The 108285-nt window shown below is 43.4% G+C and overlaps 1 protein-coding gene across 4 annotated transcripts; it reads right to left on the bottom strand.

Annotated features, from left to right (window-relative positions):
• Window positions 1–57595: 57595 nt before the first annotated feature.
• On the bottom strand, window positions 57596–91167 carry LOC141107748 (distal membrane-arm assembly complex protein 2-like). Of its 4 annotated transcripts, none has more exons than XM_073598680.1 (7): window positions 91082–91167; window positions 85702–85874; window positions 84509–84589; window positions 83856–83992; window positions 80351–80513; window positions 71211–71380; window positions 58711–58844 (listed from the first exon to the last, which is right to left on the bottom strand). In XM_073598680.1, exons 1-6 carry the CDS (start codon window positions 91097–91099, stop codon window positions 71221–71223), a joined length of 732 nt encoding a protein of 243 aa, XP_073454781.1. In that variant the 5' UTR covers window positions 91100–91167; the 3' UTR covers window positions 58711–58844; window positions 71211–71220. The 4 variants fall into 4 exon arrangements, with proteins under 4 accessions (XP_073454780.1, XP_073454779.1, XP_073454781.1 ...); XM_073598681.1 differs by lacking the exon at window positions 91082–91167 and adding an exon at window positions 90885–91051; XM_073598679.1 differs by lacking the exons at window positions 80351–80513; window positions 83856–83992; window positions 84509–84589; window positions 85702–85874; window positions 91082–91167 and having other exon boundaries at window positions 57596–58844; window positions 71211–71349.
• Between the last annotated feature and the right edge of the window lie 17118 nt (window positions 91168–108285).

The following is a 108285-nucleotide window of genomic DNA, read 5'->3' as shown; positions in this document are numbered from 1 at the left end:
CCACCAGGTCAGTGTTTGAGACACCAGCTTTATGGTAAGGTAAACTTATGTGTGCATATTTCTAAACATATTTTTTTTTTCATTCCACTTTAGGTCCAAGTGACTATTTCACCACAGACAGTGCCCAACGGCTAATTGCTCAAATCATGGCCTGGAATGGGGAGATCGATCAAATGCGGAATCGGCTGGATTGTATGCAGCAGGAAATGAAGGACATGATTGATGTTTTGGGTCGAATCTAAATGCCCTTTTTTAAACCCCAAAACATCAATCATGTCCTTCATTTCCTGTTTTGCTGACCCCATTCTGGGCCTTCTCTTTTTTTTTTTTGGCAGAACATAAATGGCTGTTTAACCTAATGTAAAAAAGGAGGGCTGTTTCTCGTAAATACCTCAAAAATCCACAAAAAAATAAAAATTGATTTTCAAAAAAACACAAAAAAAAAAAAAAACTTGATTTTAAAAAACCAAAAAAAATAAAAAACTTGATTTTAAAAAACCAAAAAAAATTAAAAACTTGATTTTAAAAAACCAAAAAAAATTAAAAACTTGATTTTAAAAAACCAAAAAAAATTAATATACAAACTTTATAAAAAAAAAATAATAAAAACAAAAATTACTTGATAAAAAAAAAAAACATAAACCAAAAAATTGGTTTAAAAAAAAAAAAAAAAAAAACAAAACTTGATTTTCCCAAAACAAAAAAAAAAGCCTGTTTGTGAAAATCAAAAAGGCAAAAATATTTTTTTGTGGATTAGGTATAAATATTTAGATATAATTATATTTTGCTACATTATTAAGATATCATTCTATTTTTGTCTATGAACATTTTATACTAAATGCAGAACGGAATGCATAACAACCATTAATAAAAACATCTCCTTATAGGAATTAAATAAATGTGTGGTTTGTTATTTCAAGGCTCAGTATCATTTTAGTTATAATTGTAAAAAAGTTGTTTACAGTGGCAATGGAGCTTATTTAGACATTTAAAATTACAATACAGTTGGCACTACAACTGCTCGACCATAACCTAGGAGACAGCCCAAAAGAAAGGCAAGCAATAAATATAATGCAAGATTTCATCAATAATTTTTTTATTGTCAAAAATTATATATCCTGGCCCATTGCAATGGCCCCCCTACCCATAAAATAATTAACATATTGCTGTCTAACTTGACGGGCACTTTGGGGGGCCAAGCCAGTACGGACAGTATCCAGGCCTGTAAGGTTGGCTTCTATTTGTCCGGCCTCAGGCCCAACTGTGCCTATATAATTTGTAGAATGTTTATTTAAAAAGTTGTGCAGAATGCAGCACGATAAAACGATAAAATTAAGTTTGTATTCCGCCAAATTAATGGCTGTTTGAAACAGGCGGAACCGGCTGGCCAGAATTCCAAACGCATTCTCAACCACTCTTCTAGCTCTGGCCAGCCGGTAATTAAAAACCCTCCTCTCCGGGGTGAGGGTTCTTTGGGGGAATGGCCTCATGAGGTGCTTGCTGAGAGCGAAGGCTTCATCGGCAATGAAGACAAAGGGGAGTCCTTCCACGTTATCCTCATCAGGTGGCAATCCCAGGCCACCACTCTGGAGACGCTGGCAGAACTCCGTCTGGGCAAATACTCCTCCATCCGACATCCGGCCATTCTTCCCCACGTCCACATATAAAAAATCATAGTGTGCCGACACCACCGCCATTAAAACAATACTGTGGAACCCCTTATAATTAAAATAATATGACCCCGAATGGGGTGGTGGCACAATGTGGACATGTTTCCCATCTATAGCCCCTCCACAATTGGGAAAGTCCCAACGGCTGGCAAAATGGGATGCCACAGTCTGCCATTCCTGTGGCGTTGAAGGAAACTGGGAAATCAAACAAGAAAACCAAAATCAATTAATTTGGAAGCTAACATTGCAAGAAAATTAGACAATTAAAAACATTATTCCCCAGCATCAGTATAACATTCAATAATTTAATTGTTCTGGAATAACTAATATGGAAAGGCACACTTATCAGATTGCTCACCCCCTCTGATGGAACATTGATTACATTTTAGGGGGTTGTGAAATCCCTAAAAAAAAATTACTTTTAGGACACGCAGGAATTTAGGGACTAAAAAGGCTACAAGACTGCAGTTGTCGCACTCTGCAGGTGCAGTTGCTAACCAGCTTACAGTAAATGAGGTAATGTAAAAAGGCATTCATGTTGCAAGGAGTACACAATCACATGCAAGGGCAATTAATGAAAACACTTTGAGGCTTGCATATGATTTGATGATGGAAATCAGCAGAGCTTCTGCTCATTTACTAAAGCACTGGAACAAATGCACTTGTAGAGTGCACATGCATTTTGCAAAGTGCAACATATATTTGCTTTAGACAAATCAACACCACAGAACATTCCAGCAAATTTTAACGAGGGTGGGGGTGGGGGGGTTGTGAAATCTAGATAATTGCTCATTAGCAGCACACTATTTGGAGTGAGTTTAGGTGGGGGGGGGGGTGGGGGGGTTGTGAAATCTAGATAATTGCTCATTAGCAGCACACTATTTGGAGTGAGTTTAGGTGGGGGGGGGGGGTGGGGGGGTTGTGAAATCTAGATAATTGCTCATTAGCAGCACACTAAATACACTCAAACAAAATACATTCCAAATGAGTAGACTAGGTGGATATGTTCCCATCACTTCATGCTGGGAAGGTTATTGAAGGAAAATATACATGCATGACAAAAAATAACAGTAAAAAATTCCAGCATGTGTGAGGATAAAAAGGGGACATTCACACTATATTGCAATGATGGTAAGTAGTGTTTGAAGCAAGAAATACATCACATTATCAAACATTACATAAAAGAACATGTGATGCTAATAAAAGAAAAATATCTTACCTTAATATAGTCCTTCTGCAGGACCTGTATGATGGCAGAACAGGTCTCTGGGATAATGATCCCCAGAGCCTGGGGGGAGATGCCTGTCGAGAACTTAAGGTCCTGCAGGCTTCTCCCTGTGGCCAAATACCGCAAGGTAGCGACCAGCCTCTGCTCCGGAGTGATGGCTTGCCTCATGCAGGTATCCTGCCTGCTGATATAGGGGGTCAGCAAAGCCAACAAACGGTCAAAAACGGGGTCCGTCATCCGGAGAAAGTTCCTGAAATCCTCAGGATTATTCTCACGGATCTCACGGAGCAAAGGCATGTGACAGAACTGGTCACGCTGAAGCAACCAATTCTTGGTCCATGAACTCCTCCTCGCCCTGTTCATGGACTGGTCTTGGGCTGAAGAATAAACTACAGCACCAAGCACATACAATGCACGAGCTCTACGACGAGTACGTACAGGTAACATGGCTTCAAAACGGTCGGCTGGTCAGAACGCACTAAACAGAACGCACTGAAGAACAGCAAGGCCTGTGAAGAACGACCTGAAAATCAGGAACGAGCGGCCAATAAAACAAAGATTTCTCAATGCCAACTGACCAAACGCACTGAAAAGCAGATACAAACCTCACAAGCACAGACTGAACAACAGTTAAAACGAACTGAAAAATACGAGTCTCACAAGCGCGAATCGTCTCTCACCAAACTTCTACTAACACGAGATAAACACGAGATTAGCAGAAGGAGCCCAAAGGGTGTCGTACGGGCTATTGAACTTCCGTTTTATAGTCTCGTCGGACTTGGTGTACGTCACCGCGTACTAGGCTGTCGTACTTTTGTGTGGTCGTGTGTGCGCAAGTCCGTTTGTAAGAAAGTCTGCCGCAAGTCCGCCGAAGGTACGTCGGAAGTCTGTCGGACAGGCTGTCGGACTTTTGTAGACGAAAAGTCCGACCGTGTGTACGCGGCATAAGACTACGTTGGAAATTCGCTGGGGGACCCAAGGTTCAAAGAAAATGCAACAACTGCAGTGCTTGCCAGAGGTTTAACCCAAATCGCCTGTCCGACTGCATCAGGGTGGAGGCCAAGGGCCAACCATCGGAGCCCAAGAAATGAGAGGCTTGAAAACAACCTCCCTCGATAAGTCCTCAGAACGGACCCTGCTCTATTCACGGGTGGAAGCCAGGGTTCTCTAGGATGGGATACAGCAGCAAGTGGCTGGAGGAAAGCTCCAGATTCCGACACACCGAAGAGCAGATGCGGAGTGTGGGGCCAATACAAAGATGAGATTTAAGGCAAGCTGGTAGAGCAGCATAACACCACAGTGCTCTACGCAAGGGGACAGAGCTGTACAGCTGTTCAATGATTGCCCAAAGCTTGAATTTTTCGTGTGTACACCAATCAATCACCCTTCCTAGGTGGGCAGCTTGAACGCTGCGGCATTTGGGTAATGTCATGAGCCATCTACTTAGTCTGGGTCGTTGTTGTGCCCAAATAAACTTGGTGAAAAGAGCATGAGTTTGACGGAAGAAGACCGAGGGAATAAAGATGGGCAAAGTCTGAAAGAGATACAGAAACTTAGGTAAAATACACATCTTAATGATGTTGCAGTGACCGAACCATGATTGGAGTCCTTGGTGCCACTTCTCCAGTAAGATATGGACTTTGCTGAATAAAGGTGGGAAATTCAGGGCGATGACATCCGCTAATTTTGGGAGGATATAAGTGCCTAAATACTTTAGTGCAGTGGATGCCCATTTGAAATTAAAATGATGTTGTAGAGTACGGAGCAAAGGGGGTGGTAGAGGCACCCCCTTGGCTTCAGATTTGGTAAAGTTTATCTTTAAGTTTGATAAGGCGCCATACTCATCAAATTCCGCCATAAGATTAGGTAAAGAGATATGTGGATTGGACAGGGAGAAGAGCAAGTGATCTACATAAGCAGAAAACTTAAAATTATGATTTCCCAGCTGAATTCCGGAGATGTCATCATTCAACCCCACTTTATTCAGACAGGGTTCCAGTGACAGGGCGAATAACAAGGGTGAAAGGGGACATCCCTGCCGGGTGCCATTTGGTATGGTGAATAGGGCCGAATACACCCCATTTGCTTTGACACAGGCTGGTGGATTAGAGTACACACTGGAGATCTACTTAAGTAGCCGATCTCCAAACCCCATATGTCGCAAACATAAAGAACCAATTCACCCTATCAAAAGCCTTTTCGGCGTCAGTACTTAGGAAGATGCAGGGGAACTTATTGTGGTTAGCTAAGTGGACCAAGTTTAGTACCTTAATAGTATTATCTCGTGCCTCCCTGGACGGTATTAAGCCCACCTGATCCAGATGGACCAACTGGGGCAACTGGGTTTGCAGATGGGAGGCTAAGAGTTTGCTGAATAGTTTCAGGTCTATGTTGAGCAGTGAAATTGGTTGGTAACTGCCACAAACCTAGGGGTCCTTTCCCTCTTTCAGAATGACTGAAATATGAGCTAAGAGGGTGGCGGGAGGAAAGGAGGTGGACTGGCCCAGAGCATTGAAAAACTTGAGCATGTGTGAGCCTAATAAAGGCAGAAGAGTCTTGTAATACAGTATAGAGAAACCGCTGGGCCAGGTGCTTTCCCGGTTTTCGCAATACCCACCGCCGCATGAAGCTCACCGATGGTAATAGGGGCTTCCAAGTCTTGACGGACCAGGGAGGTAAGGTGGGAAAGATAGGCTGAGGAGAGATACTCCTCAATAGCAGGAGGAGGCGAGGAAGGGGATGTTATACAGGGAGGAGTAAAAGTTCCCAAATTCACGTGCAATTTCCTTATGCAAAAATATTTTTTGCCCATCAGTTTTCCATATATGGGGTATGTATGAAGCTGCATGTTGGTCCCTGAGGGCCCTGGCGAGGTATTGTACTTACCACATTTATCCCCCGCTTCGTAGGACAGTTTCCTCCCGGATTGCATAGCTGCTTTGGCTTTATAACGAAGAAGGTCTGAAACCTGTCTATGGAGATGCGTAAGGTCAGCCCCCAAAGAGGGAGTGGGCGTTCTCTTATGTTGCAGTTCGAGGGATCAAATTTCCGAAAGCAACTTCATCATTTGCTTTTCCCGTGCTTTTTTAATACAAGAGCCATGAGCTTCCCAGACTATACCAGGATCACTCTCTAGGGTATCATTTGTTTGAAAGTACGCTACAAGTTCTTTGGATACATCGGTGAAGACCTCTGGAGTCTGCAGGAGGCTTTCGTTTAGGCACCAGATCCATTCTGGTGAGGAGGCCGAGTTCTTTAAGGAAAGACGCAACATGTCCAGGACCGAAGAGAGAAGTTAATGCAGCACGAGGAAGAGGTCTATACGGAAATAAAGTTGGTGAGGTGCAGAAAAGAAGGTATAGTCCTGCTCCCTAGGATGTAGAATGCGCCACGCATCGACCAACTGCAGTTCATGCAGTTTATGCAGGATACGCCAGTAGGAACAGAGGAAGTGTCCGAGGAAGGGGTTTTCAGGTGGAAAAGAGGAAAGAGAAGAAAGAGAGCCTAGCTGGTAGTATTTCAGAGACTAAAAGTACAAGAAAACAAGTAATTGCACTCTCTTTAGAACACCCCGCTTCGTGTGAGTGCGGGCCTAAGTGGGGAGGTGGTTGGAACCAGCTAAAGAGCAGAGCCCTGTGCCAGAGCTCTTCAGCTACAATAAAACCAAGAAAATGTAGAGTAGTAACAGGAAATCCTGTTTAGAAGGCAAACAAGAAAATGACATTAACATGTTGCTAATATAAGGAGTTTTATTACCTTAAACAATGCAAAAGGGGCTAACTTCACATTGATCTATACCCCCCTTCAGGGCCGAAGTGGGTGGGGCCAGGGTGTCCATATGTACGGGGCAGCCCCCATGATACCCTTATGGCCTGGGGTGGGAGGGAGGAATCAGATAAGCACTTTCAGATGGTTAAATTACCCCATGCCACTGTCATCTGTGACTCCGTAACCAAAGATTGCACGGATGGGCTGCTAGAGGCTCAAGCAGACATCATGCCCCAGGACCCACAACAAGCTTTGCACAGTTCCTCCCGGGCAGCGCCATCCCCCGGAGCCCTACCGCCGCCACCACCCCCCACACCCACCCCCGTGACCCTGCCACCACTGCCCAGGAAAGCTCTCAACTCACGGAGCACACAAATACGGGGGGGGGGGGGGGGCGGGAGCGCAATGTACGGGAGGTCGCCGGGAAGGAGGCCCATCACCTGGAAGACCGTGAGACACCATCCATAGTTACAGGGCAGATGTCTCCCTACTTGGAAACACAGTCCCACTCCTGCTGCCATCAGCATTAACCTTACATATACATACTATTTATATATAATTGTTTTGTAAAATATGAAACATGTTGTTACGCAGAGTAAATCGATACCTTACATGTCACACTTTAAAACTGCGCACACTCGTGGAATGGCGACAAACTACAATACTTAAAAATCTCGATAGGCGACACTTCAAAAATGTTTACAGGTTACATGTTTAGAGTTACAGAGGAGGTCTAGTGCTAGAATTATTGCTCTCAGTCTAACATTCGCGGCGATACCTCACATGTGTGGTTTAACTACTTCAATACCAGGCACTTTCACCCCCTTCCTGCCCAAGGTATTTTTCAGCTTTCAGCGCTGTCATACTTTGAATGACAATTGCGCGGTCATACAACACTGTACCCAAATTAATTTTTAAAAATTTTCTTCACACAAATAGAGCTTTCTTTTGGTGGTATTTAATCACTGCTGGGTTTTTTATTTTTTACTAAAAAATTTTGAAAAAAAAAAAAGTTTCTTAGTTTCTGTCTAAATTTTGTAAATAAGTAATTTTTCTCCTTCACTGATGTGCGCTGATGAGACTGCACCGATGGGCACTAATGAGGCGGCACTTATTGGCAATGATGAGGAGGCATTAATATGCTGCACTGATAGGTGGCACTGATGGGCACTGGTAGGCGGCACTGGTGGACACTGATAGGCGGCACTGGTGGGCACTGATAGGTGGCACGGATAGGCAGAACTGATGGGCAGCACTGATAAGCACTGAAAGGCTGCAGTGGCTGGCATCACTGATTGGCACTGATTGGTGTCACTGATGGGCACTTCTGGGGCTTTACTGTAATCAAGGCACTGATGATCAGTGCTCTGATTGCCTGGCTTGGTCTCCCTTGCGAGGAGACACCGCTAATCGGCACTGCTCACCACACACTCTGTCAGTGTGAGGCAAGGAGAGCTGATTAATGGCACTTCTGCATTTACATGTGACCGGCTGTGATTGGACACAGCCGATCACATGGTTAAAGAGCCAGGTCATCAGCTCTTTACAGAGATCAGGTCGCGCCATGTCCTAGGAACACGGCGTGGCCATGGTCACTGCGCTGCGTGCGCCTGCGGGCGCGCAAGAGCGGCCGTTCTGGGACGCCGTCATATGATGTCCTTCCAGAATGAGAGTATTTGACGGTGGGCAGCGGCAAGTGGTTAAACACTGCTTACATATGCATCAGCATGCGTCTGCTTCTGCGTGGGGATGGATGGGGACGCTTTACTTTTTTTTTTTCTTCCTTCTTTTTTTTTTTTTTACACTGTCCCTTTAATTTATTTGTTTTTGATAACTTGTATTCCTATTACAAGGTAAGCTTTATGACTAAGCACCATATCTGGTGTGAAACGCGTTAGTGGCTGTGCAGTTAGACTGTATCGACCTGTAATGCTTTGATATTCAATTCTTTAAAATAAAGGTGAATTTTTTTGGAGTGCGCCTATCCAGCGATCTATTTTTCTACCAGCAAGAATGAATCCTTACATTTAAAGAGCACCTGTCATTTCAGATCCATCATGGCAGCGCCTGTTATTACAAAGTGTATGGCTGAAATTGCATTGCATTCGAACCAAAATGTGCAGGACCCTTTATTTGGTACACACTGAAATCGAATCGCATGGGTGCTCACACCTATGCAATCCGATTTCTGCACCATTTGACAGTTCACACTGTGATCTGTGAACCGATCTGGGGGTGTCATTAACTTTCTCATGAAACCCGCAGCGGTTCGCAGAGAGCAGTGTGAACTGCCTGCGAGTGACATGCGATGCAGGAACCCGCACAGGAATCGTGCTGGTTCCCTCACTGCATATGTGTGAACCGGGACTAAATAGCTGAAGCTCAAATTACACATGCAGCTTCATGCGATAGAAAAGTGACACATCCCCAATTTTGAAAAACCTGCGCTACATGATTTTTATTGATTTTCATTTAGAGAGAGTCACAAAGAAGCATCTCCTGAGCTCTCTCTTTGGAAAATCCAGAAGTTTATGGAAAACCAATAACATGCGTGCAACCTGCATTAAATGTTTATTTGTAAAATATAGCGTTTCACCCCTAGACATCTGCAATATTTAGCTATTTAGCTTCTCGGGAATGGTTCCCCCTTGTTTTGAGACTGCGAATCTGTTCTATTAGGCCCCATTCACATGGGGCGGACTCCGCCCAGCGGATCCGCCTGCTCAGCGGATCCCCCCTGAGCAGCCGGATGACAGGTCCATCCGTGTCTGCTTCGCTATGCAGAGCAGACACAGACACAGCCCGCTCTCCTCTATGGGGTAGTTGGATGGAAACTAACAACCTGCCCGTTTCCATCTGACTTTAATCCAATCCGAACGATGGATGGGGAACGGATCCCCATCTGTCTGTTTTTGGCCCGGATAGAATCGGACCCAGTGATGAGTAAGCACGTTGTGTGAAACCAGTCCACTGAGCAACTTATTTGACCAATGTATGTCATGTTCCTTGATTTTTATGGATTTTCAATAAACTTTCTTGATTTTATTATCAGACGTGCCGCCATTTTTCTCTGTTTCAGTTGGATTTCTCTGGCTGCGGACCAGTCAGACACCCGGATTCTTCCAGCAGCTCATCAGATCCCAACAGGTGGCTTTGAGAGGTGTGCACTCAGCTTTTTCTCTCATTGGATGCCGGCCGGTGTCGGCGGACATATCTGCTCCACGGAGAGCTATGGATGGTCTGATCTGGTCTGCCTGAAAAATGGATAGGCGGACCCGATCATAGTTCGCCTGAAAGATGGACAGGCGGACCCGATCAGTCCGCTCATGTGATAGAGTCCTTATGCAGCTAGGAGCACATGAAGGAGCAGCATTGTCACCCTAGGATTTAGACTACAAACAACTCTCTCTCTTCAGTTCAGTGTACAGTAAGTGACAAGAACACTGCATTTCTGGCAGGATCCACAGGTATTTTCTGTACTTGCAGAAAATGGTCTTAGCCTGAAAAAAAAAGGAAAACGAATGCAGCTACCACACCTGAGTCTGTTAGACTATACTTTAGGAAGCATTAAATAAATGACAAATCTTTGAAAACGGTCACGCCTGGTTGTCCAGGAGTGTAGGTTTGGGGGTAGCGATGTCAGAAGACACTATTGGAAATCCTTTGCGCAATGGAAAGCTGACCTGTACTAGATACGTGTCCAGTTCCATCGTATAACTTGCCTGACAAATTTCCTGCAGGGTATTATAAGGACTGAGATGTTACAGTAGTTATGTCACAGGATTGTAGAGGAATTTGAAGTTCACGGAGCTGTGTTATCTCCTCTCCTGGAGAAGGATATAGTTAAATGTTCTGACCTCACTGGGATCAAAGTGAAACAAACGTCTGTTCTACAAAGACATAAGAAGTCATTAGTCCAGTAACTGCTATTTTGGCAGGATCAGACCGATGGTCTATGTGTGCAGATCATAGTGTGGCTGCCACCACCAGGAGAAATTTGTGGGTAGGAGTTGGAAATATTCAGCCAACAATTTATGGTTTCCCTGCATGAGAATGGCTCTTAGGATTTCCAGGTTGGCTTGACATACACTTTTATGCCGCGTACACATGATCGGACGTTCCACCAACAAAACTGTGGATTCTTGTTCGAAGGTTGTTGGCTCAAACTTGTCTTGCATACACACAGTCACACAAATGTTGGCCAACAATTACATTACAAACGTAGGAACGCGGTGACGTACAAGACGTACGACAAGCCAAGAAAAAGGAAGTTCAATAGCCAGTGCGGCTCCTTCTGCTGGATTCCGAGCATGATTGAACTTTTGTGCGACGGACTTGTGTACACACGATCGGACTTTCCGACAACAAGCTCACATCCAACATTTCCCGTCGGAAAATCCGACCGTGTGTACGCGGCATAAGAATTTCTTTACAAAAAAATTTTTTTGGAATGTCCAGTTGATTTTTTAATGATTATTGGGGTCAAATTGATGATTGTTTTCAACCGTATTAATGAGAAAATTCCAGGGATGGAAATTTTTTCTCGAAAAAACTATATTTTAACTGTGAAAGTGGTTTTCGTTCAGAAAAAATCTTACTTATTTTATAGGCATAGTTCGCCTTTACCAAAAAAAACTGCCGATGTGGGTAAGGGTTGCCTGTAGATAAAAAAAAAAAAAAACTGTGCAGCTTTGACTAAAGTTGGATAAGGCCCTTGGTCTAGGTATAAGCCATTTACGTACCTCCCGAAGCCTGGCTGAAAAAATTCTCAGAGATGGTATTGCCCATTCTGCCTTGTTTTTAGGATGTTGCCAAGGCACTCCCACTCTTTACTGCTCACCCCTACCATTACTGAAGCAACCTCTGAAAACCCCCAACACGCGTGTGCTCCACTATGTCTTCCATCGCAGCTTCACTAAGCTCAGAGCTACCGAGACGGGGAGAGAGAACGCATACAAGGGGGTTTGAATTGGAGAAAGAGCTTGCTCCTGTGGCAGTGTAGGTGAGAATAACTGAGTGGTTAGCAACATCTCAGCAACAAGGCAGGAAGGGATAGTGCCATCGCTGGGAGTTTTTTTGCCATGCTTTGGGAGGTATGCAAATGTCATACACCTATAGCAATGGCATTAATTAACTTTAGGCAAAGCTGCACACATAGACGTAACTAGAACCTTCAAGCCCTTGGTGCAAGAAACCACGAAGGGCACCCCTCCCTCCGAGCCTGGTGGCAGAACGCCAGGGCCCGGTCGCAAGTGCGACCTTTGTGACCCTGGTAGTTCTTCCACTGGTGTCAGTAGTTTGTTTATTCTTTATTTATTTTTTTATAATTGTTTTAATATTCATGTAGCGCTTACCCCCGAAGGAGCGGCTGATTAATTATTATATCCGTAATTCACGTTTACCACCTGACCCATCGCAGCCCATACAATCAGAAACAGTCCATATTTTTCATGAACTGGGATAGGAGAAGGGTTTCTTTTGAGATGCTCTTTTGTTGCTTTGTAATCTTTTCTTTGCCTCTCATGCAAAGACCTAGCATCATTGCGGATAATAGGAAATCACTCTATGTGATTTCTTCATCGGGGAAGATGGAAGTAAATTTGATAGAGAATAATTGATGAAGAGTCACTCTGAATAACTTCTTCATCTGCAGAACTTTTCAAGAACAGTCTGTATCTCTATATGTGTACTAGTAGCTTTACCACCACCTCTTTACCACCACTTCCCATCTGCATGGTACTTCCAAGTTGAGCTAAAGAAAAGTCACTCTGAATAACTCCTCCCGCTTGACTGATTGGAATTCCGGGGCATTGTTGAACCCAAAGTCACAGGCCATCACCGCCTGTCTCACTGACTTGCATACCAACATCCCTCAGCCTCTGGTAGTACCCTTCCCTTGGACTTTCACTCACGTGATCAATAGTCCATGTGCCACTCATAAACTATCGATCGCCCAGTTTCCTTCCGCTTAGTTGCTACTTCTTCTGCAATAATTCTTTCATCCCTTTCCTCCTTTCTGGCCCGCTCCCTTCCCTGCAGGGGCGGCCAAGGACACCAGCGACTACATGCTGTACGGTGTCATCTACTCCTCTACGGGTGTCGGTTCCCCACCCTCCTCGCAAGGGGGGGGCTCTGTTGGCTCCCCGGAGGGGGAACCTCTCTGCAAAGACCTAGAATCATTGCGGATAATAGGAAATCACTCTATGTGATTTCTTCAGCGGGAAAGATGGAAGTATATTTGATAGAGAATAATTGATGAAGAGTCCATCTGAATAACTTCTTCATCTGCAGAACTTTTCAAGAACAGTCTGTATCTCTATATGTGTACTAGTAGCTTTACCACCACCTCTTTACCACCACTTCCCATCTGCATGGTACTTCCAAGTTGAGCTAAAGAAAAGTCACTCTGAATAACTCCTCCCGCTTGACTGATTGGAATCCCGGGGCATTGTTGAACCCAAAGTCACAGGCCATCACCGCCTGTCTCACTGACTTGCGTACCAACATCCCTCAGCCTCTGGTAGTACCCTTCCCTTGGACTTTCACTCACGTGATCAATAGTCCATGTGCCACTCATAAACGATCGATCGCCCAGTTTCCTTCCCCTTAGTTGCTACTTCTTCTGCAATGATTCTTTCATCCCTTTCCTCCTTTCTGGCACACTACCTTCCCTGCAGGGGCGGCCAACGACACCAGCGACTACATGCTGTATGGTGTCATCTACTCCTCTACGGGTGTCGGTTCCCCACCCTCCTCGCAAGGGGGGGGGGCTCCGTTGGCTCCCCGGAGGGGGAACCTCTCCCCTCCGGGAACCAGGCTGGGCTTCTCTCCAAACTCGAACTTCTGACTCACCATGTGACCCGGCATTTTATTTGAGAGTCCCGCCTCCTGTCAAACAAATTAATGATTGGCCAGAACTCGCATACAAACTACCTGTCACTCAAATCCCAAATAAACAAATCAGGCCAGCTATATGGTACAAGCCTGCCTAAATTTACCTGAAATTGTAAGCTAACAAAAAGGTCACCTACATAAAAGTAGGTGCCCGCTACATTTATTTTATTATTTCTTTTAGGAGCCCCATTAGGGGGCTTTCATGAGATATCAGGGGTCTAAACAGACCTCTAATGTTCCACCTTTGAGACAGAGAAGAAAGGAGATTGAGGACACAGACCTAAATCTAAGGAGCCTCAGCCTCAGCTGCACAGAATGAATGGACAGGAATAGCTCTGTACAGAGCTTCGCGTTCATTCATAAACTGAAGCATAGGAAACACATGTTTGCAATGCCTCAGTTATGAATGGGCAAAGTCAGTGATCGGTATGGATCACTGACACTCCATTCACAAGAGGAAGGGGCCTGTGAATGACACATTTACCAGCCCTTTCCTGCTCTCATCCTGACAGTTCCCCAGGAAAGAGCACAGAGGGGCAGCAGAAGGAAGCTGGATAGGAGGAGCGCTGGTATGGGGGGCTTCATATAGAGGAATCAATCTCTACATGTTCCTCCTGCAGCTACTGAATGCCTACTTCTCCTCCTCTCCCTCCCGCAGGCATTCAGAGATTGATTCCTCTATATGCAGCTGTCCCCGCCACTCCAGCATGGGGCTGGGTCGCAATTGCGACCCCTGCGAACCCTGTAGGTACGCCCCTGGCTGCACAGTTGGGTTTTATCTACAAATACTAAATACTGCTTAAAAAAAACACATTTCAATTAGTGTTACACCTTCAGTGATTTTTAGTTGAACACTTTGAGCACAATAAAAAACATTACACAGAAAACGGTTTGTTAAAATTTCCTCCCCCAGAACTTGCAGTCTACAACTTTCAATTCTGCTGGCTCCTGTTCTCTCAGTGCTGCTTCCCTGAACCTCTGGTCTTCAGTTGAAAGACTTAACAGTGGACAGTGCAGTCTGGAGCCAGCCTGTTAGCTTTGGAAAGGGAGGGAGAGGAGGAGGGAGGAGCAATGTGATGTCTTGCCATTCTAAACTATGGCGCTGTGTTATTCTATTAAAAACACAATGTAGGGAGTAGGGATGAGCCAAACACCCCCCGGTTCGGTTCGCACCAGAACCTGCGAACGGACCGAAAATTCGCACGAACATTAGAACCCTATTGAAGTCTATGGGACTCGAACGTTCAAAATCAAAAGTGCTAATTTTAAAGGCTAATTTGCATGGTATTGTCCTAAAAAGGGTTTGGGGACCCGGGTCCTACCCCAGGGGACATGGATCAATGCACAAAAAAGTTTTAAAAACTGACGTTTTTTCAGGAGCAGTGATTTTAATAATTCTTAAAGTGAAACAATAAAAGTGTAATATTCCTTTAAATTTCGTACCTGGTGGGTGTCTATAGTATGCCTGTAAAGGGGGCATGTTTCCCGTGTTTAAAACAGTCTGACAGCAAAATGACATTTCGAAGGAAAAAAAGTAATTTAAAACTACCCGCGGCTATTAATGAATTGTCGGTCCGACAATACACATAACAGTTCATTGATAAAAACGGCATGGGATTTCCCCACAGGGGAACCCCGAATCAAGATTAAGAAAAAAATGGTGTGGGGGTCCCCCTAAATTCCATACCAGGCCCATCAGGTCTGGTATGGATATTAAGGGGAACCCCGCACTAAAATAAAAAGGTCTGGTATGGATTTTAAGGGGAACCCCGTGCCAAAATAAAAAAAAATGGCGTGGGGTCCCCCTAAAAATCCATACCAGACCCTTATCCGAGCACGCAACCTGGCAGGCCGCAGGAAAAGAGGGGGGACGAGAGAGCGCCCCCCCTCCTGAACCATACCAGGCCACATGCCCCCAACATTGGGAGGGTGCTTTGGGGTCCCCCCAAAACACCTTGTCCCCATGTTGATGGGGACAAGGGCCTCATTCCCACAACCCTTGCCTGGTGGTTGTGAGGGTCTGTGGGCGGGGGGGCTTATGGGAATCTGGAAGCCCCCTTTAACAAGGGGACCCCCAGATCCCGCCCCCCCCGTGTGAAATGGTAAGGGGGTACGTACCCCTACCATTTCACAAAAAAAGTGTCAAAAATGTTAAAAATGACAAGAGACAGTTTTTGACAATTCTTTTATTTAAAGTCTTCTTCTTTTCCATCTTTTCTTCTATCTTCTTTCTACTATCTTCCTTCGGTTTCTTCCTCCTTCTTCCTCCTCCGATCCTCTGCTTCTTGCTCCGGTGTTCTCGTCTGGCATCTTCCTCCACGGCGTCTTTTCTTCCCTTCTTCGTTCTCGGGCCGCTCCGCATCCATGATGGGAGGCTCCCGCTGTGTGACGCTTCTCATCTTCTAACAGTTTGCTAATAACGGAGGGCAGGGTCACCAGGTTGCCCCGCCCTCCGTTATTAGCGAACTGTTAGAAGATGAGAAGTGTCACACAGCGGGAGCCTCCCATCATGGATGCGGAGCGGCCCGAGAACGAAGAAGGGAAGAAGACGCCCCGGAGGAAGATGCCGGACGAGAACACCGGAGCAAGAAGCAGAGGATCGGAGGAAGAAGAAGATGGAGGAAGAAACCGAAGGAAGATAGAAGAAAGAAGACAGAAGAAAGAAGATGGAAAAGAAGAAGACTTTAAAGGCATTGTCAAAAACTGTCTCTTGTCATTTTTAACATTTTTGACATTTTTTTTGTGAAATGGTAGGGGAACTTTTGTACCCCCTTACCATTTCACACGGGGGGGGCTGGATCTGGGGGTCCCCTTGTTAAAGGGGGCTTCCAGATTCTGATAAGCCCACACCCGCAGACCCCCACAACCACCGGGCAAGGGTTGTGGGGATGAGGCCCTCGTCTCCATCAACATGGGGACAAGGTGCTTTGGGGGGGACCCCAAAGCACCCTCCTAATGTTGAGGGCATGTGGCCTGGTATGGTTCAGGAGGGGGGCGCTCTCTCGTCCCCCCCTCTTTTCCTGCAGCCTGCCAGGTTGCGTGCTCGGATAAGGGTCTGGTATGGATTTTTAGGGGGGCCCCATGCCATTTTTTTTATAATTTTGGTGCGGGGTTCCCCTTAAATTCCATACCAGACCTTAAGGGTCTGGTATGGATTTTTAGGGGGACCCCCACGCCATTTTTTTTTTAAATTTTGGTGCAGGGTTCCCCTTAATATCCATACCAGACCTGAGGGACCTGGTATGGAATTTAGGGGGACTCCCACGCCATTTTTAAAAAAAATGTTGGTTCGGGGTTCCCCTGTGGGGAAATCCCATGCTGTTTTTATCAATGAACTGTTATATGTATTGTCGGACCGACAATTCATTAATAGCCGCGAGTAGTTTTAAATGACTTTTTTCCTTTGAAATGTCATACTCAGTAAGTGATTAAGTCAGCTGCTGAAAGTACAGAATGTATACAACTTTCCTGAGCTTTCAGAAAGCAGGGTTCAGGAGCTGAAGTTACACTTTGTAGAGCTCATTGAGAACCGATTGGAGGGAAGAGAAACAACCCCCTTTCACACAGCTGAAGCTGTCAATCACAAGCTGCATGCTGGAGGTCCCTCTCCTGTCTCCTTTTTAGATTTAGTGTCAGGAAAACTTGTCAGAAGTGACTCATGCAGATAGCAGAGGAATGAAGCAGCAAAGAGAAATGTCACTTAGTGCTCTGGATTGAGATAAGTACACACTATAGAGGGATATGTTTTGTTCATATTTCATGTCAGAGGTTTACAGCCACTTTATTGCATTGCCTGCATTAAGGTAAAAAATGTCCCAGTGTTTGTATCACCCCCTCACCCCCTTATACTTACCTGAGCCTGATCGTGACTCGGCACTATGCCCATCTGCAGCAGCTCTCCCCTCTATCTCTCTCTGTTCATAGAAGCAGCAGCAGGAGGCCATTTGTTCCTGCTGCTGTCAATCAAATCCTGTGGGCAGAGAGTGGGGGGCGGAGCTGAGCCGCACTGTATGTTTCAATAGACATACACATCCTGGCTCAGGATCCAGCCCGCAGGTGTGCCCCCATAGCAAACTTCTTGCTTTAGGGGCACACAAAGAAGAGGAGGAGCAGAGAGTGCAGGTGAGGGACCCCAGAAGAGGAGGTTCGGGCCACTTTGTGCAGAACCATTGCACAGAGCAAGTAAGTATAACATGTTTATGTTGATTATTTTGTTAGTGATGCGGGAACCAGCACGATTACATCGCCGGTTCCCACTTTGCATCTCTCCGGCAGGCAATTCACACTGCCCTCTGCGCTGTGGGTGTCAATACAATGTTAATGACACCCCCAGATTGGTTCACAGATCGCAGTGCGAACTCACACAGGAATCAGATCACATGGGTAAGAACACCCATGCGATCCGATTCCAGTGTGGGGAAAAAAAAGTCTCTGCACTATTTTCCTGCGAATGTGAGTTCCTGCGAAATGTGAGTTCAACTGTATGGCTGAACTCGTATTGCACAGACATCACATGCAATCGGAATCGCAGTGCAGGTGCGAATCACATGCAATGTCTGTGTTCGCACAAGTGTGAACCTAGATTAAATTTAAAAAAAATACCTCTACAAATGCTTTAATATCACTTTAATTATATATTTAATGAATACAGTGCTGTAATAATTTGCCTATAGTAAATCTACAATCAACTTTAAAGTGACCCTGTCACTTCTCTAAAAGAATAGAACTAGCTTCTCACTTTAACTTAAAGAGGAACTGTAATCTGCTCACATCATTTGTAATAAAAACATCTTTGCCATTCTGAAGCTTCCCTCCAACCACTTTGCATATTATTATATATATATATATATATATATATATATATATATATATATATATATATAATAATATGCAAAGTGGTTGGAGGGAAGCTTCAGAATGGCAAAGATGTTTTTATTACAAATGATGTGAGCAGATTACAGTTCCTCTTTAAGTTAAAGTGAGAAGCTAGTTCTATTCTAGTTCTATTCTTTTAGAGAAGAATATATATACTGTGATTCTGTACTTGCCAAATATGCTGCAGAAATCTCCCTCCACTGAGAATGGCTGCAACCATTTTAACTGTGGGCAGCTGAAGCTGCTGCCTGTTCACTTCCTGGATTTACACAGACACACAGAGGCACACCTCCAACTCTGCAGTTTTCATTGGCCCTCTTATGACTTATCCCCCCTCCCTTCCTTGCAAACTCTCACAAGAGTGAGAGAGAGAGCTGTGCATGATGTCATAAGCCCAGGCTTTTTACCAGACAAGAAACAGGAAGTGGGCTGTATAAGGTATTTATTGGCAGAGGAAAAAAGGTTTTACTATCCAAAGTTAAAACAACAAGGGCAGAAGATTTAATAGATGGAAAGATGAAAAAATAACTGAAGGTCCGCTTTAAGAAGATGAAGTCTTAACTCTCCAACAAGGAGCAGATTAGGTCTTTATAAGCATAGCTCCCAACTGTCCCTGATTTCGAGGGACTGTCCCCGATTTGGAGCAATGTCCCTCTGTCCCTTATTGCTCCTCATTTGTGCCTCATTTTGGTCTGATCTATATAGATGTTTTTAAAATGCACTTGTTATCTATCAAAAAGTGTTTTCCAGCACTAAACCTTTCATCTGATTTCTAAATAGCTGCATTTGTAAATTCAAAAAGCCAATATAAAGGAATAATAGTGGTAAAAAAGCACTTGTGGGTTTAACCAATCTTGTTTTTTGTACAATTGTCCTTTAAGGGGGCGTGACAGGGGGTGTGTCCTATGCCTGCATGCTTTTGCTGATAGGTGTCCCTCATTCCCATCTCAAAAAGTTGGGAGGTATGGTAAAAGGTCCTGGTACTGTGCTATCCAGCACTACTGGGTATATCAGATAATGTGTCCCCTGCTGGCACCATGGTTTCTTCTCCAAGTTTAGAAACCAGTGGGAGAAACCAAGAAGCCCAGCAGGGGCGTACTGCATGCAATAGAAGAAGCGGAATGCTTTCCAAATGAAATCTTCGCTGTCCTCATGAGCTCTTTGCAGATATGTGGGTAGTGTGGGATATCAAAGATGCCCAGATGACTGATGAAGACTTCATTTGCTTCCTTTCAGAGAGGTAAGTATTCTGCTTCTTCTATTGCAAGAAGAAGCCGGCTGGGGAGGTGTTTACTAACCTCTTCCTGATGGCAGAGGCCTTCTCTGAAATGTATAGCCTCTAACCAAAATCTTTTCTGTTGCTGTCTGTGCGCAATATTTCCCCATAGACCAGAACGAGGCTATACTCTTACATTAAAGACATAAGGAGTGCAGCTCTATTCAAGTCTATAGGAAGTTTCTCCAAGGGCAGAGCAAGAAAAAAAAAATGAGCAGTGACCTTCAACATTGGCCACTATCTGTTTTTTTTTCTTTAATTAAGGGTGAACTAAACCCAGGACCCTGCATTCACTATATCTGGTCTCCCACAGTACACACAACATGGAAATGCAATTATTTTAGTAAATATAAACTGCTAAATACCTTTTCTCATCAGCAGTATATAGCAGTCTTGTGACTTCTATCAGTGTCTGGTTTAAGCTTGTAGGAGGAGTTTTCATTCTACTCTGACTGTCCTATGAGGCTGCAGGACACCTGACCCCCTGTCTGGGCAGTGCTGGTTGGCCCTGTGCCGATCACATGCACTCTCCCAAGAAAAAAATAAACCCTCTAACAATACACACCAAACTGAGCATGTGCAGAGTGCCCCCAAGGCTCTGTACTATTAGGAGACAGATTGGAAGAAGGGGAGGATCAGAGAAGATGGGATCAAACAGCCTTTTCACACATTGTGCAGGATTAACCCTTGTTTAGCATAACAAGCATGTTTTACTGCATATACAGACTGATTTTACTGTTGTGGGTTTAGTTTAAGTGTGTTGTATTATATTCACATTGAGCGTGTTTTACATTCCTTTTTCATGGTTGGCACTTCTGCCTTGTAACACTGGTGTATGAATCCCAGCTGGGATACTATCTGCATGGAGTTTGCATGTTCTCCCTATATTTTAATTGTTTTCCTCCAAATAGTAATTTTTTTCCCCCACACTCCAAAAACATGCTGGTAGATTAAGAGGCAATCAAATGTCTAAATTGGCCCTAGTATGTGTGTGTGGGGAGAGGTTTGCATGTGAGATAGGGACCTTAGATTGTAAACTGCTCGAGGGCAGGGACTGATGTGAATGTGCAGCGAGGGGAAAAAAGTATTTGATCCCCTGCTGATTTGATATGTTTGCCCACTGACAAAGACATGATCGGATCAATCTATAATTTTAATGGTAGGTTTATATTAACAGTGAGAGACAAAATAACAACTATCCAGAAAAACACATTTCTAAAAAGTTATAAATTAATTAGCATTTTAATGAGTGAAATAAGTATTTGATCCCCTATCAATCAACAAGATTTCTGACTCCCAGGTGTCTTCTATACAGGCAACAAGCTGAGATTAGGAGCACTCTCTTAAAATGAGTGCTCCTAATCTCAGCTTGTTACCTGTATAAAAGACACCTGTCCACAGAAGCAATCAAGCAATCAAATTCCAATCTCTCCACCATGGCCAAGACCAAAGAGCTGTCTTGTCAGGGACAAGATTGCAGACCTACACAAGGCTGGAATGGGCTACAAGACCATCTCAAAGCAGCTTGTCGAGAGGGTGACAACAGTTGGTGCAATCATTCGCAAATGAAAGAAACACAAAATAAATGTCAATCTCCATGCAAGAACTCACCTCATGGAGTTTCAATGATCATGAGAACAATGAGGAATCAGCCCAGAACTACACAGGAGAATCTTGTCATTGATCTCAAGGCAGCTGGGACCATAGTCACCAAAAAAACAATTGGTAACAATTGTTTATGACGTGAAGGACTGAAATGCTGCAGTGCCAGCAAGGTCCCGCTGCTCATGAAAGCACATGTACAGGCCCATCTGAAGTTTGCTAATGAACATCCGAATGATTCAGAGGAGAAGTGGGTGAAAGTGTTGGGGTCAGATGAGATCAAAATCGAGCTCTTTGGCATCAACTCAACTCGTCGTGTTTGGAGGAGGAGGAATGCTGCCTATGATCATCAAACATGGAGGTGGAACCATTATGCTTTGGGGGGGAGCGTTTCTGCTAAGGAGACTGGACAACTTCACTGCATTAAAGGGACGATGGACAAGGCCATGTATCGTCAAATCTTGGGTACAAACCTCCTTTCCTTAGCCAGGGCATTGAAAATGGGTCGTGAATGGGTATTCCAGCATGACAATGACCCAAAACACACGGCCAAGGCAACAAAGGAGTGGCTCAAGAAGAAACACATTAAGGTTCTGCAGTGGCCTAGCCAGTCTCCAGACCATATTCCCATAGAAAAATTCTCTAAACCTTGAAGATTTGGAGATGATTTGCAAAGAGGAGTGGGACAAAATCCCTCCTGAGATGTGTGAAAACCTGGTGGCCAACTACAAGAAATGTCTGACCTTGATTGCCAACAAGGGTTTTGCCACCAAGTACTAAGTTATGTTTTGCGAAGGGGTCAAATACTTATTTCACTCATTAAAATGCAAATCAATTTATAACTTTTTGAAATGCGTTTTTTCTGGATATTTTTGTTGTTATTCTGTCTCTCATTGTTAAAATAAACCTACCATTAAAATTATAGACTGATCATTTCTTTGTCAGTGGGCAAACGTACAAAATCAGCAGTGGATCAAATACTTTTTTCCCTCACTGTATAGTGTGTAAAGCACTGCATAAATTATCGGCACTATATAAATACTTGTAATAAATTTGGAGGAAACTACTTTATGTAATCAGCTTCCTGTGTTGATCCTGTAAAATGTACTGAGGGTATCAGTCATCTCTATTGACAAGCTGGTGCTGCAGAGAAACTGCTGACAACAGGACTTCCTAAGTACATACCATACATATGACATTAGTGAGGACCACTAAAAACACCAATGCAGGAATCTTCATGCACTTTTAGAGGCAGGTAAAGATGACTTATGCATTCAAATGGGAATGGGCCTTAAGAGGTTAAAATGGCCAATGGCCACCAATCAGTACAAGTTGGGCAGGTTGGCTGTTCAGCCTCACAAGGAAGTGAAGGCCGAGTGGAAGAAGCCAGCAGTGGACAGGTGGGCGGGAGACAGCGCTAATCTTTGAACCTGTCAGCAAGTTTAAAACTGGTGCAGGGCAGGCGGACAGATTGGGATATGTAATCTTTTATTATCCCTGGGGACAGATGGAGCCATGAACAGGGAAACCTTGAGGAGGTGTAGCAAGACGCTGGCTTTATAATCCGCAGGGAGGGGTGCCAGGGCAGAGGGCTAAGCCTGCTTTATATTGGAATAGTGAAGGAAGCTCGAGAGCAGTGCTCACTGGCAGCCTTGTGGAATGGAAAAGTAGCCGGCTGAGACTTTTCACCACTTCAGGCTAAAAGAGGAACACAAACTGATTATTAATGAATAATCAGAAATAACGCTTTTCCTAGGGGCTCATTCACACTACACATCACGTGTTAATGTGTACATAATGCAGACATGTTGCTGTGCAATGCAGCGTTGCAGTGCTTTCTTTTCTTAACAGTATGTAATTTTTATGCACCGCAGTGCATTGCGATGCATTACAGATCAGAATGTGCCTGAATGTTTTCAATATGGCAGCTTTGTTGCAGAGGCACAACATGGTTGTTAAGGAGCGGGCAGGCGCCAGTATCCTTAACAACCAGTGTATAGCGGGGCTAGGCCAGAAAAGGGGGGGATGAACAAGTGCCCCCTCCTCTCCTGAACCATACCAGGCCACATTCTCTCAACATGGGGGGGGGGGTGCTTTGGGGAGTCCCCAAATCACATTGTCCCCATGTCGATGAGGACAAGGGCCTCTTCCCCACAACCCTGGCCCAGTGGTTGTGGGGGTGCGGGGGGTGACATATCAGAATCTGGAGGCCCCTTTTAACAAGGGAGCTCACAGATCCCGCCCCCCCCATGTAAATGATTATGGGGTAATAAATAGTACCATTAACCATTTAGCAAAAAAAAAAGAAAATAAAAACACACAGCCAGTTTTTGACAGGTCTTTTATTCAAAAACAAACAAATAAATAAATGTCTCCCGAAGTAGATCCAATGTCACCAAAGGGTCTGGTATGGATTTGGGTGAGGACCCACATTGCTTTTTTTTTTTTACTTTTGGCATGGGGTTCCCCTTAAAATTCATACCAGAGCCAAAGGGCCTGGTATTGATTGGGGGGGCCCTATGCAGTTTTTTTTTTTTAATGCCAGCATTTTTTGTTTACGTTTCAGCTGTCAGCGAGGAATCCCACTGACAGCTGATGAGTCATCAATTGTTAAGGACGCGGCGGCCACCTGCTCCTTAACAACACGTTATTCACGTTATTCCATGCGTCACATCCAAATCGTGCCAAAGTAGCATGAAGTCGCATCACAATGTACATCGCACAACTTTGGAGTCGCAATAAGTGTGAGTGGAGTAGAATACTTACCCGAGCCCCATCTCGATCCAGTGATTTGCACGAGAGTAGTGGCTCTCCTGGGTCCCTCCGTCCTCATTGGCTGAGACACAGCATCAGGAGCCAGTTATGAGGGAGCCAGGGGCGGGGCTGAGCCACACTCTGTGTGTCCTGTGGATACAAAGAGGCGGCTCAGGAGTGAGCACGCAGAAGTGTCCCAATAGCAAACGGCTTGCTAGGGGGTAACTTGGCAAGAGGGAGGTGCCAGCGGGGGACCCCAGAAGAAGAGGAACAAGGCTGCTCAGTGCAAAACCACTACACAGAGCAGGTAAGTATAACCTTTAAAGGGGTTGTAAAGGTAAAAGTTTTTTCACCTTAATGCATTCTATGCATTAAGGTGAAAAAACATCCGACAATACCGGCCCCCCCAGCCCCCCCCGTTTTACTTACCTGACCCCTTCGAAAGTCCCGCGCTCGCTCCCGACATCCTCTTCGCCGCTCAGCCTGGCCGTTGATTGGCTAGAGTGGATGGATTGAAAGCAGCGCAGCCATTGGCTCACGCTGCTGTCAATCACATCCAATGATGCGGCGCGCCGGGGCGGGGCCGAGTGATACAGTGAGCGGCTATGGCCGCCGGCTGTATCATGGGAGCATGCCCGCAAGCACTCAACACTATGCAAGGGAGCTCACATGAAAGTGTTGAGTCCTTGCGGAGGGGAGCCGAGACAGCCGCAGAGGGACCCCAGAAGACCAGGTTCGGGGCCACTCTGTGCAAAACGAGCTGCACAGTGGAGGTAAGTATAACATGTTTGTTATTTAAAAAAAAAAAAATAGCTTTAGTGATCCTTTAAGAGCCACTGGATGGCAGAAAAGGGTTAGTGCACTGATTAGCGCAGTCACATGATTGCACTGACCAAAAAGCTTGCATCATGATGGATACTCACCGGGTATGTGTATTGTGGTGTACGGCCACTGTGATGTCCTGTGCTGAAAAGGTGAACTTACCCTTTCAGCACTCTTTACGCCTAGAGGAAAAGAGATTTTATCTCCAAATACGGAAAGGTTTCTTCACAGTAAGAGCTGTAAAAATGTGGAATAGACTCCCCCCAGAGGTGGTTCTGGCCAGCTCAGTAGATTGCTTTAAGAAAGGCCTGGATTCTTTCCTAAATGTACATAATATAACTGGATACTGACATTTAGAGGTAAAGTTGATCCAGGGAATATCCGATTGCCTCTTAGGGGATCAGGAAGGAATTTTTTCCCCTGCTGTAGCAAATTGGATCATACTTTGCTGGGGTTTACGTCTTCCTCTGGATCAACTGTGGGTTGATGATTGTGTATACGGGATTGTATGATATTGTTTTTTATTTATTCATTTATTTTTATGGTTGAACTAGATGGACTTGTGTCTTTTTCAACCTGTAACTATGTAACCCATTAAACACCTCCTGTCCACTGTACTGTATATATGTGCTCAAACGGGAGCAGTGATATCAGGATCATGGATGCAGCCATGATTCTGGTATTGTTTTTTAACCACTTCATTACTGGGCACTTTTACCCACTTTCTGCCCAAACCAATTTTCAGCTTTCAGTGTTGTCACACTTTGAATGACAGTTACACGGCCATGTAACGCTGATACCAAATGACATTTTTATCATTTTTTTTCAGACAGATAGCACTTTCTTTTGGTGGTATTTAATCACCACTGGGGGTTTTATTTTTTTTGCTAAATAAACTAAAACAGAGGGAAAATTTTGAAAAAATTTAAGTTTCTGTTAATATAATTTTGCAAACAAGTAATTTTTCTTCTTCACTAATGAGGAGGCACTGGCCGGCGGCACAAAAAAGCTGCACTGCACTGGGAATCACTACTGTTGTAAGTCTTAAGTGGATGCTGTTTGACATTTTGGGACATTTATTGGCATGGAGTTCACCAGAGCTTCACAGGTTGCCACTGAAGTCCTCTTCCACTCCTCCATGATGACGTCACAAAGCTGGTGGATGTTAGAGACCTTGCGCTCCTCCACCGTCCATTTGAGGATGCCCCACAGATGTTCAATAGGGTTTAGGTCTGAGACATGCTTGGCCAGTCCATCACCTTTACCCTCAGCTTCTTTAGCAAGGCAGTGGTCGTCTTGGAGGTGTGTTTGGGGTTGTTATCATGTAGGAATACCGCCCTGTGGCCCAGTCTCCGAAGGGAGGGGATCATGCTCTACTTCAGTATGTCACAGTACATGTTGGCATTCATAGTGCCCTCAATGAACTGTAGCTCCCCAGTGCTGACAGCACTCATGCAGCCCCAGACCATGACACCCCCATCTCCATGCTTGACAGTAGGCAAGACACACTTGTCTTTGTACTCCTCATCTGGTTGCCGCCACACACGCTTGACACCAACTGAACCAAATAAGTTTATCTTGGTCTCATCAGACCACAGGACATGGTTCCAGTAATCCATGTCTTTAGCCTGCTTGTCTTCAGCAAACTGTTTGCGGGCTTTCTTGTGCATCATCTTTAGAAGAGGTTTCCTTTGGGACGACAGCCATGCAGACCAATTTGATGCAGTGTGTGGCGTATGGTCTGAGCACTGACAGGCTGACCCCCCACCCCTTCAACCTCTGCAGCAATGCTGGCAGCACTCATACATCTATTTCCCAAAGACAACCTCTGGATATGATGCTGAGCACGTGCACTCAACTTCTTTGGTCAACCATGGCGAGGTCTGTTCTGAGTGGAACCTGTCCTGTCCGCTGTATGGTCTTGGCCACTGTGCTGCAGCTCAGTTTCAGGGTCTTGGAAATCTTCCTATAGCCTAGGCCATCTTTATGTAGAGCAGGGGTCTCAAACTGGCGGCCCTCCAGCTGTTGCAAAACTACAAGTCCCATGAGGCATTGCAAGGCTAACAGGTACAAGCTTGAATCCCACAGGCAGAGGCATGATGGGACTTGTAGTTTTGCAACAGCTGGAGGGCCACCAGTTTGAGACCCCTGATGTAGAGCAACAATTCTTTTTTTCTGATCCTCAGGGAGTTCTTTGCCATGAGGTGCCATGTTGAACTTCCACTGACCAGTATAAGGGAGTGAGAGCGATAACACCAAATTTAATACACCTGCTCCCCATTCACACCTGAGACCTTGTAACACTAACGAGTCACATGACACCGGGGACGGAAAATGGCTAATTGGGCCTAATTTGGACATTTTCACTTAGAGGTGTACTCACTTTTGTTGCCAGCGGTTTAGACATTAATGGCTGTGTGTTGAGTTATTTTGAGGGGACAGTAAATTTACACTGTTATACAAGCTGTACAATCACTACTTTACATTGTAGCAAAGTGTCATTTCTTCAGTTTTGTGACATGAGAAGATATAATAAAATATTTACAAAAATGTGAGGGGTGTACTCTTGTGAGATACTGTAAATAAAAAAAAATTACATGAAACTATAATGGATGCGCAATTTTGAAGCATGACATGATAGGTATCTATTTGCTCGGTGTAACATCATCTTTTTTATTTTGCCAAAAAGTTGGGTATTGTATTGTGTTTGTATCGTAGTTTATTGCCATTCCTTGGGCATGCACAATTTAAAAAAGAAATCACAAAACCCACTATTTTATTCTTAGGGAATTTGCTTTCAGAAAATATATATTGTTTGGGGGTTCTAAGTGAGTTTCTATCAAAAAAAAAAAAAGAAGCATATTTTTACATGTATTTAAGAAATGTCAGATTTGCCCTCGATGACAAGTAGTTAAAAATAGGAACCTAATTGTTAACATTATCCATAAAACCTGTGCCAGAGTCAAATGTTTCATAACCAATCCACATCATTAAAAGCCCCTATCACCATAGGTGCCAAATTGAAGACCTGCTTTTTAAACATGGCAAAACTTGCCTGAGCCCAAATCTCAGAGACCACAACTTCACCTGCAAGGTAGAAAATATCCTGTCCTGTAGTGACTCAACAGGAAATAAGATACCGGTATATTTCCAGCTGTCACATGAACCAGTGTCCCCATTGGAAGATTTCCCCTCTATTCCTGTTTTGGCAGCAACAGCCTGGCTCGGGAGCGCACATGCACAGGTGCCTCTATAGCACCCGGCTTGCTAAGAAGGCACCAGGATCAGCGGGAGGAGCAGAAGCTGCTGGCGGAGACTGCCAAAAAGGACATAAGGGACCGCTCTGTGCAATATCATTGCACAGAGCAAGCATGTCCCCTTTTTTTATTTTGAACAAAAAACATTTTATCCTGTAGTATCACTTTGAAGTATAACTAGAGGCAAAACATTTTTAGTATTAGAGTGGAAAGGGATTAGAACATCTGAACATCTGTGCTCCCATTAGGGAGCTTCATCCTCTCTATTTGTTCTGTTCACTTATCACTGAAAGTGATGTAAAATCAGGAATTTTTGGTTGTCACCAGAGCAGGAATAGAGCAGTATCTTTACAATGAGGACACTAGTTCTGGTGACAACCAGGGATTTCCTCTTATGTTTTGTCTATGGGACAGGAAGTGAAGGAAAATCTACCCTGTAGAATTTAACCTGTCCTTAACACTTAAAGAGTAACTCCACTTTTGTTGAGAAAAACCCTTCCCCTCTGGGTGATCTATGTACATTGAAAGAATTTTAACCAGTTCCCGCCCAGCCTATAGACAAATGATGGCCAGGTGGGACACACGCCTTTCCAGGTGGATGTCATATGACGTCCTCCCCAGAACCTGCCTCCTGCCCACCCCACCAGTCAGTGTGCCTGATCAACGCCACACCAGTTATATGATGACGCTGTTCTGCACTGGTAAAAATTGTGAAAAAACAAACACTTTTTTAACATTACTTAATTTTCCAAAAAATTGTGACAAAAAATTACAACTTCAAAAAACTTGCCATGCCTCATACTAAATACCTTGGATTGTCTACTTTCCTACAGACAATTAATAAACACTGATTTGGGTTATTTTCACCAAAGAAATGTAGTAGAATACAGTCTGGCCAAAATTTATATTAAAAAAAAGATTATTTATTTGCTTAATTTTACAACAGAAACAAAGAAAAACATGTTTTTTTCAAATATTTTGGTGTTTTTTGTTTATTTAGCAAAAAATTAAAAAAAAACAGTAATGATTAAATACCACCAAAAGAAAGCTCTATTTGTGTGAAAAAAATATAAAAATTTCAAATGAGTACAGTGGTGCATGACCATGCAATGGTCATTCAAAGTGTGACAGCGCTGAAAGCTGAAAATTAGCCTGGGCAGGAAGGGGGTGAAAGTGCCCTGTATTGAAGTGGTTAACAAAATTTGTTGCAGATTCCTACCTTTTGATATTCTGAAGAAAAAACTGCTGGGAGTGCATAGGAGTGGTTTTATAATTATCAATCAGATGCTGCACCTGCACACCTGTACACACGGGCGGAATTTTCGACCGAACACGTCCGCCAGAACGAATCCGTCGAACAATCCGACCATGTGTGGGCTTCATCAGACTTCCGACAGACCTTTTCGGTAGAAAATCAGACGGACTTTAGATTTGAAACATGTTTCAAATCTTTCCGACGAATTTGAGTCCGGTCGAAAAATCCGCTCGTCTGTATGCTAGTCCGATGGACGAAAACCGGCGCTAGGGCAGCTATTGGCTACTGGCTATCAACCTCCTTATTTTAGTCCGGTCGTAGGCCATCACGTACGAATCCCTCGGACTTTGGTATGATCGTGTGTAGCCAACTCCGTTTGTTCGAAAGTCTGTCGGAAGTCCATCGAAAGTCCGTCGGAAAGACCGTTGGACCTTTGATGCCGAAAAGTCCGCCCGTGTGTACACGGCATTAGGGCCAGCATCCCTTTAGACAGGATTTCCCTTTGGGAGTATCTCACCAAAAATGACATTTTGTTGCAGATACTGTAGATCGTCTGACTTTTTTCGCTTAAAAGTCGCAAGTAGAAATTGAATAGGTTACTAAAGTCACGACAATTCTCGTAGGACAGAAAAAAAAAATCAGAAGTGATGTCATGTGTTGTAATGTATTTGTATTGTATTTTTGGATGACAACTGTACTGACTAAACGAAAATCGACCCTGTCACTAGAACCAGCTTCTCCCTTTAACTTAAAGTGGTTCTATGCATTAAGATAAAAAGCCTTCTGTGTGCCTCAGCCCCCCTAATATTTACCTGAGCCCAATCTCGATCCAGCGATCGTTGCACGAGAGATTTGGCTGGCTGGGACTCTCCCTCCTGATTGGCTGAGACAGCAGTGTAACCCTAAAGGCTCCTACTGCTGTCAAAGTCAGTGAGCCAATGAGGAGAGAGAGGGGGTGGGACCCAGCCATGGCTCTTTGTCTGAATGGACACAACGAGTAGTGGTTTGGCTTGGGTGCCCCCATAGCAAGCTGCTTGTTGAGGGGCACTCGGCAGGGGGAGGGGCCAGAAGCGCCAAAGAGGGACTTGAGAAGTCCCATCAAATGCTGTCACTGTGCCCATCGAATGCTGTCACTGTGCCCAACGAATGCTGCCACTCTGCCTATCGAATGCTGTCACTGTGCCTATCAAATGCTGCCAGTGTGCCTATCAAATGCTGCCACTCTGCCTATCGAATGCTGTCACTGTGCCTATCAAATGCTGCCAGTGTGCCTATCAAATGCTGCCACTGTGCCATCGAATGCTGCCACTGTGACCCCCCCGCCCGCTCGCCGTTTGCCCGGCACCTACCCTGTCTCGGTGGGGCAGCGGGTGACGGTGGAGAGCGGTGTCCTCCATGCGCCTTCGTCCGTCCTCTCCTCCTGTCAGGCGTCCAATCACAGCACCTGTCGGTTCAGCCAATCAGGTGACGGGTAACCTGATTGGTGGAGAGGCGGTTCAGTGTTAGGAAAGCGAATATTCATTCGCTGTTCTAACACACCTGGGTGAACTGTGAGCGCCAAGCATGCTGCTCGCAGGTCACCTTTTTTGACGCCTATTAGAGCCTATGGCTCCAATCAGGTGCTTCAAAAACAAACCCCCGCCGCTGTAATTCAGGCGCCCGGTGCCCGAAAAAGGGGCCGGGCACCTGAATAGGGGGTGGCAGCGGCGGCCACTTGTTCCGGACCCAAAAATGCACAGGACCCTTTTCAAAACTGCACCGCGGCCGCCATGGACATGTATACACTGACTCTATTGAGAGTCGTTTACATTCACATGTTATGTGAACTGTATGCGGTTAAAAACGCATTTGATTCACATATATGTGAAGCCAGCCTTAGAGAAGCTTCAGACAAAAATCAAGGATCCATTTTTAACCACTTGCTGACCGCCGCACGCCGATGTACGTCCAAACTTTGGCGGCAGATATCGTTGTTATGGCAGCAGCTAGCTGCCATAACCCTGGTATCCCCGTTTCCGTGCGGCGGTCGGCTTTACGATAAAAGTGGTCCCTGCGGCGGATTCGCCGTGAGATCACTTTTATCGGTGGCGGGAGAGGGCCCCCCCTCCCGCCGCAATCCGGTGCCCTCCGACGCTTACCGGAGCCGTCGGTAGCGGCGGAGGCGATCGCGTCTTTCTCCCTTCTGTGCCTGGAGACGAGTGAGGCTAAGATGGCGCCCACTCGTCTCCATGACACTGCTGGGAGGAAGCAACGTCAATACGTCACTTCCGCCCACGGCTCTTAAAGGCACATTTTTTTTAATTACTTTTTTATTTATTTATTTATTTTTTATTGCATTTTAGTGTAAATATGAGATCTGAGGTCTTTTTGACCCCAGATCTCATATTTAAGAGGTCCTGTCATGCTTTTTTTCTATTACAAGGGATGTTTACATTCCTTGTAATAGGAATAAAAGTGATACAATTTTTTTTTTCAAAACAGTGTAAAAGTAAATAAAATCATGTAAAATAAATAATAAAAATTAAAAAAATTAAAAAAAAAACCCCCTTCCAGACGAGCTCGCGTGCAGAAGTGAACGCATAAGTGAGTAGCGCCCGCATATGAAAACGGTGGTCAAACCACACATGTGAGGTATCGCCGCGACCAGTAGAGCGAGAGCAATAATTCTAGCCCTAGACCTCCTCTGTAACGCAAAACATGCAACCTGTAGAACTTTTTAAACGTCACCTATGGAGATTTTTGAGGGTAAAAGTTTAACGCCATTCCACGAGCGGGCGCAATTTTGAAGCGTGACATGTTGGGTATCAATTTACTTGGCGTAACATTATATTTCACAATATAAAAAAAAAATTGGGCTAACTTTACTGTTGTCTTATTTGCGCAAATACGGTGCAAAAAAAAGTATTGCATTGACTGCCATTTTATTCTCTAAGGTGTTAGAAAAAAACAATATATAATGTTTGGGTTAGAAAAAAACAATATATAATGTTTGGGGGTTCTAAGTAATTTTCTAGCAAAAAAAACTGTTTTTAACACCTAAAATCCAAAACGAGGCTAGTCCTTAAGTGGTTAAGAAAAACGTGATTTTAGTCACATAGTTATGTGGAGAATATTTTACAGTAAAGTACATGCACGATAAAAAGGTAGCAATTTAATTTCTGTGTTAACAACAGATGTTTTATGTAAGAAAATGTATATTTAAGGCTGGGTTCACACAATTGCGAATTGGACGCGGGTTCCCCTGTGCATCTTTTGGTCTGTTTCAGGCCCAAATTCAGACAAAAATTCGGGATGAAATCTGACCTAAAACGGTGAACGGGGACGCACCAGACCCCTAGTGTGAGCCACATGCGAAGAAGTGTGAACCCAGCCTAAATGTTAATAGGCTTCATTTCCTTCATTAAAAGTATTTTTTTAATTAGCAAATTAATTTACATAAACTACACACGTTTTTAAAATTAGTTGTTAATATTAACTTGTTTTTTTTTTAGCATTTTTTCTTGAAAGAACATTTTTCTGTATTATCACTTTAACATTTGTCCATGCCAAAAGCCTTATAGCTTATACACTGTATTTTGTTTTCTAAACAAGACATATAGCGCCACCTAGTGCCAGAATTCACACTTGTAAAATCGACAGAACTTGCAAAAGGAATATTCATCATTCCCCTGCTTAGTTTAGTCAACTGCTTTTGATGCGCTAAAAGAAAACCTCAGACAACAATGTGCCTTTTGACTGCCACTTGTAGGTTCCACACCCCACCACAGCCCTATAGTGTGCAAAAAAATATTTGATCCCCTGCTGATTTTGTACGTTTGCCCACTGACAAAGAAATGATCCGTTTTTTAATTTTAATGGTCGGTTTATTTTAACAGTGAGAGACAAAATAACAACAAAAATATCCAGAAAAACGCATTTCAAAAAAGTTATAAGTTGATTTGTATTTTATTGAGTGAAATAAGTATTTTATTCCCTATCAATGAGCAAGATTTCTGGCTCCCAGGTGTCTTCTATACAGGTAACGAGCTGAGATTAGGAGCACTCTCTTAAAAGGGAGTGCTCCTAATCTTAGCTTGTTACCTCTATAAAAGACACCTGTCCACAGAAGCAATCAATCAAATTCAGGGTCATTTGGGTAGTTTCTGTTGTCATTATGATTTAAAAAGAGTAAACACAGTTGATTGATGATAAATGGCTTCAGCCAAACCCTAACCATGAGTGAAAGAAAAGTTGTTGTGTTATCATTCCTATTCTTTGAAAAATGGCCAAGAAATCATCAATTCTGCCAGGGTATGTAAACTTATGAGCACAACTTTCTTATGTACCCACAGATAACCACCTACCTATAGACTCTTCTCTTTTATTATATACCCACAGATACCACCTACCTATAGACTCTTCTCTTTTATTATATACCCACAGATACCACCTACCTATAGACTCTTCTCTTTTATTATATACCCACAGATACCACCTACCTATAGACTCTTCTCTTTTATTATGTACCCACAGATAACCACCTACCTATAGACTCTTCTCTTTTATTATGTACCCACAGATAACCACCTACCTATAGACTCTTCTCTTTTATTATATACCCACAGATACCACCTACCTATAGACTCTTCTCTTTTATTATGTACCCACAGATAACCACCTACCTATAGACTCTTCTCTTTTATTATATACCCACAGATACCACCTACCTATAGACTCTTCTCTTTTATTATATACCCACAGATACCACCTACCTATAGACTCTTCTCTTTTACTATATACCCACAGATAACCACCTACCTATAGACTCTTCTCTTTTACTATATACCCACAGATAACCACCTACCTATAGACTCTTCTCTTTTATTATATACCCACAGATAACCACCTACCTATAGACTCTTCTCTTTTATTATATACCCACAGATAACCACCTACCTATAGACTCTTCTCTTTTATTATATACCCACAGATAACCACCTACCTATAGACTCTTCTCTTTTATTATATACCCACAGATAACCACCTACCTATAGACTCTTCTCTTTTATTATATACCCACAGATAACCACCTACCTATAGACTCTTCTCTTTTATTATATACCCACAGATAACCACCTACCTATAGACTCTTCTCTTTTATTATATACCCACAGATAACCACCTACCTATAGACTCTTCTCTTTTATTATATACCCACAGATAACCACCTACCTATAGACTCTTCTCTTTTATTATATACCCCCAGATAACCACCTACCTATAGACTCTTCTCTTTTATTATATACCCACAGATAACCACCTACCTATAGACTCTTCTCTTTTATTATATACCCACAGATAACCACCTACCTATAGACTCTTCTCTTTTATTATATACCCACAGATAACCACCTACCTATAGACTCTTCTCTTTTATTATATACCCCCAGATAACCACCTACCTATAGACTCTTCTCTTTTATTATATACCCACAGATACCACCTACCTATAGACTCTTCTCTTTTACTATATACCCACAGATAACCACCTACCTATAGACTCTTCTCTTTTACTATATACCCACAGATAACCACCTACCTATAGACTCTTCTCTTTTATTATATACCCACAGATAACCACCTACCTATAGACTCTTCTCTTTTATTATATACCCACAGATAACCACCTACCTATAGACTCTTCTCTTTTATTATATACCCACAGATAACCACCTACCTATAGACTCTTCTCTTTTATTATATACCCACAGATAACCACCTACCTATAGACTCTTCTCTTTTATTATATACCCACAGATAACCACCTACCTATAGACTCTTCTCTTTTATTATATACCCACAGATAACCACCTACCTATAGACTCTTCTCTTTTATTATATACCCACAGATAACCACCTACCTATAGACTCTTCTCTTTTATTATATACCCACAGATAACCACCTACCTATAGACTCTTCTCTTTTATTATATACCCCCAGATAACCACCTACCTATAGACTCTTCTCTTTTATTATATACCCACAGATAACCACCTACCTATAGACTCTTCTCTTTTATTATATACCCACAGATAACCACCTACCTATAGACTCTTCTCTTTTATTATATACCCACAGATAACCACCTACCTATAGACTCTTCTCTTTTATTATATACCCCCAGATAACCACCTACCTATAGACTCTTCTCTTTTATTATATACCCACAGATACCACCTACCTATAGACTCTTCTTTTATCACCGCATTTCTTCTAACGCTTTAGTGACACAAGATCAGGAAAGTCTCCACCCAGAGATCTTCATTAAGCCAATCACCAGTTAGCAATGTCAGACAGACAGCAAAATAAACAAAAAGAACCCTGGCAGTGTTGGCGATAGGGGCAGATGACTTCCTGATCTATGCACCAGTCGTACTCTTTGGGTGTCTTGATATTTCTCCTTTCACCTACAGCACTAATAATTCTAGATAGTGTACAATTTTTCACTCTAGTGATATTGATTGGTGGTGTTTGCTACTGGTTACCACCCTCTGCACACCCCTGATTTCAGGTACACTTGATAAAAAATAAACCCCATAGGCCTTGTTTACGCTGGTGGTAAAAACAGGACCCCCCGATCACCCAGCCACATGTTAATATGACTGGCGGCCATATTAGGACACATCGCTGTAGAAATATTACAACTTGCACAGATGCAGAGGACAGTGCAGCAATCATTATAAAAATGCGCATAAAGCAGGCATTTGTGGCACGGACTTTCAATGGTTAATAGGCATCCATGACATATCACCTGTCACCTGAGGTAAAATAGCCACACATGCAAACAAGGCCTTAATCCATTCAAATAAATGCTGGGGCAATGCCTTCTGGTCGCCAGGGTGATTTTACTCCAGCACAGGCTTCAGGCCTGTACCAGATACTCGGAGGGGGGGGACTAATATTATGACGCCATATGTCAATTAATAAATAATAGAAAAATGTTTCTATGTCTTGATTTGACATTTAATGCTGATAACAGTCACGTAATACATAATCTAGATTTTTATAGAGATACACACATATAGATATGTAGATATGGGCTATTGGAGTGGTTGCTATGGGTCACCACCCTCTGTACACTCCTGTGTTAGGTACACTTTATAATAAATAAACCTAAAAATGAACCCCCCACCTCAGTGCGTATCATACACCTTACAGCATCTCCTCAACCATGCACCATACCCTACCCTAATGCTCTGCTATAGTGCTTCCAACCCACAGATCTCAACATCCCCCTCACAGGGTGCCTTGCCTACATACCTCATCCCTCTGGTCAATGTTCCTCCCAACCACCTCACTTACCCCCACCAGTGTCTACAAACTACCTCATACCTCTGCTGTGGCACAGGGCCTCCAACTTTCCCTATCCATCACACACAGCCACAATGCCCTCAACCACCTCCTTTTCTGCCATAGTGTCTTCAACTACCTTACCCCACCACAGCGCTCACCCCACACCATCTCTCACCGCTCAGTTCACACCCCTGCTCTGCCACGGTGCCTACAATGTCTCCCACCCCACCAGCCTCCTGCCACAGTGCCCACCTCACCCCTCTGGTCAAAGCGCCTCCCAGCCACCTCACCTACCCACACCAGTATCTCCTACCCACCTCATCCACCTACTCTGCCACAGTACCTCCAACTTCCCCCACTCACCACACCCAGCCACAGCACCCTTCCCTATCCACCTCACCCCCCTGGTCACAGTGCATCCCACTCACCTTACCCTCTGGTCAAAGCATCTTCCAGCCACCTAACCTGTCTGCCACAATGCCTTTCATCCAAATCCCCCTTCACCATACAGCCACCCAACCACCTCACAGCGCCCCAAAAGTGAAAGTATAGGGAAATACCAAATTTTGGGTTGCCCACAGAACAGATATAGAAAATGTTCTGAAGGAGATACTAGTTCTGGTGACTCTGATGACAATCAGGGATTCCCTCACTCTGAGGGAGAATCCTTTCACTTCCTGTATTGGCTATGAGACAGGAAGTAAAGGGAAATCTGCCCAATGGGACACATACAGCAGAAAATGTTATAATCTGATATAGTAGGTTTCCCCTACTATATCCAAAATGAAAAAAAAATGCTTTTAGTTCTACTTTAAGACAAGCAACCTACATAGATCACAAGTGTTAATAATCACCTTAAAAACTCTTATTTATTGTAAGGGTGCTCATCCTGAATAGGTGATAACAAAAAAGTGCCAAAACTAGTAACGTGTATGTTGTTATTGTTACAGCAAGCAAATATAGCTCTGAGCTTAAAGTGTATGACCTAGTGCTAGACCTTTTTTGTTTAGAATGGAGGTAAGGGTATCAGGTCATTATTTTCTATATGTGACCTACGGGGATTTTTCTTCATTACCCCCTATAGAGATGCAAAAGGAAGTTAGAGGAAATCTTCCAAAAGTAGGGGCACTACTTCTTTAGTTTGTCCTCATTATTGATGGGCGTTGCACAAGCTTGTTTCTGAAAACATTCTCACTGGATCCTCTTCAGCCTGCACATGTGTGATGGATCCTCATAGGTTCAAAAGATACAGTTGTTTCTTTAAGAATGCTATCCAAAACTAGAAAAAAAAAGGTTCTAAGCTTGGATTGCACTTTACGTAAGCTTACAGTGACATTGGTTAAGGTATAAATATATATGAAGTTTTATAAACATAGATCTCAATTGTCACATGTATTGGTAGATATTCCTATTGAGAGTTTTTAAATGTTCAAATAAAGAATATTCTCCTGTACCAACTATTTTTTAAAAGGTGCTACTTGTAACTAGGCAGCCCAATAAAATAAATGGGATGCCCTAATGCAATAAACATAAAAGTGTGGCACGGTGCAACAGTATGAATGTGCCCTTGAATTAGGCAAGGTAAATAAAAGTTAACCATTGTTATCGTCCCTGACTTTTGAAACAGCATGTTTTTAGACAGCATGTAAGGGTTAGAACAACTGTATGGCTTATTGCATGGTCAATTTTGGGAGGCACCTGCCAAGATTTGAGCAAAGGGGCCCCAAAGACACCTACAAACCCTTTACTAAAGGAGGTAGGAGGCACCTGCAAAAGCCAGAGCAATGAGACCAAGAGGTCACCTGGGAGGCTCCTTGCTAATGGAGGAGGGAGGCACTTCAAAGAAGTAAACAATGAGATGCAAAAGACACCTGGGAGGCCCTGTGCCCAAGAAGTTACTTCCAAGACCCAAGTATTGTGACCTGAAAGACACTTGAGAGGCCCTTTGCCAAGAAGGGCAATAGGCACTTCCAAAACATAAGAAAAGTTGCCTGGAAGACACTAACAAAACCCTTTGCCAAAGGAGGTTGGAGGCACCTGTAAAAACCCAAGCAACAGGACTTGCAACAGGAGGCTCTTTGCCAAGGGAGGTGAAATGCACCTTCTGAGATCTCGATCAACAGGACCAGGATGACACTGGCAAAGCCCTTTGCTGAGGGAGCAGGGAGGCACTTCCAAGACCAAAGAAATGTGACTCTGAAGACACCTGGGAGGCCCTTTGCTGACAAAGGTGGAAGGTACCTGCCAAGAACCAAACAATGGGACCTGGAGGACACCACAGAGGCCTCCTGCTAAGGGAGGTGGGAAGCACCTGCCAAGATCTGAGCAACAGGACTTGGAAGACACCTGTGAGGCTTCTTGCTTAGAAAGGTGGGAGGCACCTGCAAAGGCCCAGGAAACACATGAGAAGTCTACTGCCAAGAATGGTTGGAGGTACTTTCAAAGACCTGAGCAACAGGACCAAGAAGATACTGGCAAAGTCCTTTGCTAAGGGAGGAGGTATACACCACCAACCCCTAAGCATCAGGATCCAGAAGACCCCATTGTAGACCCTTGGCTAAAGCAGGTGGAAGGCACATGTCAAGTTCAGAGAAACAGTACCTGAAAGACACCTGGGAGGCCCTATGCTAAAGGAGGCTGGAGACACTTATAAGTCCTGAGCAATAGAACCAAGAAGACACTGGCAAAGCCCTTTGCTAAGGGAGGCAGGAAAAGGAAGGCACCCGGCAAGACCCAAGCAACAGGACCCAGAAAAACTTGGGAGGCCCTTTGTTAAAGAAGTCGTGAGGCACCTGCTGAGACCCAAGCCACCAGATCTTGAAGACACCTGGGAGGCTCTTTACTAAAGTGAGTACATGTGGGAGGGGGAGGAGAGGGTGGACACACTGATGTGAAGGGGGCTGCTGATGGGGTCTCTCTGATGTGAAGGGCTTCTGATGGGGACACACTGAGCAACGGGACCCGAAAGACACCTGGGAGGCTCTTCGTTATGGCAGGAGGGAGGGAATTGCCAACACCCAAGAAATGGGACCCAGAAGACACCTGGAAGGATCTTTGCTGAGGGAAGTGGGAGACAAATACCATGACCAGGGCAATGGGCTCTCAAAGATACCTGGTAGGCTCTTTTTTAAAGCATAACTGCATACCCATCTGAGCACCACACACCAAAAACACTATTTAATTCATTTTTAATATTCAAAGCAAACTTAGCCATTCACCTATGTCTCCATGTTTTATTTTGTTGAGAAATAACGTTGACCCCCCCCAGCATTTCTGCCCATGGCCATCTTGAGTAAGAGCAGATGATTCATGTAGTATTGGCTTCTTGGAATCCATCTGCCCTCCTGCCATTAATTCAGGCATGCAGGCAGGAGTGCTTAGCTGAGAAAACCCCCTCCTAAAGACTCCTGCTATCTATGACATTATTTGCCTAGGTCTGCAAACCAAGTAGTAACTATGGAAATGTAAAAAAAAAAAAAGTTTAAAACAAGTAAATATAATTTACTTTCTTTTTTATTTACTGATGTTAGCAGCATAAGGATTAAAACATAGTCCATGTTGATTGAGAGAGTGAAGTTCCACTCTAAGACAGGAGGAAGGTAATTGTCAAGCTCTATGCTAAGGGAGGTGAGAAGTTCCTGGGACATGGAAGACACAGGGAAGTGGGACAGGAGGCACCTGCCAACACTTAAGCAACAGGATCCAGAAGACACTTGGGAGGTGCTTTGCTAAGGGAGTCGAAAGAAAACTGACACAATCTAAGCAACTGGACCTGGGGGGACACCTGGTAGTCCCCCTGCTAAGGTAGGTGGGAGGTACTTGCTAAGACCTAAGCAAAAGGATTCAGAATAAACCCAAGAGGCCTTGTAGTATGTATGATTCATGCATATTATTAGCCCCCAAGTGCATAACTTTACATTTATCTTCATTAAACCACATCTGCCACATAGTCACCCAATTAAACAGTGCATTGAGGTCGGCTTGTTGTAAGATCCTGTAAGGACGTTATTCCACTGCATAGTTTGATGTCATCTGCAAAGACTGAAATTGTACTTTTAATCCCAGACCCTATATCATTTATAAAGGTATTAAAAAGTAAGGCTCCCAACACTGAACCTTGGGGTACACCACTGATAACCTTAGACCATTCAGAGTATGAATCATTAACCACTACTCTCTGAATTCTGTCTTTTAGCCAGTTTTCTATCCATTTACAAACTGATATTTCCAAACCTATAGACTTTACCTTACACAGCCATGTAGCCGTGTGTGGGGAACTGCATCAAACGCTTTTGCAAAATCCAAGTATACCATGTCCACAGCCACTCATCTGTCCACGAGTTTACTTACCTCCTCATAAAAAGAAATCAGATTTATTTGACAACTTCTGTCTTTCATGAACCCATGCTGTCTGTCTGTTGCTTAAAATATTTCTTTCCAGCAAGAACTCATCTATGTGGTCTTTTATTAAACTCTCCAGTATCTTCCCAACTTTAGAGGTTATGTCAGGCCACCTGAGGCCAGGTGGCAGATGCACACCGTTAGTGTGGACCCTATGGCTGACTGCTGTGGATGGGAGTCTGGGTGGTAACGCCAATCCAGTGGTACTATTCCAGTCATTAATGATTCCTTAAAAATTAGATACAATGGCTTTGAAATGACTGAGCTCAATTCTTTTAGGATCCGTGGGTGGATGCCATCTGGTCCAGGTGCTTTATCCACCTTTATTCTTTTTAAATATTTCTGGACCGTATCACTTTTGAGCCATTGTGGATCATTTGGGGCTTAGTCGATACCATCCCCATTATGGACTTGAGCTGCCCCATGCTCCTTTGTATACACAGAACTCAAGAAATTATTTAATAAATTTGCCTTCTCTTTGTCCCCAGTCACCCACTCTAGATTATTTTGTAAAGGGCCTACATGCTCAGACCTGACCTTTTTACTATTAATATATTTGATGAATTTTTTGGGGTTTGTCCTACTATCTTTTGCAATCTGTCGTTCGTTTTGAATTTTTGCGTCCTTGATTTCCTTTTTACATATTCTGTTATATTCTTTGTAACATTTAAATGATAGTGTTCCTTCATTTTTATATTTTTTAAAAGCTCTTTTTTATTATTTATAGCTTTTTTAACTTTGGCCGTAAGTCACATAGGTTTTTTTTAGCCTGTTAAACTTATTGCCTATGGGAAATACTTTGCAGTGAGTTCACATACAGTCTTTTTTAAGAATTCCCATTTCTGTTCTGTGTTCATCGATGTCGATATTCCCTCCCAGTCTAAGTCCTGGAGAGCAGCCCTCATCCTTGGAAAATTTGCTCTATTAAAGTTAAGTGTTTTTATATTTCCCATATGTGATTTCTGCTTACAGCTAACATCAAATTAAGTCATGTTATGGTCACTGCAACCCAGATGTTCCTTTATATGAACATTAGTAATAGGCTCTGCATGGTTTGAGATTACCAGGTCCAACAAAGCATCATTCCTAGTTGGGGCCTCAATAAACTGGACCATAACATTTTCCTGTAATAGGTTTATAATTTTTTGCCATTTAACTGTTCCAGCAGTGCTATTACTCCAGTCAATTTCAAGTCAAAGGTAGTTAAAATCCCCCATTATTATCACCGTCCCAGCCCTTGCAGCCCTTTCCATCTGTGCAAGGAGCTGAGTCTCCATCTCCTCATTAACATTGGGTGGTCTATAACAAACTCCAATGATTAACTTTGAACTACGCACATCTATATGCAGTTCCACCCATAATGCTTCAGACTCATCACACTCTCCATCAATTAGCTCCTCATTCACACTCACTTTGAGATCACTTCTCACATAGAGAAAGACACAGCCACCTTTCCTTTTTACCCTGTCTCTCCGAAAGAGTGCATAGCCAGGAATATTAATAGCCCAGTCATGTGAGGAATGAAGCCATGGTTCAGCAATACTGATTACATCATAGCTATCCTTATGCACCAGAGCTTCCAACTCACCTATTTTGCTTGGCAGACTTCTGGCATTGGTGAACAAACACTGTAACACATTATTACATTTATTTGCTCCAAAGTAACATTGCTGTTGTTTTTACTATGTCCTGTTTTAGACTGATTTCTAAATAAGGCGGCCAGCCTCCATTATAACCACCTGAGGCAAATTCAGTATTGTAATAAAAAAAAAAAAAAAAAAAATTGAAGTGTTTGCATACCTTTAGAAATGAACAAGCCTTAAAGAGCATTTCACAAAAATTAAACTGTGAAGGCTTCTGCAAAACAGCGATCCAATCACGTAGATATGAAAATAGATTTCTGGTGGCATTTTCGGCTGCTGACAGTATAACCCTCCACTTTGCATACGCCCTTCCCATTATCTGTCCCACAGTTCAATAACAGCGCCCTGACTGTCCTAGGAGGTATTGAGCAGCAGGAAGATGGGTGGGCAATGATTACAGGGCTAATTCTTAAATTACACTGAGGTCCATCCTTACTGGCCAAAAGGTAGATACCAGATATGCCATGTTACCTCTTGGCTCTACCAGGAAGTGTTAACATTTGCATATTAGAGCAATCAAGGGTTTTCTCATCAGACAGGGGTATGTGGACAGGCTAAGCTGTAGGATTAGAACTTAGTTCCCAAGTTACCGGTAAGTGAATCTGAGGCGTGTACAAAAAAGCTTTTGTGGCCATCAAATGTAACAGAGGGCATCTTGTAGTACCTTCTCATAGGCAGACATTTTGTTTAAATTGCTGAGAAGTTTACTTTATGACAAAATTGAGATCTTTACAGCTCTGACTACACAAACTCTAGAATAGCCTTTTGTTTATTCTGGGGTTCTTCGTAAATGTGAAAACTGTTTACAGTGCTCCCATGCCTCCAACATTCATGTGCATTTTAAAGACAGGTTGCCCCAGGACTAATACACAGGCTTCTCTAGAAATCTGTTTTCTCAAATCCCAGGTTGCTCTGATATGTAAATGTTAACAATTCCAGGCACAGTTTGGCAAGGGATGGTACGTGGACATGGATCAGCTCCCGTAGTCAGTACTTAGGTCTAGTGTTAAAGTGGACCTTTACCCATAACAACTTGATCAAATATAATGTTTTTTAGCAAGGAACATACATACCATATTCATAATTATGCCACCAAAATTAGTGTGCTGTAATTGCCTCCGATATTGCTCCTGTTTCTTCTTGCTGGAGGCTTCTGTTATTTTGCTTGAAGCCCAGAGCTTCTGAGAAGAAGTAAATCATATAGTTAAAAATTAAGCTATTGCGTTGCTCTAACTGGGCAAAGCACAGCTTTATTTTAAAGTGGTTGAAAACCTAAGAGATTAAAATGAACAAAACATATCCTTCTATAGATTGCACTTGCCTCAATCTATAACACTTAGGGGTTGCAAGTGCATTTGGAAATGCAGTCATTGTCGATCTGAGGGGAAGATCTGAAATGAGGGGAAGCTCTGCTGAATTATATTATCTAATCATGTACAAGCAATAATGCAGTTTTTTTATTCTCCTTGCATATGCCCCTCAGATCTACAGTGAGTGCACTTCCAAGTGCACTTGCAGTGCACAGTGGATTTTCCCTTAGTAACTAAACCCCCCGGTGTGGTTCCTGTCTGCTCTCTTCTTCCTTTGTATTTGCATAAGTCACTTCTGACAGTTTTTCTGACATAAGGCAATCCTGGAAGACAGCTCTGCCCCTTCCAGTATACTGCAGGTGATTGACAGCCTCAGCTGGGCATGTTTCCCTATGAGACTGTGTGTGTTGGGGTGGGGTCTACTTCCCCTACACTCAGCTCTCTACTTTGTGCAATGCAGTATGTGACATCAGATCCTCTGTGATCAAGGCGGTTTGCCGAAATGTGTTAGACCCTATGTATACGCATTTATCATGTAATCAATACATTTTTCATACGGATTTGGAGTTGCTGGCTCTTTTACTGGATTCATTCAGATCTTCAGCCCTTGCCTATTGAGAAAACCCCCTTGATTGGTATACTTTGAACAGATCTGGAGAAGAGATGTGTTGCAGATAAACAGATACAACTTATGTGGGAGGATTTACTTCATCACTATGTATCACCTGAGGCTAGTTACGTCAATGGGCTTACATAAGGGAATATTATTACTTTAAGCTGGTAGGGTTTCTGCACAAACACGGTCTCCTTTTGACAGTTTTTTTGCACTGGGAACATCCATAAAGAAACTGCACACACTGTGGCAAGTCAACAATAATTTAATGGTTGCTGCAAGAAACCACACAATAGGGAACCTGACCCACATAGGGAAATAGACTGTAACACAGCCACAGGGCTAATATATGGCTTCTCAGAAGCCGCAAGCTCTCAGAGTCCCTCAGCTGGAATATACCCAGAATTACAGGGCAGAGTTAGTTGAAAACAAGGTACTTGAGGCAAAACTGAACATGGGGCATAGAGTACCACTTGGCAACTAGCCTTATACATCCACAACATGTCTACAGTGTAAATCAGTGGTCTTCAAGTGTCAAAGCTCCTATGAGGGCTTGCTGGAAAACACAGCTTGCCCCACATGACTCTGTGCTACACTGAAAGCCAGTTCTTCCCGGTCATCCTCACTGGCAGCGTGGAGCTGTGGGAAGGTAAAAACGTAATTATTATTTTTTTTTTTCCTTAGGATCCACTTGAAATAAATGGCATAGACTGGGTTGCCACAACCTACTTATATTGCATAATTCTATTATTTTTCAAGTATTGTATTAGTCTAGCAGTTCAAGAGCCACTTTTTCGAAAAGAAATCAGCAATTTGTGCATAATTACTTGCAATCTTGTTCTAATATAGCATCCTAATGGTTCTGTGAAATACTACAAGATTCCCAACTTCTCACATGAGTTAATGGAGCTAATGGTATATTTGGTGTCCTTAGAGTGATGAAGCTTTTATCCCTTTATGTAAAACCCCGGACTCCATGTGTAAAATGTAGAGCCAAGGAATACTAATGGATTCCCCCAAAGCAAGATCCTTGCTGTAATCTTTCTAACGTGAAATGGAACAGCTGATATTTGGTCGCTATAAGAAACAGCACCACTTTTTTAGTTTTACAATAGAAGTCCTCATACTGTAAAAGAGCCCTCAAATTGGTTACAGAGTATAGATTCTTAAAATGTAACCTCATCTTTTGGACAATATTGCAAATATAATTTAAACTTGTTACATTAAAGCATGTGTCAAACACAAGGCCCACGGGCCAAATACGGCTCTCCAGGCCATTTCATGTGACCCTTGCACTTCTACTGCAGCTGCAGGACTGCTCCAGCCCACCTCTGGTCCTCCCCCAGACCCTGCACTTTGTGCTTCCCTGCAATGCCCCAACTTCTTCCCAGTAGCAGCACAAGGTAAGGGGGGTGCACTATTAAGTAAGGGAGGCTGGAGGGGCTCTTGACTTCTGATGTGGGATGGGGGGTGCTCAGGACATCTAGTAGTACAGATACAACTGGTCCTTTGAGGGCAATCATAATGCTGATATGGCCCACAATGAAATTGAGTTTGACACCCCTGCATTAAAAAATTACTACAGTTTTGTTTTTAAAAACATGGGACTGCAACATGCAGTTGATATGCTGGCAATACATATATAAATTTGAATTATTTGAAATTTGAATGGCATCTCCAAACATGCATAACTCTGAGTTGCGTTTATGTATGTTTCTGCAACACATAGGCGTGAAGCCAGCCTATAGGGCTCATTCACCCTGTTGTGTTTCAGTATGTGCATCATAATGTGATACAACATATGTGTTGTGGATCCCCATAGTTGTAAGTGAAAAAAAAACACACGTTTTTCATGGCTGGGTACAGCACAAAGCCCATAGGAAATCTATGGCAATGCATGATAGTGCATGACATCACAGCTAAAGATGCAACATAGCACAAATTTTAAAGTGTGAATGCATCCTAAAAGGACAGAAGAGGAGGCAGGCTTCAATGAAGCCCCATGAAGCCTCATCAAAGCCCCATCGAAGCACCAAGCAAAAGCAAGGTGTAAACAGGACTGTAAGCTAACCATTTTATTTAGTGACAGGGGCTTTGACTGGCGTTCAGAGAGCTTTAACAAAGCCTGTTCAAAGCCTTGTTCTGAAGCAAGTGTAAACTAGCCCTTAATGTGTGTTGAAGCCAAAGCAAGTGTAAATGAGCCCTTACGCTGCTTTCACACTGATCTGAAGGGACAGCAGTGCACCTGTGGCTTTCCTGAAGGTTAGGCCGGCCATGCACGGATCGAATCTCGGCCGGTTCAGCAAGACCTAGCCGAGATCCGAACCATTAATGAGCAGGCTGAATGTACCAAGTTGATCGATCGATTAACTTGGGTACAACCAGGGCTGCTGGATTCACTTGCTATTATCATTAGGAATGGGCGAACGGTTCGGCCCGAGCATAAGTTTGGGCCGAACTTTGGTTGTTCGGATGTTCTGCGAACACCGAGCAATGGGGGTCATTTACTAAAGGCAAATCCACTTTGCACTACATGTGCACTTGGAAATGCAGTCGCTGTAGATCCGAGGGGGACATGCAGGGAAAATAAAAAACAGCATTTTATCTTGCACATGATTGGATGATAAAATCCGCAGAGCTTCCCCTCTTTTAAGATCTACCCCTCAGATCTTGCAGTGCGCTTGTAGTGCAAAGTGGATTTGCCTTTCGTAAATAACCCCCAATATGCGGTGTTCGGGGAAAATTTGGAACACCGTTAAAGTCTATGGGATATTAACAGGACAAATAAAAAGTGTTCATTTTAAAGGCTTATATGCAAGTTATTGTCATAAAAAGTTTGACATGTATCAATGAAATTTTTTTTTTTTAAAACGGCTGTTTTTTCGGGAGCAATGATTTTAATAATGCTTAACCTCCCTGGCGGTATTCCCGAGTGTGGCTCGGGGTTAAAATTCAGTACCATTAGCGGTAACCCCGAGCCACACTCGGGATCGCATTGCAGGATCCTGGGGCGGCTTTACTTACCTTGTCTCCAGGATCCTGCGATGTCCCCCGCAGTGTCCGAGGACTCCGTCCTCCTCCGAAGCCTCTCCGTGCCAGGCTCCGTTCAATGCGAGCGGCGCGACGCACGGGGGCGGAGCCTGGCGGCAAATTTAAAAAAAAGTAAAAATCATAACACATACAGTACTGTAATCTTACAGATTACAGTACTGTATGAAATGATTTCACATCCCTTTTGTCCCCAGTGCTTTGGCCCATGCCCTGCACGCAGTTTTATATGATATATACTGTTCTTTCTGCCTGGAAACTGGAGATTGTCCATAGCAACCAAAAAGTGTCCCTTTACGTCAAAAGTGGCTTTAGACCAGCTAGAAAACAGCGATAGTAAATTAGAACACTTGCAGAATTGAGCGATAGTGAATTGTGGGGAAATTTATTTTATTACTATTTTTTTTTTTTTTTATTATTTATTTTTATTTATTATAATTTATGTTTTTGTGTTTCAAACTTTATCATACCCGGGATATCTACTAGACTCTGGTTTGGACAGATTTAAGTGTGTTATTGTTAAGATTTACAGACCTACAATATAAAACGCCAAATTTCCATGCAAAATAATTGTACCGCTTTCAGCACCTAAAATCCGAAATAATCATACCGCCAGGTAGGTTAAAGTGAAACAATAAAAGTGTTTCACTTTAAGCATTATGGGGGGTGTCTATAGTATGCCTGTAAAGTGGCGCATTTTTCCCATGTTTAGAACAGTCTCTGCACAAAATGACATTTCTAAAGGAAAAAAAGTCTTGTAAAAGTACTAGCGGCTATAATGAATTGTCTATGGGAGAAATCAAAGTGCTAATTTTAAGGGTTAATATGCAAGTTATTGTCATAAAAAGTGTTTGGGGACCTGGGTCCTGCCCCAGGGGACATGTATCAATGCAAAAAAAAGTTTTAAAAATGTCCGTTTTTTCAGGAGCAGTGATTTTACTAATGCTTAAAGTAAAACAATAAAAGTGAAATATTCCTTTAAATTTCATACCTGGGGGGTGTCTATAGTATGCCTGTAAATTGTTTTTCGTATTTTTCTTGTGTTTAGAACAGTCCCTGCACAAAATGACATTTCTAAAGGAAAAAAAAGTCATTCAAAAGTATTGGCTATAATGAATTGTTGGGTCCCGGCAATACAGATAAAAGTCATTGAAAAAAATGGTATGGGATCCCCCACAGTCCATTACCAGGCCCTTTGGGTCTCCGCCGACGGACCGAAAAATAAAAAAAAAAAACCCGCAGGCCGCCACCGATCCGCCTCCATGGGAGGCACCCGCCGTATGACGCGTCCTCGCAGGTGACAGTTCTTTTATAACTGAGGGCGGTCGGCGGAGCGAGAGAAGAAGATAAATGGACTTTGTTGGACATTTTTTTTTTTTTTTAATAAATAAGGACTTATTAAGTCCCAAAGTGTGTCTTGTGGTTTTTTTTTTTTTAATTTTGACACTTTTTTTGTGAAATGGTACGGGTACAATGCACAAGTGGGGGCCTAACAAACCGGATTACATCAGTACTGAAAACCTGCTGGGGATTACCTGGATACACATACCATCTGCGCACAGGGACCTCCTTTACACTCATTGGACAATTTTTTGGTGCACATAAAATATTACACATTTTTTGGTTGCACACATCCACGAATTAATTAATCTTTTGATTGTTGCACATCCATTTATCATATATATATTTTTAGCATTCACATCTTCTGATTTTTACGGTTAATATCAGAGGGAATTACAGTTGCTTAATATTTTTTATGTCACCTGGTTTATTATTTTTTATGGCACTGGGCACGTAAGTGGGATTTTTAAATGTGGATATTTTTTAGTGTCACTCATATCAATTTTTCATGTTTTTTATGTTCTTCATGTTTATTTCCATTTTTTACTAATGTTGGTGACTTGTACACCCACATCCCATATGATATACACACTGGTATAGGTTGTAGCATTTTTGCAGGATTTCTCACCAAGATTGTTGTGGACTTTGGTGCACACATTTTACATATTTTTATTTATTTTTTCCATTTTTTAGAATTTACTTTTTTATTTTAATTGTTTGTGAACAGCGCCATTCCCCTATTAGAACATACAATGTACCCGTTACCATTTCAAACGTGGGGGGTTCCGGGATCTGGGGGTCCTCTTAAGGGGGGCTTCCAGATTCCGATAAGCACCCCACAACCACTGGGCAAGAGTTGTGGGGATGAGGCCCTTGTCCCCATCAACATGGGGACAAGGCGTTTTGGGGGGCTACCCCAAAGCACCCTCCCCATGTTGAGGGCATGTGGCCTGGTGCGGTTAAGGAAGGGGGGGCGCTCTCCTCCCCTCCTCTTTTCCTGCGGCCTGCCAGGTTGAGTGTTCGGATAAAAGTCTTGTATGGATTTTTGGGGGGACCCCCACACCATTTTTTTTTTACATTTTGGTGAGGGTTCCCCTTAAAATCCATATCAGACCTGAAGGGTCTGGTATGGATTTTGAGGGGGACCCCTACGCCATTTTTAAAAAACATTTGGCACAGGGTTCCCCTTACTGTCCATACCAGACCTGAAGGGCCTGGTATGGAATTTGGGGGGACCCCCACGCAATTTTTTTTAACATTTTGGTTAGGGGTTCCCCTTAATATTCATACCAGACCCAAAGGGCCTAGTAATGGACTGTGGGGGATCCCATGTCGTTTTTTTCAATGACTTTTATCTGTATTGCCAGGACACGGCAATTCATTATAGCCACTAGTACTTTTTAATACTCTCACTCCGCGACCGCCCTCAGTTATAAAGGAACTGTCACCTGCGAGGACGCGTCATATGGTGGGTGCCTCCCATGGAGGTGGATCGGTGGTGGCCTGCGGGTTTTTTTTTTTTCATTCTTCGGTCCGTCGATGGAGCCCCAAAGGGCCTGGTAAGGGACTGTGGGGGATCCCATGCTGTTTTTTTCAATGACTTTTATCTTTTTTGCTGGGACCCGACAATTCATTATAGCCAATACTTTTAAATTACTTTTTTTCCTTTAGAAATGTCATTTTGTGCAGGGACTGTTCTAAACATGGGAAAAATGCGCCACTTTACAGGCATACTATAGACATCCCCCAGGTATGAAATTTAAAGGAATATTTCACTTTTATTGTTTCACTTTAAGCATTATTAAAATCACTGCTCCCGAAAAAACGTCCATTTTTAAAACTTTTTTTTGCATTGGTACATGTCCCCTGGGGCAGGACTCGGGTCCCCATACACTTTTTATGACAATAACTTGCATATAAGCCTTTAAAATGAGCACTTTTGATTATTCATGTTCGTGTCCCATAGACTTTAACGGTGTTTGTGTGCTCTGCCATATTTTTTACCTGTTCGGTATGTTCTGGTGCGAACCGAATCGGGGGGTGTTCGGCCCATCCCTAATTATCACAAGCAGCTGCTATAGCCGCTAGTGATACTTACTGTTTTCTCCCGGTGGGGATGGTTCTCCCCGCCACCACCAGAAGAAGACAATTGCTCAGCTGGAGGGATTCCCCTGTCAATACTGTAGCTGTAGGAAAAAAATTTGCACCATCTATAGACTTATATTCTGCTGGTTTTGACCGGTCTTCTGAAAGTGCACCAAACTTGCAAGTTGTAATAGAAGTCTATGGTAAGGCGCAGCTAACCCACAGGCGGACTATGCTGTACCCGCAGTGCATCAGTGTGAAAGCAGCCTTATAGGGCCACAGGACAGTAAGAGCTTGTTTACATTTGCGGTTTGGGGAGCAGTAAAACCCCTTAGTTCATTGTGGCCCTGCGAGCAGTTACCAAATCACTTAGGGGTTGATTTACTAAAGGGAAATAGACTGTGCACTTTGCAAGGGGCAGTTGCTCCAGGTCTTAGTAAATTAGGTAAATCTTCACTTTGCAAAGAATACCCAATCACGTGCATGGAAAATAAAAAAAAACAGCATTTTTGCTTGCACATGATTGGATAATGGAAGCCAGCAGAGCTGCTCATTTACAAAGACCTGGAGCAACTGCACTTGCAGAGTGCACAGTCTTCTTGCCTTTAGTAAATCAACCCCTTAGGCTACATAAATATTGCTCCGTATATATGCACATATGCGTTTTTACCACGTTTTTGGCGTTTCCGGTGTGTTTTGCATCCATGAAAAAGGGATGTCAGCACCCCAGCCGATGTTTCCATTGGCTCTAGGGTGCTGCCCCCGCCACTGCTGGTAAGGGAACCCGGCAGGGAAGCCTTGCGGCATCACACCTGATTCCCTACTGTGCACGCGCAAAGTGAGTCGCACTTTCTGAATGGCCCGGCAGGGGAAAGGAGGAGGGGGACCAACTGAAGTGGGGATGGGTACCTGTCAAAAACAGGTATTGGTTCCCCCCTCGAAAGGTGCCAAATGTGGCACCGGATGGGGGGGGGGGGGGGCTGGGAGAGATAAGCGGAGCTTCCACTTTTGGGTGGAACTCTGCTTTAAGTGGCTCTCATTCTTCAAAAGGTTGAGCACCCCTGCTGCAGAGCAGTGGTTCTCAACCCTGTCCTCAAGTACCCCCAACAAGCCATGTTTGCAGGCTTTCCTTTATCTAGCACAGGCGCTTTAAATCAGAGTCATTGGCTTGGTATTTTGGGAAGCTATTTTATCTAAGAGAAATTCCCAAAACATGACCTGTTGGGGGTACTTGAGGACAGGGTTGAGAACCACTGTTATAGAGTATATATATTGCACCAACATGGCCCAGGCTGTGCAAGAGGAAGAAACTCTTCTACTGCAAAAGGTACCCATTTAAATGTGTCAGTATACAGTGGGGAGAACAAGTATTTGATACACTGCTGATTTTGCAGGTTTTCCTACTTACAAAGCATGTAGAGATCTGTAATTTTTATTATAGGTACTCTTCAACTGTGAGCTACGGAATCTAAAACAAAAATCCAGAAAATCACATTGTATGATTTTTAAATAATTTATTTGCATTTTATTGCATGACATAAGTATTTGATCACCTACCAACCAGTAAGAATTCCAGCTCTCACAGACCTGTTATTTTTTCTTTAAGAAGCCCTCCTGTTCTCCACTCATTACCTGTATTAACTGCACCTGTTTGAGCTAGTTATCTGTATAAAAGACACCTGTCCACATACTCAATCAAACAGACTCCAACCTCTCCACAATGGCCAAGACCAGAGAGCTGTGTAAGGACATGAGGGATAAAATGGTAGACCTGCACAAGGCCGGGATGGGCTACAGGACAATATGCAAGCAGCTTGGTGAGAAGGCAACAACTGTTGGCGCAGTTATTAGAAAATGAAGAAGTTCAAGGTGACGGTCAATCTCCCTCGGTCTGGGGCTCCATGAAAGCTCTCACTTCGTGGGGCATTAATGATCATAAGGAAGGTGAGGGATCAGCCCAGAACTACATGGCAGGACCTGGTCAATTATTTGAAGAGAGCTGGGACCACAGTCTCAAAGAAAACCATTAGTAACACACTACGCCATCATGGATTAAAATCCTGCAGCGCACGCAAGGTCCCCCTGCTCAAGCCAGCACATGTCCAGGCCCGTCTGAAGTTTACCAATAACGATTTGGATGATCCAGAGGAGGAATGAGAGAAGGTCATGTGGTCTGATGAGACAAAAATAGAGCTTTTTTGTCTAAACTCCACTCACCGTGTTTGGAGGAAGAAGGATGAGTACAACCCCAAGAACACCATCCCAACCGTAAAGCATGGAGGTGGAAACATCATTCTTTGGGGCTGATTTTCTGCAAAGGGGAAAGGACGACTGCACCGTATTGAAGAGAGGATGTATGGGGCCATGTATCACAAGATCTTGGCCAACAACCTCCTTCCCTCAGTAAGAGCATTGAAGATGGGTCGTGGTTGGGTCTTCCAGCATGACAACGACCCCGAAACACACAGCCAGGGCAACTAAGGAGTGGCTCCATAAGAAGCATCTCAAGGTCCTGGAGTGGCCTAGCCAGTCTCCAGGCCGAACCCAATAGAAAATCTTTGGAGGGAGCTGAAAGTCCGTATTGCCCAGCGTCAGCCCCGAAATCTGAAGGATCTGGAGAAGGTCTGTATGGAGGAGTGGGCCAAAATCCCTGCTGCAGTGTGTGCAAACCTGGTCAAGAACTACAGGAAATGTATGATCTCTGTATGATCTCCGTCTTTCGCAGTTGAAAAGTACCTATGATAAAAATTACAGACCTCGACATGCTTTGTAAGTATGAAAACCTGCAAAATCGGCAGTGTATCAAATACTTGTTCTTCCCACTGTATGTGCTGCCTGTCTCGCAAAACAACAATTATCCTTTAATTATACCAATGTATTTCCAAGTGTCTGTCATTTAGTAACAGTAAGTGCACTTCGGTATGCCTAAGGCTTCATTCAGATGTGTTGTTGGGGGACAGCAGAAATGCGTGGTTGAGACAACTGACCCCCCCCCCCCCTTAGTCACACTGACTGTGGCTTTGAAACTTATTTTCATCAGCAAAAATGGGGTTAAAACAGGTGATGAGGAGGTGTCACATCGATTCCTCACCTCCTATCTGTAGCCTCTGAAGTACAATCACGGATCATGATTCAAAGGAAATGCAGATTAAGACGCACATCTAAATCTACCTCAATGGTCCTACTAAATGAACTAATACATCACTTCCATTGTGTAAGACAGACATATTGTCTTTATAATTCCAACAGATATAGGCAGCTGAAGTTATACTGTGAGTGAAACTTGACTTCTGTAAATGGCAAGCTTAGCTTTGCCTTTCCTCAAACACTTCTATTGGTGAAGAGCCTGCCCAACACATTAAAGCACCAATAGGGCGGCAGGAATAGATGTGGCCAAGCACATACAAGAAACATCAAGATTTGGCTGTAACTTTAGCTGCTTCTATCTCTGGATCTGTTAACCTTTGTGACATCTATTGTGCATATTTTGATCATATACTACGTTTTGAATTGCCCAAGTTTAAATAAGTTTACTTTGGAGTAAGCTTGTACCGGAAAAACTATGGATGCTTTCATTCCTGAGTACTTTCTTAAAAAAATATTTCAGACTGGGAAAGCCTAGCCCAGAGAGAGAGAGAACCTTGTGTGATAAAACAACAATTACATTTATTATGCTAGAGTAATAAAATGCACTCACAAGCTGAGCTGGAATAAAGCGCTTTTCAGTGGCCCTGCAAAGGATGTTTGTGAGTGCATTTAATTACTCTTTATATAATCAATTTGTTCGTTTTCTCACAAGGTTGGTGTTCTCCTACTGACCTCATCAGAATACACTAAGTGCTGAGAGTTATCGGTAGCAGACTGGAACGCTTGCTAATGTCCATATTTGTGGGAGAGTAGGTCTTAATGCAGTCAGACTTGTAGCAGGGCCATTCTCAATGCAATTAGTATTCAGTGTGGGCTAAAGAGCCAATCAGACAGAGACATCTGCTGAGTGTGGGCACAGCCACAGAGGGTCTATGCCTTAACCTTCCCTCCTGGGCTGAGATGTCTGTATATGGGGAGCTGTGGGCATAAGACTGTGTGTTATGTGTACTGCATGCAGTCTGCACATCATGTGAACACAGTGTAAAGTCCATATAGGATGTGTATGGTGGGCATAGTAAAGTCTGCATAGTTGTGTTCAGTATAGTCACATCATGCACTGTGTAATCTATAGTGTGAGCATGGCATAACCCTGTTATAGCTGTACCTGTAGACACAAGATAGTCTGTACCTTGCACATCTGCTTGCAGCATGCTCTACGTCAGCATTTCTCAACTCAAGGTGCCTCGACAGGTCATGTTTTCAGGCTTACCATTATTTTGCACAGGTGATTTCATCAGTTTTACTGCCTTAGTAATTACCACAGCCATTTCAACTGAGGGAAATCCTGAAAACTTGACCTGTTGGGGCGCCTTGAGGACTGGAGTTGCAAAATACTGCTCTACATCATATACCGTATTTATCAGCGTATAACACACACAGGCGTATAACACGCACATTCATTTTAAGAGGGAAGTTTCAGGAAAAAACTAAAATTTTAAATAAGGAACTTTGGAGCAAAATAAGGGTCAGTACCCATCTGCAGCCTCATCAATCCACATCAATACAGCCTCACGATTGCCTTCAATGCAGCAGCCTCACCATTGCCATCAGTGCAGCCTGATTGACGTCCACCTGCAGCCTAGAGGGGACAGGGAAGGGACGGGACGAGCGCCGACAGATTACATACAAAGAGAATCTCCTATGATAGACAGAACAGTGGTCCAATGGCGGCCCAGGAGACAGGACTTCCTATTAATGAGGCTGCCAAGTAAACAGGAGATTCTCGCTGTATGTAATCTGACAGCGCTCGTCCGGCCCCCCTCCTTTTCCCCTCCGAGGCAGCTAAAATTGAAGTATTGACGTATAACACGCACACGCTATTTGTACCCGATTTTCATGGTAAAAAAGTCAGTGTTATACGCCAATAAATACATTATGTCAAACACAAGGCCCTGTCATGTGACCCAGTTTTGCAGCCAGAATGTGCAAAACTCCATTCTGCCACCTCCGGCTCTCACCCTCCGCTCCCACTCCCCGCTGTCACTTGTAGGGAAACAGCTTTGCTCTCAGCAGCTTCCAGATGTAACAAATCCCTGCAAACACTCACGGCAGAGATGGCTCTCCAGAATGTAAGATCCGTGAGCATGATCTCCCCGCAAGTCAGTGCTGCCTACACAGGGAAGTATAACAGTACCACCCACACAGGATGGGTCTGGGATTGCCTTCATAGGGAGTCACTAGAGCCAGGCAAGTTGGGGAGTGGGTGTTGCACACTGTGCAAAGAGCACCACTAAACCCTGCATTCTGTACACAGTGCACCCCTAAACCTTTTACTCTGCGCAGAGTTCAGGGGCGCACTATGTACAAATGGCACCCCTGGAACTGCACTTTGTTCATAACGCACGCCTGAAATCTGCACTCTGTACATAGGGCTTCCTTAAAACTGCACTCTATACATAACACACTCCTAAACTCTGCACTTTGTACATAGCGTACCCCTGAACTCTGAGTACACTTGCGACTGGGCCCTGGTTTTCTGCCACCATGGGGGTCCCCAGTTGGGGGTCCCTTTATGGTTTATTGCACCGGGGCCCTGAAGGTTCTAGTTACACCTCTGCCTGTGCTGTTAAACTGTTTTATGGTCTTGGCCACAGTGCTGCAGCTCAGTTTCAGGTTCTTGGCAATCTTCTTATAGCCTAGGCCACCTTTATCTAGAGCAACAATTCTTTTTTTCAGATCCACAGAGTTTTTTGCCATGAAGTGCCATGTTGAACTTCCAGTGATTAGTATGAGAGTGAGAGTGATAACACCAAATTTAACACACCTGCTCCCCATTCACACCTGAGACCTTGTAACACTATCGAGTCACAAGAGGAGTGGAAGAGGACTCCAGTGGTAAACTGTGAAGCTCTGGTGAACTCTATGCCCAAGAGGGTTAAGGCAGTGCTGGAAAATAATGGTGGCCACACAAAATATTGACACTTTGGGCCCAATTTGGACATTTTCACTTAGGGGTGTACTCACATTTGTTGCCAGTGGTATAGACATTAATAGCTGTGTGTTGAGTTATTTTGAGTGGACAGCAAATTTACACTGTTATACAAGCTGTACACTCACTACTTTACATTGTAGCAAAGTGTTATTTCTTCAGTGTTGTCACATGAAAAGATATAATAAAATATTTACAAAAATGTAAGGGGTGTACTCACTTTTGTGAGATACTGTACATATCTGTTTGTACGGGTTTCATTCAAAAGGGGTAAGTTGTATCCTCCCACTGAAAAAGCCATTGAGCAGACTGCTTTGTTAACAAAAGTTGCCAAAGAAAAGGTCTAGGAATAAAGATAATTTATGTTCACAATACATTCAAACACTATTATTAACACTGCTGCGTCTTTTCATTTTGTAGACCCCACATCTTTAGCATCTCTTGGGGGCTCTTTCGATGTACAAGGAGGAGGTGCTTTTCAGAGCAGCTGGTCTTCTCCTCCTTTGGTATGTTGAATGTCTTAAATCCAGGATGCCCAACGGGATGCACCCCCAGTGCCATGAAACACATTCCAGTGTAGACATCATCGATTGGGAAAGGAGCAACGAAACGTGACACCAGGTAGAGCCATGGGATTAACCTACCCGAAAAAACATACCCTCCTCCTCCAGCATAGGGTGGGTAAAATCCAGCATAGAAAGATGGGGGGATGTAGTACTTGCTATGAGTGTCTCTGTAAGGTCTGGCTGCCTTGACGACATGACCCATATAGAGCGAGGAATGCCGTTGGCCATCTAATAATGACAAGACTTGCACAATATTGGGAATTCGAGCAAACACGTCATCATCCCCCTTAAGGATATATTTAGCTCTAGCACAATGTTTATTTGCCCATCCTAAAAAAAGCTGGTCTTTTAAAGTCAGATTGAAAAAGGTGTCCACAAAATCCCACTGGAGAAGGTCATAGGAACGACTGTTTTCATACGCCAGCAGAGGAGAGAGGTCAGGGACCTGTACCGTGCCCAAGAGAAACACTAACTTGACATTCTTTCCCTCATAATTTCTCTCTCCTCCCCAGCTGTCCCTTACTGCCTGCCGTTGAGCAAAATTCTGTGGAGAAGACTTAATGGCCAAAAGAAGAAAAGTATTGTTGAGTGAACATTTTTTTGGCTGATTAATAATCATTCTGTGATTTCGGCATCGACTGTGAATCAGAAAGCTCTGTAAGAGATCTGGATAGGGATCCGTCACTTTCTCTTGTGGTACACTTGTGGAGTTGCCGCATGTCCATGCCATTGGTCCCTTTAAGTCCAGCAGCTGCAGTTGCTCAGTATTCCAATAAGCTTCTGATCGTATTACAGCTTTCCGCAGTTTCTGCGCTAGGTTATGAAGGGTCGCCATAGACAGCTCTTCATCACCTCGTAAAGAGTCCAGCTGAACCATAGGACTTCTGAAGGGTTCTGGAGAAACGGACGGTGCCTCAGGGAGATGGGCAGGAGTAAAAGTCAAGTCTATGTAGATCTTGAGGGCAACCAACATGAAAAGAGCGATGAGTGAGATGCTGAACTTCCGGCATCTCACCATAGTTGGTGGCTGGATGAAATGGAAACAACACATAAATAGGTTTAGAATAAATCAAATGGTATTTCTACCTTCACAGTGCTATCATAAAATACAGAAAATGAAAAGTGAAGGAGTTTCCTATAGCAACTTCTGGAATTCAGCAAATTAACCCCTTCTTGAGGGTAAAACTAATGTTTATGTCTGAACACAATTTTGCAACTTTGACATGTGTTAGTAAAACCGTACATATCATAGCAACTACCACTGTGTATGCAGGTGGATTATACCTTGTTTTTTTTTAAGACAAAATGGGATTTCTTTTAGTGGTAATTGGTAGCATATATCTCCTGTTGTTTCTATTATCAAAGGAAAACTGACCCAAAATAGTAAAAAACAAACAAAAAAAAAAACAAACATTTTTTTTAAAAAAAAAGCACATGTATATTTGTTTGCTATTACCATAACTTACCACCAAAGAACAATCCATAAATTCTCCCAACGAACATAGAAATACCACATATGTGTATGTTATTTGTACCCTTAATACAGCCTAGAAACAACAGTCTGCATTTTGCCTTATTTTTATTCTACCTAAAACACACTGACACAAATACCAATTTGAAAAATGCTTTCTTTTAAAAAAAAAATAAAAAATCCTACCCAAAATATACTGAGACTCGGACATTTGACCTTTACCTGGACCCGAACACTAACCCTGGCACTGATCTAGCTGTTTTTTTTTCTTTATTTTTACACACTTTTGTTTGTTGACATTTTTCTCCCCTACAAGAAGAGAAAGATGCAATGGGGTTGATTTACTAAAGGCAAATCCACTCTGCACTGCAAGTGCACTTGGAAGTGCAGTCCCTTTAGATCTGAGGGGTAGATCTGAAATGAGGGGAATTTCCGCTGATTTTATCATCCAATCATGTGCAAGCAAATATGCTGTTTTTTATTTTCCTTGCATGTCCCTCTCAGATCTACAGCGACTGCATTTCCAAGTGCAGGAAGTGCACAGTCGATTTGCCTTTAGTAAATAACCCCCAGTGCATCTTATCCTACCTAAAACACATGGACACCAGTACCAATTTGAAAAATGCTTTAAAATAAATAAATAAATAAATAAATAAACAAAAAGAAAAAAAAAAAAATCCTTCCCAAAATATACTGACCCCGACCTTTTGCCCTTACCTTGACCCCAATACTAACACTGACATCGATTTTGATCTAGCTATTATTCTCTTTATTTTTTAATATATTTTTTTAAAATGTATTTATTTATTTATTTTTTTTTTAACACACGTTGTTGACATTTTTCTCCCCTGCAAGAAGAGGAAGATACAATGGATCTTATCCTACCTAAAACACACTGACCAATTTGAAAAATGGTAAAAAAAAAAAAAAAAAATCCTACCCAAAATTTACTGACCCTGGCCTTTGACCCTTACCTGGATCCTAACACAAACCCTTGCACTGATATAGATCAAACCTTGATCTAGCTATTTTTTTTTTTTTTTTTTACACACTTTTGTTGTTGTCATTTTTCTCCCCTGCAAGAAGAAAAAGATGCAATGGGGTTTATTTACTAAAGCTGGAGAGTGCAAAATCAGTCTCACTTCTGCAGAGAAACCAATCAGCTCCAGGTTTTATTGCCAAAAGCTTAATTGAACAAACTGAGGTTTTACACTGGCTCTGTGTACTTGCTGTGACATTAGGACAGGTTTCTCATGCTCCCAGTTTTTTTTTTTTTAAATCCATTTATAGTATAGAAAATGCAACCGAAGGGCAGAGACAACGAAAACTGACACTGTTGTAGTATCTAAAGCAAATAAGAAACCAAGGGCCACCTACAACTAAAATTTTACTAAGTGGGCAAGCTCAGTATTATCAGTATTTATTATAACATTATTCTGGCTTGTACCACTCTACCATGGGTTTTACTCAACTGAGCAGGTCTGGGCAGCATTACTGGAATCCAAAAACTAAATATTAGGGACCATTTGCACTAGTCTTTTTTTCTGCAATACATTTTACTCCACTTAATTGCCACATTGTTTTGTGTTTTAATGCATATGCACTTTGGAAAACCGTTATTCTGAATCTTTCTTCCACACTTTATATAATGAATGAACAAAAACAAGTACATACTAACAAGCACTAAAAAGGTGCATGCAAAAAATAAATAAATAATAAAAAACAAAAAACAAAATAAAAACCTCATGCCCTAAAGTCAATAATGCACATTACTAATGCAGTGTAAGCACCCTTAAAGAGGAACTTCACAGGGGAATGAATAAATTAAAAGCCAGTAGCTACAAATACTGCAGCTTCTGACTTTTTAAAGAAACAGATACTTTCCATTCCCTACAAGTCCAGTGTTGTCTTCTACACAGCAGATGATTCTCAGTATTCCTGTTCCTCTGTGCCGCCATCTTGGTTTTGGGAGCTGGCTGTTACTTCCTGGTGATTCATAGCAGTCTTCCTACTGTGCATGCTTGAGATATAGCCTGCCATGCTACTGATCCTGCAGCCTCCTGGGATGTATACGGGCGGATTTTATCCCATTAAAGCCACTGCTGTCAGAATACAATGTCCCAGCAGGGGACATTCCTTTATCTCCTTTGCTTAAGGAGGCATTATATGGATCGAAATTCAGTTAGTTCAGCAGGGACAGACAAATTTTTAAACCATGCATTGACAGGCTGGTTGTACAAAAGTCGATCTACCAATCGACTTCTATGCAACCAGCCTGACTGTTGTTTCTTCATCCATCAGTGCTGTGGGCTATAGCCGGCAGCACTGATCAGTGTATTCTAACAGCAGTGAAGTCTCCGCTTTGCCAGAATACATTAAAGTGGTTGTAAAGCCTAAACATTTTTTACCTTAAGGGCTCTTTCACATGGGGCGGATCAGTGATGATCCGCCCCGTGAACATCCGCTTGCTCAGCAGGGATCGCTCCGCCGATCCCCGCTGAGCAGGAAGATGACAGATCCGTTGCTGCACACTGTGCAGGGACGGACCTATCACAGTGCCGCTCTCCTCTATGGGGGATCGAATGATGATGGACCGTAGAGTCCGTCGTCACCCGATCCAATTCGAAAACGGATGGAAAGGTAGGGTTTTCCTCCATTACACTTTTTCGGATCAGAACAGGTCGGATGTCAGCGGACGTGTCACCGCTGACATCTGACGCTCCATAGACCTCCATGGAGTGTCCATTCAGGTCTGCCTAAAAAACGGACAGGCGGACCTGAACAGTCCGTGTGAAAGAGGCCTAATGCATTCCTTGCGTCAGCATCCCCTCCTCACCCTCCTGTTACTTACCCGAGACCTCATGCGATCCAGCGCCGTGCACATCTGCAGCTTCTCTCTCCCTTCACGTCTGTGTCTCGCTGGCTTTGCTGGGGCAACGGGAGCCATGGGCTCCCCGTGCTATCAATCAAAGCCTGTGACGAGGGAGCGGGGGGTGAGGCCAAGTCCCGCTGTCTGTGTCAGTGGACAGAGGGGAGGGGCACTGGACAAAGGGGAGGGGCCAAGAACACCAGCGGGGCACCCGAAAAGAGGAGGTTCACGGCCGCTCTGTGCAATTCTATTCGAAAAGAGGAGGTTCGAGGCCGCTCTGTGCAGCTCTATTCAAAAAGAGGAGGTTCGCGGCTGCTCTGTGCAATTCTTTTGCACAGAGCAAATCAGTATTGACATGTTTGTTATTTTAAAAATAAAAAACAAATAAAAAAAATTTACCTTCACAAATCACTTTAGCTTAGCGGGAGGATTCCTCCATCCACCTCAAATGTGTGGATGGGAAAATCAAGTCGTTTTTTTTTCATTCAAACCACTGATTGAAGGGGACAAAAAAAAATAAAGTAATGTATAGCCAGCCTTATGTGGATGGAGGAATCAGTTTTTTTTTTTGTTTTTTTTCGTTGAGCCAGCTGGCTGAAACTAACCATCTATGGTAGCAGCAGCTGGGGAGGGATGAAGGGGGATACTTGAGAGATTGCCGACTCTACTGACATCAAATCTAAGATGACAGTGCCCAGCAGCAGCGGCCTCAGGATAAATTTACAGGTAAATAACATGCATAAAATACATTAAAGGCGCAAATAATCCTTTTAGAAAAAACAGTTGTTGAAATGAATGGTCTGGTGACAGGTTCTCTTTACATTCGACAGGCTAAAATGAGCTTGCTTAGAGTGACTCTTAGCATTAGTGGAGGTTCGATTTTAGAGCAGTGAAGAGTTTGCTTTATTGGATGAATGAACTTACCTGCATCTAACAAAAACTGAAGTCTCAGTGATCCAAAAATCCAAAGAGATTTTCTACTTTCAAAAAGAAGCCAGAAAACATGTCCCGATATCCACCTGGCTGACTATTGTTAGAGATCTCCCAAATCGGTGACCCCCCCCCCCATGAGTCGGCTGTACGAACAGCACCCCCTGAGCATTGTCAAGAAGATCAGCTCCCAACTGACACATTCTAGACGTTTAAATTAATAGAAAAGTTTGATAAAAGTAAAAAAAACGATGCAATGAAATCTGCTTCCCTACTGCAAGTCATCTTTAGTACAATCAATGTCTCTTGTCATGTTAAACAATTTACGGTGACAACAAAAGGATGGTTTGAATGCTTCCCTGTGGCAATTAGCCACCTCGTTCATCACAGCATCCTGGCACATCTCCTGGGAAAAGCAAGTAACCGGCAAGCTCCATGGCAGATGCCCCAAAAAAAAAAAAAAAAACGGACTGCAGTACGACAAATTTAAATGCAGTAACAAGAAAAAAGAAAAAAGGATTGCATGCCTTACAGTCCTTATTAGTTTAATTTGATAATTAGCACTAATGTGACCACTGAGGCAGTTAATTCCATTCGGATAGGAAGCTGAACATATCGGCTGCTCTGGGTGACAGGCAGCAAGCACTGAATGGGATACACAAATTGTGTTTCCCTGCTTTCTTTGTCATTCATATGCATGGCTTACCTTACAGGGACAGTCTAGATATAATTCCAACATCTACTCGGTGACTGGGCTCCTTTGCCACTCCCTGCCAGCTACCTCCTCCTGTTTACATGATTACAGAAGCAGATGCAGCGGCCTCACTCCCCTCCTGTCTTCTCTTCTCCTCCCTCCTCTCCGGAATAACTTTATTATCTGAAATAACCCAGAAGTCTCAGCAGCACTAAATTATTCAGCACCGTGGTTATAAAGCCATATCTTCTAGAATATGACATTCTCGGATGTAGAAAGCGTTTCTGAGAGCCACAAGTGTTCCAAATACACTAATGGGTTAACAGGTCCATCCCCCTCCAGGACCGCAAGGCGCTTATGACATTAAACACATCTAAAAAGAAGAACTCTAGGCTAATTGATAAAATAAAAACAGCCCTCATTTTATTCTTTGTGCCCTGAAATACTAAAAATTATTCAGCTAGCAAAATTCCCTGAGATCTCTTTATATACTAAGCTGTGCATACCAGGTGAAGTTTGAGATCAGGAGTGCAAAACGCATGGGTTTGAAGAAGGTACTTGGGAGGGACTTATAGGAAAAAAGGTTTGCATGGTGGGAGGAAACGAAGGTAATAATGATCCCTAGCATTCTATAGAGTAGACCAAGGACAACGACAGTGGCCGGTGATCAAGACCCGGAATCTGTCCGTCAGAAAACATCAGCAGCCGGCGGTGAGTTCCCAGGAACGACGCATTGATAAATTCAAGGTGAGTATAGTTCCACTTTAACAGGGGAAGCACATCATCCACAATCAATTAAAAAAAGCATTGTCACCTATTCACATCAGTATTAAGCCGGCGTTGGAAGGATCGCAATTCAGCCGTTTCAGCAGCAACCGGACGAATTTTAATGAATGTATGGGCAGGCTGCCTGTACTTAAGTGCTCGATCGACTTCAATACAACCAGCCTGTCAGGTTTTTACATTTGATCATTGTTTTCTGACGGATAGGAAACCCGCTCTCAAAATACAAAAGTTACATGGGAGGGATTCCCCCAATCAATACTGACTGTGTTGATAGGGGAATCAAGCAATTTACTTTGGGTTGCAGGAAAGAATGTTGCTTAAACGTGGAGCTCCACCCAAAAGGGGAAGTTCCGCTTTAATGCCTCCTCCCTCCTCTTCCAGAAATTTAAATTGAACTTTTGGGGAAGGGGGGGGGGGGCAGGTACCCACTCCCACTCAGATCGTCTAGGCCAGTGATGGCGAACCTTGGCACCCCAGATGTTTTGGAACTACATTTCCCATGATGCCCATGCACCCTGCAGTGTAGGTGAGCATCATGGGAAATGTAGTTCCAAAACATCTGGGGTGCCAAGGTTCGCCATCACTGGTCTAGGCGATTGGAGGTGGAAGTTTTTCTCCCCACCTCCCCGCAGTCTTCTGGGACACGTAACCGGTCCCAGAAGACTATGGGACCATTCCCAATGTGCAGCGCGACTCGCGCATGTAGGCACCAAGCTTTCACAGCTGTGTGTCCACACTTAAGATGCTGGTGCTGAAGACAGAAGATGAGATGTCAGAACGCCCGGGGTGAGCACATCATGGGACAGGTGAGTGGCTGTTTATTAAAAGTCAGCAGCTACAGTTTTTGGAGCTGCTGACTTTTAATTTTTTTACACTGGCGTTCCTCTTTAATGTATGGCTTGCTATAGGCAAGAATCGAAAATAACTAATGGAATCACATGACAGCACAATACAACACCAAATATAGGGAAGGAATCCAGGCTGTCCTGGAAGAATCCTAGAAATTGAGTTACAAGGTGAATCCTACTATGGCCAGCTTTAGCCCTGATTGGAGAGTAGGGCAATTCGGATGTGTTTAACCCCTGCCCCCCAGGCAACCCACTATTTCTCTGTCTATGCAGAGGACAAAGACCTGTGAAATGTCCTCCCTCACAGGGAGGTTCTACTTTTAGCAAATCACTTGGATCCTGTGTATAGTACCAAAATGCTACCTTATTTTTCCATCATTTCTTAAAGTAGAACAGTAGGCCTCTGCGTAAATCTAAACACGGAGAAGATGCTTCCAATTAGGGCTGGGAGATTTTCTGGAAATAAAAAATCTGAGATTTTCTTAAAAAAAAACTCGATTCACGATTTGAATTTTTTTTTTTCACTGCGTCGGTCCTGAGGAGCAGCTGGCAGGAGTTTTTAGGCGAGGCCGCGGCTTTGGCCTAGTCCGTGGCGTCCGGCCTCGCAGACAAGGCGCGGTGAAAAAAAAAAAAATCTAAAAAAATCAATTTGCTTAAATTTTGAATTGATTTGACCTCTCAACTCGATTCACGATTTAAATCGATTTTTTCCCCAGCCCTACTTCCAATCCTATGATGGGTTTCAAAAAAAGGGACAAAATCACTGTTTCCCAAGCCCTGGGAATCTGGGGTGAGTTTTGGCAGCCCCCATATCTACTATACGAACTATCGAGTCCATGAAAACTGTACAGTAGGATTCCACGATGACTAAACAAAATTTCCACTGAAACTTCACATGTGACCAAAAGCTACTAGCAACACGGTCTTAACTCCTTCCCGTGGCCACCTCCCGGTCCTTTAACAGCTTCTAAATGCCGGGAGGTGGAGGCGGGCATTTGGGTCATGTGACCACTGCGATTGGCTGTCACATGATCGGAAATGCTCCCGATCGCAAGTATGCATCGAGAGTTTTACGGTTCCTGATGGTGACTGTGCTAGGAGCGCGCAGGACACACACTCTCAGCACAGAAAGCTGTTTACAAAAGGCCGCATATATCGGTCTCTCTGCATTGAAGTCTACCCCCCGAGAGGTCGCATATATGCACCATGTCGGCAGGAAGTGGTTAGGAATATTGTCTTTGTCCAACAGGGTAAATAGATGAGCCTTATGATCACTATATATAGATTCTAACTTGGAAATTGCCATTCAGTCACTAAGCCGTGTGCTGGTACTTGGGGTTGTAAGATTGGGCCCTGGTGTGTCAGATAATTGCTGACTGGGAGTATCCTAGGAGAACTCTTGCACAGTCTGCGCAGCATGGCAACCCAAAGGGCTCTTTGGCCATAAAAAGGTTTTTAAGGATAATTCTTGCTTTCTCTGCAAATACTAAATGTGTCATTATAGGAAGTAATAAGGAAGGCAGGAAAACCTATACTACGAAAAGGTCTAGGGCTGTGGAATGTGCCTAGGACTGGCCACCATCTTTTCCTCTAGGGAAAGGTGTTTTGGGACTTTCCTTTTTTCCCTAGCAGACAGGTTAGTATGCAAAGGCAACTATGGAACATACTGAGCAATAAATTGCAGCTCTGGTATACTAATGTTAATACTAAACTGCATTAGAGTGATCTGTAAGGACAATCCGATAGTACATTCTTGTATTTGCATGCAACTTCTGTCCCCAAGCAGATACAGTGATAACTCACATCCTACAAAATAATCTACATACGCTCAATACCTATAGACAATCAGACAGTAGGTTCTTGTATTTAGCTAGGTCATCATTGACCCCAATGTCATACATACCCAAAATACACACACCCTTACTTTTGACTTCCCCCACATATGACTGCTGATATAGCAGCTATATACCCAAGCTCTCTGTACACCTGCAGTGAAGTGCACTACCAAGCATAAAGAAGCTGGGTAAATAATGAACATGACTATTTTACAAATGTCAGGTGCCCTGCCAGATGTTAGAAGTCGGACTCCACTCCAGCACCATGGGGCATATTGTCATACTGATGCAAGTTAGGTTATGCAGATCGCTACTTTTGGAGACTTTACCTGTAGCAGTAACAGAATAAACTTTCACACTAAAATTTCTACACAATATTCTGTCATGAGGGCCATATAAAATACTTGTATTGACTTTTTTAAGTACTGTAACATACCATGTAATGCATAAGGGTATAAGTGATAGAGAATCATTATACTGCATCTACCGGACGCAATACTGCCCTTAAAGGGGTTGTACACCTTTGTGTTTTTTCACCTTAACGCATCCTATGCATTAAGGTGAAAAAACACCTGGCAGTGACCGGCTCCCCAGCCCCCCTGTTTTACTTACCTGGAACTTGACCCGTCGGGGACGCGCTGTCTCTCTGCCCGGGGTTCTCGGCTCTTGATTGGATAGATTGATAGCAGCGCAGCCATTGGCTCCTGCTGCTATCACTGAAATCCAATGACAGGGGCGGGGCCAAGTCATACATTCGGCGGCTATGGCCGCCGAATGCTGGACTCGGGAGCGTGTCCGCAAGGTAACCCCCTCGGGGAAGCGCTTCCCCGAGGGGGTTATCTGATGCGGGGAGGAGCCGTGAGAGCCGCTGGGGGACCCCAGAAGAGCATGTTCGGGGCCACTCTGTGCAAAACAAGCTGCACAGTGGAGGTAAGTATGATATGTTTGGTATTTAAACAAAAAAAAAACCCCTTACAATCACTTTAACACCACACAAGAACATGGCTGCAGGGCGAGTAACACATGAAGGTCCTGTTTGCCTGTGCAGCAGGTATGAGCTCAGGTGTATCCGGATACGAGTCCGATTCTGCCTGAGCTAGCCCGCTGGAAAGCTGTCAAAGCAGACAGTCATAGGAGGCAGAGGAGTTCCCAGCCCAGCAGCTGCATGTATGCAGAGGGTGTGTATACATGCGGCTGCGGGATGGAGGAATGCCCCTGCCACCCTGATTGGCAGTCCTCTTTGACAGCTTTTTTCGGTGGGCTAGCTCAGAGAGGTGCAGACTTGTGTCCAAACATGCCTGAGCTCATCTCTACTCTGCAGCAACCTGGACTGTTACCCCATTTACACTACCAGTCATGCAAGTGGTTTATACTGTTGTATAGATTAGAGACACTATAACAGATTTTAACTAACTATACAGCTTTGTGTAAAGGGCATAGTGTTGTATTCAGTATGGGCAGGTATTGTGCTATTACCTGAAAAAGTCCTCCACTGTAGGAAGAACTACATAAATAAAAAACATATCATGGGGACAACTTGTACGTTACTTTTTTTTTGTTACAAGCTTTATGGAGAAAGGTTTTTGTGGCACCATCCCTAAAATGTTAGCCTTGAACCATGTACGCAAATGAGGCATATGTCACAATGCAGACCATTAGGAATATTACAAATACAGTCACAAATTATGAATTTAATATAGGAGGCCTGATCCAAAGATGATTGCTCAGTTCTCAGGGGATAGTTACTTCTTCTCAGGCGTAGAAGAGAGCTTGGTGAAAACTGAGAAGGTGACAGGGACAGAAGGTCCCGCAGCTAGGTTATTAACAAAAGTTAATCCTGGCTAAGAAAAGCCCAAACATGCCCTCCAGGTTGTCATGAGAGCTTCTCTCGCATGTGCTGTCCTGGAAGACGATTGGGGAAAATTAGTTAATGAGGGCTGGTGTTAGGATAGGGAGGGTTAATGTTAGGATTATTACAGAAAGGGATAGTGTTAGGACACAGAGAGAGCTAGTATTAGAAATAAAGAAAGGGTTAGGATCACAATGGGAAATAGTGTTAAAAGGATATGTAAAGGTAAAAAAAAAAAAAAACCATGTCATACTTACCTCCTCTGTGCAGTTGGTTTTGCACAGAGCGGCCCCGATCCTCCTTCTGGGGTCCCTCAGTGGCGCTCCTGGCCACTCCTCTTCTCAACTGCCCTGTTGGAGACCTGCTCTCCCTTGGGGCATTCGTGCTGGCGCGCTCCCATGTCCTGCTGCTACGTCCATTGACACAGACAGCAGGACTTGGCCCCGCCCCCCTGCGTAATTGGATTGGATTGACAGCAACGGGAGCCAATGGCTGTGCTGCCATCAATCTATCCAACCAGGACCCGAGACACCGGCTGGAGCTGGTGTGCTTGTCCCAGTCGCTGGAAAGACCGGGTTCAGGTAAGTAAAAGGGGGGCTGCTGCATCACAGGAGGTTTTTCACCTTCATGCATAGAATGCATGAAGGTGACAAACCTTGAAGATTTACAACCCCTTTCAGATTATAAGGAGGGTAAGTGTTAAGGATACAGAGAGAGTTGGTGCTAGGATTACAGGGAAGAATACTGATTAGGTGAACAGGGAAGGTTAGTGTTGTGCCGCGTACACATGAGCGAACTTTATGGCAAACTTTGTCCGGCCGATTTTTCGACGGACTTTCCGAATGAACGGACTTGCCTACACACGATCAACCAAAGTCCGACGGATTCGTACGAGATGACGTACGACCGGACTAAAACAAGGAAGTTCATAGCCAGTAGCCAATAGCTGCCCTAGCGTCGGTTTTTGTCCATCGGACTAGCATACAGACGAGCGGACTTTTCGACCAGACTCGAGTCCGTCGGACAGATTTGAAACATGTTACAAATCTAAGTCCGTCAAACTTTTGAGAAAAAAAAAGCCCGCTGGAGCCCACACACGATCGAATTGTCCGACGGACTCCGGTACGCCGGACCAAGTATGCCGGAAAGTCAGCTTGTGTGTACGGGGCATTAGAATTAAGGGGGGTGGGGGAATAGTGTTAGGAACACAGAGAGAACTAGTATTAGAAATACAAAAAGGGGTAGGGTTAGGATCACAATGGGTAATAGTGTTATGATAAGGAGGGATAGTGTTAGGACTACAGGGAGGGTAAGTGTTAGCATTACAGGGAGAGAGAATGTTAGGGATACAGAAAGAGCTGGTGTTAAGATTACAGGGAAGACAAATTATAGGTGAACAGAGAGGGTTAGTGTTAGAATTAAGGGGGAGGACGGGGGGGGGGGATAGTGTTAGGAATACAGCGAAGGCTAGTGTTAGGATTTTAGAAAGGAAAAGTGTTATGATTACAGGGAGGGATAGCATTAAGAATATAGAGAGGGTCTATGTTAGGATTACAGGTAAGAATTGTGTAAAGACTACAGGGATGGTTAGTGTCAGGATTATAGGGAAAGGATAGTGTTATGATTAAGGCAAAAAAGTGTTAGGATTACAGGAAGGATAAAAAAGTTTGGGTAAGGTTCACAAGGTGATTAAAGTAGAACATAGCTCTCAGCAATGGAAGCTCCACTCTGAAAACTATCATTGTCAAGCTCCTGGTGTTGAGATTTAAAGCATTGCTAACAACTGCAAGTGAAACCCCACAACTAAAGACCCTCCACCTCCTGTCCCTTCTATTGTTTTCTGCTGCTTCCAATAGGACAAGATTTCCAAGAGGTCCGAGACTAGTTATAACACACAAAGCTTTTCTCATCCACACATTGATCTGTCGCCAAATTGCACAAGTAAATGTATTGTTACAATTTACAGTCAGAAAAATAAACACGAATTGCACACATCCTAATGTTCAGACTTACTAGAGATATCACAGCTTCAATATTAGGAGACACTGACACCACAACACTCGCAGTATAAACACTGTAGATCCCTTTTGATGTGTAGACTTCCTTCTCACCTGTGCATTACTAGACTTCTGACAGGGTACCAGTCTCTCCTCCCTGCAGGCCTTCCGAGTAGTCCATCATTACAACCTCACAAGCTGGCATCATCTCCTCCAGAAGGATACTGGTTAAACCCTTGTGGGAAACTTTGGGGAGGTTTGAAACATCCAAATGCTTAAGATTCCTATAGTGCAGAGAAAAAGAAGGACAAGTGTCTTAGATCGATACGCAATACGTTGCTCTGAGGGCCTATTCACACTGAAGACTGGAAAATGTAAATAGCACCTGTCACGGATTACGGACGCCCACGGCGACTAGCTAACCGCGACATGCATTCCGTGACCGGGGTATATGAGGAACTAAGGGAATAAGGGGGACTTATACTGATCATGTAAGACTGGCTGTGGTACTTTCACAGCCTTCACTACCTTTGGCCACCATTAGAGGGAGACTCCACTCCAATCCAGCTAGCTGACCACACACAGGCAGATACGAATCTTACATACAATCTGGTGCACTCTAATGGTTGAGGAGCAGTCTAGCAATTAGCACACACTTCTAGGGTTCCTCCAGCTATTCTGCAAGCTTGAACCCCGGTGTTAAATCACTCTTCCCACTGTCCCCACACCCACACACCAGACACACAATAAACGATAGCCTGCCACCACCCAACAGTTTGTCCGCAGACTGGTCTACTGAGCCACCACACACACAGATCTCTGTCTGGCAGATCTGTTAGCTTACAATCTGCATGCAATCTGCCAACACACAGTGCAATTGCATACTGATTGGCACGTAATTTAGACCGAGTACTTAGGCACTAAAATACAACAACCTCTCCAGAGATATGAGTCCTAGCTTAGTACACAGAAGTCACTTATTAATTTTATCTTTTATTACCCTGAAAGTGGGCAGTGCATATAAGATATACAAAGAAAAAGGATTTACCAAAAAAAAGATACAAAAAATGCAGAACACAAATTGGCAATTTGCTATGAAAATAAAAAGGGATAAAAACAGAAATAAACTTTACCGAAGTCTATCCTTTCGTAGAAGCATACTGGAACATGTGGGAACTCCTCAGTTTCGAACTGGCTTCGTGGAAGAACGATCTCCATATCACAGGCTACCCAATTTATTGAAATATGGATGTGGGCTGGACTTTAGCCCTTGGCCAATCAACCCTGGGGGGGGGGGGGGGTCCTGTCTCAGCCCACAGAAGGTTTTGTGTTCTGAATTAACCAGAGTGGAAGTGGCCCAGAACGGCGCTGATTGCTGGGTCATGGATAGAATTTCCGATACCAGCGCATCAGTTCGATCGCAACAGTGCCAATCACTGCCTGCCTGCTGCAATCAGGCGCCATATAGCGGTTTTGTGTGGTTCTCCAGGACACGTACACATAACCCATCACGTGTACGATCAAAAGGAATTATTTTCATCTCTCAGACACTCATATTTTAGCTTTTATGAGAGATAAAATAGGTTCCTTAGATCTCTTGATATTAATCAAAGCTTGCAGACTGGTTGGGGCCTTGCGAATACCCCCTGCAGATCCGTGTAGCCAAGATGACTAGTAGTTTTCTTTGAGCCTCAGGAAGGTGGCAATCTATGTTTACTCTAATGGGAACTTTTATTGGCATCTAGGTGTCACTTCGATCCTAAAAAACTGGCTCTGTCCTTTTCAAATGCTAATGAAAGAACATATGTGCATGACTGACATAGAATACTATATTTTTAATAACCCAGAATTAAACTACATCTACAATTACGCTACTTCTACAGATCACACCACATCTTTTTAAGGCAAAACTATCCTACGCTTACATTTTCGTTCCAGCACCAAGTATGTTTTTCTTTTTTATGTGGTTTTAGTGATTCCATTTAATTGACTTAAAGTGGTTGTAAACCTCAGACATTAAATATGAACAAAGCATATCCCTCTATAGTGTGTGCTTGTCACATAAAGGCACTGAATTCCATTTCTGTCTGCTGCTTTGTTCCTCTGCTTTCAGCAGGATTCAGGATTTGACAATTTTTCCTGACACCAAGAGAGAAATGGTGACAGGGGAGGGACCTCCAGCAGATTGAAAGCCTCAGCTCAGTCCATGTGTGCTGTGTGAAGGGGGGGTGTCTCTTCAGTCCAATCAGCTCTCAGAGTTTTGTTCACTGAGCGCGGAGGAATGAATTTTCAGCTCTCCGCCCCCCTTTTTTTTAAAGTCTCAGATAAGCTTATAAATTCAGCACCTTGAATGATCATAGAGAAGAGAAGACTGCAGATGGACATATCAAACTTATGTAGGAGAATTTGTTTCATCTCTGTGTATCACCTGAGCATAGTCTCTTCACTGGGTATATGTAAGGGTTTACAACCACTTAAAAAAGGTAAAAGTGAGCTTAAGCAAAATTTAGCCCTTAGGCTGGACATACACATAAAGATTCTTTTTTTTTCCTGCAGGCTGAATGGAAAAAAAAAACAAAAAAAAAACAAAACACACTATACAGTACAGTACTACGGCTATTGTATTTTTACAGCCAGCCCCACCACCTGAAAAGCAGCTGCATCTGACTGGACTGGATGCGAACATTGTTCAGCCAATAACCACCTTCCACCCAACTCTTTTTTGACCTTTTTAATTAAGGGATTGGTGTGGAAGGCAGCCGACAGGGCCATCTATTGAGCAAATTTTGGGCTGTTCATCATCAACCAGCACTAATTTAACCATTTCGCATCCAGGCCAATTCTGACACTTCACTCCTACATGTAAAAAATCATAATTTCTTTGCTATAAAATTACTTAGAACCCCCAAACATTATATGTTTTTTTAGCAGAGACCCTGGAGAATACAATGGCGGTCATTGCAACTTTTTATCTCGCACGGTATTTGCGCAGCAATTTTTCAAACGCGTTTTTATGCTTTACAAAAAAAACAAAAAACAGTAAAGTTAGCCAAATTTTTTTGCATAATGTGAAAGATGAAGTTATGCTGAGTAAATAGATACTTAACATGTCACGCTTCAAAATTGCACAAGCTAATGGAATGGCGCCAAGCTTTGGTACTTAAAAATCCCCATAGGCGACGCTTTAAAATTTTTTACTGGTTACATGTTTTGAGTTACAGAGGAGGTCTAGAGCTAGAATTATTGCTCTCGCTCTAACGTTCGCGGCGATACCTCACATGTGTGGTTTGAACACCGTTTTCATATATGGGCGAGACTTACGTATGCGTTCGCTTCTGCATGCGAGCACACGGGGACAGGGGCACTTTAAAAAAAAAAAAAATTTATTGTTAATTTTACTTAAAAAATTTTATTTTGACACTTTAAAAAAAAAAAAAAAATTTGATCACTTTTATTCCCATTACAAGGAATGTAAACATCCCTTGTAATAGGAATATGGCATGACAGGACCTCTTTACAGCGAGATATGGGGTCAATAAGACCCCACATCTCACCACTAGGCTGGGAAGCCTAAAATCAAAAAAAAAAAAAAAAAGACGACCACCGCTTTCCAGCCGAGGCGGCGCCGTTTTTTTGAATGCAGAGGCCAAGCGTGACGTCATAACATCGCGCCCGGCCTCCGAACGATCATAGAGACTCCGGCGACCATCTGGTCCGCCGGAAATCTCCATGGTCAACATCCGGGGCCGGCGGATCCGCTCTCCGACTCACCGATCGCTGAGGTGAGTCAGGAGAAGCACGTCCCCTTTCGCCACCCGTAAGAAAGATCAAGCGGCGGAACAGCCGATATGATCGTTCTTATGGTGTATGGAATCGCTGGCTGAAAATGCCGATATCTGAATGATGTCTGTAGCCTCAGGCATCATTCAGATATAACCCCGGAAAGTCGAGGCCGTCATATGACAGCCTAAGGATATCAAGTGGTTAAACAGTGTACGGCCAGCTCAAGAGATCGATGACATCAGCAACTCCTGAAATCTAGGCATTAAAACATGCAAACCTACGCATTTCAGACATGCTGTACTGTATTTTTAAGGGACATTTATAGTTACATAAATTTTAAATGACACATATTCATGGAGTTTAACATTCATTTTTTTTTTTCAGGCCCAAGAACCCTAAACCTCTAAAGTGTTGTCAAATTTCTTTCTGACTGCTAAAGACGATCGAATAACTCCCTGAATCACTGATTGGTATGTCTTCCCTGAGTGTGCAACCTCCACCACCTCTGTGCAGTAGGCTACCACTAGTGCTCCCACCTACCACTCCCATTCCCATCCACCCCCCTGATAACTGCCAGGACTTGGGCACCAAGTGTTGCATGTGTACCATTAGTAGGACTGGGATATTTAGTAGGGCACCAGCGGTAAGAGGTGTATGCCACCAAAGCAAAATAACTTCTCCTTCAGTGTCATGACTTACAGTGGATACAAAAAATCTACACACAACGTCAGGTTTCTGTAATGTTAAAAAATGAGACAAAGATAAATAATTTCAGAAATTTTTCCACCTTTAATGTGACCTAAAAACTGTACAAAATAAAAAATAATAAAATAATGTGGTTGCATAAGTGTGCACACCCTTAAAACTAATACTTTGTTGAAGCACCTTTTGATTTTATTTCAGCACTCAGTCTTTTTGGGGATGAGTCGATCAGCATGGCACATCTGGACTTGGCAATAATTGCCCACTCTTCTTTGCAAAAACATTCCAAATCTGTCAGATTGCGAGGACATCTCCTGTGCACAGCCCTCTTCCGATCACCCCACAGATTTCCAATCGGATTCAGGTCTGGGCTCTGGCTGGGCCATTCCAAAACTTTAATCTTCTTCCGGTGAAGTCATTCCTTTGTTGATTTGGAGGCATGCTTTGGGTCGTTGTCACGTTAAAAGATGAAGTTCCTCTTCATGTTCAGCTTTCTAGCAGAAGCCTGAAGGTTTTGTGCCAATATTGACTAGTATATGGTACTGTTCATAATTCCAGCTGAAGAAAAACAGCCACAAAGCATGATGCTGCCACCACCATGCTTCACAGGGTATAGTGTTCTTTTGGTGATGTAGTGTAGTGTTGTTTTTTTTGCGCCAAACATATCTTTTGAAATTATGGGCAAAAACTTCAACCTTGGTTTCTTCAGACCATAACACATTTTCCCACATGCTTTTGGGAGACTTCAGATGTGTTTTTGCAAAATTTAGCCGGGCTTGGATGTTTTTCTTCGCAAGAAAAGACTTCCGTCTAGCCACTCCACCCCATAGCCCAGACATATGAAGAATATGGGAGATTGTTGTCACATGTACCACACAGCCAGTACTTGCCAGATATTCCTGCAGCTCCTTTAATGTTGCTGTAGGCCTCTTGGCAGCCTCTCTGATCAGTTTTCTTCTCGTCTTTTTATCAATTTTGGAGAGACGTCCAGTTCTTGGTAATGTCACTGTTGTGCTATATTTTCTCCACTTGATGATGTATGTCTTTACTGTGTTCCATGGTATATCTAATGCCTTGGAAATTATTTTGTACCCTTCTCCTGACTGATACCTTTTAACAACGAGATCCTTCTGATGCTTTGGAAGCTCTCAGCAGACCATGGCTTTTGCTGTAGGATGCGACTAAGAAAATGTCAGGAAAGACCTACTAGAACAGCTGAACTTTATTTGAGGTTAACCAGAGGCACTTTAAATGATGGCAGGTGTGTACTGACTCCTATTTAACATGAGTTTGAATGTAATTGCTTAATTCTGAACACAGCTACAGTACATCTCTAGTTATAAGAGGGTGTGCACACTTTTGTAACCACATTATTTTCTTTTCTTTTTACTTTTGCCCCTTAAAAGATTTCAGTTTGTTTTCATTAGAGTTGTACAGTTTATAGGTCACATTAAAAAGGTGGAAAAAGTTCTATAATGACTTATCTTTGTTTCATTTTTCTTACATGACAGAAACCTGACATTTTGTCAGACATTTGGGTGTGTAGACCTTTTATATCCACTGTACCTTCAGCATTAAAAGGAAACAAGAGTGCATTGGACTTATGAAACACATCAAATCATTTAAAGACTCACAGGAAATGATTAAACCAAGCTCATCTGTTACCTGTACAATCCTCCAGCATTATCTCCACATGCATCGATGAAGGGGGTTCCACTCTGGACAGGCGCCAACCATTGCAGGAACCCACACAGAGTGGTGTGTACATCCACAGCGAGTTATCTCATGAAGATGTTTCATTGTTGAGGAGATACTGAAGGATTTACTGAATGAGCAACAGACCAGTTTGATGAAATATTTGTTTTTAACAATTGCTTTAATAAACTTAATGTTTACCTAAAACGGAACTACACTGCATATGAGCACCACAAACCAAAAACACTATTTAATTAATTTTTAATATTCAAAGCAAACTCCCCATCCATGTCTGAGAAATCACTTTGAAAAACACCCCCCTAGCATTTCTGGCTGTACCATCTTGAGTAAGGGCAAATGACTCATGTAGCATTTACTTCCTAGAATTCATCTGCCCTTGGCTCATGCATGCATGCAGGGGGGCGTGCTTAGCTGAGAAAGCCCCTCCTGTAGACTTCTTTGATGTATGACATAATTTTCCTAGGCATGGAAACCAGGAAGTAACTGAAGAAATGTGAAAAAAAGGTTTAAATCAAGCAAATATGGTATACCTTCCTGTCTATTTACTAATGCTAGCAGCATAAGGACTAAAAATAGTCAAAAGTCGACTGAAAAACAGTGAAGTTCCACTTTAATAAATCTTCACAAAGCCAATGTGATCTTGTGTTTTTTATATGCTTAACATAGTACCCGATCTGCATTGTAAGAAGTGCTGATAATTTGTCTATTGGATATATTATTTAGGAAGATCTACGTCACTGGCTTACAGTATACCTCAGTGGTGCTCTGTGCTGTGAAAAAGAAACTCACGTTTAGCATTTATGGCCCCTGTCCTTATCTACTAAATAAAGGGGAAAAAACGCGCTAATGTATCAATAATAATGAATCACTAAATAAAAAAATGATGAATCAAATGAGCAGCAGCTTAATGCCGCTGAATTAAAGGTCCTGGATTGAGCGCCGTCATCTGTGTTTGGAGATATCTATGCAGCCATCCATCCAGAGTTCATCTCCACGATCTTCTGTGCAAGCAAAGGCCTTGGCTGGGCTATAGCCACATGCCTGGTTTTGCTTGCCATCTGGTAAGCGAGTTTTTCTAAAAGGTGGTGGCACACTTTGCTGAACGAACTCACTGTGGTGTTAATACTAGAAAATCTGGTCTATTATTCCACAATTTTGTTTGCCTATAGAGAGATGATGATCATTTCTACAATCAAATGTTTATAAATTGGACTTTACTAGCGCGACTTCTCCTTTTTTATGTCCTTATCTACTGCTGCAACTTCCAAAGAATCTATGCAAATGCTGACTTATTTTTAAAGGGCCCAAAGAGACCAGAAACAAACATTCAGGAACAGAAATGTCATATGGGTAAAACCAGTCCATTATTAAAGGATAAGTTCACCTTTGGGAACATGTTTCATGTTCCACCCGTTTTTATGGTGAAACGTGTAACATGTTCCCACTCCAGCAGCTCTCCCCCCAACTTGTGACAGCAGGCCGAGGATCTTCTCCCCGCACCTGCTGTCAGAAATTGAAGGAGTTCTGTGAAAGATGCCTACAAGTTCCGTCAGCCTCTTCGGTAAAGCTCTTATAGTCTATTGAGCTTCCTGTCATTCAGTAACTGCCTGCCTGTTTCTGAGGTACAGGCAGACAGCTACACTGACAGTCTATAGGAGCTGGACATTGCACCTGTGATCTGCTGATCGTGGGTACAATGCTTTACAGGCTCCTAGGAAAAAAAAATATTGAATGCACATTTTTTTACCTGCAAAAAAATAAGCATTTATTTTTGTTATTTGATTTTTTTAAAAAGTAAACGTATCCTTTAACCACTTCCCGACCGCTGACATACGTCCTCACTTTGAGGACGGATATCGCTGTTATGGCAGCAGTTAGCTGCCATAACCCCAGTATCCTTGTGTTCAGCCGGCTACAAGATAAAAGTGGTCTCTGTGGCGGATTCGCCGCAAGATCACTTTTATCGGCGGCGGGAGAGGGGCCCTCCCGCCGTGCCCTGGACCTGTCGGCAGCGGCGGAGGCAGTCGGATCGTTCCTGTGGCCTGACATGGAGATGAGTGAGGGGAAGATGGCCCCCACCCGTCTCCATGACATTGCAGGGCGGAAGCGACGTCAAAACGTCACTTCTGTCCATAGCTCTTAAAGGGCCATTTTTTTTAAATAATTTTTTTAAATGACAATTTTTTTTTTTCTTGCATTTTAGTGTAAATATGAGATCTGAGGTCTTTTTGACCCCAGATCTCATATTTAAGAGGTCCTGTCATGCTTTTTTTTATTACAAGGGATGTTTACATTCCTTGTAATAGGAATAAAAGTGACACTTTTTTTTTTAAAACAGTGTAAAAAAAAAAAAAAGTTAAACGTGCAGAAACGAAAGCATACGTGAGTAGCGCCCGCATATGAAAACGGTGTTCAAACCACACATGTGAGGTATCGCCGCGATAGGTAGCCCTAGACCTCCTCTGTAACTCAAAACATACAACCTGTAAAATTTTTTAAACGTCGCCTATGGAGATTTTTAAGGGTAAAAGTTTGTCGCCATTCTGCGAGCAGGCGCAATTTTGAAGCGGGACATGTTGGGTATCAATTTACTTGGCGTAACATTATCTTTCACAATATTAAAAAAAAAATGGGCTAACTTTACTGCTGTCTTATTTTTTAAATTCAAAAAAAGTGTATTTTTTTCAAAAAAAGTGTACTTGTAAGACCGCTGCACAAATACGGTGTGATAGAAAGTATTGCAACGACCGCCATTTTATTCTCTAGGGTGTTAGAAAAAAAAATGTATATTGTTTGGGGGTTCTAATTAATTTTCTAGCAAAAAAAACTGTTTTTAACTTGTAAACAACACATCTAAAAAAGAAGCTTGGTCCTTAAGTGGTTAAAGCAGCACAAATGGCATTGCACCATATCCAGCCAGCAGAATCCATCCTGTACCTCTTCTAACTACAGTAGCTGAGATTTGCTTGGACATCATCGCTTTACCTCGCACTACTTCATTTAATAGGATCTTGCGGAAAGAAAGTAGTACAGGATTCTAAGTGTATACTCACTGTAGGTGATGCAGGCAGGCCAGCCCTCGTTCTGTAATTTGAGGACATCCCTTCAATATGAGAACTTCCAATGAATTCCCAAGCACGTGAAGGCGACCTAAACACCAGTCATCAATGTACGGACAGCAGCTGAGGTTCAGGTAGTGTAACTCTTCTAATTCCACTGTACAGCAGAAGAATCAGAACAATGAGGGTGAGAGAGCTTAAAATGCAATGAATACACCAATTAGTAGTAAACGCAAACATAAGTAATAACAGTCAAAGCAACTATAAAAATAGAACACTGCAGAAGACAGGTATACCAAGACAACCCTGTTCTATAGTTTTCAATAATTCTCCATCCCATAAATGTGTATCGTGTTGCAACTTTAAAAATTTTAACTTAACCGACCACGTAATGCATATGTGTGGTGGTAGGTAGGATGGGCGTCCACACACAGCACATATGCATCCACTGGGCTGAAGTAACCGTCTTGAAGAGAATACAAGGGCTGCAAGTGCTGACCTCTTAAAAATTTTAGTTGCATGGCTGTCCCTGGCTTCAGTACCTCCTGAGGTGCTAAATTTGGAACTAGCATGTGAATAAAAAAATTAACCCGTTGGGTTCATCCAAGTTCACCAACTCAAATACTGGGTCAGTGACTCAAAGTACAGAATCCACTGGAGAGGTCAGCAATGGCAACCTTCAAATTCTCGCAGTTCAAAATTCTTCTAAAACATTTTCATGAAGTGATGTAAACAGGTTATATTTTCCTTGGCTTCATACATATAGAGGGCAGCAGGTCCCTAGAAAGAGAGATACTGAATGTTTCCAAATGAACAATTTGAATCCACCAGAAACTGTGAGTTAGGCTTTAAAAACCATAAGACCTTGTTCACGCAGGGATGTATCAATGCCTGCTCCTTGCGGGTAAACATGGCCTTGCAACCAAAATATATAAAACACAAAAATATTCTGTTATATATCCCGGTTCAAGGATGACCACTAGGCATATACAGTAAGAGTAGCACCCTATAGAAAAACAATGTTTGTTACAAATATCTCCTAAAAAACGCATCATAGTCATAATCAGGTAGGAGGTGGAGGTAAGCTTTTACTAGGACTATGCTTGCCAGTGGGGAGAGGACCTCCCCAATTATATGAAGTTGCTACTGGATCTTTTGTAAGCGTTACCTTCCTCCATGGTGGATGTGGGGCGGTCCTCAGGAGGCCTAGAGACTATTTATAGGAGGGTTAGACGATTAAGGATTCGGACGTTATGGTTGATGGATGGTTGGGACCTCGTCACAGAGATCTCTTACATTTGTTTCGTATCTATATGGAGAAGTGAGAAGTCTTGGGAAATGATGGCTTTATTTGACTGGATTACCCTTTGGCCTTAGTGGGATTTGGTTTTCCTTTTTTGTAGTATTGTTACTGGGCTAATTTTTCCTACTATTAGAGTCGACAAATTCTTGTCTTTTCTGTCCTCACCGGCATGTTAAAGTTTTAAATACCAATTCCATATATCTTCAAACTATTGGGGATGATCTCAGGAAGTGAGTAATGGAGACTCTAGATATAGGGTCCACACCCCCATTTTTTGTCTGTAATGCTTTTGTGAATTTGGATACATGTTTATAAATATTTTTGATTTAATTTTAGTCAGTCATTTTGCTGGTGGGTCTTTTGTGGTTATTTATACCCTTTGTTTCCTGTGGAGTTCCTTGATGCCTTCCCATAGCCTGGGATGACGTAATCGGTTAATCGCATATATTGTTTGACTGGGTATTTTTGTGTGTCAATATGTTTGTTTAATGTGTTTTTTTTTTTTTTTTTTGCAGACAGGTTTTTGGTAATACTTAAGTATTGTAGTATGTTAGATTTATGTTTGATATACGATGACACCATGTAAAATTCTTAATTCTCTTGTGTTATACATGATTCTGTATGATATATGAATGTAAATCCTTTTTATTGTTCATTTTAGATGTATAATGTTTTAAAATATATTCTTGCCTGTCCTAAGATACTGTTATAGTCCTCAAGATTCCCCGTGAAACTCGTAGACGAATACACAAAGGACATTGTGGGCAATATGTATTTCATATGATTTTACGATTATAACTATGATACTTTTTAATTAGCTTATTGTATTAAACATGTTTTATTTAATGGGATACTACTCCTATATACCTAGCTGTCATCCTTGAACTCCTATTATTTTATGTATATTTTGGCTGCAATTATATTGTGGAATGATGACCTCTGGGCAATGATCTGTATATTTTTAATATATTCACATCTCCCATGCAGTTTTTTCTTTAGATACTCATTAAACATGGCCTTGCACAGGGATGTAGAGGTGCTCTGTGCATATCTGTGCGGGCAGTCCCACTGATGCCAATTGGGACATAAAGGTTGCATGGACACAGCCACTGCTCCCAATTTGACATCCTTTTGGGTGCATGACCCAAACTCACACATCGTGCGTTCGGGGACAGAAACCCACATGGATGTCAAAGTTGGAGAAGCTGTGTTCAGGTAACCGCGGAGTCCCAATCAACATCAATTTCCAATGCACTATTCCCATTGCACATGTTCCTGTAGAAATGGCTGGGCGTGGGTGCTGAGGTAGCCATCGGATAGAATCGTGTCAAGTCAGAGCAAAGGAATGTCACCAGCACACCAAGTATCTCCAGAGTAGGCCCTAAGCTCATTGTTACAGCAGATTGCAATCTGTTGTAACAATATCATCGCTGATTAGATCTTAGGACCCACTCTGGAGATCCTTGGTGTGCTGGTGACATTTTTTTTCCCCAATTGACATCAATGGGACTGCCTGCATGCACACAACACCTGTGGATTCCAACGAGGGAAAACATGGCTTTGCATGGGGGGTACGCAGTGATACGCCTCTGTGTGAATGGGGCCTAAGAAAGGTATACTATATGGGCAAAAGTTTGTGGACACCTACCACATGTTTATCAGCTTAAGCTTTTCACTCCAAAACCATAAGCAATAATGTGATGTTGCACCATCACCCCCCCCCCCCCCCCCCCCCCCCCAACATTCTTCTCTCTTCTGGATAGATTTTCTACAAGATCTTGGAGTATGGTGTGTGAGGCTTAGTCAACGGAGCATTTTTGAGGTCAGATAAAGATTTGGATGAGAAGTCCTGGCTCACAATCAACATTCCAATTAATTCGACAGGTACTTAGTTAGTAGGGTTGTGGTCAGCGTTCAGCTCAGGCCATTTGGATTCTTCTGCACAAAACTTGTCAAACCATGTCTTTATAGACCTAGATTTGTGCACAGTCATGCTAGAACCAAAAAAGAGCCTTCCTCAATCTACTGTCACAAGGTTGGAAACACACATTTATCTCTGAATGCTGTAGCACTAACAGTACCCGATCACTGCAAACACTGTGGTGTCTACACACTTTTGATTATATTATGTAGTTAAGTGGCCCTCGTAGCTGCCAAGCTGTTTAGTTTGGTAAGACATTTCTTGTATCCTCTTACGTATAGGGGCAAGGCCATCGTAGTTCACTTCACTATGACTCAAGTCCACACATTCTATTGGCACATCCTTATATTTCAAAAAATCCAAGGTAATCTTATTCTGAACAGGTCGGACCCAGTCCTGGTGACCACGGAACCTGAGGAAGACACCGGTTATTCCCACAGAACAAAATGAACACTGCTGCATGAATAAAACACCTACATTATATTTGGGAATGTTGCCAAGCTTCACAGCACAAGTCAAGGCACCAGAATAAAGATATTGTTTAGTAGACAAACCCCTGGTACAGGTATTTAAAAACTTTCAATCAAAAAAAATAAAAAAATTTATAAATGCACAATAAAAATCGTCTAATATCAGGTCACCTGATCCTTTTATCCTACTTCCCTTTTTCAAAAGATGCAGACTAGTGGAAAGGATGACTACAAAGCTGACCTAGTTGGTAACATGTTGTAGTCTCATCATAATGGGAAGAGAACTACTTTTCAGAACACTAAATAGGCAAAACGGGGAGGATAGATAGATAGATAGATAGATAGATAGATAGATAGATAGATAGATAGATAGATAGATAGATAGATAGATAGATAGATAGATAGATAGATAGATAGATAGATAGATAGACAGACTACGGAAAGTTTACGATCCATACCTTACACCTCCTTTATGTATCTGTGTGTAGTAAGCCGCACCAGCAAATTTACCATGCATAGCCTCCATAACATGGAACCGTCTGAAAACAAGAGAAAGAAAGCAGTGAATGTAACAATCGTTTATGTAGATAAAAAACCTAATGCCAATCCACAGGCCTTTTACAACCCCAATTCCAAAACAGTGTTACCTATCCCCCTGAGGATGTTTACAGGAATGCAATACATAGGGGCAGTACCTCTTCAGCACTCCTAGCCCCTCCATCCTGCCCCCACAAGCAGCTTGCTATGGGGGCACCCGAGCCGAGCTGCAGCTCCTTGTGTACATTCATACACGGAGCCGCAGTTCAGCCCCACCCCCTTTCTCTCTCTCTGTTTTCATTGGCTCACTGACTTTGACTGACAGCAGCGGGAGCCAGTGACGCCCACTGTGTGTCTCAGCCAATGAGAAGGGAGAGTCCCGGACAGCCGAGTCTCTCGTGCAACAATTGCTGGATCGAGATGGGCTCAGGTAAGTATTGGAGTGGCTGCTGTATACTGAAGGTTTTTTTTATCTTAAAGTGGAGTCCCCCCCAAAGAAAAAAAAAAAATTAGTAATGTTTTTAAAAGAAAAAATTAAAAAACATTTGGAGAAAATTTTTTTTTTTACTCACCTCTAAATGCCTGTTGCTAGGGGGTCCCCCGTAGTCTGCCTCCTTCGGTGCCTGGGCTCCTGACGTCACTTCCCACAGCGCAGGAAGGGAGATCGCCTCTCCACCCTCCCTCTTGTCAATCATCTGGGACACATGACCGGTCCCAGATGATAGCGGGGCCAGTGACGGCACGCAGCGCGGCTCGCGCATGCGCAGTGGGTGCCCGGCTGTGAAGCCACAGCCAGGCGCCCACAGTTGAAATGCCGGCGCCGACGAGTGGAGGGGGGAGACGAGCGGGGCTTCGATCCCCCGCATCGCTGGACCCTGGGACAGGTAAGTGTCCAATTAAAAAAGTCAGCAGCTGCAGTATTTGTGGCTGCTGACTTTTAATTTTTTTTTTTTTTTAAATGGGAACCCCACTTTAATGCATAGAATGTATTAAGATAAAAAAAAAAAAAACTTCTGCCTTTACAACCACTTTAGGCTCTGAGGAATCTGTGTAATGAATCGGCCCTAATACAATAACCCTTGAAGTTATAGGCAAAACAATCTGGGCTACTCACTCATTCATCTTTCTGATTCGCCACTGATTCCATAGTTGACTCCATTCCATTTCAGCAACACGTTGTCTCACAAAATCCACAACCTTCTTCTTAGTGTCTGTAACTAAGGACGAGGAACTGTGACGGGCAAAGACATAGCCAGGGAATGATGGCCGGAGACAGAGAGTCCTGAGCTGGTGAAGAATATGTAAAAGAAGCCAATGAGCCAACAATACCCTATGCGTACATTTATTACATGATTATTTTTATTCATGTTTGTTATGTATATATGTTTTTTTCTATGGTTTTTTTTTTTATGTAGTTTCCAGGTTACTCTCACTTTTTGCAATTTTCTTTATTATTCAATATTTTTTCCCCCTACCACCCCTTCCTCCCTTTTATTTTAATTTATTTTTCCGTGTCCCAGCAAGTCTCACGTCATATTTCCCTTGGGAGCTGCAATCCCTCTTCCACCTTCTACCCGCCGCAATTCTTGTTGGGTGACACCTATCCATGGGAATTCATCCTGTTCCCCCTGGCAGCGGAGTTCCCAGCGCTGGCTAAAATGGTTTCTGCCTCCTTCTGCTTTCGCCCCTAGAGCCAAGAGGGATTGGCGTCATCTTCAGCGTCTCTCGACGCTTCCGGCTCCCTCATGTCCTGCGTCATCATGTTGCTGCCCCCCCCCCCCCGGCGGCGAGGTTGCGCAGTACTGGGCAGGGTCCACCAAGTTATGCACAGCTGATACTCTCAGCTGTACTTACGTGGTGAGACTGATTTTCATCGTCCGCAACTATGGGAGGGGATCCAGGGGCGTGCCCCATCCCCTCACACTTTGCAAGCCCAATGGTTGATTTCAACCATGATGATGCTGAAAGGGCGGGGCCCATTTGGAGACCAGGACTATTTAGTCCAGGCTCTAACATGGGTTCAGTGCTGTGCTTCCAGCGGTACAGAGCTGCTGTTCCTGTGTTGGTCTTGCTTCCTCTAAGGTTAATGGCCCATGCATATTGTACGAAAACTGTCGTCCGAGGAAGAATCGAACGATTTTCGGATCATGTGTACACTACTTTCGAGAGCCGATCATGACTGTTCATCCAATATTATTTGATCGGACGCGCACGAAAATTTTCCTCGTATGATACCAGATCGTACGATTTTAGTCAGTCTAGTTGTCGTCCGAAAATACAATACAATACATTACAACACATGACATCACTTCCGATTTTTTTTTCTGACGTACGAGAATTTTCCTGACTTTAGTTACTATTCAATTTCTACTTGTGACTATTAAGCGAAAAAAGTCGTACGATCTTCGGATCGTGTGTACGGGCCATTAGTCATATTGTGAAGTTCATCCACGGTTGACATTCATGTTGTACCTTTTCAGTTCATAATCAGTGTTCAGTGATTGTGTCGTTGGGCGGTCAGGGTTTCAGCGCATGTTCGGTGTTTTGTTTGTTCAGATGGAATCCCCTTTCCATTTGAAGCCTTCATTATACACTGGGGCCACACACCATCACTATTTTTGCACCTTCACTCATTAATTTACCTGATTAATGTTTAGATAGCATTTCTATGCCAATTAATTTTATATATTGAGGGCTAATTTTAGCCACACCCGTCCGCTGTCACTGGCACATATATACATATATACTTGACCACGCTTTGCACTTTTATGAATTAATGGAATACTACTACCACATATATAAATATGTACAACTTTCAGCAACTGTGGACCAGGTATGTGTTTAATAGATATTAGAGTTTGCTACACTTAACATGCCCTATTACTACTATCCTATACACACCTTATCGGTTACCTCCTTACTATCAAGGTATCCCCATCATTGTTGTGTTTATTTCGTCACATATTGGGATTTTTCTATCTTTATTGGTGACACACATACACTTTTTATGATTTCATCAATTTTTTTCCTCCTTGTCATTAGTGCATTTTTTACCCATATATTAAACAACACTATTATGTTATCAGGTGTTTGGCGTTTTTTCTTTCCTTTGGTTATATTTACATTGACCGCCAGGATGTCAGATCTGTGAACACACCACGTTGTTACCATTTCCCCGCCCCTTCACAGCTCCCATGGGGAAAAGGAGTGGACTTCTGGACACGCCCGGGGGAGACCCTCTGTATGTTACCATATATAGTATATTGCTACACATAAGCGTGCCTTCTTTATCCAACCAGACTACCTTTCCGGAGAGAGTTGACCAGCATTTGGCACTACCTGTAAGTTACAGATATTGAGATATATTCATACATACATGGCTCTCCTCCTGCCCTTTCCCCCTACTACCCCTACCTCCCCCTTTTGTTATCATTCATTTTTATCTCCAGATACCTACCTGCACCTCTCCTGAGGAAGCGAGAATTACCTTGCGACATGTGTAGATATCAGAACAAAAGATTACAGCGCACACATGCAAAAAAGACATTTACCTCCTGCAAGGCTATTTAAAACACCTAAACATTTTTAAAAAAATATGGGGATTTGGTCACACCATATTGCTATATCGTTCTTAAGCCCACTTACTGCGACAAAGTACCCCATGATTAGTGGGTCCTACACTATCCATAGAATGGGAGATCCTGCATCTCTGAACCATGAGAGCTACACTCTTCTAAATGGGAGAATATTGAGGTCTCAACCTATGACATAGGTGGGCAGTGATGAGGGAGTGGGGTGCTGTTTGTATGGTCTTATGGCTGCACCATCTTTAATGCATCTTTTAGGGTGTGCCCCCCAAATCTTGGTCTATTATATGGATTCTGAAATTTTTTTTGGGCAGGAGCACCCCACTCCCTCATCATTTCCTCTTATTAGTGTCCACCTGTGTTATAGGTGGAGTCCTTTAGTTCTCTCATATAGAGGAGTGTATTTCTCCCACAGTTTAGAGAAGCAGAATCTTCCATTCTATGTATAGAGTAGGACCCACTAATCTTGGGGTACTTTGTCGCAGTAAGTGGGCTTAAGCATCATATAGCCATATGATGTGACCAAATCCCCATATTTTTGAAAATGTTCAGGTGTTTTAAATAGCCTTGCAGGAGGTAAATGTCTTTTTTGCATGTGTGCGCTGTAATATTTTGTTCTGTTTGTACGATCTTATGGCTGCACCATCTTTTAGAGTGTGCCCCCCAAATATCTTGTTTGTCTATTGTATGGATTCTGACCAAATCAGATGGGGAGGAAGCTCCAGCACACAGCTTGTGATTGATAGCCTCAGTTCTCTTCCTGTGTGCTGTGTGAAAGGGGGTGTGCCCCTTCCCTTCAATCAGCTATCCCCTCTTAATCTATCATGAATCCTGCTGCCAGACTCATATACCTTACCAAGAGCTTTGTGTCTGCCAACCCTCTCTCCTCTAATCCCTACACTGGCTTCCGATTGCTCAGATAATTACATTCAAAATACTAACAATACCATACAAAGCCATTCACAACTCTGCCCTGAGCTACATCACCAATCGTGTCTCCAAATATCACCCAAACCGTCCTCTCCGCTCCTCTCAAGACCTCCTACTCTTACACTCCTCCTCCTATACTCGTATCCAGGACTTCTCCGGAGCCTCCCCCATACTCTGGAACTCTCTACCACAATCTGTCCAGCTATCTCCTACTCTGTCCACCTTTAGGCGATCCCTGAAAACTCATTCATGGAAGTCAATCATGCCTCCAACCAATCTTTTATCACTTCCATCAGCTCAACCCCTATAGATATAACCTTTTGTACCACTTGCCCCACCTTCTTAGAGTGTAAGCTCCTATGAGCAGGGCCCTCTTAACCCTCTTGTATTTTATTGTATTGTAACTGTATGGTCTCCCTTTTATATTGTAAAGCACTGCGTAAACTGTTGGCGCTATATAAATCCTGTATAATAATAATCATCTCTCACTGAGTGCTGCAGACTGTAACTTCAGCTCCCTACTTTCTGAAAGCTCAGACAAGCTGTATAATCTCTGGACTTTGAACGGATGTAGAGAAGAGAGCGTTGCGGATAAAGAGGTACAACTTTTGTATGAGGTTTTTTTTTTTATTTCTGTGTATCACCTGAGCATAGTCACTTCACTGGGTATATGGAAGGGTTTACAATCACTTTTAACCAGTTCCTGACCGGCTCGCGTACATATACTGCGGCACAATGGCACCGCTGTGCGAAATCCCGTATGTATACGGGATTCCTTTAAGAGCCGCCAGAGGGGGGTGCACGCGCGCCCGCTGCACGTGGCCGGCGGTCGCGTGCACGAGTTCCAGCACGGGGATTTGTGTGTGTAAACACACAAATCCCTGTGCTGTCAGAGGAGAGGAGACATGTCGTTTGTTCCTACTATGTAGGAACAGCGATATGTCTCCTCCCCTACTCAGTCCCCTCCCCCTACAGTTAAAACACGCTGAGGGAACACACATTTAACCCCTTGATCGCCCCCTAGTGTTAACCCCTTCCCTACCAGTGTCATTTACACAGTAATCAGTGCATTTTTATAGCACTGATCACTCTAAAAATGCTAATGGTCCCAAAAATGTGTCAAAAGTGTCCAATCTGTCGGCCCCAATCCCGCAAAAAAAAAAAAAAAAAAAAAAAAAAAAACCAACAACAAATCGCCGCCATTACTATTATAAATAATAATAATAAAAATGCCATAAATCTATCTACTATTTTACAGACGCTATAACTTTTGCGCAAACCAATGAATAAACGCTTATTGCAATTTTTTTTTTACCAAAAATAAGTAGAATACATATTGGCCTAAACTGAGGAGGAATTTTTTTTTAATGAAAATTTATTATAGCAAAAAGTAAAAAAAAAATATATTTTTTTTTCAAAATTGACGCTTTTTTTGTTTATAGCACAAAAAATAAAAACGGCAGACATGATCAAATACCACCGAAAGAAAGCTCTATTTGTAGGGAAAAAAAAGGTATAAATTGTATTTGGGTGCAGCGTCGCACGATTACGCAATTGTCAGTTAAAGTGACGCAGTGCTGAATCGCAAAAAATGTCCTGGTCATTAAGGGGGTAAATCCCTCCGGGGTTAAGGTGGAACCTAGCTGTGCACTGTGTTGTGTCCACAGGACAGGAAGTGAATGGGACACAAATGGCCAACAAACACCTAAATCTGCCTGTGGGGGGTCTCCTCTACACCCACATCTGACTAGAACCAGCTCAGCATGGAGTACCGTACTACCTCTAATAGCGACTCATCTCCCTCCAACACCGGGGCAAACAGAAACAATGTTGTGCGCAGCTATTCTATAGAACCGGTACGGCGCCCAGCGAAAATCCCGCACATTGCTGAGACTCTCGTGTCTACATTATCTTCAGGATGATCCGTATATGTGTGACAATACTGAGACACGTTCGAGACCTCTACAAGTCACCTACCAGCCTGGGCGCCGCCATGTTGATTATGGTCACGTGATTAGCGGAGGCGGTATATACCGTCCCTGACCTATGATTGGTGGAGGTCTCGCTAAAGGTTTATTGTCGCTGACCTGATTGGTCGAAGTCTCGCAGAAGGTGTACCGTAAAGCATGTAATAGAACACGCATACACAGTCTGTTCGGTAGTGTGAGCAGTGCTGTGAATGTGTGGTGAAGAGGTCTCTATTGATCCCACAGGGACTGTATACAAGAGACATCTCACTTCCCATAGACAGTCACTGCAACCAGGACAGCCAGAGCCCGGGGCAAACACAGCAATCTGCACCCCTCTCTGGGGTTATTACATGTCAGGGCCCCATGGTTGTACTGTATGGAGAAAGGCCATTCCATGTGTAACATAATACCTCAGTGGTTGACTGTTTTGGTAATGCTGCATTCTACAACCCTCACTGAGGAGGAAAATGAATCCTAAATTAGTGTCAGTGACCAGAATAATAACCCTCAACATTGGTGTCAGTGACCAGAATAATAACTCCCAACATTGGAGTCAGTGACTGGAACAATAACTCTCATCATTAGTGTTAGTGACTTCAATAATAACCCCAAACATTGTGTCAGTGACCACAGTAACAACCCCCAACATTGGTGTCAGGTACCACAATTATAAACCCAATATTATTGTCAGGGACTGCAATAATAACCCCCAACATTGGTGTCAGTGACCACAATAATAACCCCAAACATTGGTGTCAGTGACCGCAATTAAAAACCCCCAGCATTGGTGTCAGTGACCACAGTAACAACCTTTGGCATTGGTGTCAAACACCGGAACAATAACCCCCAACATTGGTGTCAGGGACTGCAATAATAACTCCCAACATTGGTGTCAGAGACTGCAATAATAACTCCCAACATTGGTGTCAGGGACTGCAATAATAACCCCCAACATTGGTGTCAGTGACCACAGTAACAACCTCCGGCATTGGTGTCAAACACCGGAACAATAACCCCCAACATTGGTGTCAGGGACTGCAATAATAACCCCCAACATTGGTGTCAGTGACCACAGTAACAACCCCCAACATTGGTGTCAGGTACCACAATTATAAACCCAATATTATTGTCAGGGACTGCAATAATAACCCCCAACATTGGTGTCAGTGACCACAATAATAACCCCAAACATTGGTGTCAGTGACCGCAATTAAAAACCCCCAGCATTGGTGTCAGTGACCGCAATTAAAAACCCCCAGCATTGGTGTCAGTGACCACAGTAACAACCTCTGGCATTGGTGTCAAACACCGGAACAATAACCCCCAACATTGGTGTCAGGGACTGCAATAATAACTCCCAACATTGGTGTCAGGGACTGCAATAATAACCCCCAACATTGGTGTCAGTGACCACAGTAACAACCTCCGGCATTGGTGTCAAACACCGGAACAATAACCCCCAACATTGGTGTCAGGGACTGCAATAATAACTCCCAACATTGGTGTCAGAGACTGCAATAATAACTCCCAACATTGGTGTCAGGGACTGCAATAATAACCCCGAACATCGGTGTCAGGGACTGCAATAATAACCCCTAACATCGGTGTCAGGGACTGCAATAATAACCCCCAACATTGGTGTCAGGGACTGCAATAATAACCCCCAACATTGGTGTCAGTGACCACAGTAACAACCCCCAACATTGGTGTCAGGTACCACAATTATAAACCCAATATTATTGTCAGGGACTGCAATAATAACCCCCAACATTGGTGTCAGTGACCACAATAATAACCCCAAACATTGGTGTCAGTGACCGCAATTAAAACCCCCAGCATTGGTGTCAGTGACCACAGTAACAACCTCTGGCATTGGTGTCAAACACCAGAACAATAACCCCCAACATTGGTGTCAGGGACTGCAATAATAACCCCCAACATTGGTGTCAGTGACCACAGTAACAACCTCCGGCATTGGTGTCAAACACCGGAACAATAACTCCCAACATTGGTGTCAGGGACTGCAATAATAACTCCCAACATTGGTGTCAGAGACTGCAATAATAACTCCCAACATTGGTGTCAGGGACTGCAATAATAACTCCCAACATTGGTGTCAGGGACTGCAATAATAACCCCCAACATCGGTGTCAGGGACTGCAATAATAACCCCCAACATCGGTGTCAGGGACTGCAATAATAACCCCCAACATTGGTGTCAGGTACTGCAATAATAACCCCCAACATTGGTGTCAGGGACTGCAATAATTTTTTTTTAAAGGTTAACTTTTTTATTATTTTTATAAGCAAAATCAGTATTGGTTGCACAGACATACAATCATATCAGACATTGTTTTAGTCATATTACAATCCGGTAAACAGGTATATAGGTTTGCATTATACATCAGTATGAATTGTCTTACATCATATTTTATTGCAGTTAGGGGAGGCTGTATACAACTGCTACAGTATATTATTCCTATACAACACTTATAGCTTGTCAATCTGGTGTTATAGTGTTCTCCGAGCTTACCCATGAGTTCCACATTTTGAGAAATTTTTTGGGACATCCTCTAGCTTCATATGTTAGCTTATACAATGGTATAGCGTGATTGATGAGGGTTAGCCAAAACTTTATAGTCGGAGTAGAGTGGGATTTCCAGTGCATAGTTATTGTTTTTTTGGCATAGAACAGTACAATCCTTAGAAAGGATTGCGTGTTTTTAGACAAGCCTTCATCATCAATGTAGCCTAATAGACACCTAAGAGGATTACAAATGTTCGGTATATTGGCTACAGAGCTGAGGAATGCTGTAACTCCTGACCAGATTCGCTTTATCGGAGCGCACTCCCACATTAGATGGAAGAATGTACCCTCAGCTGCACCGCATCTCAAGCATAAAGGATCTGGTAATTTTTTAAATTTAAATAGTAATTTGGGTGTGAAGTACACTCTATACAATAGCTTTGACTGGATCACCCTATCTCTGGAGGAGATGACCGAGGGGACCTGTAAGGGAAGAATCTCCCTCCATATTTCCTCCGTCAGCTCAGGTATATCTGCACGCCATGTGTGCTCAATCCTCTCCAATCTGGTAGTGGTGGAATGAAGCAGAGTTTTATAATAAGATGAAATTAATTTATCATGAGAGGGGTCAGTCAGCAAGAGTTCAAGCCTAGAGGATTTCATCTCTATATTTCTTAGCCCAAATTGTGCCGCTGCTGTGTGTCTTATCTGCAGGTATTGGAAGTAGGCCGTCCTTGGAAGCCCAAAATCCCTTTGGAATTCTATAAAGGATTTAAATGTGTTACCCGTGAATAAGTGTGATATTGTTTTCACCCCTTTTTTGGACCAGTACCCCCCGTCAGTCCTTTGATTAAATTCTGGTAGGGAAGGGTTTCCCCAGAGTGGGGCATTGGGAGAATAAACAGCTGTGGAATCTGTTGGGAGTAATTTGGAAATTTTAAAAATCCGCAGGGTCATAGATAAGATATTTATGCCCTCCCTCCCTCTAAGTGACATGCGATGTATTAGGTTTTGAAGAGATTCGTATGAGGTGAGAATGGCCGCCTCAAGTGCGGTAGCTGCATTGTTGGCCTCCGGAAAAAAACACCATTGAGCGTGCATCAATTGCGAGGCAATGTAGTATGTTTGGAGGCATGGCAGAGCCAGACCCCCTTCCAAAATGGGTAGTTGTAAAGTATGTTTTGCAATCTTCACCACCCCTCCTTTCCATAGAAAGTTAATAATTATTGAGTCTATTTCTTTAAATTTGGCTTTAGTAATGTAAATTGGGGAGTTACTCAGGATATAAAGGAATTTTGGGAGGTAAATCATCTTGAAAATATTAATTCTACCTAATAACGTGAGAGGAAGATTATTCCATGTTTTCAGGGTGGATTTTAATCTATTGATGAGAGGGTCCAGGTTAATCTTAGTATATGAGGAAATAGGGTGTTCGATCAGTACCCCTAAATATCGAAAGGTGGTTACTATTTGTAGTGGGCATGCCGGGGGCAATTTTATTTGTGACTCCCGGTCAATCTGAAACAAAAGAGATTTATCCCAATTGACCTGGAATCCCGAAAAGTGACCGAAACGCTGGATAGTCGCCAACAAGACTGGGAGAGATGACTGAGGGTCCTCGAGATATATCAACATATCATCTGCATATAAGGAGACTTTTTCTTCTAGGCCCCCAGTCGTCAACCCCTTAATCTCCCCATTGGATCTCACCAACGCAGCCAAGAGTTCTATTGCCAGTGCAAATAGTAGTGGTGACAGCGGGCATCCTTGCCTCGTTCCTCTCTTTATATGGAAAGCGTCCGATACAGACATATTAACCCTTAATCTAGCTATGGGTTTGGAATAGAGGAGCTGTACCCATTTTATGAAGACATTGCCAAATCCAAATTTGGCCAGGACCTCAAACAGATATGGCCATTCGACTGAGTCGAAGGCCTTATGAGCATCTAACGACAAAACCGTTCGAGTACCAGTCCTGTCATGTGATGTCTGTAGGTTAGTATATAATCTACGCAGGTTTATAGAGGTTGATCGTCCAGGCATAAATCCCGTTTGATCCGCCCCTATACATAGTTACATAGTAGGTGAGGTTGAAAAAATACACACGTCCATCAAGTCCAACCTATGTGTGTGATTATGTGTCAGTATTACCTTACATATCCCTGTATGTTGCGGTCATTCAGGTGATTATCTAATAGTTTCTTGAAGCTATCAATGCTCCCCGCTGAGACCACCGCCTGTGGAAGGGAATTCCACATCCTTACCGCTCTTACAGTAAAGAACCCTCTACGTAGTTTAAGGTTAAACCTCTTTTCTTCTAATTGTAATGAGTGGCCCCGAGTCTTATTAAACTCTCTTCTGCGAAAAAGTTTTATCCCTATTGTGGGGTCACCAGTACAGTATTTGTAAATTGAAATCATATCCCCTCTCAAGCGTCTCTTCTCCAGAGAGAATAAGTTCAACGCTCGCAACCTTTCCTCATAACTAAGATCCTCCAGACCCTTTATTAGCTTTGTTGCCCTTCTTTGTACTCGCTCCATTTCCAGTACATCCTTCCTGAGGACTGGTGCCCAGAACTGGACAGCATACTCCAGGTGCGGCCGGACCAGAGTCTTGTAGAGCGGGAGAATTATCGTTTTATCTCTGGAGTTGATCCCCCTTTTAATACATGCCAATATTCTGTTTGCCTTATTAGCAGCAGCTTGGCATTGCATGCCATTGCTGAGCCTATCATCTACTAGGACCCCCAGGTCCTTTTCCATCCTAGATTCCCCCAGAGGTTCTCCCCCCAGTGTATAGATTGCATTCATATTTTTGCCACCCAAATGCATTATTTTACATTTTTCTACATTGAACCTCATTTGCCATGTAGTCGCCCACCCCATTAATTTGTTCAGGTCTTTTTGCAAGGTTTCCACATCCTGCGGAGAAGTTATTGCCCTGCTTAGCTTAGTATCGTCTGCAAATACAGAGATTGAACTGTTTATCCCATCCTCCAGATCGTTTATGAACAAATTAAATAGGATTGGTCCCAGCACAGAACCCTGGGGAACCCCACTACCCACCCCTGACCATTCTGAGTACTCCCCATTTATCACCACCCTCTGAACACGCCCTTGTAGCCAGTTTTCAATCCAGGTACTCACCCTATGGTCCATGCCAACGGACCCTATTTTGTACAGTAAACGTTTATGGGGAACTGTGCCAAATGCTTTTGCAAAATCCAGATACACCACATCTACGGGCCTTCCTTTATCTAAATGGCAACTCACCTCCTCATAGAAGGTTAATAGATTGGTTTGGCAAGAACGATTCTTCATGAATCCATGCTGATTACTGCTAATGATATCGTTCTTATTACTAAAATCTTGTATATAGTCCCTTATCATCCCCTCCAAGATTTTACATACTATTGATGTTAGGCTAACTGGTCTGTAATTCCCAGGGATGTTTTTTGGGCCCTTTTTAAATATTGGTGCTACATTGGCTTTTCTCCAATCAGCTGGTACCATTCCAGTCAATAGACTGTCTGTAAAAATTAGGAACAACGGTCTGGCAATCACCTGACTGAGTTCCCTAAGTACCCTCGGATGCAAGCAATCTGGTCCCGGTGATTTATTAATGTTAAGTTTCTCAAGTCTAATTTTAATTCCGTCCTCTGTTAACCATGGAGGTGCTTCCTGTGTTGTGTCATGAGGATAAACACTGCAGTTTTGGTTACTGAAGCCCCCCGATTCACTCTTGAAGACTGAGGAGAAGAATAAATTCAATATCTTTGCCATCTCCCCATCCTTTGTAACCAGATGTCCTTCCTCGTTCTTTATGGGGCCAATATGGTCTGTCCTCCCTTTTTTACTGTTTACATACTTAAAGAATTTCTTGGGATTTTTTTTGCTCTCCTCCACTATGTGTCTTTCATGTTCTATCTTAGCCGTCCTAATTGCACCCTTACATTTCTTATTGCATTCTTTATAAAGTCTGAATGCTGAGGATGATCCCTCAACCTTGTATTTTTTGAAGGCCTTCTCCTTTGCTTTTATATGCATTTTTACATTGGAGTTAAGCCATCCAGGATTTTCGTTCGCTCTTTTAAATTTATTACCCAATGGGATACATTGGCTAATGCCCTTATTTAATATGCTCTTAAAGCAAACCCATCTCTCCTCCGTATTCTTTGTTCCTAATATTTTATCCCAATTTATGCCTTTTAGCAAGGTTTGTAGTTTAGGGAAGTTGGCTCTTTTGAAATTCAGTGTCTTTGTATTCCCTTTATGTTTCCTATTTGTGTGATTTATACTGAAACTAATTGACCTGTGATCGCTGTTACCTAAATTGCCCCGTATTTCCACATCTGTGATCAGGTCTGTATTGTTGGTAATCAGTAGATCCAGTAATGTTTTATTTCTAGTTGGTGCGTCTACCATCTGACCCATAAAATTGTCCTGCAAGACATTAAGGAACTGGCGAGCCTTAAATGAATGCGCGGTTCCCTCCGCCCAGTCTATGTCTGGATAATTAAAATCCCCCATTATGATAACACTTCCCATCCTTGCTGCTAATCCAATTTGTGATAGGAGATCCGTCTCCACTTCCTCCTTCAGGTTAGGGGGCCTATAGCATACTCCCAGTATTATTTTCCCCTTAGCTTCATCCCTTTGGAGCTCTACCCATAAGGATTCCACCTCCTCTCTAGCTCCCTCAGTGATGTCATCTCTCACATTCGCTTGTACATTATTCTTGATATATAGGCATACCCCTCCCCCTTTTTTACCCTCTCTATCCTTGCGGTATAGGGTATACCCTTGAATGTTTGCCAGCCAATCATGAGAGCTGTTGAACCAGGTCTCTGAAATTCCCACAAAATCCAAATCCTCCTTGTACAACAGTATCTCTAGTTCACCCATCTTGTCTGCCATGCTCCTGGCATTGGTGAACATGCCACATAGTTTAGACCGGTCGCATATTGTCCTCGTATTGGGTGTTTCAAAATTGCAACTAGGACTTGCTACTATACTCACCTTGTGTTTTTGTGCTTTGGTTAACCTACCACTAATGCCCCCAACACTACCCTCTGGAATATCATCCGCTCTGGCTATCACTGTCTCTGGACCCTCCCCCCCATCGCCTAGTTTAAAAACCCCTCTAACTTTTTGGCCATCTTCATTCCCAGCAGATCTGCACCCTCCTCATTTAGGTGCAGTCCGTCCCTTCTATAGTACCGGTTACCGACTGAGAAGTCGGCCCAGTCCTCCAGGAACCCAAACCTCTCCTTACTACACCAGCTCTTCAGCCACTTGTTTACTTCCCTAATCTCCCTCTGCCTTTCTGGTGTGGCTCGATGTACCGGTAGTATTCCTGAGAATACTACCTTGGAGGTCCTTTTCCTCAATTTTCCTATATTGGATGTGATTACTACGTTCAAGCGCCTGGCAAGTACTTTAGCCAGAATTTTAACGTCTGTGTTAATAAGTGAAATTGGCCGATATGATTCGCATAAAAGGTGATCTTTATGAGGCTTGGGAATTAAAACTATCAATGCTTCTGACATGGATGGTGGTAACTGGCCTGTTCTAAGGGCATAATTATACATCCGCTGTAAATGTGGGACTAAGAGATCCCGGAATTGCATATACCACTCGATAGGGAATCCATCAAGGCCCGGGGTCTTGTGTCTGGCAAAAGATTGTATTGCTTCCTCTATTTCTTCCGTCGTTAACGGAGCGTCAAGCTCATCAGCCTGACTCCTCGTCAATCTTGGAAGTGAAACCTCTGATAAATAATCATCCAATTCTATTATTGTGTAGTGGGCTTTGGTGGCATACAGAGCGGAGTAGAAGGCAACAAACTCCTTCATAATATCTTCACTCTGCTCAACCATCCCGCCCGTTTGGGTTTTTATTCTGGGAATGTTACAGGGTTGATATTCAGGCCTGGCCAGGTAAGCTAATAAGCGGCTGTTTTTATCCCCAAATTCAAATATACGTTGGTTTTGGTATAGTAACTTTTTCTGTGTACGTTCTAGGAGTACCAGGTCTAGTTCTCTAGCTCTATGTCGCCAAACAGCATGTGTGTCAGTAGTGGGGTGTGTAGAGTATTCTGTTTCCGCCATTCTAAGTTCTCCCTCTGCGTCCACTAATCTGGACTGCGACGCCTTGCGGGCCCCCCCGATGGCAGCTGCAAAAGAGCCACGGGCAGTGGCCTTGAAGGCATCCCAGACCACCGGGACATCTGCACTGCGTTTGTTGATTACCCAGTATGATTTCATGTCTGCCATGCTTTTATCTAATACAGCTTGGTCTGCCAACCATAATGAGCTCAGCCTCCACACCCAATAAGAGGAGGATGTATTCAGGGCCAGGTCTACCATCAAAGGCGAATGGTCAGACAGGGCCCTAGGTAAATATTTGATTTTGGCTATAAGACTGAGTAGATCAGATGAGACCAGACATAAGTCAATTCTTGATAGAGTATTATGAGTATCAGACTGACATGAGTATTCCTTTATATTCGCATGTTTCCATCTCCAGGCCTTCACCAAATCAAATTGGGTCAGAAAGGATCCTAGAGGAGTTGAGGGTAGTGTAGCGCATCGAAATCTATCCAAAGAATTATCTAAGACTGTGTTGTAATCCCCTGCAATTAATAAAGGACCTTCGGCAATTTCAAGTATCGTTCCCATCACCCTCTCAAAGAATTTCTTTGTGAAAGGCGGTGGGACATAAACATTTGTCACAGTGTATGGTTTACCCATTAGTTCCACTACCAGGATCACAAAACAGCCATTGGGATCTAATTTTATGCGTTTAATGGAAATTGGTGCCGATTTGGCAATAAGAATGGATGTCCCACGGCGATAGGAGGAGTAAGTAGAGTGTAAGGCGTATGCTATTTTAGCTCTTTTAAGGGCCATCACTCTGGAGCCCTGGAGATGGGTCTCCTGGAGAAGGATCACATGCGGTTTATATCGTGATAAGTAATCAAACATTATTGAACGTTTTACCTTAGAATTAAGCCCCCTCACATTCCATGATACCAAACGTAAAGTATTCATTCTTGAACATAAGATATGAGTTTGCACGACCACCCATCCAAGTAGTCCAGGGTCCACCACCTAATCATGGGGGCCCGAACCTCCCGGTGGGCGCCGTTGCAATCTGAAAAAAATTTATGCAAAAGTAGAAAAAATAGTAATAATGACAATAATATGCTTTTTGATGTATATACCTGAACGTCTTGATAGCCTGAAGGGCCTGCAGACCTGTGAACAAATACTATGAAATAACATTTGTGTAGCCTGAACAATGGCGACACTCGAAACATTCCCCAACCCCCCCAACCCACCCTAACCCTCCCGGCTCCCATACCCAAACTCATGAGAGCTTTGATCCCTTAACTGGAACTGTAAAGTAGGGGGTATCTAAACCAGTCTCGTGGTCAACAAGCTTTAGGTGGCACGGACAAGGGTGGTTGTGAACATAAGTCACCACCCATGCTCGCTCCTTGGACTAGATAAGCAAATGATAGCCCGGTCGTAAGGCAATGTCATCCTAGGTAGCACAGGTGCTTTTCTGATTTAGCTTGCGTTGCAATATTGATGCTAGTCAGCCAGATAGGATAACATCGATGATTTCCCTTGCAGGCCTCAGTAGGATCTTCAATCTTCCTGTTAGCTAATAATTGCATAAAGGAAAATGTTCTGATTGTGGTACAAGTTCCTATTTTGCTCCTATTTTGCTCCGTCGACGTTACATGGCAGTAGTGTCAGAATGTTAGCAAATGGAAAGTTCTGCTAGAGTCTATGTGATGAAGTAAGGTGTATGTTCATCGGGGTGGGGATCTCCGTTGTTGATTTCTTTGGTCGAATGAACCCAATGTGTCTGCCCAGTGAGCTGCTTCTTTCGGATCTGTGAAAAAGTGGGCCTTGCCTTGATGGATAATACGTAGGCGCGCCAGGTATAGCATGCTATAGGGCAATTGTAGGTCACGTAGGCACCTTTTAATTGCCAGAAAGGTGGCTCGTTGCTTTTGCGTGGCTACTGAAAAGTCTGGGAAGATGGTTATGCCATTACCATTAAAATGTATGTTCCCATTTTTCTCTGGCTGCCCTGATGATGGCCTCTCTATCTCTGAAATATAGTAGCTTAATAAGCATAGCCCGTGGAGGCGCTCCAGGAGGAAGAGGGCGAAGTGGGACTCAGTGCGCTCTTTCAATGGCAAACATTTTGGAGAACATATTGGCGCCAAAGGTGGATGTCAGCCATTGCTCCATAAACTGCTCTGGTGCTTTACCCTCCGAGCCCTCAGGAAAGCCTAGGAAGCGGAGATTGTTACGTCTCAAACGATCTTCCATATCTGTGATTTTGTCTGAGGTGTACTCTTGGGCCTGACGCAGCTCCCTGACTGATCCCTGTAAGGGACGGGTGTCATCCTCCAAATCTCCTATCCGCTGCTCTGCGTTTTGCACTCTGTGTCTCAGATTCTGCACATCATGCTTAAGAAATGACAGATCAGTCTTAATGGAGTCCATCTGAGTGGTCAGAGAGGCATGACTGTGCTGTATAGCCTCCATTATTTGAGAGAGGGATGGCTCAGCAGGGCCTAAGGCCACGTCCGCAGCGGAGTGAGATGCTGGGTCAGTGTCCTCTATAGGGGAGAGCAGTAGGGGGTCTTTAGGGCTGCAGGAGGGGGCTCGCTGTGACTCACCCTTCCCTTGATGTTGCTGGGCTGGCAGAGAGGTGGACGGATGGCTGTGCTTCAGAGCATGAGGCCAGCCGGCGCCATTTTGCTGCTGCTGGGGCGCCATCGTCAGCGGGTCAAATCCCGGGGTTTCCTCCATGGCTGGGCCGTACTTCACCATCGCGGATTGCTCTGGGGAGTCTCAGGGGTCCTTGTAGGCTAAAGGAGGGTGTCGGATGGCGACCGGGCTAGCAGGATGGTGAAAGGATAGAAGCGGTATGGACGGAGCTCAGGCTTCTCACGTCCTCACATCCCGGAAGTTGGCCACGCCCCCCCCCAGGGACTGCAATAATAACCCCCAACATTGGTGTCAGAGACTGCAATAATAACTCCCAACATTGGTGTCAGAGACTGCAATAATAACTCCCAACATTGGTGTCAGGGACTGCAATAATAACTCCCAACACTGGTGTCAGGGACTGCAATAATAACCCCCAACATTGGTGTCAGGGACTGCAATAATAACCCCCAACATTGGTGTCAGGGACTGCAATAATAACCCTCAACATTGGTGTCAGGGACTGCAATAATAACCCCCAACATTGGTGTCAGGGACTGCAATAATAACCCCCAACATTGGTGTCAGGGACTGCAATAATAACACCCAACATCGGTGTCAGGGACTGCAATAATAACCCCCAACATTGGTGTCAGGGACTGCAATAATAACCCCCAACATTGGTGTCAGGGACTGCAATAATAACTCCCAACATCGGTGTCAGGGACTGCCTTAATAACTCCTAACATTGGTGTCAGGGACCACAATAATAACCCGCAGCATTGGTGTCAGTGAATGTAATAATAACCTCTAACATTGGTGTCAGTAACCACAATAATAACCCCCCCATCATCAGTGTCAGAGACTGCAATCAAAAATACTGCCCAGCATTGGTGTCAGGGACTGCAATAATAACCCCAAACACGGAGTTTTCATTTTCCCCTGAGCCTCTGTCTGGACAGTGCTGATTGGCCCTCTGCTGATCACATGCACTCTCTCAAAAAAAAAAACAATAACTCTCTAGCATTACACACCAAACTGAGCATGTGCAGCCTGACTCCTAATGTTCTGTTATATCGAGAGATGGGTTGGTGTTAGTTAACCACTTCAATACAGGGCACTTATACACCTTCCTGCCCAGACCAATTTTCAGCTTTCAGCACTGTCGCACTTTGAATGACAATTGCGCGGTCATGCTACACTGTACCCAAAATAAATTTTTATCATTTTATTCCCACAAATAGAGCTTTCTTTTGGTGGTATTTGATCACCTGTGCAGTTTTTATTTTCTGCTAAACAAATAAAAAAAAAGACCAAAAACTTTGAAAAAAAAAGTTGTTTTTTTTTGTTTCTGTTACAAACTTTATAAATAATTAAGTTTTCTCCTTCACTGATGTGCACTGATGGGGCTGCACTGACGGGCACTGATAAGGCGGCACCAATGAGGTGGCACTGACGATGGGCACTAATATGCGTCACTTATGGGGCACCGATAGGCGACACTGATGGGTACACATAGGTGGCACTGAAAGGTGGCACGGATGGGCACTGATGTAAACTAATATATGGTACTGATGGATATCAATCAGTGCCAAACAATAATGCCTGCCAATCAGTGATGCCCATTGTGGGCACTGATTGGCATCTATTGTGGGCACTGATTGGCATCCATTTTGGGCACTGATTGGCATCCCTGATGGTCTAGGATGGCATACCTGGTGGTGACATCCCTGGTGGTCCTGGTGGTGTCCCTGGTGGTCCAGTGTGGGCATCCGTGGGGGGGCTGCACTGATAATCAATCAGCACAGACCCCCCCTGTCAGGAGAGTAGCAGATCGGCTCTCCTCTACTCACGTCTGACAGAGTGAGGAGTGAGCAAAAGCCGATCAACAGCTCTTCCGGTTTATGCTGTGTTCAGCCGTGATTGGACATGGCTGATCACGTGGTAAAGAGTCTCCGTCAGAGACTCTTTACCTACATTGGTGTTGCGGTGTGTCAGACTGACACATCGTAACAAAGTTAGCCGCGATGCGTGCCCCATAGGCGCGCAGCGGCTTGATATCCTGGCAACGTCGGTCAGGCTATTGAAACCACTTTGCTGCCGTCATTTTGCTATATGGCGGGTGGCAAGTGGTTAAAGAATGGGAGGATCAGAGAAGACAGGATAACACAGGTTCCACAGTGAGTATAACAAGCATGCTTTAATGCATATACAGACTGATTTTACTGTTGTGGGTCCAGTAACACTTTAACTCCCACTATTGATGGTCAGTGGCAGCACCCATAACCCTTCAGCATTGGTTTCAGTGACATTAACAGTAACCCCCGCATTGTTGTCAGTGCAGTTATACACTATATTACCAAAATTATTGGGACACCTGCCTTTACACGCACATGGCATCTTAGTCTGTAGAGTTCAATATTGAGTTGGCCCACCCTTTGCAGCTATAACAGCTTCAACTCTTCTGGGAAGGCCGTCCACAAGGTTTAGGGAATGTTTGACCATTCTTCCAGAAGTGCATTTGTGAGGTCAGGCATTGACGTTGGACGAGAAGGCCTGGCTCACAGTCTCTGCTCTAATACATCCCAAAGGTGTTCTATCGCGTTGAGGTCAGGACTCTGTGCAGGCCAGTCAACTTCCTCCACCTCAAACTCGCTCATCAATGTCTGTATGGACCTCAGCATACCAAGAGATTTTGGACAATTTCATACTCCCAACTTTGTGGGAACAGTTTTGGAGATGGCCCCTTCTTGTTCCAACATGACTGCGCACCAGTGCACAAACAAGGTCCATAAAGACATTGATGAGCGAGTTTGTGGAGGTGGAACTTGATTAGCCTACACAGAGTACTGACAAGCAAGAAGCAGAGTCCTGGCCCCGGAAGCATTTGCCACCTTAATGACCATACCATTTTTTGTGATACGGCACTGCATCGCTTTAACTGACAATAGCACGGTCCTGCAACCTTGTGCTCAAACATAATTGATATCCTGTTGTTCTCACAAATAGAGCTTTCTTTTGGTGGTATTAGATCACCGCTACGGTGTTTATTTTTTGCGCTATAAACAAAAAAGAGCGACAATTTTGAAAAAAAAAATATATTTTTTACTTTTTGCTATAATAAATATTAAAAAAAAAAAAGTCTTCATCAGTTTAGGCCAATATGTATTCTTCTACATATTTTTAGTAAAAGAAAAAAAAAGCGTATGTTGATTGGTTTTCGCAAAAGTTATAGCGTCTACAAAATAGGGGATAGAGTTATGGCATTTTTATTTATTTTTTTTTTTTACTAGTAATGGAGGCGATCTGCCATTTTTAGCGGGACCGCGACAGACAATTTTGAAACATTTTTGGGACCATTGACATTTATACAGCGATCAGTGCTATAAAAATGCCACTGGCAGGTAAGGGGTTAACACTAGGGGGCGATCAAGGGGTTAAATGTGTTCCCTCATGTGTGTTTCTAACTGTGGGGGGGAGGGGACTGACTGGAGGAGGAGACATATTGCTGTTCCTAATCACTAGGAACAGCAGATCTGTCTCTCCTCCCCTGTCAGAACGGGGATCTGTGCATTTACATGCACAGATCCCCGTTCTGGCTCTCGTGCCCACGATCGTGGGTGGCCGGCCACACGCGCCTGCTATGGCTCTTACAGGAGCCGATGTACAAGTACACGGATTCGCAGGAACGTGCCAACCTGTCATACAGCGGCTGGTCAGCAAGTGGTTAAGCAAATAGGGCAGTGAATATTGGATTTTAAATAGGTGTCCTTAAAGTGTTTGTTACCATAAAAAAAAAAACAATCCTGTTCCCATAAAGCATGTTATAGGGCACAGTGATTGCGCTGTGTAATTTGGCCCCCTGTATCACCTGAAATACCTGGCTGATCCTGCCTGGTTCTGCCCCCCCTATGTAAACTGACCACGGTTTATCATGGTTGCTGAGCCCTGACACTATGGTCAGTTTATGTGCCTCCGTCATCCGTAGCTCTCCTGTTCTCCCTTCCCCCCTCTGCCTGTCAGGTGTGTGTGTGCTGCCCCTCCCCTCCTGCCGCTATTAGTATTCATTTAAACATTAAAAAAAACTTTACTGCTAGCCCCTCTTTTGTATTGAGCTATAACACACTGTGTAAAGTCTCGTACACACGATCGGATTGTTGGCCAACAGAGCGTCAGACTTTTGGCCGAAGGGCATGTGCCAGGAACTTGTCTTGCATACCAACGGTACACAATTGTCGGCCAACAAACACGAACGTAGTGACATACTACGAGACGATAAAGAGGAAGTTCAATTGTCAGGCGTCACCCTTTGGGCTCCTTCTGCTAATTGCGTGTTAGTAGAAGTTTGGCGAGTGTTGATCCGTGCTTTTCAGTTTCTGAGCGGCCGTTTGTCAACCAGCCATGTCGCGGAAATTGGAGGAGAGAACGTGCTATTATTGGGCTTGGAGTTATTGCTTTGACCCAAGTCCAGTCCAGGAGGAGGAGGAGGACTAGTTCTTGGACCAAAAATTGGTTGCTTAATCATGACCAATTATGTCATATGCCTTTGCTGCGGGAGCTTTAGAAGAATAATCCAGATGATGGACCCCTGCTTTCACCAACTCTTGGCATTGGTGACCCCCTATATTAAGATGCAGGACACATGCATGAGACTCCCGAGCAAAGGCTCATAGCCACCTTGCGGTACTTGGCGACGAGAAGAAGTCTCCAGGACCTCAAGTTTACCACTGGGATCTCCCCCCAGGTTCTGGGACTCATTATTCCAGACACCTGCTCAGCCATTATTCAAGTCCTGCAGAAGGACTATATTCGGGTAAGTTTTTACCTTTAAGATCACATTCTATGTATTAATGTTTGCTAATGATTTGTATTAATTTATTGATCCCATAATTATCAATATTGGAATCTGCTACAAATGTCCTCTTTGTCCTCATGCATGCTGTAAGCTTTTCCTGCTCCTTTTTTGGTCTACATGCATATTTTCCTTCACTAACCTACCCAGCATGCTATCCTGGGCCCATACACACACCTAGCCTAGTAACTTAACAATGTTTTTTGTCAGCTACATTTTTGGGCTTACCCTAAACAACTCCTAAAATGCATCCAAATGTTCTTGTTGTCCTCAAATTCAGGCAGAGTGCAAGAGTCCATTTTTTGTGTCACAAACTAACTTTGAACCCTCCCTCCCCCTCAAAAATGTTAAGTCAACCGATACAAATACTCTATCTGCTGACTTTGCAAAACCCATACACACTATCCCTCTTTTGTGTTCATATGTCTGGCTTAAAGGGGTTGTAATGGTAATTTTTTTATTTTTTAAAAATAACAAACATGTTATACTTACCTTCACTGTGCAGCTCGTTCTGCATAGAGTGGCCCCGAACCTGGTCTTCTGGGGTCCCTCGGCGGCTGTTTCAGCTCCTCCTCACAAGAACTAACCACCTTAATGCGAACTCCCTCGCATGGTGGTTAGTTCTTGCGGGCGTGCTCCCGTGATACAGCCGGCGGCTATATCCGCTCACTGTATCACTCGGCCCCGCCCCCCAGCACGCCGCGTCATTGGATGTGATTGACAGCAGCGCGAGCCAATGGCTGCACTGCTTCCAATCCATCCACTGTAGCCAATCAGCGGCCAGGCTGAGCAGCGGAATGGATGTCGGGAGTGAGCAGCCGACTTTCGTGGGGTCAGGTAAGTAAAACGGAGGGGCTGGGGGCGGCGGTATTGTCAGAAGTTTTCACCTTAATGCATAGAATGCATTAAGGTGAAACAATTTTTACCTTTACAACCCCTTTAACTCAACAAACCATGTAGTGCAAGGCCCTGCCTGATTACCTTCAAATTGTAACGTAGAAAGTTTTTGTCTCCTATTATATTGATAGTTTATTTCAGAATGTCCAAATGTGCTGCAATTTTGACAGTGTGTATCCCTATTTTTAGATTATGACACTT

Source organism: Aquarana catesbeiana, linkage group LG09, assembly GCF_042186555.1.
Source record: "Aquarana catesbeiana isolate 2022-GZ linkage group LG09, ASM4218655v1, whole genome shotgun sequence".
Classification (NCBI taxonomy): domain Eukaryota; kingdom Metazoa; phylum Chordata; class Amphibia; order Anura; family Ranidae; genus Aquarana; species Aquarana catesbeiana.
This window is presented reverse-complemented; position numbering and strand designations above follow the sequence as displayed.

Excerpts from the sequence above, each read along its gene's own strand:
- LOC141107748 (XM_073598678.1), bottom strand. The coding sequence starts at position 63,826 with ATGTTGGAATTATATCTAGACTGTCCCTGTAAG. Across the intron at positions 58,845-63,793 it reads ATCTAGACTGTCCCTGTAAG|CCACCAACTATGGTGAGATG; the intron begins GTAAGCCATGCA and ends CATTTCATCCAG.